At 40.3% G+C, this 142,979-nt stretch overlaps 9 protein-coding genes across 13 annotated transcripts; 6 read left to right on the top strand and 3 right to left on the bottom strand.

Annotated features, from left to right (window-relative positions):
* Positions 1 to 53,898: 53,898 nt before the first annotated feature.
* LOC306777417 (immunoglobulin kappa light chain-like) lies at positions 53,899 to 57,354 on the bottom strand. The gene is made up of 6 exons (XM_079268507.1): positions 57,293 to 57,354; positions 56,727 to 57,071; positions 56,311 to 56,643; positions 55,238 to 55,354; positions 54,965 to 55,020; positions 53,899 to 54,613 (listed from the first exon to the last, which is right to left on the bottom strand). Exons 1-6 carry the CDS (start codon positions 57,333 to 57,335, stop codon positions 54,491 to 54,493), a joined length of 1,017 nt encoding a protein of 338 aa, XP_079124633.1. The 5' UTR covers positions 57,336 to 57,354; the 3' UTR covers positions 53,899 to 54,490.
* Positions 57,355 to 61,359: 4,005 nt separating this feature from the next.
* On the top strand, positions 61,360 to 65,020 carry LOC306777909 (integrin alpha-6-like; the record flags this gene model as incomplete). The annotated part of the gene is made up of 11 exons (XM_079269215.1): positions 61,360 to 61,368; positions 62,720 to 62,803; positions 62,880 to 62,959; positions 63,039 to 63,113; positions 63,322 to 63,424; positions 63,537 to 63,713; positions 63,809 to 63,910; positions 64,023 to 64,133; positions 64,314 to 64,418; positions 64,559 to 64,684; positions 64,934 to 65,020. The coding sequence occupies 11 exons, from the start codon at positions 61,360 to 61,362 to the stop codon at positions 65,018 to 65,020; spliced, it is 1,059 nt and encodes a 352-aa protein (XP_079125341.1).
* Positions 65,021 to 67,406: 2,386 nt separating this feature from the next.
* gpc2 (glypican 2) lies at positions 67,407 to 79,632 on the bottom strand (the record flags this gene model as incomplete). The annotated part of the gene is made up of 11 exons (XM_079268370.1): positions 67,407 to 67,915; positions 68,052 to 68,224; positions 70,617 to 70,753; positions 71,540 to 71,686; positions 72,715 to 72,845; positions 73,530 to 73,695; positions 74,708 to 74,788; positions 74,905 to 75,080; positions 76,206 to 76,340; positions 77,559 to 77,717; positions 79,455 to 79,632. 11 exons carry the CDS (start codon positions 79,630 to 79,632, stop codon positions 67,638 to 67,640), a joined length of 1,761 nt encoding a protein of 586 aa, XP_079124496.1. The 3' UTR covers positions 67,407 to 67,637.
* A 2,030-nt stretch (positions 79,633 to 81,662) lies between these two features.
* On the top strand, positions 81,663 to 97,220 carry stag3 (STAG3 cohesin complex component; the record flags this gene model as incomplete). The annotated part of the gene is made up of 31 exons (XM_079269214.1): positions 81,663 to 81,688; positions 82,299 to 82,392; positions 82,669 to 82,881; positions 83,741 to 83,837; positions 84,139 to 84,215; positions 84,598 to 84,802; positions 85,654 to 85,805; positions 86,024 to 86,221; positions 86,468 to 86,566; positions 87,046 to 87,125; positions 87,750 to 87,854; positions 88,785 to 88,881; positions 89,275 to 89,377; positions 89,542 to 89,645; positions 90,086 to 90,178; positions 90,419 to 90,511; positions 90,687 to 90,887; positions 91,445 to 91,512; positions 91,603 to 91,690; positions 91,832 to 91,912; positions 92,366 to 92,458; positions 92,672 to 92,840; positions 93,795 to 93,928; positions 94,261 to 94,362; positions 94,917 to 95,050; positions 95,264 to 95,386; positions 95,616 to 95,794; positions 96,387 to 96,567; positions 96,694 to 96,795; positions 96,919 to 97,012; positions 97,170 to 97,220. 31 exons carry the CDS (start codon positions 81,663 to 81,665, stop codon positions 97,218 to 97,220), a joined length of 3,636 nt encoding a protein of 1,211 aa, XP_079125340.1.
* Positions 97,221 to 98,448: 1,228 nt separating this feature from the next.
* Positions 98,449 to 107,585, top strand: mcm7 (minichromosome maintenance complex component 7). The gene is made up of 15 exons (XM_079269153.1): positions 98,449 to 98,624; positions 100,647 to 100,726; positions 101,314 to 101,478; positions 101,658 to 101,782; positions 101,872 to 102,052; positions 102,138 to 102,275; positions 102,382 to 102,531; positions 102,688 to 102,802; positions 102,927 to 103,058; positions 103,271 to 103,354; positions 103,588 to 103,799; positions 103,888 to 104,153; positions 104,270 to 104,438; positions 105,560 to 105,669; positions 106,441 to 107,585. Exons 1-15 carry the CDS (start codon positions 98,594 to 98,596, stop codon positions 106,664 to 106,666), a joined length of 2,184 nt encoding a protein of 727 aa, XP_079125279.1. The 5' UTR covers positions 98,449 to 98,593; the 3' UTR covers positions 106,667 to 107,585.
* A 570-nt stretch (positions 107,586 to 108,155) lies between these two features.
* and4 (actinodin4) lies at positions 108,156 to 110,503 on the top strand. The gene is made up of 5 exons (XM_079269083.1): positions 108,156 to 108,170; positions 108,595 to 108,658; positions 108,749 to 108,793; positions 108,884 to 109,044; positions 109,496 to 110,503. The coding sequence occupies exons 2-5, from the start codon at positions 108,604 to 108,606 to the stop codon at positions 110,240 to 110,242; spliced, it is 1,008 nt and encodes a 335-aa protein (XP_079125209.1). The 5' UTR covers positions 108,156 to 108,170; positions 108,595 to 108,603; the 3' UTR covers positions 110,243 to 110,503.
* A 1,395-nt stretch (positions 110,504 to 111,898) lies between these two features.
* Positions 111,899 to 117,341, bottom strand: cops6 (COP9 signalosome subunit 6). Of its 2 annotated transcripts, none has more exons than XM_079268217.1 (10): positions 117,285 to 117,341; positions 115,271 to 115,392; positions 115,007 to 115,138; positions 114,229 to 114,317; positions 113,762 to 113,824; positions 113,619 to 113,666; positions 113,390 to 113,504; positions 112,835 to 112,927; positions 112,506 to 112,606; positions 111,899 to 112,324 (listed from the first exon to the last, which is right to left on the bottom strand). In XM_079268217.1, exons 1-10 carry the CDS (start codon positions 117,329 to 117,331, stop codon positions 112,184 to 112,186), a joined length of 951 nt encoding a protein of 316 aa, XP_079124343.1. In that variant the 5' UTR covers positions 117,332 to 117,341; the 3' UTR covers positions 111,899 to 112,183. The 2 variants fall into 2 exon arrangements, with proteins under 2 accessions (XP_079124343.1, XP_079124344.1); XM_079268218.1 differs by having other exon boundaries at positions 115,271 to 115,396; positions 117,191 to 117,327.
* A 1,128-nt stretch (positions 117,342 to 118,469) lies between these two features.
* Positions 118,470 to 126,651, top strand: aurkb (aurora kinase B). Of its 3 annotated transcripts, XM_079269357.1 has the most exons (10): positions 118,470 to 118,586; positions 118,730 to 118,805; positions 123,019 to 123,057; positions 123,249 to 123,330; positions 123,407 to 123,452; positions 124,083 to 124,271; positions 124,612 to 124,750; positions 124,989 to 125,137; positions 125,278 to 125,452; positions 126,162 to 126,651. In XM_079269357.1, the coding sequence occupies exons 1-10, from the start codon at positions 118,486 to 118,488 to the stop codon at positions 126,333 to 126,335; spliced, it is 1,170 nt and encodes a 389-aa protein (XP_079125483.1). In that variant the 5' UTR covers positions 118,470 to 118,485; the 3' UTR covers positions 126,336 to 126,651. The 3 variants fall into 3 exon arrangements, with proteins under 3 accessions (XP_079125483.1, XP_079125482.1, XP_079125484.1); XM_079269358.1 differs by lacking the exons at positions 118,470 to 118,586; positions 118,730 to 118,805 and adding an exon at positions 122,319 to 122,400 and having other exon boundaries at positions 126,162 to 126,645; XM_079269356.1 differs by lacking the exons at positions 123,019 to 123,057; positions 123,249 to 123,330; positions 123,407 to 123,452; ... (3 more) ...; positions 125,278 to 125,452; positions 126,162 to 126,651 and adding an exon at positions 119,226 to 121,444.
* A 1,342-nt stretch (positions 126,652 to 127,993) lies between these two features.
* Positions 127,994 to 139,580, top strand: bod1l1 (biorientation of chromosomes in cell division 1-like 1). Of its 2 annotated transcripts, none has more exons than XM_079269308.1 (28): positions 127,994 to 128,205; positions 128,929 to 129,053; positions 129,187 to 129,377; positions 129,469 to 129,945; positions 130,608 to 130,757; positions 130,906 to 131,066; positions 131,253 to 131,349; positions 131,524 to 131,650; positions 131,729 to 131,783; positions 131,891 to 133,673; positions 133,765 to 133,835; positions 134,057 to 134,192; positions 134,346 to 134,459; positions 134,543 to 134,586; positions 134,674 to 134,725; positions 134,813 to 134,871; positions 135,024 to 135,105; positions 135,309 to 135,367; positions 135,473 to 135,548; positions 135,698 to 135,732; positions 135,910 to 136,078; positions 136,598 to 136,647; positions 136,872 to 136,998; positions 137,346 to 137,398; positions 137,507 to 137,567; positions 137,775 to 137,901; positions 138,384 to 138,455; positions 138,805 to 139,580. In XM_079269308.1, exons 1-28 carry the CDS (start codon positions 128,089 to 128,091, stop codon positions 138,932 to 138,934), a joined length of 4,800 nt encoding a protein of 1,599 aa, XP_079125434.1. In that variant the 5' UTR covers positions 127,994 to 128,088; the 3' UTR covers positions 138,935 to 139,580. The 2 variants fall into 2 exon arrangements, with proteins under 2 accessions (XP_079125434.1, XP_079125433.1); XM_079269307.1 differs by having other exon boundaries at positions 137,507 to 137,573.
* Positions 139,581 to 142,979: the final 3,399 nt, after the last annotated feature.

Here is a 142,979-nt window from a genome sequence, read left to right as displayed (position 1 = left end):
GCAGATCGATATTAAACTAATTTAATGCATGGTTAAGTGCTAAAAGCAGGATACCTCCCACTTGCTCACATTGTATGATGCAAACAGCTTACTTTATTGTGCACACAGGATATTGTTTTCGCAACATGGATTTTCTCAAGAATGACTGGAAGATTTCTGACATAATCCTTTTTTATTAAAACTTTGATGAATGTTTCATGATGCAGTCAATATTCCAAGCCTCAACAGATATATTCATTCTTATTTCAACAAAGCAACATTAGTAAACACAAGTTAAGGCTGGAGCTCGCTACTCAGGCCACACAGACACCTCTGAACACACATCACATGTCTTTTGTACTCACATGGATTTTGAGGATAATATTTCTGTGTGTCTTTGAAGAAACATAATTCCAGCCTGAAATGTAAGTAAACAATGCACAACTACTGTCATGTAAAGATGAAAACATTCACGCACACTTTATCCATATCATACTTGTGAGCTTTCCAAAATATATCAAAGAGCTGAACTAGGGCTGGGCGATAAATCGATTTAATCGATTAATTCGAATGTGTGCTTTAAGGCGATGTGTTTTATTGAAAATCGAGAAAATCGCCCCCACCCCTTTTTCCCGTAGTAGAGTGCGCGCGCATTGTTTACAAACTAAAACAATGGCGGCCAGCAGCTTCACTGCTGCCGCCGCCACCTCACAAAAACAACCCAGCATTTTGGAGACATTCACCAACTGTACTCCGCATGAGAAGAAGAGTGCCCGGTGGAAAGCCATCACGGATGCAGTCGCGATGTATATCGCAAAAGATATGGTGCCCATATACACCGTGGAAAAGCCGGGGTTTATTCACCGTCTCAAAGCTTTGGACCCCAGGTACGTGCTACCAAGCCGTAAACATTTTTCTGACGTTGCCTTGCCTCGGCTGTACAATAGTACACGCCAAAGGATCTCTGCGGAGCTGGAGGGGATGTCATTCTACTCCGCAACAACTGACCTGTGGTCCAGCAGGTTGACCCAGACACCGATCCACTTGACTGGTGGAAGCGTCACCAACTTAACTTTCCAAGGCTAAGTACTTTAGCAAAGAAATACCTCTCTGTGCCAGCTACAAGTGCCCCCTCTGAGAGGCTTTTCAGTGTGTGGGGGGGGGGCATTGTTACATGCCACCGTGCATGCCTGAAGCCAGAGGTAGTAGACAGGCTTGTCTTCCTGGCAAAAAATATTTAGAAAAAACATGCACTACTGTTTAATACTGTTGGTTATGTTGTGAATGCACTTGATTTTGTTTACATGCACTTATTTACTGTGCAAAATATGTTATGTTGATGTTAGATCAGATGTTGCACTTTTGAAAATGTGAATGTTAAAGGGTCATATACATTTTATTTCATGCTGTGTTTGTATCAGTGTATTCAGTTAGAAAAGCTTACTGTAAAAAGTTACATTTGCACAGTTGTTTACAATGGAAGGCTACTATTTAATGCCATTTAATGTTATGTTTAATTTAATTTTATATTTAAATGATTCAGGCAAACAAAAGAGTGACCAAATACTTTTTGTATACTACAGGCACCTTTCTACAATGTTCAGGTTTTGTTTGCACTTTATTTTTATCAACCTACTTGGGAAAATCATCACAAAATAAAAGAAAAAATTGTTTTCAACAGCTTCTGTCATCTGCAAAAAATTTTGGGGGAAAAAAATCGATTTAAATCGTGAATCGGATTTTTTGTAAAAAAATCGGAGATTTTTTTTTTAGGCCATATCGCCCAGCCCTAAGCTGAACTGTCTTTTGTTTTTACAATCAGAGGATTTCACCCAAACAGAAATCAGTGCCGATCGTTGATTCTTTCGACTTGTTTTTCTCCGTCGTCTTCCTTTTCATTGTAGATAGATCCAGTGATGGAGTAGTTCAGTGCCTCTGTGTCACCGTCCTAAAAATAATAGTTTTAATCGTCAGATCTGTGACAACAAGACCAAGAGTAAATGGTATCAGAGAGGCTTCCTGTAAAGATAGATTCGATTTTTTATAAACAAGAATATCTGTTGATTCCAGTTATGTTCTCCGTCTTTGCAGTTTACTAAACTCACCTTCAGTTCCTTGAGAAAACAAGGATGGCAATCACAATCACACAGAGAGCCAACAGTGCCCCAAGGATGATGTTAACTGGATCCCAATCCTGAATTGTTCCTGAAAGTAATTAAAAAGTAATTTAACTCTTTACTCTTTGTTTCCATGAAGTCATCCATGACTTTTAGGTGACTCATTAGTAAATAGCTTAAATACTGCAGATTAGTATTTTTCAGTTTATCAAATTTGTAATTTATCATAACTCATAATAATCATTTTAATTCTTGAATTTCATGAAATAGTTGAGATGATGTCATATGAGTCAAGACCTTTATTGGTTTCCAAGTCTAAATGTTGGGCACCTTTCAGGTAAACGTGTGAAGGGAACAATAAGTTGTGAGATGATTCATGAATTTAAAGTTACAGTTTGCACCATTTTCCTCAAGAACAATGTGTAGACTGTTGAAAAAGAATCCCTTTAAGTCATCACTATGACCCACTAGGAGTGTGTGGTGGTGTCTCTGCAGAGACTCTGCCCTCTGCCTGGATTTCATCTTTGCTTCTTATCTTGCTGTATTTGCGGCGTTGTTGGGCGTCATTAAAGAGCCTTTGAGCCCCATGTCGGGGATTCATCTGTGTATCTGTGTTATCTGTGTGTCTGACTGAGAGCAGCAGTGAGTAACACACAGGGCCGACAGGATGAAGCGTCCACAAATACGGCAACGCAGCACCTCTGCAGGGTTGTGCGGAGCTGCGTTAAATCATTGTAGAACTTAGCGGTTTATATTATTTCTGACTAAAAGTTCTGCATAGTTGAGCGCGTGGCCTCTTTGAGTAACAGGTGTGTGCCGTCACATTAGCTAGCTGTGACGTTTTAATGACTAAACTGTTTTTTAAAAATATTTAAATACAATATATGAAAATACAATACTTATAGTTAAACTGTAAATACGTACTTGTCTCCACTTTGGTTCCTTCACCAAACAGGATCTCTCCACATGTGGCCACAGCACAGTAGTAAGTCCCAGCATCAGAGGAGTTCTGTATAGTTTTGGACAGACTGTAGACACAACTTCTTTCTTCTTGTTCATCACTGTGAGTGTAAATGATGCTTGGATGAGATTCTCCTGATCCGGATCTGAACCAGTACACACTGTGTTCACCTGGACACTGGACTCTGTTTTCTTTGTTCTTGGAGAGAAGTGAACACTGGAGAGTCACTGAGTCGCCCGGCTGGACCGACTCTGGACTTTGTTTCACGTAGAAAGATTTCTGCTGATTAAGATCTGCATGATTCAGGTACAAATGCATTAATAAGAATGAATAATTACAATTATTAAATGTGGAAAAAGAAAAATGTATTTTACCTTTCACAACCAAGAAGGTGCCATTAACAAAACTCTGTGAATATCTTGATCCATGGACACAGAAGTATGTCGCTTCGTCCTCTTTGCTGATATTTCTAATGGTTAGAAAATACTGAGCGTTCCGCTCTGTGAGTTCGAAACGTGGGTTGTTAAATTGCTCACTAAGTGTCACACTGACAGCAGTAACAGCAGCGACCTGTTGGACCATATATCCAAGAGGCTGCTTGTGCCAGTACAATGATGTGCTTTCCGATTCAGAAACTGGACACTGCAAAGTAACATTTCCACCAAGTTCAGTCAAAGTCAAAGAGAGCTGCTGAGGATCCTCTGCAGTTTGAATCGGATCTGAAGAAAAGAGACAGAATGTAACAAAGTTAAAGCGCAAGATAAGTAAACAGGTGAAGTATGAACCCTTCCAAAGATTAATACATGGTCGTCTCTTTCTCAAAGTAGTTAAGAGTTGCACTTACACACTGTACAAAGTAGAATCAAAGCAGCCAGTCCTCCGGTCATTGTGGTACAGCACTCGTGTCTTGCACTACTGATGTCGCACAGCCAAGTGGAAGATGTAGTCACAAGGTGATCAAGGTTAGATCACAAAGTAGAATGATTGGCTGAAACATAGAAAATGAACGTCCCCCTTCATTTTTTCAACCTTTGATCTATTTTCATTAGATAGGAAATCTAGAAAAAGTAATAAGATGTTTTAAGGACTAAACTATGTTTATGTTTTTTTATTATTATTTAAATACAATATATGAAAATAAAATACTTTTAGTACAACTGTAAATACATACTTGTCTCCACTTTGGTTCCTTCACCAAACAGGATCTCTCCACATGTGGCCACAGCACAGTAGTAAGTCCCAGCATCAGAGGAGTTCTGTATAGTTTTGGACAGACTGTAGACACAACTTCTTTCTTCTTGTTTATCACTGTGAGTGTAAATGATGCTTGGATGAGATTCTCCTGATCCGGATCTGAACCAGTGCACACTGTGTTCACCTGGACACTGGACTCTGTTTTCTTTGTTCTTGGAGAGAAGTGAACACTGGAGAGTCACTGAGTCGCCCGGCTGGACCGACTCTGTCTCCGGACTTTGTTTCACGTAGAAAGATTTCTGCTGATCACGATCTGCATGATTCAGGTAAACAGACATCAAAAGGAATTAATGATCTAAATAATTTATATCACATACAAATGTGGCACAAACACTGCAAGTAAAATATATTTTACCTTTAACAGCCAAGAAGATGCCTTGACCTAAACTGTGTAAATACGATGTTCCACTGACACAGAAGTATGTCGCTTCGTCCTCTTTGCTGATATTTCTGATGGTAAGTAAATACTGACTCTCCCTCTTTGTGATTTTAAAACGTGAGTTGTTAAATTGCGGATCAAGTTTTGGTGGATTGTAAACTCCTGTAGCAACCGTTTGGACCATACATCCAAGAGGCTGCTTGTACCAGTAAAAGAATGTCCTTTCCTTCTCATAAACTGAACACTTCAAGGTAACAGTTCCACCAGTGGCGGCTGGTCAATAGACGGCCATGGGGCATGGCCCCACCATGAGCCACACAAAAAACAAAACAAAAAAAAATTATAATTATCATAAATTATATAAATTGTCAATATTTGTGTTTTTGAACGATGGAATGTACCCAGTAATGTGTGTAAAGTATGATATCTGCGCAAAATATATGCCTTTCCTGCTCGTCCTCTCCCCCTGTGTGCGCTCTGCTCGTGCTCTCCTGTGTGCTCTCTTGATATATATACTAATGTAAGCACACGTCATTTTTTGTTTTAGAGGAAGAAATGATGATTGGATTTTCATGTAAAATACGAAGTTGATTTTTTGCGAACCCGCTGTGAGGTTATCTTTTAATTTCGTCAAAATCAATGAAAATTCAACACGTCACCAAAATCTGAAGGCTCTATTTACAATAATCATTCGGAGGGAAAAATGATTTGTCTTGTTGCTTCTCATTTCACAATCGAGTTGTCTTTGTATGCCACGCTAAGATTATGAAAGCTGAATTTACCTTAATTAAGCCCAAAGTGATTGATTTTTACACAAATTCTACGAATCGTATCAATTATCTACACTCGTATTTTTTAACCTTTAATTATCCAGGATAGTGCCATTGAGATTAAAAATCCCTTTTTCAAGAGAGTCTCGTATATGGGAAAGTTAACTAAAAGTTATTCTCTTGCTCCAGATATCTGGGTGCACTTCCCTTCTCTCACCAACGAGCCCTAAAGAAAAGCTGCTAACCCCAGACAAGTCAGATCAATCTGTGACCAACAGTCCATAACCTTAGTATCACCTTTCTGTCCAAACTCCTCCTGAAAGCAAAGCAGCTTTCAAAATATCAGTTGTCAAATTAGAATGGCCCGACTGGACCGACTCAGTCTCCGGACTTTGTTTCACGTAGATAGATCTCTGATAACCGTAAATTGACAAAACTCATGATAATTTACCCTTTTAATGAAATCCAGATGGATTTTTGTTTTACTTCATTGTTAGACCAACTACACTACACATTTCAGGTGAGGAATGCTCGTTTAAAGATAAACATACAAAACAACAAATCCGCAATAATAATGACGCTGAGGTTAAAAAATAAAGTACAAAATGCAACATCTTCTTAATGGACCATAAGTAAGATAAGCGTACTCTGCCTCAGGGAGCAAAGGACAAACAGCTTGATTTGATGTCTTTTACCTTTCCTGCATAAGTGATGCTCAACATGTATTCTGAGTTTCTATCTGCACCTTTAACGGGCTGATTACAGCCTGAACAATTCTGACTTTTCTGTAAGAGACTGGTTGTTACAAAGCTGTCTGACCTGACTAACACAAGACTACCAAACATCATGTAACTGATGTGTACAGGCAGCAAACCACAAAAGAAAACTAACTCTGGTCACAACAGTGTACCCAATTATTAGGAATTTATTGTTTAAAAACCTTTTGCTACATGGGCTCACTACATTTCTTTCTGTAAAGTCCAATTGTTTTTGGGTTAGTTTATCAATGTATGTTGAGTATTCATTCGAAAGTGACATGTCAGGACCATTTATTTGGCTTTCAGCACAATATCTCTATGAATTTGCGATTCTGCAGGACATGATTTCGGTCTGGTGCAGTGTTGGGCAGTGATTATGTTGTATGTGCATTTTTGTTCAAGAAAGTTTGCAAAATAATGTATGAGTAAACATCTAGTGGGGACAACCACTGTCTTTCCAGTCTCACAGCAAAGGCAATTTACGTTGAAAACAACAAGCAAAGCCACACGCAACAGCTACACTGACAGGCGAGCCGTTTCTGCCTTTGACCAGCCACTGAAGCTGCTTACTTAGAAGAGAACAGCCTACGAGTATCAACAGGATATGTAGTGAGGTTTGTGGTGCAAGAGGGGGAAACGCTACTCGAGGCATCAGAAAGCTCATTTTAGTTTAACCACTATAACTGATCGTTTACATTTTGCCCACAATTGGACTGCTGTACATTTGTTTTGTTCTTAATAAGGAGTATAGGTCCGCGACATGCACTGTGCATCACACTGCAAATGAGAGGAAAAGCGGTAATCTTTGAGTTTTCACTACACAGTGGTAATGTGTTAATACTGTTTCCATCTGCCCTGCTGGCACATCATGTACATCTGAGAACATGTTTACCAAAGACCAGTCACGTCTCATGACTTCTTTGAGCTGCATGTTTCACTCATGAGTCCGTCCGTCTGTCCGTCCGTCCGGCCGTCCGCCTGCTGCACTATGAAACTGTACTTTGTGTACTGCACTTTGTTAACGTCTTAACCCCCCTCACTAAGACTAAAATGGTGCGAATGAAAGGAAGTAAATGGGGTTTCAAATCACACCTCATTTCGGCAGCCAAACCACAACGATGCTCAACTTTCCACGCGTCATTTGTTTGTCAGTGGTGATCGTTAATGCCTGTCTTCACACACGCACACACACACACACAAGAAAGTGCAGGGCAGCATACAAATGTATTCTGGTATTTTTTTATTTCATTGTTTATTTAGCAGGTACAATGCACATTACAGGTTACGGAGATAAAAGATTATTTGTGGTGAATCAAAACCTTACACACTGAAAAGAAAACCGACACAATAAAGCACCAAAAATAGCCACCCGAAAGAACAACACTAAATTCCCACTTCCGTGCGCGCCATCAGCAATGCATGTAGGAACAAACACAAGACGGTGTGTACAGACTCCCCTGCCATTGTTTTCGATGAGTTTGAGATGTATTTGTACGGGATTGTGTTCAATTGTGAAGTATCCCTACTATTGTATCACCCCAGCAACACACGTGTGTCAGGTGACTCTGAAACTCTAAACTATACAACATGTGTCAACATAGAGGCTGGTGTAACAGCTCTGTCTGCTGAACTCTTCCTGCTGATGCGTTTCACTAAAGATGTCAGAAAGAGTGGGCGGGTCATTGCTGATCAAGTGGAGTATCTGAATTTGTCCTGGATTATTTGAAACGTCTCTTCTGTCTTCCGGTCTCCTTTATGACTATTTTGAATCCAATAGCTTTATGGATACCACAAACTTAAAGTGATTTTTGATTGATCTGATTCATTTTGAGAATTGATTAAATAAACAAACGTATTGATATAACGTGCGCGAATGAACAAAGAGTTTGTAAGTTGTATCTGCTGTTTGATGACTCGTGTGGTTTTTACCAACAGATGGCAGTGATGTGAAGATAATTTGTAGCACCAGCCGTTCCTGCAAAGTCTCAATCGACAAACACGAAATGTGAAAGACCACAAAAAACAGACAAGGGCTGGTTCAGGGTTTTAAATGTAAGTTAATGCAACCACTGAATTTGAGGTTGGGTTTTTATTTCTAGTTCAGCTGGATTTCACCCATTCATAGCTCCACAGTAACACTCAATAGATGTATCGCACGTGTTGAGTCTTAACTATATTCCTCTCAGAAACTGTGTACGTTAACGGTGAGCTGCACACACACCTAGAGAACGGGAGTAACTTGTATTTTGCCTGCTCTCATTACTTTGTAGGAAACTACTCCCATGCAGAAGGTTTGTGGTGTCATGGCTTTAATCAATGTGTGTGAGTAGAACAGGAGTACAAAACCATTTAAAGTTGAAATTAAATGAAAAACCCTTTTAGATCGCATCCCAGTTACATTGTGCACCAATTTAATGATATCTTTTTTTTTTTTAAATCACTATTTTTTTACCAATCTTTTCTTCCTGTAAAATAAAATGTGAAGTTTGCTTACGTATGTATGCTAGTACCAAACAATTCCAACCAATAATTTTACATCCATTCATCATTCAATCTGCACCGCTTAGCCACTGCATCTGTTTAGCGACGAGGGAAGTGTGTGTGTGTGTGTGTGTGTGTGTGTGTGTGTGTGTGTGTGTGTGTGTGTGTGTGTGTGTGTGTGTGTGTGTGTGTGTGTGTGTGTGTGTGTGTGTGTGTGTGTGTGTGTGTGTGTGTGTGTGTGTGTGTGTGTGTGTGTGTGTGTGTGTGTGTGTGTGTGTGGAGCCACAGTCCTCTGTAGCTCTGTGACGTGCTTCATTCTAAGCCCACCCACTTTTTAGTGGTCCAATCAAACGTGGAGGATTTGATTTAAATCCTCCTTGTAACTGTACACGGCTCAAATATTGCGTTTCACTGAGGAACATGTCACAGTAAAGAAGCTACAGACGCTCCAACTTCTGTTTCACTGGGACTTGTAACTTCCTAAATGTTGTCTTTGCTATTAACAATCTTGACCAGCACTGAAAACGTGTCATGATGTGGTACATCTGTGTTGCTGCCATCGCCACGACTTGTACATTTTGGAGGAGGTACACCTCAGCTACAGATTAGCTACAAAGCTATGCCATGTTTGAGTTAGGGACATTATACATCTTAACTTTCAGTAACTTACATGCTGTTATTGCCAAAAACAACAGTTTGGAACCCCATGAATTGTCTTAGGAATTGAGTTCATATTATTGTGCCGTTGGGGAAATTAAATGAAGCTTACATCTCGTCATGGTGTAAAAATTGTCTTTGCCTTTATTTTTTGTAACCCTAACCACAACATTCCCAAACATCAACAATGCGTTTTAGTTACTTAATCATACTGTCGTTGCCAAGCAAAGATATTGGTGAGATAAATAATTCCGTCCTGAGATTGTTGGTTTAGTGCTATGAACCAATGTATAGGTGGAAATCCTTACATTACATTGAACAATGGTAATGTGGAGCGTGGGAAATGAGTTCCCTTTGAGATCAAATTACATCAGGGTCATGAGAAATTTGCTTTTGTTGTTGTTGATTTTCTTCACAGCAGAAATGTACACAAAATATGTGTAACGTGAGATGGCCAACACATGAAACAACACTCGCAATACTTGTTGGAAAGTTTTGGTTGATATATTTCCACTGTGGTAGTACAGTGAAGAGCCAACATCACGAGAGGCCAATCAGATTGCTCTGACATTATTCCCTCCCACTTTATATGAATACATTAAGGTGAATCATCTTCGGATACAATCTAAATTAACTACAGTCCTTCATGTGAAAAGAAGAGAAAATGATGAACATATATTTAATACTGCTCGTGCTGAAAATGGGACGTAAGTATTCAAGTCACATTTACTCCAGATAAGTATTTTAAAATGACATTTTCATGCAATAATATAGAGGAGATAAATGAATGATCTCTGTTGTTAATTACTCTTTTTTTAATTTTATTTTCAGGATGCACTGGAGATCGGATCTTTGAGGCAAAGACTGTTGGTGTTGGACAAAATGTCACTCTAACATGTGCCCGCCAGCATTCTTGGACATCAACGTACTTATTTTGGATCAGGCTTGTTTCTGAAACCTTCCCTGAAATATTAGGAGGAACATTGGCCAATAATTACGACGTTGTTCAGGAGACTCGTCACATTACAGCAAAACAAGAACCTGGAAAGTTTGTCCTGCATATTAACAAAACACAGTTCAGCGATACTGCAGTCTACTACTGTATGAACGTGAGACACAGCAACTTGACATTTTCAAAAGGAATATTTCTGAGGATTAAAGGTAAAATCTTTCTTCTTCTTTCTTCTTCTTAAAAAAAAACAGCAACAGAAATGATTCATGTTGTACAACAGCAATGTTACGTATTTGAACGTTTTGTAACACTGCACATTCAGTTGGTTTGCTGGATTAATGTAGAAGTCACCAGACTTTTGTTCAAGAACAGATCATTGTAACCTAAGCAACCCGTCTATAATCGATTTACTTCACCGATGCGTGGGTCCAAGGACAGAGGACGGTGTATATTGTGGAGATTGTAAAGCCCTCTGAAATGTAATTCAATAATGTATCAGCATTGAATTAAGTATGACATGTTAACTATTGTTGTTTTGATTTCTCAGGACCAGAACCTGATATCACTGCCGTCACTCAAGACTCTCCATCTGATCCAGTCCGTCCAGGAGACTCGGTGACTCTGCAGTGTTCAGTCCTCTCAGCATCTGAGAAGAAAACGTGTCCAGGAGAACACACTGTGTACTGGTTTAAAGCCGGATCAGATGAATCTCGTCCCAGTGTCGTTTATGCACAAAGAAACAACAGTGCTGGATGTGAGAAGAGTCCTGAGGCTCACTCTCCACAGAAATGTGTCTACAGCTTCTCTAAGAACGTCAGCTCCTCCGATGCCGGGACGTATTACTGCGCTGTGGCCACATGTGGAGAGATATTATTTGGAAACGGAACCAAACTGGACATTGAAGGTAACGACGGAACATTTCAATACAAATCATGAATACAGATTCACTTTGAATCCATTTAGATCATGTTTCACAAAGCACTTGTACCACATGCATTATATCATATGGTCAATATGAACATTGGAGTTATGTATGTGATCATGTTATCTAAGAATCTAAAATGTTTATTACTCTTAATGTTAATTATACGTTGATTTCATGTTTCAGTTGACAGCACCTGTGATTCAAAGAACGACAACACAATTCTGTTTGTGGCGTGTTTTGCTCTGGCTATAAGTCTGATTGTTATAGCCGTCCTTGTTTATGCCGTCAGGAACAAATCCTGCGATTGTTGCAAAGGTAAGAGACGTTACTCGACCTAATAGTGTTTCCCCAAAAGCGTACATTTGATTTACATTTGTGCTGTGTGTGAGAACATACAGTATCATGCATCGTCTATAAAGTTTGTTTTCAATATTTATTTTTATGAAACAGCTGCTGCCACTCTGCAAACAAATGCTGCAACAGCCGGTAACAATCAGCAAAATCAGCAGGTAAGGTGTATAAAGATGTAGCTACTAAATAAAAGATACCTGCAATGGTTATGTATCTGTATGTGCACGTATTACAATCTGCTTTCTCATGTTACATTTTTTCACTCAGAGACATGAGGACTCTTTGGTTTATTGTACACCAAACTTTACCAGGAGGAAAGCTGGCAAAGCAGAGAGAAGGAATCAAAGAGAAGAGACGATCTACACAGATGTCAGGACTTTTGTGATGGATAAACGATCCAAAGTCTGAACATTTAACAGTAACGTTTTTGGTAATAGCATGTACGTGTAGCATTGTGCATTACATCCTTGTAATTTTGTCACATTTTTGTGCGTTTTATTATTAAATGTTTCTACTCAAATGATGCATCTACCCAAGTTTGCTTTTTGTATCTGTTAAGCATGATGGCACTGAAATATATATGATATATCATATTTATGTGCATGTGTTGTTTCCTTTCTTAGTAAACAAACTTATGACAAAAGATACCACAACTACAATGAAATTGAAATAAATATGAACACCTGTTTACTTCAAGTTCAACATGTGTACAGTGTGTTCATTTTGAAAATACTTTTATTTGTACTCACCGCAGGATGCATCTTAATGTACAAAGTCTGTCAACACATTATATTCAAATTTCAGAATTCCCAAACAAACAGGAGCAAAGACAAATATGTGCAATGTGAATGAATATGTATGAATGCTGTGCAACCTGTAAGTTCAGCTGACACCACTTTGAGGTTCATGGTAGTTCAATTTTCGGTTTTAGAGATTGATAATCACATGATGGAGAGTGACAGTGAGTTGCTTCCTGTCTCTGTATATGAACTGTTAGTTTCTGAGAGATGTTGGTGTTTATTTGCTTGGTATGTGAGTGTGTTAAAGTTAGCTGGAGGTAGAGAAAGTTTGTTTTAATCTTTATTCATTACCAGCCCCGACAGCGAAGCTCACACACACAAACACTCAACACTCCTGGCCCGATTCAGTGAAACTTCACTGTGACGTGTGAAGTTGAAATCAAAAATAAGGAAGCATTCTAAGATGGATGTTCAGGGTGATTTATTTAATCTATAAGTATTTATTTTCCACTTCGTGAAAGACGCTCCAACCAATGTGCAGATAAAAAAGAAAAATAAGAAAACTTGAGACCATCCTGCCACGAGGTCACAACAGCCGCAACTCCCAATTGGGCCAGGGGTTCAAAAAGGAAGGGCCAATGGCCCCTTTCCCGACTTCCTAACCACCTAATTCTCGCGGCCTTGCTCGAACCACACCCATCTCGAAACCCAACCTTCATTTTGAGCTCAACTCCAGATCTGCAAGTTTCGTGACTGCATCTTGCACGGGTCACGGTGACTAAAATTGCTTCTGTGGTGGTTCCTGATACAGTGGTAAAAGGATGTAACATATTTCAGCCGTTTCATCCCAAAAAATGACCTCTTAAATCTGAGGGGGACAGAAGTGGAAGCAGACTTGAAGAGAAAACTGACATACGGAGAAGCCTTTGGCGAAATTGACCCCAGTAAACTGAAAGGATCCTTTTTGTGCTATTTGTGATGAGTGAATATGTGGTTATTTCATATGAGGAGACAATATAAATATCTATCTTTATGTCAACAAAACAACAAAAGTAAACAAGGCCACAGACATGATGACCTTGATGTTGTACAACTACACTTTCTGTGGCTACCAATTCACAAAGCAGCTGAAAATCTGGTGCTCTCCCACAAAATCAGCATGCAACATTTTTTTTAGAAGACGTACGCATTCTGATACACAACTTCCTTCAATCACTATCGAATATCAGTTGAGAATAAAAAGTTCTGGACGAGCAGACCAATGCTGAAGCTCTCTGTGGAGACTTTGGGGCCTCTGCACGGGCCCCGCTCTTTCTATGGAGAAGGGTGTTGCTGGTTGTGGTAATCTGCTCTCACAACAGAGTACTCGCACTGTTGTGGCGACTCTCTCTTCTTCCTCGTCCCTCTTTTCACTTTCCGTTTGGAGAAATCCAGTGATGCATAGTTTATTCCCTTTGCTTCAGCATCCTGCAAGAAATATTTGTGTTAATGACGAATATTTCAGAGATTTGGGCTGCTCACCACAAAATCTAGAGTAAAGATAATTTTACAGCGACTTTACATTGATCTTAACATGCTTTTTTTATTACTCAGTCATCAGTACTATATTTAATCCTCTTGACTTTTACCTCATTCGTCATATAGTAACACATATTATGTTGTACGTAGCTACTCGACAGTAAATTTGATTTGTCTTGTATGTTATGAGTATAGTATTATGTGTGTTTTGTCCAGAGGATTAGTGGCAGTATATTTATCACACATCCACATCACTAGCCGGTGTAAATCAGACAGCACACTGCCACATATTTACCAGATGATTTGACTGATCCACAGTTGACCTGTCATGTCCAAGATGATGGGAAGCGCTCTCTGCTCCTGTTAATATAAAAACAAAGACTTCATAATGCGTGTGCACACATATCGATGTGAATTTTGTCATTATCTCTTTTGTGGACAAAGAAATCAAACAAAAGATGTGGATCATATTTTCAGTTTTGGCTTCACACTTCAACATATTTACTTCTGTAATAAGCCCAATGATAAGCACTGAAGAGCTCCACTAAGCTTTCTGCAGTCAGGGCGACGTGATTTATTCGAGGGACGGATGATAGTTTGTAATGACTGACTTCTGAAATTGGATGTCCAATATATCTCAGAGGGACAATGAAAATGACTCGCTGGTTTGAACAATCCTCATATTCTGTTGAATAGACACACAAATGGACAGTATGTTGACCTAAAGAAGACTTATTTGATGGATTGTCCATCATTCCATTATTTTTTAGAGATAGTATAAACTGAAACCCACATGTTCTGTTTGAACTGCAAAGCATTTTCCTTCATTCAGAGCTTTATGGTACAATCTCAAAAAGCTAACAGAAACTAAAGTAAAATACGGTGAACCTACCTTTGCAATTTTTGCAAACTTTCCTTTGATTTCTGAAGAAAACAAGGACGACTATCACAATCACACAGCAGGCCAACAGCACTCCAAGCACAAAGACAACTGGGTCCAGTCCTGATCCTGAATCTAAAAGAGAGTAAGCATGATGTAATTGTGGACTCTTGGGAGTAATCTTATGTTATTGGAAACACGGTGACATTTAGAAAACTATTAGCGGGCACAATTGATAAGCCTATGTTTCATAAAGCGTTACGTCAAAAATACTCTTTTATTTGAGCTGAAAGACGTCACAGAAAGTAATGAACACTGATTTATAAATGCAACTTGAAAAACTAAGGCTCATAGGTCCTCATAGGCTCATTAATTTATCATTTGTCTCTATGAAATAATTATTAAATTTAGTTGAAAACTAAGGGTTCAAATTTTGTATAAACTCGGAGTTATCCTCTTCAACTTAAAAATAAACTACCACGAATAATAATTTCATTGATTTTAAATATGATTTAAATAAAACTGTAAATACGTACTTGTCTCCACTTTGGTTCCTTCACCAAACAGGATCTCTCCACATGTGGCCACAGCACAGTAGTAAGTCCCAGCATCAGAGGAGTTCTGTATAGTTTTGGACAGACTGTAGACACAACTTCTTTCTTCTTGTTTATCACTGTGAGTGTAAATGATGCTTGGATGAGATTCTCCTGATCCGGATCTGAACCAGTACACACTGTGTTCACCTGGACACTGGACTCTGTTTTCTTTGTTCTTGGAGAGAAGTGAACACTGGAGAGTCACTGAGTCGCCCGGCTGGACCGACTCTGGACTTTGTTTCACGTAGAAAGATTTCTGATGATTAAGATCTGCATGATTCAGGTAGAAATGCATTAATAAGAATGAATAATTACAATTATTAAATGTGGAAAAAGAAAAATGTATTTTACCTTTCACAACCAAGAAGGTGCCATTAACAAAACTCTGTGAATATCTTGCTCCATGGACACAGAAGTATGTCGCTTCGTCCTCTTTGCTGATATTTCTAATGGTTAGAAAATGCTGAGCGTTCCGCTCTGTGAGTTCGAAACGTGGGTTGTTAAATTGCTCACTAAGTGTCACACTGCCAGCAGTAACGACAGCGACCTGTTGGACCATATATCCAAGAGGCTGCTTGTGCCAGTACAATGATGTGCTTTCCGATTCAGAAACTGGACACTGCAAAGTAACATTTCCACCAAGTTCAGTCAAAGTCAAAGAGAGCTGCTGAGGATCCTCTGCAGTTTGAATCGGATCTGAAGAAAAGAGACAGAATGTAACAAAGTTAAAGCGCAAGATAAGTAAACAGGTGAAGTATGAACCCTTCCAAAGATTAATACATGGTCGTCTCTTTCTCAAAGTAGTTAAGAGTTGCACTTACACACTGTACAAAGTAGAATCAAAGCAGCCAGTCCTCCGGTCATTGTGGTACAGCACTCGTGTCTTGCACTACTGATGTCGCACAGCCAAGTGGAAGATGTAGTCACAAGGTGATCAAGGTTTACAAAGTAGAATGATTGGCTGAAACATAGAAAATGAACGTCCCCCTTCATTTTTTCAACCTGTGATCTATTTTCATTCGATAGGAAATCTACATGTTCTGAGTATTTGTTGTACTTTCAAAGCAGTGCCTTTATTCAGACTGCATGACTAAATGTATTGTTTCTGTGATAACCATTTTTTATGTTTTGGCCTATTTAAGAGCAAGTACTGAAAGTCTTTCAACAACAGCAAAATCGGTCTTATTGGTCACGATGTGGAGAAATATTTCAGATTTTAATCGCATGCACATGCACACAGGTTTTTTGCAAGACAATTCCATAATGTCAAATTAACTTGGTGTGGCAGATGGTTTGTTACACAGAACAAAAAAAAGTAGTCAGCAGGTGATTGGATGAACCATCTGTGTATCACCGTCAGTCAGGAACAAACACCCTCTCCTTCGAGAAAAGTCTTCATCACTGTACTTTGTTCTTTCACTGAAGAAAAACGAATTACTTGAAGCCTGACCAGATGGATTCTTGCAAAAAAATCAATGGCTTCATGAACAATTCACACTGGAGCCATTCACTGACACACTGCTCGGCCTAACTGGCTGAAGTCCAGTTTTACAGTGATCCTGCTGGCCTCACGCACTTTTGTAACTGAACTAAGCCTCAATGAATTTTTGGATGTATTGTTGGCTAGCTTGTTGGCTAATGACATCCGACACGTAAATGAGACAGCATTTTCCTCTTTCAATGTAGGCTAGATGTTTTGCTTCCTGTGTTTGTGCTAAGCTAGGCTAAAGTCATCCTGGAGCTGGATTCCAATGTTTTGATAATTGTCTAAATTTGGACGTCCAATCAACACGAAGAGGTGAAAAGGAGGACTTTTGCAATAGCATTAGCATTAGCCTAGCCTGCAGGTTTTAATGACAGTTGTGGAGAAAGGTGAGACGAAATGTGGCCAAAGCCACAAAGAACATGTGACTGGTTAAAGTGGGAGAAAGAGGGCTCATGTGAATGTACAAGTTGTCATTATGATAAAGCATTGCAGTTTTGATCTAAATCTTGATGGTCTTGCAAGCACTCTGAAAGAATTTTGTTTGTTTATCATTTCCTCTTTTTTAACAATCGATACCGGTACTTTGATTTGTTTTAGCACAAAAAGCACGACTAAAACCAATAACATTAAGTACAGGCCCATTTAATTAATGATGTTACTAGTTACACTTGTGTGTTTCACAAGTCTGAATGTCTGCTTTGAAATGCACATGAAGACACAAAGTGAGAGGGATCAAATAGACTGTCAGTGTTTTTCACCAGTGAACTGCTGTGTAGCTGTCCACCACAACTTCCCTCAACTGTAGAGCAAAGTATGGCCAACAAAAACACACACTGAGCATTATATGTTGGAGACACAATTCATTTCCGTTTTAAAACATATACAACCCGTCAATCTGTCTGGTCTCACAGCACTTTGTAAATCCCTTCTGCATGTAGCGAGAGGAGCAAGCAATGCCACATGCAACAGCTACACTGACAGACTGAAGCTGTGGTGGGCCACTTTTGCACCCTTTGACCAACCTTCAAGGCTGTTTACTGTCAACAGACTATTCAACAGGATGTGCAGTGAGGGAAGAGCTACAATAAGCTTCAGCAGGCAAACGTATTGATTTATGTTTACTTGTTACTGTGTTCATTTAAAGTATAGATGCTGTCTATCCATGTTTTTAAGATGCAACCATACGACCATATGCATGTGCAGTCTCAAAATATCACAGCTACATATAATGTGTTTTGTTTTAATCTTGTTTTAATCTTTCACTCAGGTGGTGAATAAATTCACCACCTGAGTCTATCACTGCACCACAGACTTAAGCAAGGATGGCTCACCTGTTTGTAGATAATCAGGCAAACTTAACTTAATCAAGGTTCAAAATTCTGCAAAGACAAATAGACCAGAGTGGGTCCAGTGAAGGATTAGCAGCTCCCCCTCTGACAGCAACTACAAATGAACAGCACAACACTGCAGAGGAGTGTGATGAGAAATGGTCAGGACATAGCGTGACGGTGCGTTTGTCCGACCCTCCTGAACCCTGAACCTACTCCTGTAAGTTGATGTGATATCAATAACAATCATAAAAACAAGTGTGTTATTAAAAGGTAAAACATCGTTCAAGCAGAGCTTTCTGAGGCTAAAGCAGAGAAAGGTGGGTTTGTATTGACACATTAGTTTGAGGCCCGGCCACAGCAATGCTTAAGTTTCCATGCATCATTTGTTTGTCAGTGGTGACTGTGAATGTGTCTATTTCTGTCCGTTTGTGTGTGAAAGTACAAAGCGTGTTTTGGCTCGTTGTCAACAATACGTTGAACCTGATGAAGGCCACAAACCACAACGAGCTGGTCTAACAAGTGTGACGGAGGTTTCGGTCCTAAACTGTAGATAGATAGTTTGTCTTTCTAAATTCTTTCTCCGTACAACCTTCAAGTTGTCAGGAAACCTTAACGCTGATAATTATTTTAACGCTGGAGTTTGTGGTGTTGTACTGGGCTGCATTTCAATGTTAGTGTGAGGATGTCAACCACTGGAAATAAAGTGACCCAGGATAATCACCTTGTTATTGATTATATTGTTATATTTGTGGTTTTGTCCCAGGTTCACACTGGACAGATAAATACGGGTCAGAAACTTTAAATCTCCTCCAGGTGAATGTGATACTGTGAGAGTGGCGCTCTGCTGTGGCCTCTCACCAGCCCCCTGAAAAGAAGTGACGTGAGAATAGAGGATGGATGGTTTAACCGCCCTCCTCTGCACGCTGTGCTCTTCCTGCTGATATGACTGACAGGCAGGAGTGGGCGGGTCATCATTGATGATGTGGAGCATCTGAATTGGCTATTACGCATAACATTTAACATGTCTCTATCTCTGTGTGTCGTGATGGCAAATGGATGAATGCGTCTTTTCTGCACACAAATCAAACTGATCAATACATTCCTGATTAACTGAGTGCTGCAGACAATGTTGTAGAATTTTCTGTTTGGCCCAGAAACATAGACCTACATGTTTACAGATAAATGACATGTCATGCATTTATATTCAAAGGGACAGGCCAGTTTAAAAAAGTTCATTGTAAATCTAACGTTTGTATTCGCATGGAATTTGACTCCGGTTTCCACATTGCTCTCAACGTACATACATAGAACATACAAAAACAAGAAAAATATAAAAACAAGGACATTTAAGACAAAGTAGAATAGAGAAACTAAGCATAAACATTTACCATTTAACTACTATGTACAATATAAATATATATCCAAGAATATATATGAACATAAAGAAGAACAACAATGACAATGGATTTGGGATATTAGTGCAGATAATAGTGCAGTTTGTCTGATTAATTGTTCATAGAGTGACGGCCAGTGGAAAGAAGCTGTTCCTGTGTTGGTGGTTTTGGCGTACAGTGCTCTGTAGCGCCTACCAGAGGGGAGGAGTTGGAACAGTAACACAGAGGAGCCATTTACTGCAGAAAAGAGAGGACATGTGATATGCTGAATATGTGCACAAATACAAGCACTCAACTGTGTGAAGAAAACACAAACAAGGCTTAAATTGGCAGAGACGCTGGATTGTGAAGCATTTAGAGTTTGGCACTCTTCTTTAGACAGCATCCCGACAAACTGTTAGCATTTTGAATTGAATTGTTTTGCATGTTTTACACACTTGGAATCGAATCAAATCGAATCCTAAAGCTGGACATGTTAGAGCCATGAGTTAGCACAAAGCAACTGGATCTCAGTTTTGATGCATAAATGCTACAATCCTTAAATGTGTAAGCTAACACACAAACATAATGAGTGGCAGTAATTCAGTCTGGTTCTCTTTTGGAGATACATTCACATTGGACTTGTTTGCAATTTGTCATTTACTTCCATCAGTGGTTTTGGACAGAAATGTACAACTAAAATTCTGCACTGCAAACTGGAGCGTTTAAGTTTAAGAGACGTATACGAGTCAGTGAATCTCTAATGAAAGACGCTCTTGAGTTGCACTAAAGGAAACGTAGGATCCAGTGTTTTTGGAGCTTGACTCAAAGTATGAACAAAGAATCAGGATGTCTTTGCCTCTGCTGCTTCAATGTTGACCACTCTTTGTTCAGAATTGTATCCGTCTCTTGTAAGTTCTCCAATTTTGTTGGGAGTGTCGTTCCCCCTCTAATCTTGTTAATTTGCCATTCCAATGATCATAACCTTTTAACCAGATTGTTTTTGTATAACTGTGGTTCACATCAGTATTAAATCATGTCATATTTAGTCAGTGTCAGTTGTAGAAACCCACCATGGAAGAAAAGTGAGCTGTTGGTGTTGTTTCATTTGTTTAGGTTGGAGAATAATGACAGGCCAATCAGATTGCTCTGAAACTGTTCCCTCCCACTTGATATGATTACATTAAGACACATCGTCTTCTAATTTGATCTCATTTAACTGCAGTCTCAAGTGGACCAACAAGAAAATGATGATCGTATTTTATTTACTGCTGATTCTCAGAGTGGGGCGTAAGTACATGTAGCAATGTCAGATTTACTTGAGATGCATATTTATGTCATTGTCATGTTCTTACAGTAATTTAACAGAACATACCTGATTCTTTCTCTGTCAATAATCACTGAAGCATGTTTCTCTTCATATTTTCAGGATGCGCAGATGATCTGATCATTGAGACAAAGAGTGTTGGACAAGATGTGACTTTGAGTTGTGTTCGTAATACAGCTCTGGACATATCAACCTTGTTTTGGATCAGGCTTGTTTCTGGAAACGTACCTGAATTCTTTAAAGGAACACATAATTTTGATGATGTTGGGGTTAATACGACTCCTCGCATTACATTAAAACAAGGACCTGGAACATTTCTCCTGCATATTCATCGAGCACAGCTAAGCGATACTGGAGTTTACTACTGTTTAAGAGTGAACCAACTTGATGTGATACTTTTGAAAGGAACATTTCTGAGAATTGGAGGTAAACATTTATAAAAGCAGTTTACATAATTGAATTATCCTACATGTATGTATAAAGATAGTACATGTTTACATCATTTATAGGAAAGTGTGTGCCATTATATATAAAAACATTGTTTCAGTACTTCAATGCTCACTAAAGCATTATTATCATGTTTGTATTTCTCAGGACCAGAACCTGATATCACTGCCGTCATTCAAGAGCGAACATCTGATCCAGTCCGTCCAGGAGGCTCCGTGACTCTGCAGTGTTCAGTCCTCTCTGACTCTGAGGAGAAAACGTGTACGTGTCCAGAAGAACAGAGTGTGTTCTGGTTCAGAGCCGGATCAGATGAATCTTATCCGAGTGTCATTTATGCACATGGAACCAGTGATGGATGTGAGAAGAGTCCTGAGGCTCACTCTCCACAGAAATGTGTCTACAGCTTCTCTAAGAACGTCAGCTCCTCTGATGCCGGGACGTATTACTGCGCTGTGGCCACATGTGGAGAGATATTATTTGGAAACGGAACAGAACTGAAAATTGAAGGTAATTCACTTCTGTTAAACTTATTTTCCCCTTTTATTGCCACCTTACATGCTTTGAATGTTGGAAAATCATCTTTGTCCACACTGTTTGACAGAACCAGATACTGTATATTCTGTAATAGCTTGTTTTAACCCAATAGTGTGTTTTTATGGCTGCACCATTACATCAAATGGAGATATTCTTAATGTCTTGGGCATCATTTGAAACATGTTTCTCGCAATTCATCCTGTCATTTTTGGCATCTTCACATGTTAATGACTGGATGAAAGAAAATAAGGCTCTGTAGGTTTTAATAATATTTTGCTGTAGATCATAAGTTAATAATTACAACCCACTGGCAAGTCCGTGTGGTAAATTAGTTTATTATGGAAATTTCCACATTTAAGTGTTGATTCGTCTTGGTCAGAAGTCAAAGAATAATCCATACAGATTGATTGTAGGGAAATACTTGAAACAAGTTTAATCCTCTTTGGAGGAATTACATTTCCATTTAGTTTTACTAAAAGTCATTGTTTGTTTTCATGTTTCAGAAACCGGCTCGTGGTCCTTTGGTGACGGTATATTTCTGGTCCTGCTGTGTGCTGTCTTTACTATAAGCGTGAATGTTGCAGCCGTCCTCATTTACGCCACCAAGAAAAACAAGTGTGATTATTGCAATAATGAAGGTAATAAAAGTTACTTCTCTATCTCTCACACACATGCATATGTGTATTTATAGTTTATCATTCGTGTTGTAACAAAGTAGTGCATCCGTATCCATTTTTATCTCTTCGTATTCTTTTTGTTTATTTCATATTGTAGCTGCTGTTTCCCTGCTTGAAAATGTTGCAAAAAGGAATTTAAAGGTAAGATCAACTTATCCAAAAACACTGTTGGTATTTTATTGGTATTTGTCATCTTACATAATGTGCAATGTATTTCCTCAGAGGAATAAAGACACATGGATTTATTCTACTGTCGTCTTTACCGTGATGGAATCTGGCAGTGGTGGAACGAGGAACGCAAAAGCAGCAGAGAGAGAGAAGATCTATGCTGCTGTGAAGGCTTTTGGGTTGGATTAGCATGTTCAGTGGAATGTTTGAGATCAGTTGGGACCGTATGTGTGTGCTGATGTTATTCTTTTTCAAGTTAAAGACTGTTCTCTGTGGCTATTATGTAATATTTAGCATTTCATGTCTATCTGGATTAAATGTTTTGTTTTAGACCGTCCCACTGATACTTTACTGTCACACACACTTTGTCTTTGTCAAATGAGATACTTCTAGTCCTTTACTCTGTCGTCTTTACCGTGATAAAACATGAGCAGAGACTTTGTATCACAGAGAAAGATTTCTACTGATTACGATCTGTGTGATGCCGTTAAAAATAAATGAAAAGGAGTTATAATGTAAAAAATTTCCATGAAATAAAAACATGGCACAAACACTGAGTGTTCCCTTTTGTTGCTGTGAACCATGAGTTGTTAAATTGCTCACTTACTGTCATTCTCCCAAAAACTATTGCAACGACTGGTTGGACCATATATCCAAGATACTGCTTGTACCATACATTTTGAAGTTTGAATCCGATCTGAAGGAAAGAGATCGGTCTTATTGACTGTATTTTAAGGTCGCGATGTGCAGCAATATTTTGATTTAAATCACATGCACACAGGTGACACAATACACCTTCTCTGACAGTTTCTTCCGGTTTCCATGGTCCTTTACTGGTCAACAGCAAAATAAAGCCTTCAGTGCTGTTCTTTGTTCTTCTTACTCAGAATTAGAATCAGAATCAGCTTTATTGGCCATGTATGCGTACGCATATATGGAATTTGACTTCGGTTTTCACATTGCTCTCAACATACATACATAGAATATCCAAAAAAACAAGAAAAATATAGAAACAAGGACATTAAAGACAAAGTAAAACTAAACTTTAACATTTACCATTTAACTACTATGTACAATATAAATATATATCCGAGAATATATATGAACATAAAGAACAACAACAATGACAATGGATTTGGGATATTAGTGCAGATAATAGTGCAGTTTGTCTGATTAATTGTTCATAGAGTGACGGCCAGTGGAAAGAAGCTGTTCCTGTGTTGGTGGTTTTGGCGTACAGTGCTCTGTAGCGCCTACCAGAGGGGAGGAGTTGGAACAGTAACACAGAGGAGCCATTTACTGCAGAAAAGAGAGGACATGCTGAATATGTCCACAAATACAAGCACTCAACTGTGTGACGAAAACACAAACAAGGCTTAAATTGGCAGAGACGCTGGATTGTACAGTATTTAGAGTTTGGCACTCTTCTTTAGACAGCATCCCTACAAACTGTTAGCATTTTGAATTGAATTGTTTTGCATGTTTTACACACTTGGAATCTAATCAAATCAAATCCTAAAGCTGGACATGTTAGAGCCATGAGTTAGCCACAAAGCAACTGGATCTCAGTTTTGATGCATAAATGCTACAATCCTTAAATGTGTAAGCTAACACACAAACATAATGAGTGGCAGTAATTCAGTCTGGTTCTCTTTTGGAGATACATTCACATTGGACTTGTTTGCAATTTGTCATTTACTTCCATCAGTGGTTTTGGACAGAAATGTACAACTAAAATTCTGCACTGCAAACTGGAGCGTTTAAGTTTAAGAGACGTATACGAGTCAGTGAATCTCTAATGAAAGACGCTCTTGAGTTGCACTAAAGGAAACGTAGGATCCAGTGTTTTTGGAGCTTGACTCAAAGTATGAACAAAGAATCAGGATGTCTTTGCCTCTGCTGCTTCAATGTTGACCACTCTTTGTTCAGAATTGCATCCGTCTCTTGTAACTTCTCCAATTTTTTGGGAGTGTCGTTCCCCCTCTAGTCTTGTTAATTTGCCATTCCAATGATCATAACCTTACAAAGGCTTTATTGTTGCCTAACTTTAACTCCACCTTAATCATGAGAGGAGGAAATGGCTAAATTCATTCTGGACAGGGATAACATCTCACTCCATGAATCACAAAAGAATGCACCAGCAATCTAGTTTAGGGTTTCTGGAAACCAGGCTACATCCCTCATAAATATGGTAGTACAAGAGTGAATGCATTTTTTTTAACCAGATTGTTTTTGTATAACTGTGGTTCACATCAGTATTAAATCATGTCATATTTAGTCAGTGTCAGTTGTAGAAACCCACCATGAAACAAAAGTGAGCTGTTGGTGTTGTTTCATATGTTTAGGTTGGAAAATAATGACAGGCCAATCAGATTGCTCTGAAACTGTTCCCTCCCACTTGATATGATTACATTAAGACACATCATCTTCTAATTTGATCTCATTTAACTGCAGTCTCAAGTGGACCAACAAGAAAATGATGATCGTATTTTATTTACTGCTGATTCTCAGAGTGGGGCGTAAGTACATGTCGCAATGTCAGATTTACTTCAGATGTATATTTATATCATTATCATGTTCTTACAGTAATTTAACAGAACATACCTGATTCTTTCTCTGTCAATAATCACTGAACCATGTTTCTCTGTTTCTCTTCATATTTTCAGGATGCGCAGATGATCTGATCATTGAGACAAAGAGCGTTGGACAAGATGTGACTTTGACTTGTGTTCGTAATGATTCTCTGAAAAGATCAACCTTGTTGTGGATCAGGCTTGTTTCTGGAAACGTACCTGAATTCTTTAGAGGAACATTCACTTTTAATTATGTTGAGGATAATACGACTTCTCGCATTACAACAAAACAAGGACCTGGAACATTTCTCCTGCATATTCATCGAGCACAGCTAAGCGATACTGGAGTTTACTACTGTTTAAGAGTGAACCAACTTGATGTGATACTTTTGAAAGGAACATTTCTGAGAATTGGAGGTAAACATTTATGAAAGTAGTTTACATCATTTAATTATCCTACATGTGTGTAAAGATAGTACATGTTTCCATTATTAATAGGAAAGTGTGTGCCATTATATATAAAAACATGTTTTTCAGTACTTTAATGCTCACTAAAGCATTATTATCATGTTTGTATTTCTCAGGACCAGAACCTAATATCACTGCCGTCATTCAAGAGCGAACATCTGATCCAGTCCGTCCAGGAGGCTCCGTGACTCTGCAGTGTTCAGTCCTCTCTGACTCTGAGGAGAAAACGTGTCCAGAAGAACAGAGTGTGTTCTGGTTCAGAGCCGGATCAGATGAATCTTATCCGAGTGTCATTTATGCAAATGGAACCAGTGATGGATGTGAGAAGAGTCCTGAGGCTCACTCTCCACAGAAATGTGTCTACAGCTTCTCTAAGAACGTCAGCTCCTCTGATGCCGGGACGTATTACTGCGCTGTGGCCACGTGTGGAGAGATATTATTTGGAAGCGGAACAAAAGTGGAAATTGAAGGTAACGGCAGAACATTTCCATATAAATCAAGATTAATTTAGATCATGTATCACAAAGCAATTGTACCATATGCCTTATATCATCTTGTCAAAATAGTTGTTAACTTCAATTATTTGCTCATTTTCATATACTTTCAGCACTCAACTTGTGGGATTTGCAGAAGGCCAACACAGTTCTGATTCTGCTATTTGCAGCTCTGGCTATGAGTCTGATTGTTATTGCCTTCCTGATTTATACCATCAAGAGGAAAACGTGTGATCGTTGCAACGGTAATATAAGTTTCTAACAGTATCCTGCAAAAGCTAACTTTCCAGAATTAACACTGATTAACTGATATCTGTGTAAATTAACCTTCATCCTAAATCTCTGTTTTCATTTTATCACACAGCTCGGCAAACAAATGCTGCAACAGCCAGCGGTGACCACCAAGGTCAGCAGGTAAGGTTTATCAAGAAAAGATCACTATGGAAAAGTTATTGGCATTTTCTTTCCACTATATCAGTATATAGAAATTAAAATAATAAATTAAAATATGCTTTTTTCATATTTATTCAGAGAAATGAGAACATGTTGGTTTATTCTGCACCAACCTTCACCAAGAGGAAAACTGGCAGAGCCGAGAGAAAGAATGTAAAACCAGCAGAGGGAGAGACTGTCTACACTGGTGTCAGGACTTTAGTGAAAGATTAACAATCGACTGGATTTGCTCATTAAAGTTAGTTTAAACTGTTTAAAGCGAGTATAAACTGTTTAAAGCGAGTATAAACTGTTGTTAATATGCTGCTTCACATCTGATATCGGTTACGGTCTTTTACTTTGATAACCTTGAACAATGTTTAACGTTTCATTTTGACATGTTTTAATGGCTTTAGTTGATATTCTACAGCATCTCATATCTCTTAATTCTTGTTTAATTGTATGCATTGTTTGTTAAATCTTTGACAAAGTTAGTTCAAATATTTTACCATATTCTACTACCGACCTTAAAAGAGTCAGAGGGTTGAGGAAGGTTTCCATCGGTGTCTTTCGTCTGATGTGCAGTTTTAAGGCTGTGAACTTCTCCTACATGTATCAATGCTGAGATGTACCGTTTTCAGTCTGTTCAAACGTTTTCTCTTTTCTTTTATAATGGCATAATTTCATTGATAATGTTTCGTCATAATTTGTTTATTTTGCAAAGAACTTTAGTTCGTTGATCTTGTATAAGACGGGGAGATTGATTGATTGTCTTATTAAATGTTTGCAGCGCAGTAGAAACTAGTGCAATACTTTTACAGAAATAAACCAGGAGGCTCAAACAGCATAATCCTTTTTGATTGCTTCTTGTTTTTGCTCATGCTGATCTCCTCGTCTTAAAATCCATTGATTTTAACAATTTTCATTGTTTTGAAGATTTTTCCGAGCAATGTGCTCACATTTGCTCCTGGACAAACAAAATGTACAGACTACTTTGAAAATAGAATTTGCATGAATAAAATCCACAGGGTTCATCTAGTATAATGAAAAAAGGATTGCATACATTTTTCACAATTACCGCAAGTGAAAAGCAATGTGACATACAGTATGTCTTAACCCTAAATTAACTTGAGATCTAAATATTAAGTGTTTTAAATAATCAGGGCAAAATAAAAAAACAATTACATTCCACCCTATCAAGCCTCTCAACAAAACTGTACTGTGTGTCTAAATATATTTGCAAATAAAGACAGTAATTAAATAAGTAATGTGTTGATGTGATTCCTATAAAAATGATTTTAGTATTGAAGTTCAGATGGTATATCATAACCTTGAGGGTTGTTGTGAAAGAAGTTACATTGAGCTGTGTGGCGGGCCGTGTATTTTATACCTGAGCCTTCAGTGCTGTCCTACCACAGTTGAGCCATCTCCTAATAACCTCATTATGACGCCACAGCTACAGGTTAGAATTTGTTTCTAGGGTGTAAAAATACACGTAATCGTATTGAACTATTCGGTAGTTCACGGTTCGGTACGCATTACGAACCGAACAATACGGTTGAATATTGCATTTGGAAAATGCAGAAGCTTATATTGTGGGAAATATAATGTTCCCACCCGATGTAACAGGCAACGTGCTGTCTGACACGCCCACCACAGAAGAACAACATTGTACTCTGGTGAGGCACGTGTTCTGGGAGGCCCGCTATGCTAAACTAGCTTAGCAGGAAAACTAACAGCAGCACACACGCTACAAACTCCCCGCAGCCTTGAGGTAGATTTTCCCTACCAACTCAAATGTGGCTAAAGTAATCGCCACAGAATCCCCATTTCTCCAGACCATAATTCCTGCTTTGTAAAAGAAAACAAAAGCCCAAACCGAGAATCAAATGTCCGAACCCTAACCCCTACAGGTTATTTGTTTCATGTAGAGCTTAAGCGCAACACCTACAATTACATGAACTGCAGAGTGCAGATACATGAATACACGCATGACAGGATGCTTCGTCATCAACGGACAATACATATAGTCAAAATCAACTTCATTAACACAATGACAAGAACTAACTCACAAGAACCAGTCACATATATTTATATGACAACAAAGCATGACAAATCAATCCAGCAAAACTGCGGCGCTAAAAACGCATTCCGCCACACACTCAAGAGCACGAGCCATTCAAATATTATTCACATCAGAGGGAAGAATATTAACCATATCATAAAAACGACACGACAGACAAATAGACATAGTAACGCTACTACAGATGTAAAAAAACAAATTCAGTTCACTTACCAAAGCTGCTGTTCACTATTTAAAGACAAAGTCCATCCTCCTTTCTTTGCTAACAAAGAGTTTAATGACACAGTTGTACAGAACATCGTTTCAGTTCCAGCAAGGTCCTTCTCGATTGCCATGGACACCAGTGATGACAGTCGCGCCTCCCCAGTTGTATTTCTTGAATATGTTTTTTTGCGTTTGAGGGTTGAAAATGTCCGCTCATCAGAGGCAGTAGATATCGGGATTGTCACCGCCCAACATGTCACGCTAGCCCACTGACCAATCACGTACTTGTAGGCCAGCTAGAAGGATCTGACATGTCAAAGAATACGCCCAACATGTCAAACTAAAAATCTGATTGGTTGAAGACTATGACAATCAACAATATCGACCCCATTTACTTAAACTGCAAAAGGATTCACTTGTAATTCTGAAGGCCTCCGGGCAGCTTTTTTTGCCTAGAGACAGCATAGGGGCCAAATCTGATTGGATAAAAGCTCTGCTTAAAACAAGCTGTGCTGGACGTAGCGCAACTGAGGAAGGCAGTAGCTGTGCAATGAAATAATAAGCTAATAGGAAAAAATATTTAGAATACATGTTGTATATTTATGAAAAATAATTAAATTATAAAATAGCTGTAACTTTGTGATTCTGGCTGGGCCAGCAGAGAAGGCTTTGCTTGCCCTGACGGCGCACCACTGCGTTACACACACTGAAAACATACCTGTTGCTGCCACTAGATCCTCTCAGGATGCTGATTGGTCCGAACCAGAATGGTTTGGACACCAACGCATAAATTGAAGCCTGACAAGGTGGATTCTTGAAAAAATCAGTTGCTTAATGAGCAGTTTTTACACACTGGAGACATTTACTGACCAACAACTGCTCGGCCCAACGACTGAAGTCCAGTTTTACAGTGATCCTGCTGGCCTCACGCACTTTCGTCAATGAACTAATCCTATATGATTTTTTGGATGTATTGTTGGCTAGCTTGTTTGCTAATGACATCCGACATGTAAATGAGACAGTATTTTCCTCTTTCAGTATAGGCTAGCTGTTTTGCTTCCTGTGATTGTGCTAAGCTAGGCTAAACTCATCCTGGAGCTGGATTCCAATGTTTTGATAATTGTCTACTAAGCCACAGGGTTGACCGTGGCTAAGTGGAGAGCAGGGCCGTCCTTCAATCAGAGGATCTGGCTCCACTAGCCACATGTCAATGTGTCCTTGAGCAAGACGCTTAACCCCAAATTGCTCCCGTAGCTGTGCCTGCAGTGTATGGATAGATACTGAATTGTAAGTCACTTTGGATAAAAAGCTTCTGCTAAATGACTGTAATGTTGTGTAATGTCTAAATTTGGACGTCCAATCAACACTAAGAAGTGAATGGGAGGACTTTTGCAATAGCATTAGCATTAGCATAGCCTGCAGGTTTTAATGGCAGTTGTGGGGAAAGGTGAGACGAAATGTGGCCAAAGCCACAAAGAACATGTGACTGGTTAAAGTGGGAGAAAGAGGGCTCATGTGAATGTACAATTTGTCATTATGATAAAGCATTGCAGTTGTATCAACTCATAATGGACAATGGATTTATTAGAATTTTCATTTCATTACCTTGTTTACTTAAATAGTTTTGTTTGTTTATCATTTCCTCTTTTTTAATAATAGTTTGATTTGTTTCTGCACAAAAAGCACTAAAACCAATAACATGAAGTACAAGCCCATTTAATTAATGTTACTAGTTACACTTGTGTGTTTCACAAGTCTGAATGTCTGCTTTGAAATGCACATGAAGACACAAAGTGAGAGGGATCAAATAGACTGTCAGTGTTTTTCACCAGTGAACTGCTGTGTAGCTGTCCACCACAACTTCCCTCAACTGTAGAGCAAAGTATGGCCAACAAAAACACACACTGAGCATTATATGTTGGAGACACAATTCATTTCCGTTTTAAAACATATACAACCCGTCAATCTGTCTGGTCTCACAGCACTTTGTAAATCCCTTCTGCATGTAGCGAGAGGAGCAAGCAATGCCACATGCAACAGCTACACTGACAGACTGAAGCTGTGGTGGGCCACTTTTGCACCCTTTGACCAACCTTCAAGGCTGTTTACTGTCAACAGACTATTCAACAGGATGTGCAGTGAGGGAAGAGCTACAATAAGCTTCAGCAGGCAAACGTATTGATTTATGTTTACTTGTTACTGTGTTCATTTAAAGTATAGATGCTGTCTATCCATGTTTTTAAGATGCAACCATACGACCATATGCATGTGCAGTCTTAAAATATCACAGATGCATATTTGCGTGTTTTGTTTTTTAATCTGCAGATTTATTCACCACCCGAGTCTATCACTGCACCACAGACTTAAGCAAGGCTGGCTCACCTGTTTGATAATCAGAGAAACTTAACTTAAGATCAAGGTTAAAAATTCTGCATAGACAAATAGAGAGTGGCGCTCTGCTGCGGCCTCTCACCAGCCCCCTGAAAAGAAGTGACGTGAGAATAGAGGATGGATGGTTTAACCGCCCTCCTCTGCACGCTGTGCTCTTCCTGCTGATATGACTGACAGGCAGGAGTGGGCGGGTCATCATTGATGATGTGGAGCATCTGAATTGGCTATTACACATAACATTTAACATGTCTCTATCTCTGTGTGTCGTGATGGCAAATGGATGAATGCTTCTTTTCTGCACACAAATCAAACTGATCAATACATTCCTGATTAACTGAGTGCTGCAGACAATGTTGTAGAATTTTCTGTTTGGCCCAGAAACATAGACCTACATGTTTACAGATAAATGACATGTCATGCATTTATATTCAAAGGGACAGGCCAGTTTAAAAAGGTTCATTGTAAATCTACCGTTTGTTGAAACACTTGACTTTCACGAAAAGATGACGGTGATGTAAATGGAGAGCAAATGGCACATGTTATCAAATCCAGTCAGAATTAGAATCAGAATCAGCTTTATTGGCCATGTATGCCAATAAAGCCAGGACAACAAAGTAGAACAGATAACTAAGCTTTAACATTTAACCACTATGTACAATATAAATATAAATATATATCCAAGAATATATATGAACATAAAGAAGAACAACAATGACAATGGATTTGGGATATTAGTGCAGATAATAGTGCAGTTTGTCTGATTAATTGTTCATAGAGTGACGGCCAGTGGAAAGAAGCTGTTCCTGTGTTGGTGGTTTTGGCGTACAGTGCTCTGTAGCGCCTACCAGAGGGGAGGAGTTGGAACAGTAACACAGAGGAGCCATTTACTGCAGAAAAGAGAGGATATGCTGAATATGTGCACAAATACAAGCACTCAACTGTGTGAAGATTGCACAATGGACATGTTAGAGCCATGAGTTAGAACTGGATCTCAGTTTTGATGCATAAATGCTACAATCCTTGAATGTGTGAGCTGACACACAAACATAATGAGTGTCAGTAATTCAGTCTGGTTTGTTTGCAATTTGTCATTTACATCCATCAGCGCTGTTGGTGTTGTTTCATATGTTTAGGTTGTAGAATAATGACAGGCCAATCAGATTGCTCTGAAACTGTTCCCTCCCACTTGATATGATTACATTAAGACACATCGTCTTCTAATTTGATCTCATTTAACTGCAGTCTCAAGTGGACCAACAAGAAAATGATGATCATATTTTATTTACTGCTGATTCTCAGAGTGGGGCGTAAGTACATGTAGCAATGTCAGATTTACTTCAGATGCATATTTATGTCATTGTCATGTTCTTACAGTAATTTAGCAGAACATACCTGATTCTTTCTCTGTCAATAATCACTGAACCATGTTTCTCTGTTTCTCTTCATATTTTCAGGATGCACAGATGATCTGATCATTGAGACAAAGAGTGTTGGACAAGATGTGACTTTGACTTGTGTTCGCAATACAGCTCTGGACGTATCAAGATTGTTTTGGATCAGGCTTGTTTCTGGAAACATACCTGAATTCTTTAAAGGAACACATAATTTTGATGATGTTGTGGTTAATACGACTCCTCGCATTACATTAAAACAAGGACCTGGAACGTTTCTCCTGCATATTCATCGAGCACAGCTAAGCGATACTGGAGTTTACTACTGTTTAAGAGTGAACCAACTTGATGTGATACTTTTGAAAGGAACATTTCTGAGAATTGGAGGTAAACATTTATAAAAGCAGTTTACATAATTGAATTATCCTACATGTATGTATAAAGATAGTACATGTTTACATCATTTATAGGAAAGTGTGTGCCATTATATATAAAAACATTGTTTCAGTACTTCAATGCTCACTAAAGCATTATTATCATGTTTGTATTTCTCAGGACCAGAACCTGATATCACTGCCGTCATTCAAGAGCGAACATCTGATCCAGTCCGTCCAGGAGGCTCCGTGACTCTGCAGTGTTCAGTCCTCTCTGACTCTGAGGAGAAAATGTGTCCAGAAGAACAGAGTGTGTTCTGGTTTAGAGCCGGATCAGATGAATCTTATCCGAGTGTCATTTATGCACATGGAACCAGTGATGGATGTGAGAAGAGTCCTGAGGCTCACTCTCCACAGAAATGTGTCTACAGCTTCTCTAAGAACGTCAGCTCCTCTGATGCCGGGACGTATTACTGCGCTGTGGCCACATGTGGAGAGATATTATTTGGAAGCGGAACAGAACTGGAAATTGAAGGTAATTCACTTCTGTTAAACTTGTTTTCCCCTTTTATTGCCACCTTACATGCTTTGAATGTTGGAAAATCATCTTTGTCCACACTGTTTGACAGAACCATATACTGTATATTCTGTAATAGCTTGTTTTAACCCAATAGTGTGTTTTTATGGCTGCACCATTACATCAAATGGAGATATTCTTAATGTCTTGGGCATCATTTGAAACATGTTTCTCGCAATTCATCCTGTCATTTTTGGCATCTTCACATGTTAATGACTGGATGAAAGAAAATAAGGCTCTGTAGGTTTTAATAATATTTTGCTGTAGATCATAACTTAATAATTACAACCCACTGGCAAGTCTGTGTGGTAAATTAGTTTATGATGGAAATTTCCACATTTAAGTGTTGATTCGTCTTTGTCAGAAGTCAAAGAATAATCCATACAGATTGATTGTAGGGAAATACTTGAAACAAGTTTAATCCTCTTTGGAGGAATTACATTTCCATTTAGTTTTACTAAAAGTCATTGTTTGTTTTCATGTTTCAGAAACCGGCTCGTGGTCCTTTGGTGACGGTATATTTCTGGTCCTGCTGTGTGCTGTCTTTACTATAAGTGTGAATGTTGCAGCCGTCCTCATTTACGCCACCAAGAAAAACAAGTGTGATTATTGCAATAATGAAGGTAATAAAAGTTACTTCTCTATCTCTCACACACATGCATATGTGTATTTATAGTTTATCATTTGTGTTGTAACAAAGTCGTGCATCCGTATCCATTTTTATCTCTTTATATTATTTTTGTTTATTTCATATTGTAGCTGCTGTTTCCCTGCTTGAAAATGTTGCAAAAAGGAATTTAAAGGTAAGATCAACTTATCCAAAAACACTGTTGGTATTTTATTGGTATTTGTCATCTTACATAATGTGCAATGTATTTCCTCAGAGGAATGAAGACACATGGATTTATTCTACTGTCGTCTTTACCGTGATGGAATCAGGCAGTGGTGGAACGAGGAACGCAAAAGCAGCAGAGAGAGAGAAGATCTATGCTGCTGTGAAGGCTTTTGGGTTGGATTAGCATGTTCAGTGGAATGTTTGAGATCAGTTGGGACCGTATGTGTGTGCTGATGTTATTCTTTTTCAAGTTAAAGACTGTTCTCTTTGGCTATTATGTAATATTTAGCATTTCATGTCTATCTGGATTAAATGTTTTGTTTTAGACCGTCCCACTGATACTTTACTGTCACACACACTTTGTCTTTGTCAAATGAGATACTTCTAGTCCTTTACTCTGTCGTCTTTACCGTGATAAAACATGAGCAGAGACTTTGTATCACAGAGAAAGATTTCTACTGATTACGATCTGTGTGATGCCGTTAAAAATAAATGAAAAGGAGTTATAATGTAAAAAATTTCCATGAAATAAAAACATGGCACAAACACTGAGTGTTCCCTTTTGTTGCTGTGAACCATGAGTTGTTAAATTGCTCACTTACTGTCATTCTCCCAAAAACTATTGCAACGACTGGTTGGACCATATATCCAAGATACTGCTTGTACCATACATTTTGAAGTTTGAATCCGATCTGAAGGAAAGAGATCGGTCTTATTGACTGTATTTTAAGGTCGCGATGTGCAGCAATATTTTGATTTAAATCACATGCACACAGGTGACACAATACACCTTCTCTGACAGTTTCTTCCGGTTTCCATGGTCCTTTACTGGTCAACAGCAAAATAAAGCCTTCAGTGCTGTTCTTTGTTCTTCTTACTCAGAATTAGAATCTGAATCAGCTTTATTGGCCATGTGCGTACGCATATATGGAATTTGACTTCGGTTTTCACATTGCTCTCAACATACATACATAGAATATCCAAAAAAACAAGAAAAATATAGAAACAAGGACATTAAAGACAAAGTAAAACTAAACTTTAACATTTACCATTTAACTACTATGTACAATATAAATATATATCCGAGAATATATATGAACATAAAGAACAACAACAATGACAATGGATTTGGGATATTAGTGCAGATAATAGTGCAGTTTGTCTGATTAATTGTTCATAGAGTGACGGCCAGTGGAAAGAAGCTGTTCCTGTGTTGGTGGTTTTGGCGTACAGTGCTCTGTAGCGCCTACCAGAGGGGAGGATTTGGAACAGTAACACAGAGGAGCCATTTACTGCAGAAAAGAGAGGACATGCTGAATATGTCCACAAATACAAGCACTCAACTGTGTGACGAAAACACAAACAAGGCTTAAATTGGCAGAGACGCTGGATTGTACAGTATTTAGAGTTTGGCACTCTTCTTTAGACAGCATCCCTACAAACTGTTAGCATTTTGAATTGAATTGTTTTGCATGTTTTACACACTTGGAATCTAATCAAATCAAATCCTAAAGCTGGACATGTTAGAGCCATGAGTTAGCCACAAAGCAACTGGATCTCAGTTTTGATGCATAAATGCTACAATCCTTAAATGTGTAAGCTAACACACAAACATAATGAGTGGCAGTAATTCAGTCTGGTTCTCTTTTGGAGATACATTCACATTGGACTTGTTTGCAATTTGTCATTTACTTCCATCAGTGGGTTTGGAGAGAAATGTACAACTAAAATTCTGCACTGCAAACTGGAGCGTTTAAGTTTAAGAGACGTATACGAGTCAGTGAATCTCTAATGAAAGACGCTCTTGAGTTGCACTAAAGGAAACGTAGGATCCAGTGTTTTTGGAGCTTGACTCAAAGTATGAACAAAGAATCAGGATGTCTTTGCCTCTGCTGCTTCAATGTTGACCACTCTTTGTTCAGAATTGCATCCGTCTCTTGTAACTTCTCCAATTTTTTGGGAGTGTCGTTCCCCCTCTAGTCTTGTTAATTTGCCATTCCAATGATCATAACCTTACAAAGGCTTTATTGTTGCCTAACTTTAACTCCACCTTAATCATGAGAGGAGGAAATGGCTAAATTCATTCTGGACAGGGATAACATCTCACTCCATGAATCACAAAAGAATGCACCAGCAATCTAGTTTAGGGTTTCTGGAAACCAGGCTACATCCCTCATAAATATGGTAGTACAAGAGTGAATGCATTTTTTTTAACCAGATTGTTTTTGTATAACTGTGGTTCACATCAGTATTAAATCATGTCATATTTAGTCAGTGTCAGTTGTAGAAACCCACCATGAAACAAAAGTGAGCTGTTGGTGTTGTTTCATATGTTTAGGTTGGAAAATAATGACAGGCCAATCAGATTGCTCTGAAACTGTTCCCTCCCACTTGATATGATTACATTAAGACACATCGTCTTCTAATTTGATCTCATTTAACTGCAGTCTCAAGTGGACCAACAAGAAAATGATGATCGTATTTTATTTACTGCTGATTCTCAGAGTGGGGCGTAAGTACATGTCGCAATGTCAGATTTACTTCAGATGTATATTTATATCATTATCATGTTCTTACAGTAATTTAACAGAACATACCTGATTCTTTCTCTGTCAATAATCACTGAACCATGTTTCTCTGTTTCTCTTCATATTTTCAGGATGCGCAGATGATCTGATCATTGAGACAAAGAGCGTTGGACAAGATGTGACTTTGACTTGTGTTCGTAATGATTCTCTGAAAAGATCAACCTTGTTGTGGATCAGGCTTGTTTCTGGAAACGTACCTGAATTCTTTAGAGGAACATTCACTTTTAATTATGTTGGGGATAATACGACTTCTCGCATTACAACAAAACAAGGACCTGGAACATTTCTCCTGCATATTCATCGAGCACAGCTAAGCGATACTGGAGTTTACTACTGTTTAAGAGTGAACCAACTTGATGTGATACTTTTGAAAGGAACATTTCTGAGAATTGGAGGTAAACATTTATGAAAGTAGTTTACATCATTTAATTATCCTACATGTGTGTAACGATAGTACATGTTTCCATTATTAATAGGAAAGTGTGTGCCATTATATATAAAAACATGTTTTTCAGTACTTTAATGCTCACTAAAGCATTATTATCATGTTTGTATTTCTCAGGACCAGAACCTAATATCACTGCCGTCATTCAAGAGCGAACATCTGATCCAGTCCGTCCAGGAGGCTCCGTGACTCTGCAGTGTTCAGTCCTCTCTGACTCTGAGGAGAAAACGTGTCCAGAAGAACAGAGTGTGTTCTGGTTCAGAGCCGGATCAGATGAATCTTATCCGAGTGTCATTTATGCAAATGGAACCAGTGATGGATGTGAGAAGAGTCCTGAGGCTCACTCTCCACAGAAATGTGTCTACAGCTTCTCTAAGAACGTCAGCTCCTCTGATGCCGGGACGTATTACTGCGCTGTGGCCACGTGTGGAGAGATATTATTTGGAAGCGGAACAAAAGTGGAAATTGAAGGTAACGGCAGAACATTTCCATATAAATCAAGATTAATTTAGATCATGTATCACAAAGCAATTGTACCATATGCCTTATATCATCTTGTCAAAATAGTTGTTAACTTCAATTATTTGCTCATTTTCATATACTTTCAGCACTCAACTTGTGGGATTTGCAGAAGGCCAACACAGTTCTGATTCTGCTATTTGCAGCTCTGGCTATGAGTCTGATTGTTATTGCCTTCCTGATTTATACCATCAAGAGGAAAACGTGTGATCGTTGCAACGGTAATATAAGTTTCTAACAGTATCCTGCAAAAGCTAACTTTCCAGAATTAACACTGATTAACTGATATCTGTGTAAATTAACCTTCATCCTAAATCTCTGTTTTCATTTTATCACACAGCTCGGCAAACAAATGCTGCAACAGCCAGCGGTGACCACCAAGGTCAGCAGGTAAGGTTTATCAAGAAAAGATCACTATGGAAAAGTTATTGGCATTTTCTTTCCACTATATCAGTATATAGAAATTAAAATAATAAATTAAAATATGCTTTTTTCATATTTATTCAGAGAAATGAGAACATGTTGGTTTATTCTGCACCAACCTTCACCAAGAGGAAAACTGGCAGAGCCGAGAGAAAGAATGTAAAACCAGCAGAGGGAGAGACTGTCTACACTGGTGTCAGGACTTTAGTGAAAGATTAACAATCGACTGGATTTGCTCATTAAAGTTAGTTTAAACTGTTTAAAGCGAGTATAAACTGTTTAAAGCGAGTATAAACTGTTGTTAATATGCTGCTTCACATCTGATATCGGTTACGGTCTTTTACTTTGATAACCTTGAACAATGTTTAACGTTTCATTTTGACATGTTTTAATGGCTTTAGTTGATATTCTACAGCATCTCATATCTCTTAATTCTTGTTTAATTGTATGCATTGTTTGTTAAATCTTTGACAAAGTTAGTTCAAATATTTTACCATATTCTACTACCGACCTTAAAAGAGTCAGAGGGTTGAGGAAGTTTTCCATCGGTGTCTTTCGTCTGATGTGCAGTTTTAAGGCTGTGAACCGTTTTCAGTCTGTTCAAAAGTTTTCTCTTTTCTTTTATAATGGCATAATTTCATTGATAATGTTTCGTCATAATTTGTTTATTTTGCAAAGAACTTTAGTGAGTTGATCTTGTATGAGACGGGGAGATTGATTGATTGTCTTATTAAATGTTTGCAGCGCAGTAGAAACGAGTACAATACTTTTACAGAAATAAACCAGGAGGCTCAAACAGCATAATCCTTTTTGATTGCTTCTTGTTTTTGCTCATGCTGATCTCCTCGTCTTAAAATCCATTGATTTTAACAATTTTCATTGTTTTGAAGATTTTTCCGAGCAATGTGCTCACATTTGCTCCTGCACAAACAAAATGTACAGACGACTTTGAAAATAGAATTTGCATGAATAAAATCCACAGGGTTCATCTAGTATAATGAAAAAAGGATTGCATACATTTTTCACAATTACCGCAAGTGAAAAGCAATGTGACATACAGTATGTCTTAACCCCAAATTAACTTGAGATCTAAATATTAAGTGTTTTAAATAATCAGGGCAAAATAAAAAACAATTACATTCCACCCTATCAAGCCTCTCAACAAAACTGTACTGTGTGTCTAAATATATTTGCTAATAAAGACAGTAATTAAATAAGTAATGTGTTGATGTGATTCCTATAAAAATGATTTTAGTATTGAAGTTCAGATGGTATATCATAACCTTGAGGGTTGTTGTGAAAAAGTTACATTGAGCTGTGTGGCGGGCCGTGTATTTTATACCTGAGCCTTCAGTGCTGTCCTACCACAGTTGAGCCATCTCCTAATAACCTCATTATGACGCCACAGCTACAGGTTAGAATTTGTTTCTAGGGTGTAGAAATACACGTAATCGTATTGAACTATTCGGTAGTTCACGGTTCGGTACGCATTACGAACCGAACAATACGGTTGAATATTGCATTTGGAAAATGCAGAAGCTTATATTGTGGGAAATATAATGTTCCCACCCGATGTAACAGGCAACGTGCTGTCTGACACGCCCACCACAGAAGAACAACATTGTACTCGGGTGAGGCACGCGTGTTCTGGGAGGCCCGCTATGCTAAACTAGCTTAGCAGGAAAACTAACAGCAGCACACACGCTACAAACTCCCCGCAGCGTTTAGGTAGCTGTTCCCTACCGACTCAAATGTGGCTAAAGTAATCGCCGCAGAATCCCCATTTCTCCAGACCATAATTCCTGCTTTGTAAAAGAAAACAAAAGCCCAAACCGAGAATCAAATGTCCGAACCCTAACCCCTACAGGTTATTTGTTTCATGTAGAGCTTAAGCGCAACACCTACAATTACACTAACTGCAGAGTGCAGACACATGAATACACGCATGACAGGATGCTTCGTCATTAACGGACAATACATATAGTCAACTTCATTAACACAATGACAAGAACTAACTCACAAGAACCAGTCACATATATTTATATGACAACAAAGCATGACAAATCAATCCAGCAAAACTGCGGCGCTAAAACGCATTCCGCCACACACTCAAGAGCACGAGCCATTCAAATATTATTCACATCAGAGGGAAGAATATTAACCATATCATAAAAACGACACGACAGACAAATTAACATAGTAACGCTACTACAGATGTAAAAAAACAAATTCAGTTCACTTACCAAAGCTGCTGTTCACTATTTAAAGACAAAGTCCGTCCTCCTTTCTTTGCTAACAAAGAGTTTAATGACACAGTTGTACAGAACATCGTTTCAGTTCCAGCAAGAGGTCCTTCTCGATTGCCATGGACACCAGTGATGACAGTCGAGCCTCCCCAGTTGTATTTCTTGAATATGTTTTTTTGCGTTTGAGGGTTGAAAATGTCCGCTCATCAGAGGCAGTGGATATCGGGATTGTCACCGCCCAACATGTCACGCTAGCCCACTGACCAATCACGTACTTGTAGGCCAGCTAGAAGGATCTGACATGTCAAAGAATACGCCCAACATGTCAAACTAAAAATCTGATTGGTTGAAGACTATGACAATCAACAATATCGACCCCATTTACTTAAACTGCAAAAGGATTCACTTGTAATTCTGAAGGCCTCCGGGCAGCTTTTTTTGCCTAGAGACAGCATAGGGGCCAAATCTGATTGGATAAAAGCTCTCCTTAAAACAAGCTCTGCTGGACGTAGCGCAACTGAGGAAGGCAGTAGCTGTGCAATGAGATAATAAGCTAATGGGAAAAAATATTTAGAATACATGTTGTATATTTATGAAAAATAATTAAATTATAAAATAGCTGTAACTTTGTGATTCTGGCTGGGCCAGCAGAGAAGGCTTTGCTTGCCCTGACGGCCCACCACTGCGTTACACACACTGAAAACATACCTGTTGCTGCCACTAGATCCTCTCAGGATGCTGATTGGTCCGAACCAGAATGGTTTGGACACCAACGCATAAATTGAAGCCTGACAAGGTGGATTCTTGAAAAAATCAGTTGCTTAATGAGCAGTTTTTACACACTGGAGACATTTACTGACCAACAACTGCTCGGCCCAACGACTGAAGTCCAGTTTTACAGTGATCCTGCTGGCCTCACGCACTTTCGTAAATAAACTAATCCTATATGATTTTTTGGATGTATTGTTGGCTAGCTTGTTTGCTAATGACATCCGACATGTAAATGAGACAGTATTTTCCTCTTTCAGTATAGGCTAGCTGTTTTGCTTCCTGTGTTTGTGCTAAGCTAGGCTAAACTCATCCTGGAGCTGGATTCCAATGTTTTGATAATTGTCTACTAAGCCACAGGGTTGACCGTGGCTAAGTGGAGAGCAGGGCCGTCCTTCAATCAGAGGATCTGGCTCCACTAGCCACATGTCAATGTGTCCTTGAGCAAGACGCTTAACCCCAAATTGCTCCCGTAGCTGTGCCTGCAGTGTATGGATAGATACTGAATTGTAAGTCACTTTGGATAAAAAGCTTCTGCTAAATGACTGTAATGTTGTGTAATGTCTAAATTTGGACGTCCAATCAACACTAAGAAGTGAAAGGGAGGACTTTTGCAATAGCATTAGCATTTGCATAGCCTGCAGGTTTTAATGGCAGTTGTGGGGAAAGGTGAGACGAAATGTGGCCAAAGCCACAAAGAACATGTGACTGGTTAAAGTGGGAGAAAGAGGGCTCATGTGAATGTACAATTTGTCATTATGATAAAGCATTGCAGTTGTATCAACTCATAATGGACAATGGATTTATTAGAATTTTCATTTCACTACCTTGTTTACTTAAATAGTTTTGTTTGTTTATCATTTCCTCTTTTTTAATAATAGTTTGATTTGTTTCTGCACAAAAAGCACTAAAACCAATAACATGAAGTACAAGCCCATTTAATTAATGTTACTAGTTACACTTGTGTGTTTCACAAGTCTGAATGTCTGCTTTGAAATGCACATGAAGACACAAAGTGAGAGGGATCAAATAGACTGTCAGTGTTTTTCACCAGTGAACTGCTGTGTAGCTGTCCACCACAACTTCCCTCAACTGTAGAGCAAAGTATGGCCAACAAAAACACACACTGAGCATTATATGTTGGAGACACAATTCATTTCCGTTTTAAAACATATACAACCCGTCAATCTGTCTGGTCTCACAGCACTTTGTAAATCCCTTCTGCATGTAGCGAGAGGAGCAAGCAATGCCACATGCAACAGCTACACTGACAGACTGAAGCTGTGGTGGGCCACTTTTGCACCCTTTGACCAACCTTCAAGGCTGTTTACTGTCAACAGACTATTCAACAGGATGTCCAGTGAGGGAAGAGCTACAATAAGCTTCAGCAGGCAAACGTATTGATTTATGTTTACTTGTTACTGTGTTCATTTAAAGTATAGATACTGTCTATTCATGTTTTTAAGATGCAACCATACGACCATATGCATGTGCAGTCTTAAAATATCACAGATGCATATTTGCGTGTTTTGTTTTTTAATCTGCAGATTTATTCACCACCCGAGTCTATCACTGCACCACAGACTTAAGCAAGGCTGGCTCACCTGTTTGATAATCAGAGAAACTTAACTTAAGATCAAGGTTAAAAATTCTGCATAGACAAATAGAGAGTGGCGCTCTGCTGCGGCCTCTCACCAGCCCCCTGAAAAGAAGTGACGTGAGAATAGAGGATGGATGGTTTAACTGCCCTCCTCTGCACGCTGTGCTCTTCCTGCTGATATGACTGACAGGCAGGAGTGGGCGGGTCATCATTGATGATGTGGAGCATCTGAATTGGCTAGCGTGCATAACATTTAACATGTCTCTATCTCTGTGTGTCGTGATGGCAAATGGATGAATGCTTCTTTTCTGCACACAAATCAAACTGATCAATACATTCCTGATTAACTGAGTGCTGCAGACAATGTTGTAGAATTTTCTGTTTGGCCCAGAAACATAGACCTACATGTTTACAGATAAATGACATGTCATGCATTTATATTCAAAGGGGCAGGCCAGTTTAAAAAAGTTCATTGTAAATCTACCGTTTGTTGAAACACTTGACTTTCACGAAAAGATGACGGTGATGTAAATGGAGAGCAAATGGCACATGTTATCAAATCCAGTCAGAATTAGAATCAGAATCAGCTTTATTGGCCATGTATGCCAATAAAGCCAGGACAAAAAAGTAGAACAGATAACTAAGCTTTAACATTTAACCACTATGTACAATACAAATATAAATATATATCCAAGAATATATATGAACATACAGAAGAACAACAATGACAATGGATTTGGGATATTAGTGCAGATATTAGTGCAGTTTGTCTGATTAATTGTTCATAGAGTGACGGCCAGTGGAAAGAAGCTGTTCCTGTGTTGGTGGTTTTGGCGTACAGTGCTCTGTAGCGCCTACCAGAGGGGAGGAGTTGGAACAGTAACACAGAGGAGCCATTTACTGCAGAAAAGAGAGGATATGCTGAATATGTGCACAAATACAAGCACTCAACTGTGTGAAGATTACACAATGGACATGTTAGAGCCATGAGTTAGAACTGGATCTCAGTTTTGATGCATAAATGCTACAATCCTTGAATGTGTAAGCTGACACACAAACATAATGAGTGTCAGTAATTCAGTCTGGTTTGTTTGCAATTTGTCATTTACATCCATCAGCGCTGTTGGTGTTGTTTCATATGTTTAGGTTGGAAAATAATGACAGGCCAATCAGATTGCTCTGAAACTGTTCCCTCCCACTTGATATGATTACATTAAGACACATCGTCTTCTAATTTGATCTAATTTAACTGCAGTCTCAAGTGGACCAACAAGAAAATGATGATCGTATTTTATTTACTGCTGATTCTCAGAGTGGGGCGTAAGTACATGTAGCAATGTCAGATTTACTTCAGATGCATATTTATGTCATTGTCATGTTCTTACAGTAATTTAACAGAACATACCTGATTCTTTCTCTGTCAATAATCACTGAACCATGTTTCTGTTTCTCTTCATATTTTCAGGATGCGCAGATGATCTGATCATTGAGACAAAGAGTGTTGGACAAGATGTGACTTTGACTTGTGTTCGTAATACAGCTCTGGACATATCAACCTTGTTTTGGATCAGGCTTGTTTCTGGAAACGTACCTGAATTCTTTAAAGGAACACATAATTTTGATGATGTTGGGGTTAATACGACTCCTCGCATTACATTAAAACAAGGACCTGGAACATTTCTCCTGCATATTCATCGAGCACAGCTAAGCGACACTGGAGTTTACTACTGTTTAAGAGTGAACCAACTTGATGTGATACTTTTGAAAGGAACATTTCTGAGAATTGGAGGTAAACATTTATAAAAGCAGTTTACATAATTGAATTATCCTACATGTATGTATAAAGATAGTACATGTTTCCATTATTAATAGGAAAGTGTGTGCCATTATATATAAAAACATTGTTTCAGTACTTCAATGCTCACTAAAGCATTATTATCATGTTTGTATTTCTCAGGACCAGAACCTGATATCACTGCCGTCATTCAAGAGCGAACATCTGATCCAGTCCGTCCAGGAGGCTCCGTGACTCTGCAGTGTTCAGTCCTCTCTGACTCTGAGGAGAAAACGTGTACGTGTCCAGAAGAACAGAGTGTGTTCTGGTTCAGAGCCGGATCAGATGAATCTTATCCGAGTGTCATTTATGCACATGGAACCAGTGATGGATGTGAGAAGAGTCCTGAGGCTCACTCTCCACAGAAATGTGTCTACAGCTTCTCTAAGAACGTCAGCTCCTCTGATGCCGGGACGTATTACTGCGCTGTGGCCACATGTGGAGAGATATTATTTGGAAACGGAACAAAACTGGACATTGAAGGTAACGGCAGAACATTTCCATATAAATCAAGATTAATTTAGATCATGTATCACAAAGCAATTGTACCATATGCCTCATATCATCTTGTCAAAATAGTTGTTAACTTCAATTATTTGCTCATTTTCATATACTTTCAGCACTCAACATGTGGGATTTGCAGAAGACCAACACAGTTCTGATTCTGCTATTTGCAGCTCTGGCTATGAGTCTGATTGTTATTGCCTTCCTGATTTATACCATCAAGAGGAAAACGTGTGATTGTTGCAACGGTAATATAAGTTTCTAACAGTATCTTGCCAGAGCTAACTTTCCAGAATTAACACTGATTAACTGATATCTGTGTAAATGAACCTACAGGGTCTTTCATCCTAAATCTCTGTTTTTATTTTATCACACAGCTCGGCAAACAAATGCTGCAACAGCCAGCGGTGACCACCAAGGTCAGCAGGTAAGGTTTATAAAGAAAAGATCACTATGGAAAAGTTATTGGCTTTTTTTTTCCACATATATAGAAATTAAAATATGCTTTTTTCATATTTATTCAGAGAAATGAGGACATGTTGGTTTATTCTGCACCAACCTTCACCAAGAGGAAAACTGGCAGAGCCGAGAGAAAGAATGTAAAACCAGCAGAGGGAGAGACCGTCTACACTGGTGTCAGGACTTTAGTGAAAGATTAACAATCTACTGGATTTGCTCATTAAAGCTAGTATAAGCTGTTTAAAGCTAGTATAAACTGTTTAAAGCTAGTATAAACTGTTTAAAGCGAGTATAAACTGTTTAAAGCTAGTATAAACAGTTTAAAGCTAGTATAAGCTGTTTAAAGCGAGTATAAACTGTTTAAAGCTAGTATAAACTGTTTAAAGCGAGTATAAACTGTTTAAAGCTTGTGTAAACTGTTTAAAGCTAGTATAAGCTGTTTAAAGCTAGTATAAGCTGTTTAAAGCGAGTATAAACAGTTTAAAGCGAGTATAAACTGTTTAAAGCTCGTGTAAACAGTTTAAAGCTAGTATAAGCTGTTTAAAGCTAGTATAAGCTGTTTAAAGCGAGTATAAACAGTTTAAAGCGAGTATAAACAGTTTAAAGCGAGTGTAAACTGTTTAAAGCTTGTGTAAACAGTTTAAAGCGAGTATAAACTGTTTAAAGCTAGTATAAACTGTTTAAAGCTTGTGTAAACAGTTTAAAGCGAGTATAAACTGTTTAAAGCTAGTATAAACTGTTGTTAATCTGCTGCTTCACATCTGATATCGGTTACAGTCTCTTACTTTGATAACCTTGAAAAATGTTTTACGTTTCATTTTGACATGTTTTAATGGCTTTAGTTGATATTCTAGTGTCATGAAAATCTTTTTTAAATGATTAAATATATTTTTCATAATTCCCGCAAGTGAAAAGCAATGTGGCATACAGTATGTCTTAACCCTAAATTAACTTGAGATCTAAATATTAAAACTGTTATAATCAGGGCAAAAGAAAAACAATTACATTCCACCCTATCAAGCCTCTCAACAAAACTGTACTGTGTGTATAAATCTATTTGCAAATAAAGACAGTCATTGAATAAGTAGTGTGTTGATGTGATTCCTAGTATTGAAGGTCAGGTGGTATATCACAACCTTGAGGGTTGCTGTGAAAAAGTAACATTGAGCTATAGTATATATGTTAGATATTTAATGGTGGTTAAAGTTGGCTTCGTGGCATAAGTGTAGTTTGTGAGATGTGTTCGTGCTCATTTGGTTTGTGTGTGATTGTCCCAGCTAGAGATAGATGGAGGCCAACAGATGGATCATTGGTAAGACAAGAACGCCCAGTAGCCACAGCCTTTTCGAGAACAACACTGACAGGAGCTCCTGACTTTTTTTTTTGCACAGTAACTATATTGTCCTGCATGGGTCAGTCAGTCACTCACGTTTTGTCAACTTTTTAAATGTGTCTCCCGTTAATTCTGACTTTGATGAAACAAGTGGGGCAAACTAAGCAAACTTATTGCTTAACATGAGTAATTTTTACCAGAAACGAAACGTATCCAAGCGACTATCGATGCAACCGTCAGAGCGAGTGACGTAGTTAAATGGGTCAAACTAAATAAGACTTTCAACCCTGAGACCGGTGTTCCTTTTGTGCATCGTTGAGTCATTCTGAAGTTACGTTCTTGATGTTTCTCCTAAAAAGAATCAGCTACAATCAGTTTCTACTGGAGCAAATGTGACAATAAACCTGGACATGAGAACACAGATTGAGAAGGCATTATCAAATTAGACCCTAATAAAAATATGTTTTATTCAAATAGCAATTTATATGTCAAATGCCTATTTCAGCTACAATACTGGTCCTTACTGAAATATCTCAACAAATGTTGATTGAAATGAAAGCTTGTAGAGACAGTCAAGGTTTCCAGAAGATGTGTCCTAATCGATTTTTCGATCCCCCAACTTCTAATTGAACGCCACTAGCAGGTTGACATTTCTGGTATTGTGTGACATATCTACTGGCTGGATTGCAGTGAATTTTGGTACAAACTAATTCATGAAAGAAACGCCCTGTGGCCCAGCTGTTAAGATGCCGAACATGAACTGTGATGTCCCCAGTGCATGTGCATGAACTGCTGTGTGTCTGTCCCCCACAGCTTCCTACAAAATCATGTTGACAGTATGAACAAATGTTGGAGGACAACCACTCAAATTAATAAAAGCCTCCATCTGTCTGGTCTCACAGCACCTTGTAGAGGCCTTCTTAATGTCTTGTGAGAGGAATTACAAGCAAAACCACATGCAGCAGCTCCACTGACAGACACAGGCTGCGGTGGGCTGATTCTCCACCCGTTGGCCAACCCTCATAGCCGTTTACTCAGAACAGACCCGACTATGGGCTTCAACAGGATGTGCAGTGAGGGTAAAGTTGAAGGGGGAAATGACTGATTTACGTTAAATGATTTCTTAATGTGCTCAGTCAAAGTACAAATAATGTCCATATGTTTTTAAAGATTCACTTTAGTCCATTTTTTAAATTTTATTTAACGTAAATATATCGATTCATTTATCATTAATGTGGAAAGGCCTGCAGTCCATCACTGTGCCAAGTGATGCACGTTGGAAGATATTTCAGCGAGGCTGTAAAAGCTTTTTGTTGATCATCTGGCAAATGTAAGTTCAGCTCTTGACAGACAGAGGATGACCAGTGAATGTATAGCACCTCCCACCTCAGAAAAGTGTGAGAAAAAAGTTCATGACATAGCATGACTTTACCCATAACCCACTCCTGTTGTTATATCATTTCAAATCATAAAAATAATATTCACCACTTGCCTTTTTAAAACCAGCGGTGCAAGCCCAGCTTCCTGAGGCTATAACGGAGAAAGAGGAAGTTAAAAAAAAGCCCCTTTGTATTGACACCATGGTTTTAAGCCACAAGTTTCCATGCATCATTTGTTTGTCAGTGATGACGGTGAATGTGTGTCTATTTGCGTCTGTCTGTCTGTCCGCTGCAAGCTGTGCTGTGAACACAAAGGACAAGCAGATGGCACTAAACAGGACTTAAAGTACATGAAAGTCTTCACTGCATGGCTTCTGTTTTGAGTTGTTACATTTTACACTCTTTTTCTTTACAGACATTTGCCTGCTTCCACCCTTCAGTATATTTAACTGTGTATTATGTGTGCAGGGGCTGAACACACAGCATTGTGTCAGGGAATAACTGAATTATCTGTATCATGATTTTTTATTTGTCCAGTAACACTTGTATAAAGAACAACTTAGCTTGGTTTCACTTATACCTACGACGTGTTTTGGCTTGTGGTCGACAATATGTTGATCCGGATGAAGGCCACAAACCGCAATGCAGCGGTCTGACAAATGTCACTGCAGTTTTTCCGTTGTCTTTTCTATTTCAGTCTCTACACTTTGTGAGTTAAATCAAGGTTTGCTCAAAACCCCCACTCTGTTTTGGTCATTCTTTTGAGACCAGAGTTTGTGGCGCTGTACTGGATTATGTTGTCAGGTGTTCGTGACACTGTTATTCTGAGGGTGTCCACTTGTGGTTTTCCCTCTGGTTTACATGGATTGTCTTCAGATCAAACAATCAGTTGAATCAAAAACTATACATTTCCTAAAGGTGAATGACTTTCTGTGACGGTGCGCTGCTCCTTGCCCTTCACCTCCTGGCTACATTACGAGGCATACATGCCTATTTTTCTAAAGAAGAAATATATATTTTATCAATCAGTGTTATATTGTTTTCCAAGTTGCATGCTTTGTTCACAGTCAGATATAATATAACAGCTGCATTAAAGCTGTAAAACTGTGTCGGCCTACTTTTTCCCACTGATCAATAGGGGAATCATAAAAGAATCTGACTAACAAGCAGAATCGATAATGTGATTGTTATCAATAGAATCTTATCAACTCCCAACCCCAGTCCTTATTGATGATGTGGAACATCTGGACTGGTTGGCTTCTATTATATTCACCATGAGATGGCTCCTCTGTCTTTCTGTATTACTCTAAGAAATACCTGGATACATTTTTAAACGGACTCCAATCGAACAAATCAGTTGAATCCCTATTTAAATTGAGCTGTGATCAATATTATATATCAACAAAGGATCTCATGCATATGTAAGAGAGGCCAACACCTGACCCATCAGCTCTATTGACGGTTTCAGCAGCTTTCCACTCATTGTTTGGATTTTACGGTTATGGTTCACTCTCACTGCTCTAATCACAGTTTTCTGCCAATGCAGCATATTTTTAGCTTGAGGTGAAAATCTCAAATCACTTTTCGAAATTGATTATGATCATTTCATCTTGTTCGGTTGAAGATAGTCACTGACTATGTACGTAGTTTGTTCACATTTCACTTGCAAGGTTGTAAAATTTAAACTTAAATTTAAACTTAAATTAAATTTTTCTATAATACTGAGCAGTCCATAAACTGAATGTTTTGATCAAATACAATCAAATAACAACCCTTCAGTGTTAGAGCCTTGAATTAGCGTTCCTAAAGCATTGAACAGGCAATACAATGTTTAAATCCAAGGAAGTAGTGTGCCTTGATGAAATGTTAATCCTTCATTTCTAAATATTTTATGACTACAATCACTTCCTAACCTAAACCAAGTAGTTTTAGTTCCATAATCATAATCACATCTTAACCATCCTGTCAAAGTAAATTATTAAAAAAGATGTCACATAGTTCCCATTCAGATCAAATCATCTGTTGTGTTTACTTTCAGCTTCAGTCATAGAAACCCACCATGAAACAAAACTGTGCTGTTGGTGTTGTTTCATGTGTTTGGGTTGGAAAGATGGGTGATTTTATTTCCTCTGTGGTGTTAAACGCCAACATAACGAGAGACCAATCAGATTGCTCTGAAACAGTTACCTCCCACTTGATATGATTACATTGAGGTGAATCACGTCTTAATGCAGTCTAAATTACAGCAGTCTCAAGTGGACTATCAAGGAAATGATGATCGTGTTTTTTTTCATGCTGATGCTCAGAGTGGGGCGTAAGTACATGTAGCAATGTCAAATCTACTCCAGACATATTTTAAAGTATCGTCGTGTTCTTATAGTGATTTTAAAAAGATGCATGCATGATTCTTTCTGTGTTGTTAATGTAAAATAATCTCTTTTCAGAATGCACAGATGAGATCAATGAGATGAGGACTGTTGGTGTTGGACGTGATGTGAAGCTGAATTGTGCCCGTGAGTCTTCGGGAAGCTTGTTTTGGATCAGGGTTGTTTCTGGGAACTTTCCTCAATTCTTAGGAAAAACATTTGGCTTTGAGAGTGATCCTCACATTACAGCTACAGAAGAGCATAGAACATTTGTTCTGCATATTAAAAAAGCAAGGACCAGTGATACTGCAGTTTACTACTGTATGCAAACATCCAAAAAGAACTTAACATTTTTGAAAGCAACAGACCTGAGAGTTGAAGGTAAATACAACCTTAATTTAATGGCAGATTTGTTAAAAAAAAAAATTGTCTTTAGTTTTAAAATGAATTAAGTTCTTGACTTATTTCAATCCCCAGGACCAGAACCTGATATCACTGCAGTCCCTCCATCTGATCCAGTCCGTCCAGGAGACTCAGTGATTCAGGAGAAGTGTTCGGTCCTCTCTGACTCTGAGATCAAAACATGTCAGGGAGAACACAGTGTGTGCTGTGTTAGCGCTGGATCACATCAATATCATCCAGGTTTTGATTTTAATCAAGGAAACAGTGTTGAAGAACATGAAAAGAGCCCAGAGGGAGTCTCAACAAAGAAATTGATCTACAGCTTCTTTATGAACGTCACCTCCTCTGATGCTGGATCGTACTACTGTGCTGTGGCCACATGTGAGGAGGGGTTTTCTGGAAATAGATCGAAACTTGACGCTGAAGGTAACCACATAAAATGCATGAGGAAATGAACATATTTGTGTGTTTCATCATAAATGACACTTTATCTGCTCCTTTTCATATTGTATCAGGAGACACGAGGAATTCGCAGGAGGACACAATTCTCTTTCTGCTATGTGCTGCTTTGGCTGCAAGTCTGATTGTTATTGCCATTCTTATTTATTCAATCAAGAAACTCAAGAAACAATCTTGTGGTGTTTGTAAAGGTATAAGCAAAGTCAGTTGTACATCTAGCTATCAAACCGTATTTGGCAAAACTGGATTCCCATTAATGCTGGTATTTTTATTTCATATTACAGCCGCTGTTGTCTTGAAAACAAATGTTGAGACGGCCAGTGGTCATCAGCAGAGTCAGCAGGTAAAAAATTAAAAGATGAAGCTGTGAAGATGTCGGCATGTACCTTTCCCTAATTGTATTGATGTTGTCATCTCATAACATTTCTCCATATATTTTTTCAGACAGATGAGGATTTATTGGTTTATTCTTCACCAACCTTCTCCGGTAGGAAAGCTAGAACAGGAGGGTCAAAGAATTCAAAAACAGTGGAAGAAGAGAGTATCTACACTGATGTCAGGTTGCAGGGGTTGGATTAACAGTCCGAACACTGGATTGTATGTCTGCACCCTGTGGGGAGGTCATTTCACCTCTTAAATTGTGAAAGAATTATTTATTTTGGGTGACTTAAAGAAGCATGTATTGTATTTAATTTGATATTATGTGTCTGTTTTGTAAAAATAGTATAACAGCTAAGCTTTGGGCAATATACATGTGCTCTAATCTATAAGTGTTTGTTTCATTGTGAGTTGTTAAAGTTGTAAACTCTGAGAAAATGTTTCTATCTGTCCCTTTGTATATCATGTACTTTTAAATCTATTCATTTATCCCCCACGTCTACAGCACATAGCCTACTTTCTGTGCGACGCTAGATGTAAATATTAAACTAACAGTAACTAGTGGTTGTGTTGATATGCTGCTTCCTAGCAAACTGACAGTGAAATTAACGCTTTGACATTTAACCTTTAATGCAGTATTTTTCCGTGTGACTCACTGGTTGAATGTCTTAAAAAAATGAGAACAACATGGTAGAAACAGCTGTTAAAAGAAATAACCCAGTAGACCTCAAATAACAATATTTGACTTTTTATTGAAAATTACTTTTATAATTTTTTACTAATTCTAGTCGTACTAATGAAACATGCTGAACTATTAACACATACAATCCAGATTCATGGGCATACTGCACATTTTAAAGAAATCCCCCTCTGGGTATGACTAATAGATTTAATAGAAGTGAAACTGAAGTAACTGGCCTGCGAGTTAAGATGGCGATTTTTTTTCTTTTGGCATTCTTAATTCATTTTAACATGGATATTGCCACCACAGTTTTAGTTTATACCCAGGGACTGGTCATGATGTGACTTACAAATACTCAAAACAACAAAAATCTGAAGTGCTAGATTTCCATAGTGAGGAGACGGGAGAGAGGGGTCGGTTGGGACCCTTTTGTATCGACCCAAAATAACCTTCCGTTACACGGTAATGAAGATGATTTGATCCCTGAAACGATATGTATAAGTGTCTACTAACAATTTAGCAGGTTTCTTAGAGCCCAACCCAAACGTGAAAGGCATCATTTTGTGAAATGAACAAGGAGTGCATTTCCCCCAAATCCTGTGTGGGTCGTTTTAGGACACCTTGTTGTGGGCTAAAAAAAATGTTTTTTTAAAATGCAGTCTAAATTTAAACACCTTATAATAACAATGTCACTTGCTCATACATTTCTTTCTGAAAAGGAAACATTTGTAAAATGATTCTATTTTCATAAATGTCTTAGATATAGTAGGAACTATAAAGAACACTGTCCCAACCGGCCCAGGGAGAGCCGACACACTTTGGACTACTGTGCTAGATACCGACAAACAACAATATGTTCGTGGCGTAACGAGAATGAGTATGGTGGAAGAAAAATACCATAGAGCCAAAAATGTACTTATACACTGTATATTTCAAAACTGTGAAAACAATGTGAGGAATAGTCAGAAGAAAATAAATTGTCTCCAGGGAGGTTCTGCTGATGGATACTATACTACACTTTGTGCTTTAGAGTTCTCTATTCACCAAAATTTAACTCATTGTGTTCTCAACACGCCTTTGTTGGATGTGATCTATTGACCCTAATCCATAGCGACATGTCTCCCATTTCCACTTCATGGACATAGCATCCACCAACTTCTACTTTCTGATACTTTTCTACAGTAAGAGCGGTGCCATCCAGCCAACAGTCTTTGATTCAAGACTCTCATCAAATATGTATGTGTCAAAAGCTTTTTGCGGTATAGCAACTTTAAACCACACATAGTGTCAAACTGAAACACAAATGTATTTGTACAGCAGGTGCTTTTATCAAACAAAATAAATTATGAGTGCCAAAAATGTCTAATATCACAATGTAAAGAACATTTGGATTTTCTCGTGTTTTTTCACATTCTTTTTTCATTCAAATTTTGAGTAATCACACAAATAATACGAAAGCAAAATTATATTATGAATAATGATAAATACATATTCTTGGTTCAACCAGGCAAAATCACAAAACATAAATGCCGTCTCTATTCTAAGATGATCTCATTCCCGGGTTTTAGGACTCCTTCCTGCAGCATTCTATGAAGATGTTCATTCTTCTTGGTGACTTCACTTCACTCAGGGTCTCTTGTGCCAGAGTACAGACACTCCTGTGGTAACTCCCTGTTGTTCTTCCATCTTCTAGCACCTCTTGAGGGGAAATCCAGCGCTACATAGTTCACTGCTGCTTCACCATCCTGCAGATGATAATTATGATTGTTAGATGTTTGAGCTGTAAGACCAGAATCAATTTATACTGGATTTAATATTAAACATTAAAAGATCGCTGATTTATATATTTACCAAATTATTGAAAACAATGTTTTAAAGCAGTTAGTGTCGTGTTTCGGTGTAAAAATAACAAGCTGACAAGCACCAGCATATTACACATTTTACACCCGTGCAAGCTCAGAGGTCAATTGAACTTTGAAGAAAGTTTTTGACGTGTTCTGTGTGTTTTTATCCTGTAAATCAGCATTCCAGTGCAGAATAACATGTGATTCAGTAGGTGTTTATTAATCAAATTATATTTGAATGATATTTACTACATTGCTTGGTTGATCCTCAGCTGATCTGTCATGTTGAGCATGATTGGAAGCTTCTCCTGTTAATGAAAGCAAGACATTAAAAACAACAAAGTTATTTTTGTCATTTGACTTTAATGTCTTTAATCTCAGGACTACCAACTAACTGATGACATGAGATTGTGGTTACATTGCAAAACCATTGAAATTACTGGAGAAACTGGTTGAAGAAATATCAGTGCTGGCACCTAAATTAGATAATGTATCAAATAATCCACACACGAACGATGAACCTACCTTTGCAATGTTTACAAACTGGCTTTTGATTTCTGGAGATAATTAGAGCTGCAATCACAATTACACAGCAGCCCAGCAGCGTCCCAACCACAATGAGGAGTGTGTCCACTTCTGGTCCTGGAAGGAGGAAAGAAATCCCAACGAGACAATTAAAAAAACGCAAAAATAATAACTAAAATGTTAATACTTTAACACCGTTATCAATTGATAACAGTTGTCTTCAGCTACATTACTGACTGTGAACTCCGAAGGTAGTTTCATACAGATAGCGCTCATCAATTGTACCTAATTTGTCTTTTAGGTATAGGCTCTTGTTTGCCTTACCAGACATTTTTGTCTACAACAGGAAAAACGAAAAGCAAAACCAAGTCATTGTTCCACAGCACCAGGAACCTTTTGTCCAATTGATAAATGCTACTTTTCGCCTTTGTTGCTCATGTGGTAAGTACAGCCTTACAAAGTTGCTAGCACGGACGCAGTCTTGTTTAGTTCCTGTTTTTGTCTGGCTTGACCTTCACAGAGTTCAGGATTTAAGACTAAACTAACACAATTAACCAATCAATTTAAGAAAATTAATTAAAAAATACAAAACATAAATAAATCAACTTAATCAATAATCTCACAGGAACACTGTTATGTCTCTCTTCACCCACACGGCCATTGTAATTTCAGCCAGAAAGAAAAACCTACAGAGTGGGTGGATACAACAAAAGCTATATTTGGACTGCTTAACTTTGTCATAAACATACAGGAAAAAATAAATGTACCCATTTTAAGCATTAAAAGCAGTGGGCCGCTGTAAAGTGCTACAGCGGGAGCTACTCAAAGTTCAGTGTCTCGCTCAAGCACACTCATATGCGGACAACAGGAGCCAGGGATAGATACGCCAACATTGTGGTTAAAGGACAACTGTTCAGTATTTCACAAGAAAGAAAGGCAAAGTCTTAAAAGCAAGTATAACTTTAAGGAGCAAAATAATGTTTTTGTGTCTCTTATCAGCACTGTACTTAGATTGCAACAGCATAATAATCAGTATTGATGCATTTTAATTTAAATAAGACTTTAAAACGTACTTGTCTCCACTTTGGTTCCTTCACCAAACAGGATCTCTCCACATGTGGCCACAGCACAGTAGTAAGTCCCAGCATCAGAGGAGTTCTGTATAGTTTTGGACAGACTGTAGACACAACTTCTTTCTTCTTGTTTATCACTGTGAGTGTAAATGATGCGAGGAGATTCTCCTGATCCGGATCTGAACCAGTACACACTGTGTTCACCTGGACACTGGACTCTGTTTTCTTTGTTCATGGAGAGAAGTGAACACTGGAGAGTCACTGAGTCGCCCGGCCGGACCGACTCAGTCTCCGGACTTTGCTTCACGTAGATAGATCTCTGATTTTTAAAGTCTGTGTGATTCACAAAAAGGCAGTTAACATGTGGATTGTTTGACAAAGCAGCAAGAAAAAACACTGAAATGAACATACTTTACCATTCACAGCCAGAAGTCTTCCATTTCCGATTGTCATTGTGTATGCCGATCCTGCTTGACAGAAGTATGTTGCTTCATCTTCTTTGCTTACATTTCTGATGTCAAGAACATACTGAGCGTTCACTTTTGTGGCTGAGAATCTTGAATTGTCAAATTGTTCTTGAAGTGTTATTTTGCTATAAGTTCCTGCTGCAACAGTTTGGACCATATAGCCAAACTTCAGCTTATACCAGAAAAACAACCTGACTTCCTTGTCAAGGAATGTACATGACAGAGTAAAATTATCACCAAGTTCAAGCACAGTCCAAGAGACCTGGAGAGGAACATCTGCAGTTTGAACCAAGGCTGAAAAAAAAGGACAAAACAGTTACAAAAACAGAGGACAGAATAGGGAACTATGAACAGAAGACAATGAAGTACAAATAGTACCTACTATACAATACAATTGCATACACAAAAATAAAATACATCAAGACAAAAATACCCAATGTTTGTGTTGTATTTTTACATAAAACAAACTGTATTTTAGAAGTCATTTTAAAATAGAAAAGTAAAGTTACACTCACACAATGTACTGAGAAGAATCAAAGCAGCCAGTCTTCTGATCATGGTGATAGAGAGCCCTTCTCCTACACAACTGATGCCGTCTCACAATGGAAGATTTAGTCACAAGGTGATCAAGGTTAACAAAGTGGAAATCCTACTGATTGGCTGAAACATAGAAAATGCACTTCCTGTTCAATTTTGCTAGCCCCTGGCCCATTTTCAGTGAATGTAAGGCACACTATTCTATTCTATTTCCTTCATTATGTATGATACAATCATACATAAATACAGATACAACTATTTAAAACTGTTTTCTAATTTTTTCTGTTTTGTGATGCTATAACTACACATGGATGACTTCATTACGATTTAGACAGAACTCAACTTGACCAAGAACAGAACTGAGATATAAATTGGGCAAAAGCCAAATATCCTGGAGTTGTAGACACCAGAGACGACTGCTTGTATTAATCTTGTATTATTAATGCATAACAATCATTACGAATCCTACAAAGTCATAGAGTAGTATCAAAGCAAAGGGAAAACTGTAAAAATTAAAGACAGGATATTGATAGTAGTACTCATAATAATTTAATTTGAGTATTATATAAAAAAATAAGTCGACACATTCTTCAGATGTTGAGGTTTTCTGGGTCAGTCTGATTGGCTTGTAGAATTCAAGGGGAAAAGCACAAAGCCGCCTGGAAGAAATGTGTGTTTAAAATAGCTGAATTCAAAATTCAGAGCATTTCTATTGTTTCTCAACGGCCCTCAACATGGCGACGGATGAGCCAGCGGCTCACAGCTAACGGTGCTAACGGTGCTAACGGTGCTGCGCCTCCATGATGACACTGTCGATGGGGAACGCTCTGCCCATCCACAGAAATGCTCTGAACCTTTAGCTGCTGCAGTGGACTCTTTTACATCAGGACAATGCAGGGTTGCTGAAAGCTAGTGGTGGAAAGCAATTACATTCACTTAAGTAGTATACTTAAGTACGGCTGTGACGGTTGGGCAGGTGGCACCTTGCATGGTAGCCTCTGCGATCACTGTATGAATGGGTGTGAATGAGTGAATGACATGGCTTTGAGTGGTGCTATACAAGTACAAGTCCATTTACCATCCATTTCCCAAGTATAATTTTGAGATACTTAATGTCATGTTACTTTATAGCTCTACATTTATCTGATGGCTGCCGTTACTTACTTTCCAGATTAAGATTTTACAAACATTTGATCACGTAATACATTATATTGCAGTAATATAAATTAAATTACAAGCCAAAGTAAGTAAAATAAGTTAAATCCAGCTTGATTAGCAACAACCTAAAAGTACTATTTCCAACTTAATGTAACCTGAAGGTTGCAGTGACAAGAACATGATACCTCACTGGCTTCCTGCCCACAAACAATAATGCAATGCACATCCAGCAGAAAACCAACAGAAAACAGAATACAAGACACTGTTTTGGTGGGCAAGTGCTTTTTACCCATCATCATCAGAGTAGCCTAAGAGAGCCTATCTTTAACACAGCCTGTTATTTGGTTCTTTATCATCGTGTAAGCCATGATCTTGATGTGAGTTTGGTTAAATGTGTTAATCTTATAAAATAGTTGCTAAAATCACTACTACTGTGGGGGATATGTCACAGATACTCTTCCTGTATTAATATTTAAGTTGAGTACAACTCAAACATTGCATCACATGTAGTCTAAATACAATTGTATGCCTGTAGGATTTAATCACATTTCCCCAGAGGACATTATATAATGTTAGAATCATGTTTGTGTTGAGGCTTCTGAATGAGAGAGCAGGCAATGAACACAGAGACTTGTGATAACAGTTTCTCCTCACACCTAAATGCACATCAGGTAGCCATCTTTGTGCTTTGATGATAAAGGTTTGCTGTATATGTGTCCGTTGGTGGGCTTTACCACTTCAGAGCAGATACTGTATGTCATCTTCTCATCTCAGGAACTAAGAGGCATGCGAGACTCTGTCTACATGTTACAGAAATAGAGCTGAAGTAACCTACTTAAATCTGTCTTTCTTCTAAATATACAAATACCACAGATTTTTACCAGATTTCACACCGATTTTTTTTTCATAAAAGAGATTAGTGGTTTACAATCGTAGCATTCGGTTACTGCAGAGAGCTTAAATATCGAGATGGGAACAAAAAGAGCATTTGAAATAGTTTCTGAAATGGTGTGTCATGTGTAGCTTCTCAAAAATAGTTAGTTTTATTCAACACTGGTCTTTTACCTTGTTTATTTCAAAGCACTGCGGTGGTCCTATTTGCATGTCAATGTCTGTGAAACAAGCAAAGCCACACACAGCGGCTGAACTGTAGGCTGTGGCTGGCCATTGCTCTGCTTTGACAGACCGCAAAGCAAGTTTACTCAGAATGTACTTGAGCATCAACAGGATATGTATCTAGGGTACAAGAAGCCTCCGTGGGATAAATATAGCAAAAACCGTTAACGTGATAGTTTTGGATTCTGCTGTCCTGGATGTGCACTCGTTTAGTCAAATCAATGTCTAGAGAGTAGCCACTCAACCGCATGCAACCAGAATTGTTTTTAAATAGTAGATTGTATTTTTTTTACAACCATAGTTGGTATTAAAAAATAAATTAAAAATGGGAAAAATGTCCTGAATTTGAGGTTAAATTAAGACTACATCCACACTAATACGTTTTTGTTTTGAAACGGGTTTTGCTTAAAATTACACAATCTCCGTCCACACTGGCGTTTCAGCATCGTTTTCCGTCCACACTAGCATGCCTGAAGATGACTATCACATATTATTAACATTATAGTACTCTTTAATAATAAAAGGTTGTCCTTGATACTTAAGATCTTCCTCTATAGTCTTCCTCTTTATACTCACAGTTTTTCATGTTATTACTGCAAGTTCAACACTAGTAATACTTGCTTTAGTACTACTGTTTTATTTGGTGAGATTAAAATACAACCTGCAAAAACAGTAAGGCTAGCAGGTGGCATTTTTACAGACAAAAAGCGGAGGGTTGAGTAAAGATCAACCTACGGGTCAAAGGAAAAGGCTTCTGAGCAGCAGCTGCCACAAAGATGTAGGTGGGACCAGCGACTGAGCAGCACTCCTCTTCTCAACAACTTAAGAAGAAGAAAACCACATCCCCCAACTACTGCAGTGGAAACACTCTGTGGTATCACTGCCTTGGTATGTGTCTGTGCCTGTGTTTGTCCGTTCCTGCAAGCTGCTATTGTCAAAAAGTTTAAAAGTGTTGGCCTCTGCTCTGAAACTAAAACGAAAAGCTTGACAAGAAACAGAATAGACCCTGTAGATTCACACCTAATTTTGACCACACAACCGCACTGCTGCTGAATTTTCCATGTGTCATAGTTTGTTTGTCACTATGTGGGTGAAAGCATCAACCAAAGAATCTCATATAAATTGCTGCATTATTTTATAGACAGTAAACACCGGGTATGAGTTTCTGTTATATCGTTGTGTCCATTCTTTCTTTTAAACATCCATCACAGAGAGACAGGAAGTCGAACAGAGAATGGATGTGATGCATCAGAAAGTATGAGCCAAACTCACACCAGCAATGTCTTCATTCATTTGCGTCATGAATTTTAGCCCACTGATTCCCCTGAACTTGTTTCTTTCCAAACTAAACACATTTATCATTTAGTTTCATTATAAATGCCATGTGTTGTGTTGGCTGCTGTTTTAGTGAGGTGAACCTACAGTAATTATTGTTGTTTGAAGTACCAAAACTACTTCAACAACAGCTGCTAAGTATTACAAATGCGACTACAACATAATAAATACATTTTAATAATGATGATTGATGTAATTGGCAGCAATCAGATCTGAAGGCCTGACAAATTGGAACCCTTATCATCTGTTAACAAATACTCTGGTGCCACCTGGTGAAACAATACACAAAATGTGTGCGTGTGTGTGTGTGTGTGTGTGTGTGTGTGTGTGTGTGTGTGTGTGTACACAATTTATGAGGACGAGGAGCTAAGTCAGTCAATCAAAAATTGGTTGATTGACTGACTTGTTTTCATGTTGTGTGGGATGTTTGTGACTGATGACAAAGGTATGTAGGATATATTGCATTTTGTTAAGACAGTTGCTTCATTCACATATTTGGATACGTATGGATACGGTTTTTTTTATGCAGAAATTAATGGCTGTTCAAGAGCTGATTCACTATAATCATTTTTCGATCAGGCCTGACAAATTGGACTGCCTTATCTTCTATTAACAAATACTCTGGTGCCACCTGGTCAAACAATACACCTTTAATTCCCTGTAGGCCTACTGAAATGTAGGCTGTACTGCTTTTCTGTAAAAACTCACATTTAATATGTGAAATTGTACATTTTTACTGTAACCTTCATGTTTTCAATCAGGGTGTCTCAGGGTGCCCCCTTGTGCCAGTGCCCCTCGTGGCCCTCTTAGGAGAGCCCTGCTTTTAACTAAACCTAACCCCTAACCCCTAACCCTACCCCTAACCCCCTAACCCTAACCCTAACCCCAACCCCAACCCCAACCCCAACCCCACCCCTACCCCTAACCCTAACCCTAGCCCTAACCCCAACCCTAACCCTAGCCCTAACCCTAACCCCAACCCTACCCCTACCCCTAACCCTAACCCTAACCCGTCAATGGTTGAACTGATTAGAGAAAGTAGGAGGAACTTTCACAAACATATTACATTAACCTCAACATTACAAAACTACAGTGTTATTGCTGCATTCAGGAAAAATAAGAATTTACAGGATCTCCTGGTAAAAGCGAAGATTAAACCCCTCTCGGATCCTAAATCCAGAGTACAGGGCCAGTATTTTAAACACCAAAACTGGTTCACTAATCGGTACACAAAAGAGGTCTTTCAGACAATGACCCGGGGCAGTCTGAAGTCAAAAAATTGTATATATCTCATTTCTTGTAAAAAGTGTGGTTTACAGTATGTGGGTGAAACAGGCAACACCATATCTATTCGTTTCATGCAACACAAACACAATATACTGAAGAGGAAAAATATGGAGACACCTTTGGTGAAACACTTTTTATTACATGAATGGAAATCTGTTTTAACGACTGTCATTGAGTGTAACCCCAGGTGGAACATCGCCCAGAGGAAAAGGGCTGAAAGGATCTGGATTGCCAGACTGGATACAAATAAATAGGATAAAAATAGGAATTGCATGTTGAATTTGTATGATTTATTCATTCCGTTTTGACTGTGCTGGCGGGCCATGAATAATGCATTTTAAGACAGAAGGCGCGGGCCGTATAAAATCTGACCTCGGGCCGTGATTGGCCCGCGGGCCGGACTTTGGACATGCCTGGTTTAAAGTAATCAAATAAAGTATAAAGGAGAAGAATACTCTTTATTCCAACAAAGACAAATGTTCTTGTTTTCTGCATGCATTTGTTCAAAGGAAACACAAGTGAGTTGTACAGCCAATGACAAAGGAACACTAATCGACTGTGAACTGGGAAACCCGCTCCAAAGAGACGCAGAAGTGAGTAGAACTGCTCAGTATCCTCCTTGAGTGGACATTTGCATGTACTGTATCACGGTAACCCTGTTCCTTTCAGGTTACCTTCTATGTCCTACTTGCAACGTCCGGCATCTCACTGAGTACAAAAGACGTCAACGTCACACTGGAACTTGAAACGTAAGTAGGTTAATCAGTTATTGATCAGGGGGCTTTAGATGACTATGAATCAACATGTTGTGTTATTCCTGTGATCCAGGGCGAGTATGCAGACTATACAACCAGTTGAGGCATTAGCCAAAGTGGTTTTTGAGCTGGAGCTCCAAGTATACGGGTAGGTACTAGATTGATGCTTTGATGTTTTTTATTAGTTGTCATTCAAATATAAATGACCCAGAGATTTTGTATTTATGCTATTTGTACGTGGAGAATGCCATTTTTTATTAAAGAGCATTTCACAATAAATTCAGACTTGAAAAGTAATTAAAATGCTTTGAATAATCCAAGAATAATAACATAATGACATTTTTTTTGTTTGACAGACTAGCCAGGCCCTCTCAAGTGTCACTTGGTGAAAGTTTGAGGGGTGAGAGCGCCATAACATCGGTGGATGAAATTGGAACTCCAGTTCAATATGAATTCAGGGTGAGCCACCATTTTTTGCTTACTGACTTTAAAATGCATTTAGTTGCTTTTTGTCCACATACTGCACAAACTTGTCAAAGGAAACTGTTCTAATATCTTAGTTGTCTACCAGATAACAAATTTGGGCAGACCACTGAAATCTTTTGCCAATGCATCACTAAACATCCACTGGCCAAAGGAGAACTCTGCAGGAAAATGGCTTCTGTACTTGACTCAGATCAGCAGTAAAGGTGTACAGTCTGTCCCCTGCTCACCTGTGGATGAGGTGAATCCACTTCAACATGTAAAGGTAATGAACACCTCCACCTTTTTCTGTTTGACTGTTCAAAAGAATACACGCAACATCTGTAATAATAAACACTTAACCAGATGTTTGTTATCAAGGGTTGGCATGACTCCTCAAGGAAAAGACGTGAAGCTGAACATGAAGCGCTCTCTACTGATGGATTCCCATTTCTTCCCAAAAGAAGGAAATACAAAACTTTGGTAAGAAATCATTATTATCATAAGTGTTATTGAAGAAAGAATAGGCTGTAGGAAACATTAGTTTTTTTCCATTGTCCCATGTTAGCCTCAGACGTGTTGTCCTCCCTTTCAGTCCTGCTCAGATGGACTGAAGTGTGTGCAGATACGTTGCCCTCTGCTGGGTTTGGACAGTGCTGCAGTGATGGTTCTGCATTCCCGCCTCTGGAACACCACTTTCACAGAGGTAAAAATGCCTTCCTCTCATGTCTGAAATGCATCATCTCTGACATATAACAGTGATGACAATGCCTCAGTTTTGTTGCTTTAAGACCTTGTTTCCAAGAATTATTCAAACTGACTTTGTGGCTCTTTATTGCCAGCCTGTCCAACAACATTAATTGTTCATTGTGCCTCTCCCACACAGGATTACAGCTCTTTGAACTACCTGGACATTGTTGTGGATGCTAATCTCAGTTTGACAAACTCTCCAGAGAATATTGGACTTAAACCGGAGAAGCTTGGGACAAAGGTAACCAAAAGTGTTTTAAATAGTTTGGTGTTGTTGGAGGAAATCGCTGCCATTTGGGCTTAAATGTTTAAATTCCCAGCATACGTATGCAGTAACTACCATCACAAACGGATGAAACACTAAAATGTATATATCCTCAGATAAAACTGACAGTGTTCCTCGAGAGAAAAGTTGAATATTTCACCAAAGTGGCCTGGTGGATAATCTTCCTGACTGTGATTGCATTGCTCCTGCTTTTGGCAGTTCTTGGCTTCTTGTTGTGGAAGGTAAGAAATATAAAATGTATCTATAATATAGTTTTTGTTTTTTGAGAACTATGGTAAACTATCTGTGGAAAATGAATTGCTAAAATAACACTGAATGTAATAAAGGTTGTTGTCTTTTCAAATTACCTGATTGTTTTATTAAGATTTTCTGATTTCTTAACGATTTAGTCTGCAAGCACAATATCACAAGGCATTGACTAAAAACAGTGACTGTTGTGTTGACCATCTTGTATTTCCTGTCCTTGTCAGCGTGGATGCATCAACTGCCTCGCTCAGAACAAGAAGCACTCACACGATGGAGATCCGAACAAAGAGACCGCTCACCTCAAAGGCTGAAAGGAAAACACAGGAGCCTCAACGGTATGAGACACATGCCATGAACACAAGCTGTTAACAGTTTGATTAATGCTCAAATACTATTTACTGCTGGTGCAGAATTACATGATTTGTTTGGACATCTTTGACGCAGAACCTTTTGTTCAAATAAAATAACACTAAAACACCAATATACTTTTCTTGAGTTATTTTTTTAATGAAGCAAAAAATATCACTCGTTTGATACCAAAAAACTGTTACAACATGAAAAAGGTTGTGCTGTACTTTCACCATAAAGGACTGTGCGAGTTGTGGGGATGGATGAGAGGTTGTGCTGAAGAACAATTTACCAATTTACCTGAAATTCAATGGAAGCATTGGCAGCTAATCTGACTGCCGTCAAAAGCACATATGATTACAATACTGTTGCTTTTGAAATACTGTGTTTTCACTTGTAATTGTGCAACATAATACTGTTTGTGGTGAAGTCTTGTATAAGGTCCCTACTTACATTGAACTTTAACTGAAAAACTCAATTAGATTTGTAGTGATTGAAAGTAGAAAGCAAATGTGTTTCCACAAAATTCAAGAATGAAACTCTTCTCTTGCTTTTTTTTGTACAGGTGCAATAGCCCGTTTGACTAGAAGTGTGCTTATGTTACAACCAAGTGAATTTCGCAATTCGACAGAAAAGTGTCCTTTTCGCAGCATCTATACATTATTTTTATGTTCTCCATCCACATCTCTGCTGTCTTTTTTTGAGATCCTATCAATTTACTTTTACCATCTTTAACTTAAATACACCTACTTACTTTCTTGGAGCTGGAGCTAGCAGCTGGTTAGCTTAGCTTAGCTTAAAAACTGTAAAAAGGGGGAGACGGCTTGTTTCGCTCGGTTTAAAGGTAACCAAGCGCCTCTAAAGTTTAGGAATTAACACTTATCTGGTTTAATTTGAGCAAAATATTATTTACAAAAAAGTAAATTGTCCATTTTACATAGCAGTAACTAAGACCAGTAACTTCCTGGAGTATCGGCTGGCTACTTGGCAACTTCTCTCAGCCAAGAAATAGTCCCATAACCCTTTTTACACTTTTATTTTAAAGATTATACAAACGTGACACAAAGTGTTCATTTGTGATCTTGGTGCTGGTAAGCAAAAAGAAAGAAACAGGCTAGCTGTTTCCCCGTTTCCAGTCTTTATGCTAAGCTAACCGTTTGCTGGCTACAGCTTTACTTTAGACATGAATGGCAAATAAGCACATTTCCCAAAATGATAGAACGAATTATTTTAGTTCACTCTCCTCCTCTCAGTCTACGGATGACCACTCATCACAAGTTTTGTTTTTTCCTTCTTGAATATTTTTTGCTTTTTATCTTCATTGAAACACATCCAGTATGAAAATTAAGAGCCATCGTCTCTCAGTTCTTGACAAAATTTGTCTTTCGTCAACATTCAATCTAATTTTGATTCATGAGCTCTCTCACTGTTTTCTTCATCTTTTGTTGCTTTTAGGAAAATAAGTAGAAAAGCCCCGAACTAAAAAACATCCCAACATCTTCTCAACATGACATCAGAACCTTGAAACCAAAACATACAACAAACAATTTAAAACCATCATACAAACACACATTCACACAGACTGCTCTAACTATCTCTGGTTAAGACTGAAAACACAAGTCTTTTGCCCCAATATTGTCCGATAATTAAGAGTTTTGTTGTGATTGGTTCAATAACAATATTTTTAAATGATTGGTTTCCAAAAAGTATGAATAAACACAACTTGATGTTTCCTTTTTTTAACCAGAGAAAGTTAAAGACAAATAGTTATTTTAAAACATATAATAACTGAACCCTTGCCTTAAAAATAAGAACAATTAAGTATTTTACAAATAAATAAAAAACAATCAATATATTACATTAATTAACCCCTTGTCTACACAAGTAACAGCAATGTAGGTACATTCAAAAAAGCCCCTTGTTTGGTTTCAAGAATCACACTAATTACGTTTTTTAATCTCCAAGCAAAAATACGAAGGTTTAATTAAGCGAGTAAATTAAATCTGATCACTTCCACAAGATGAAAAATGAAACTCCGCCCGACTGAAATCAAGATCAGTTTAATTAATTAACTTAATTTCACGAGACTGGCAGCAAACAAACTCACTCGGATCAACTCAGCTGCTCACTGAAACTAAACGGTTATTATCTGGCACGAATAACCGCCACCTCACAGAGCACCAAACCAAAGACCATGAGCTTCATCAGCCAAACATCCTGCCAATTCATTTGCTGTTCTACTTTTTGTTTCTCCTTCACCCCCCGCCAAAGACGATGCCCCAGCACTGTACACCATTCAGCATCAAGACTCCAATATGTCAAACAAATGGCACTGAAAAAATGGCGGTATCAAGTATTATTGTAGCCTGGTAATACCTCTTTTGTGGCTTGGGCAGGAGGAAAAATATTCACGTTATAGCCTTTTTATTTTGTGCTGTAAACTGATTTTTAATTATTGCTAATTTGGCCTGGTTTTGTCTTTTGTCTGCTGGTGTAACCAAATGGAATGACTTTTTATTTCTCTTCATAGTGCGCTTGAGACTCAGAAAACCTCATCCACCTCCAGGCTGTAATAACCAGCTATCTCCACATGGGGGCAACAGTGACTATGAAAGGCAATGACAACAAAGGAAACAGGGAGAAAGAGAGCTGGCTGGTTGCAGATCTGTCCCGGCCGTGACCGTTGTTTCTGGTCCACTTGGACCCGTTTCTTTCTCGGACTCGAGGCGGCTTTGCAGGGTCGGAAGCGGGGTTGCGAGGGGGTTTGCTGTTGGGCGGGGAATAAGGCCCATAACCGGGCCAATCATCATTGTACCTTTCACCCTGATCTCCACCTCCTGAGCCACTGCCCTCCTCACCTGGAACAAGAAAAAAAGAGAATTATGACTGATGCGTTGAACGGAAATAAAACATTTCATAAAAATAGAGTGAATAACTCATTTAAATGCTAAATGTAATACTCCTCTTGGGATCTACAAAAGTGTATATACTGACTGTCCATGAAGTCCATGTCCTGTCCACTCTGAGCGTGTCTCAGTTTGTTGGTCACCACCCTCAGCTCCATGATCAGCTGTCTGGTCCTCACATCCGGCCTGGAAATGTCGACATCTACCTCGGGGTTGTTGATCTGGCTGACCAGCCCGTCGCCCATAACATCCGGGAGGTACCTGTACACACAGAGGCATTCATGTACAAAAACATCATGGATGCAAGCATAGATCTTTTCAAATCAGTGCTAGGCAACTTCCCACAGTGTGGCTTCTAACAGCAGCAGGGAGGTTTAACTCAAACAAAATGTATGAGCATCAACATTGTGTAGTTTTACAATCATTTGCTATATTCACCAGCAACTCTGTCTCTCTTTTAAGTAGGGTCATTTTTCCATTAACTTCTATACAATATGACTTATTTTTGCAACCAGAGGAGTCGCCCCTTGCTGACTGTTAGAAAGAATGCAAGTGTAAGGCACTTGTGCATTGGCTGCATAGGTTGTTGTCGCAGTAGGGCCCATACTTTCTTGTAATACCACTTCTTCCTCGAGAGGCGATAGCGCGTCACTTTAGTGGCAACTCTGCCCTCAGTCCAGAGAACAAAGAAGTAGAGTTGCAACGTCTTGTTTTTAAAAATGTGCATAAAACGAGATTGGAAGCATTTCTATTGCGTCTCAACATGGCGACGCCTGATCCGGCGGCTCATAGCTAATGGTGTTAGCTATTAGCAGTACAAACTACCTGGTTCTACAGCATGTCAAAATCATCCATGACAGCCTGGACTCTCACCAGTTTTCATTCAAAGCCAACAGATCACAGAGGATGCCGTCTCCCCTCAGCACTCGCACATCTTGAAAATAACAACACCTACATCAGAATGTTGTTTGATTTCAGCTCAGCCTTCAACACAAGCTCCCCCTTCAAACTGATCACTCTGTCTAATGGTTATTAGACACACAAACCGACCCCAGGCAGTCCAGACATGCAACCACACCTCCTCCACTATGGTGTTGAACACCGGAGCCCCCCAGGGCTGTGTGCTCAGCCCCCTCCTGTTCACGGCTGCTACCCCAAACGTGAAGAGAACTCTGTTGTGAAGTTTGCAGATGACACTACCTTCATCGGCCAGATTACATTCAACGATCAGACTTCATACCAAGAGGAAATAAACAACCTTGCAGAGAGGTGATCAGAGAACAACTTACTGCTCAACGTCAGTAAAACCAAGGAGCTGATTGTTAATTTTAGAAAGGGTAAAGACACACACTATTCTACTATTCTACATCAATAGAGCTGAGGTGTAACAAGTTACCAGTTTTAACTTTCTGGGAATCGGAATCACAAACAACCTGATATGGTCATCGCACATCTCCAAACTAATGAAGAAAGCTCATAAACGGCTGTATTTCTTAAGGAAACGTCAGGCAAAATTCCTGTGCATGGTTCTTAACTTTTACAGAGGAGCAGTGGAAAGCATCCTGACTGCAAACATTACTAACTGGCATGGGGCGTGCACAATTAAACCGCCCAGAACTTCATTGGTAGCCTGCGAAAAGCTCGAAGTATTTTAAAAGATAAAACTCGCCACAGCCTGTTCACCCTGCTGCCATCTGGCAATAGATACAGAAGTATCAACCGCCGTATCACCAGACTTCAGAGCAGCTTTTTCTTCTGGCTGTGAGACTCCTAAAACTCATCCTCCACATATAATAACATTTCATTTTAATGAGCATTTTTTTGTTTTGTTTGTTTTTCTTATGTAGCAAAATGGGACAACAAACTGCATTTCGATGTGCAACCCTATTGTACAATGACAATAAATGAACCTTGTAGACTTGTGACCTGTGGGGGAACCAGAGGGTGGATGCTACGCATCCGTGACAACGCAGTCGGTCTGGGCGGCATTATCAGCTTTGACCGCTGTATGAAAACAGTGCAAAGCAGCGGCTGTGAGTTAGCCACTAAACGTTTGTTTTTTAATTAGAAACACTGTGGCCCAGAAATTGTAATATATCTATTATATACTAATATATCTACATTTTTACTATATCAACAGAACAGGCACCATACAACTACATATTGGAATGCCCCAAATACATTTACCAATGTTATATCATAAAAACAACTGCTAATAATGAATTAATAAGACACTTCATTAATTCAACTATCCCACTTTAGCATTGAATAATTGCAATGTGCATGACATGTATCATTTTGGCCAAGATAAGTACAGTAGTCCAACACTATATACCAACACATATTATAGGATGCAGTCACACTTTGTGATTAAAGCTGCTAAGGTGGGTTCACTTTTACATAAAACTGCTGCATAATGCAGCTGAAACATCATAGACAAAAAAAATGTCTCTATATCAGTCCAGATATATGGTGTTGGGCTTTCTCTTGTGTGCATAAAAGAAGGCAGACCCACGCAGAGAGCATATGGGTGACTGGTAGTGGCAAAACTAAATAAACTCAGTTCCATCTGTTCCATCCTTCCACCTCTGCACCGTCACTCAGTTGCCCTCCACCTCTACCCAACACCACCATCCCCTCTGATCCCTCTCACCTCCCCCGGGTCTGCCCGTTCCAGCAGCGGTCCTCATTAGTGACGTCGGAGGCCATCTTCTCATCGTTGCAGATGGTGTGTGGGAGGGACACCCAGAAGCCTCGCATGGGCCGCAGTCGCTCCTTTAGCTCGGTAACCTGCGCGGAGGCGGAAAGAAATCGGTTATGACTCAGACCTGCTTTTAAAGTATCCTTGTTTGGTATGGCTGGCTGGAGGAAGCATATTGAAGCTTCAGCGCTGACGTTGGCCACGGTCAAAAACTGACATGACCCTTCTTCTGGGTCAGTTCTTAAACCACGTGTCTTTTATGTACAGGTAAAAATAAAAATAGATATGAATGCCTACCATCCACCTTCTCCCTCCTCTGCTCTTGGTGTCAATTCATTTATTTTCTTGGTCTTCTATCTTTCAATACCACTCTGTGGTCACAGGAGTCCTGTCTGGGTTCTGACTGCTGCACTTTGTATTATTAGTTTCCTGTCCAAGCCTAGACTTATTACTGTTGCTCATCCTCTATTTGCTTTTTGTATAGAGATGTCTATGTCTGAATCCTGACTCATGCACAGTGCAAACATTTGACATTCTTTATTGGTTTCAAAATATATACATCAAAATCACACTCAACCCAAGAATAAAAACAACATTTTTGAGTACTCAAAGCTTAACATCAGTTGTTTTCATACAAACAATGGGGCAAATTGTGTGTAATGTAGAAAGAGTTGCTCCAAGAGATGAACCCTTTACTACAGCTTTATGGAGAGTTTTACCATATTCCAGCTCATCGTTTTGTTTTTTCTATTTCCCAACTTAAATGTTTTGGTTCACTCGCACAACTCTTGTATTTAACTTCTTGAACAATTCCAAAATATGAATGGATGTGTAGCTACGTCACCCCGTTTACACAGGCTATGTTTCTTCTTTACCAGTCGGTCCAGGTTGGTGCCTGCAGCAGTGGTGGGTTTCTCCTCTGGGCTGTAGGTGCGGAAAGGCCTCCTGTTGCCCCCTGACTCTTTGGGTGAACGTTTGGACCGTCCTGGTGCTGGCCTGGGGCTTCCACAACCCTGGAACACCTGAGGTAAACAACAACAAAGCCAAACTAGTGTAAATAGCTGTGCAACGATAGTTTCTATAATTTCAATATACCATAACTTTCATGACCGCTTTTCCACTACTATGTGATACTTGCAGGACATGTCCACCCCTGAATATTCTTGCACAGATATTCTTTCATCTCCAGGACACAGTTTGTGATAAAATGTTGAACTTAACTTCATTATTACACTCACTGTACTTTAAACTTCCAATTCATTCCCCGACCCCCTTTCTTTCTTCATTTCCTGTCATGGCTTTACAGTCAAAATCTCTAAGAAAGTTAAAAACAGAATACATATTACCATTTCTCTTAATGGCCTTTAGCAACACCCCAATAACGGGTCTTCAAAGAAGTCGCTCTTTTTGTGGGTGAAAGCATTTTAAGTGTGCTCTCTCTTGACACCACCAAACAGCAAAAACAGCCCAAAAATGCAATGTTCTGGGCTGTTTTTAACTGACCTGAATGTTAGTGCTGGCAAATCCTAACCGTGCAAAAAAAAGCAGCTTCTAAGTATGCACAAGTGTTGTACCTGAACTGGAAACTTGCAATATAACATTGTGCTCCATAACCTCCACAATCACACAGTTAGTGAAAGGCAGCAAACACACAAAGCTGAGCTGAAAAGGAAAGAGCTCCCTGTTCCTTAAAGGGCTGCCACCACATACCAGGAGCTTTCCTGTTTCTAACGAGATGTGGGTGTCTAGCTGCTGGGGCGTCTGCCATGTTTTAATCATACTGTGAGGCTGTCATGCTCTCTGTGTATAATTCTTGTCATTTTCTTGCTTTGCATGCTGTCTCATTACGATTATAATTAAACAACAATCAGGATTATAGTTTTGACTTGTAAGAGGATTTTTTTAAAGACGGTAGATGATCTTTGTACACTCACAAAAGGTACAATAAGTCCTAAAAGAATAGCTAGTCTGCAAAATCCTATGGAAAAAAATAAAGATGCATCAATGTCCATTTTATTTCCCCAGCATCTGATTGTGCCATCTTCCTTGCCTTAGTGGAGATGCTGACGCTGTTTTCCTGCATGTGCATGATGGCCTCTGACACTTTCACAGAGATGGAGTCGGCTGCAAGCTCCATGTTGAACGGCCCCTCCAACTTCTCTGAAACCTGGTACAGAGCATCTGAAACAGGACAGAGGGAAATACAGAAGGGTGATAACGTTTGCGATGACTACACTCTTCCAAGTTCTCATTGTCTGGTGGTGCATGCAGAGAAAGAACTGTTGGTGACAATGGTTTCCTGTGACTGGAATCTCTCACTGGCTAAGCAGCTAAAAAGATTTGATTGACATCTGTGTATGAGCTTACAGAACTGGAAGATTAGAAAGCAAGCGAACATCACATGAAGAAAAGACATGAGGGTAAAATGGGTTTGGATGTAGTACACATGGATTGAGCGATGAAAGGTAAGAGGAAGCACTGCACATGAAAAGGAAAAAAAAGAAGGAACATATGGGTTTGATGAAAGGGGAAAGGAAACATAGGAAGACAGATCAATTGTGAAGGAGCAGAGAAGCATGAATGATTAATGAAGGAGGAATTATTTAGGGGGAAAAGGAAGTGAAAGGAAAATGAGGGCAATACAATTACTGTACTTTTAGGTATGCTCAATTTAATAATGATAATATTCAAAAAGGCTGTTGAATGTCATTTGGACCATGAGATTTTTTTCTTAGGATCTATAAACCAAAGGCGTCTTTGGCTCTTTGTAATACGAGTGTGTCAATGTGTCGTGCACCTGACCCTAAACCCACTTAACCAACAACAGCATACTTGGACGTATGGTTCACCTATACTCTCACCCACCAATGAAATTGTTCCATTCTGTGTCCAGGTCGCCCTGATTGGCTAAGCAGCCTTTCATCACGTTAAGGCACAGGGAGTGGCAGGGCCGCAGGGAGGGCATGCCACGACACAGTGGGCAGTACCACTGACGCATCAGGCCACGCACACACTCTGAATCTGCAGTCAACTGAAACACAAAGCAGTGGGTCGAAGAGGTAGGTCAAGAAGAATAGCACTATTAAAGGGTTCGTCATACTCAGAGCATTCATATTTCAGCAAACAACTATAGTTGCAAATGCAATGTAAAGATATAGACCATTTCACAGTTGAACACATAAACATCCCAAATGATTTCCTGTTGCACTGTATGTGAATGACATGAACTTGCAGGAAGTAAACATGGACCCAAGCTGTTGCAGAGCAATGCAATTCCGTTGAAATGGTCTACAGTGGAGTAATGGCGTCCTGAGAAGAGAATGAAGTCGCTCTCCCTCTGTGTGTGTGTGTGTGTTTTAAGCTTCTCTGCTTTATTTACGTAGCCGGGGCAGATGCACGTGTCTGGAGGCAATCCCTCTGCTCTGAATATCATATTGAGAACCTGTAACTTTAAACGACTACAGTGTTGTAGTGCTCTGACCTTTTAAAGCGCGAAAAACAAGCACTTTCTTAGTTTATTAAACCGATCCTGTGATTGGTTGATACTAATAGGGACAAGACTGAAAGATGTAGAGCTAAAATGATTTGTTGATTTATTAATAAACAAAATATTTATCAACAACCATTTTGAAAATCAAACAATACATATTTTTTAACCAAAAATGCCAAATATTTCATGACTCCAACTTCTCAAATGTGAGGATTTGATGCTTTTCTTTGTCATATATGATAGTTGGATTGTTGGTCAGATACAACAAGCAGTCTGAACATATCACCGTGGGCATTTTTTTTTTAAATGTACAGTCTTCTATTAACCACCTTTATAACTTTTACCCAATAAGGTGAATCTACAGTCTTTTATGTTGCATGATTGTGAAGCTCACTCCAACTTTGTTTTGAGTTGTGACATAGAAATAATGATACATATCATTATAAAGGCCCTCACCTTTAGATTTAGGCTATAAAGCATTCTATTCTATACATTCAAATCTTGCCGATGCAGTTTTAAAAGAGGAATAGACAACAGTTAAGGGACAACTCACCTTTGTTGCTTTGTTAACAATATCCCGACCAGTAGCCAAGCCCTGAGATAGAGCTCTGGCTGCAATGAAAGCCCTCGACACCTGAATTTAAACGGGAAGAGAGCACAACAATGTTAGTCAATTGATCATAATCAATCATAACTGTAAATGATGTTGCATCAAAGGCATCTTAGCGTCTTTCATCACAAGACACATACTTGTACACGCAGTCTGCGGGGCACTTCCCCAAAGGGCTGCAGTTGTTCGGCGTGTTTGCTGACACACTCCAGGTAGTCCTCACTAAACTGATACTGGGGGTTAACCAGGGAGAAGACTCGCTCCACCAATCTGGACCAGAAGTCTGAGAGAACCTCTGACAGACTGACACTGCCCCCTGTGGACACAAGAGCAACTGTCAGCATACAGTATCTGTAATCTGTCAAAAACGGTGTTCCTGTTGGGATTTATGAAAGAAAGAGAGCATGGTACTAGAACCATATCCTTATACAGCGTGCTCCTATGATGCTCATTGGTCCATGTTACTAATATTATTATGTTAAAGGTAGTTCACCCCAAGTGCCATATGTCACCTGATGCTCGTAAACCCAGCAAACACTGTGAGTTAGTCCCTAGTACTTCAGCATGCAGCGCCTCCTGCTTGACCGCTGTTCATACATATTTAAATGAGTATTGTTGGAGGGAGCCTGAGATCCCAATTAATCAATTGGTACACAGGATACTGTAATCAAATGGTCTATTAAACACAACCGTAGCACAATATGTTATGTTCACTATTCTTTTCACGTCTTCCTTTAAATCCATGTCAGTCTCTTTGTGCATTAATCAATTGGCAGACAGATTATGAGAATGCAACTCTCCAATCTGTAGTCTACAATACAGCCTCAAATTAGCCATACATGTTGTTTGGCAGACAAAGACAGGTTCACTAAGCAGCAACAGCCTGCAATGCCAAAATAGAGCGATCCGGAACAGAAATAGAAACAGTCATCCGTGGGATTCCAATTCTCTGCATTTTAATTCTCCTCAAAAGACAATACTGCCTCTTTTCTGCTGCCCAGAGCGGCTGTGGATTTACTACAACAGGGATGTGGACTGATAAGACGACACTAGACTCCCACTGCAACAAGAATCATCGCAGCTCCTTTACCATACTTACCAACTTTAACCAGACCAACCAAACATCGTGTTCTTAAACACGCATGTGCAATGATTCATTCCTCGTGGAGGTGATGGAGGCCCATATTGTCGCCTGAAATTTGGTTGTTGCCAAATCAGATGCTGATCTTTTGGCGAACAAAATCGTCCAGTAATTTAGGTTTAGATTACTTTTTTGAAAGTTGAGAGTAAAGATGGACAGGAAACATGGGATGAGAGAAGAAAGGGGGCATGCAAATAAGGTAATCAGGTGTCAGTAAGGTACTGGTAGCGCTTTACAAGGACCATTAGACTATCTGAATACATAACATTAAAGTGGGATGAATGAAGTGATGAAACTAACCAGAATAATATCTGCGCAGCTCGACAAACAGCTCCTGGAAGACGTGTGCATTCTGGGTGAAGAGACGGCCGTAGGTCTTGGTAAACATCTGGTTCATAGACTTCTCTGACAAGTCTATAAGCTCTCTGAAGAACTCTGCAGACACACAGACAGGAAATGCAGAGATTAGATATGAATTTGTCACCCATTTTATTCTCTTGTAGTATCTTAGATAGGTTTCTGTACGTAGGCGCTCAGACACCCCCTCCGCTCCAACATTAACAGCTCATAGGGACAGTTACATCAGAACCTGCATGCTGGTAAATCAGTGTAACAACGTGGACTCTATTTAGGAATCATATGCAGCCTCCCACTCCTTCAGGATCTTTAAATGATTCATCATGCACATTATGTAAAAGGTGAGGAGGGGGGGGGGGGGGGGGGAAGGTGATAGCAGTCCACACCAGCTGGGAGGAGAAAGTGTTAATTCAGCTCTCTGCTATTGATGCTGCAAATCTGCAGCCATACATACAGAATTTGAGACAACGTGGGCTGAATTCTCTGGAATGCAGTCACTGAAGCTGTCTGGGTAAGTTTCCCCACAGTGACCATTTGTTGAAAGGGACATTCCACCGATTTTATACATGAAGTTCAGTTTACTGGCCGTGGTAAGTCCGTGATTGTAAAATGTCGTGTGTCCCTCAAAGGTCTGACAAAATCACTCTGAGGATGTCATAGTGATGCCATTAGGTCACCTCAGCTATGCTTGGTGACTGCAGGTTTATAGCATAAAGTCTGAGTTGCAAACTGGAGGTGTGCAGTTTTAAAAAGAGTTACATTTGTGACGCTATCGAGTTGTTTCATGGCAAAAGGAACTCCAGTGTTTCTGGAGTTTAACCAAAACTAGGGACTAAATGTCAGGATATCTCGACCTCTGCGGCCACAATTGTGACCATTATTTCTATTATCTGTCTCTTGTGAGTCCCCCAATTTTATGAAGGTGCAATACAAAACTTGTTGGAGTACTTCTTGAAATTCAGCCGTTTTTGTGGGTTGATTAAACATAAATAAGAAGCATGTTAGGATCTCTGCAATATGCATGCATTGCAGTGTTTTTAGCTTCCAAAGTCAATTTTGAGACTCAGATATCCCACCATCTGAGAGGAACTGTGCAGTCGGAGATCATAAATACGTTTTTAAACAGCTGTCACTCATCGCCACGAACTCGGTAGATAAGGAGGGTGAGACAAGGAGAGGCCGTGTCCCTTTTTTCCCCCCTTTAAATGGACCCATTGTGGCTTCAAGAAGAAGGATTTTTTTTTCAATCAATTTCAACCCATTAAACATAATCATAATAATGCACCCGTCTCTCACCATCAAACCTGCGGTGTCTCTGCGTGAAGGTAGTCAAAAGGAACTGGCTGTTCTCCTCGACGGCTTTGAGGAAGTCTCTCTCGCTCTGGAGGGCCAGCGTCTCCTCCATCTGACTGGAGCAGCAGGTGTAGTCCTGAGGACAGAGCCGCAGGTGCTCACCTGGAGGACAAAGTCAAACCAGGCCAGAGGAGAAAGAGGATAGGATCGATCATGCGGGTTTTAGTAACTTCTTTGGAGAAATCATTATTTTGGTTTCATCATAACATCATGTATAATTCTGTTTTTGTGGCTAAAAGGTGCTATACAGTTGTTATTAATACCTAAACCAAAACCAAGGCTTGTTCTCAATAACATCAGTAGGTCTTTTATCAGGTAAAAGCAGATGTTTTTAGTGAGAAAGTCCATTACTCCACTTATCAGTCTGTTCAGTTACTGTGGGGAAATCTTATCAAAGATAAGGGTGTGATAGGAAATTGTAATTTCCCGACATGAATTATTCAACTTCAATCTGTCTTTCTTTGTCAGCTCAGGTTGGGTCTTTGATATGTCAGAGGTAATGATATGCAAACGACAACCAGGGGAGGAAGAAAAAACACGGCACTGTGAATGGGGAAAAGGTTTGAATTCTTTGTTTCTATGATTTTACTTCGAGCATGAATATTGCTGCTGTTAATACAGTCGAAACTCTCCCAACTCCACCCTCGCTGATGTTCCCCTCTGCCTCTTTTGTTCTCTCTGTGTCTCACTATTAGCCCTCTCTCATCCCTCTATTTCCATTTCTAAACTGCCTCTCTTCATCCTTCACTCTCCCGGCCATCTGCTCCCCTGGCCCACGGGACAGTGAGCCAAGACTCAGGCAGTGATAGCCCAACGCACACACACACGCACACACACACGCACACACACACGATCAATCAATCAATATTGCAGTTGTCTCAGTGACTCACACACAGAGCTAAATTGCCACAAAATAAATCCTCACACTTGAGATCTGCAATTTCACAAACATAAATTTCACTCCTAAATTGTGGGTAACACACTTACACACAGTTATTCTCTTGCTGATTTAAATGCAAAGCTGAACCTCCAAGAAGTACACTCTTCAGACACTCAAGTGCTCCAACATTTGCTCCCAGACTTGGTCAGACATCCACATTTAAACAAATGTCCACCTACTGACCCCTCTCCCCTTCTCTCTCTTCTCTCACACCAAAACTTCAAATTATCCAAAATCCAACAGTTTGTAATCCATGTGATGTTTTCATTAAACAGATAAGATTATCAACAGTGAACAGAGCCTATGGGTATATGCGGGGATTTAACAGTGGGCCAGTAGGCAAAGACTAATTAGGGGCGAGGTTCTTTGTTGCTCCGGTGTTGGCAATTTGCTCATCCCCTTAATCATCCTATTTAAACTGCACAGAGGGGAGGAGGGGGCGGGTGTAATTTGTTTTAAACCACCCTGTATAATTTCTCTTGAGGAAAACTCAACATGATATTCCTGCATTGTGTCTCTGGTGGATATTAGTGAGTTTTGTGCTATCTTGTACTTTTAGGTATGACTTTTCTATCGTCACTTGTAGTGTGTTTGTCATGTAAAGGTGTTTATAACAGGCGATTATGTTGCCATAATAAATAATGTGTGGTGGTAAGCAGCGAGTTTATAGTGACCTTAATGTGCATAATGGTATGTTATTACTGTTGAGACAAACTAGAGCATGCTGACCCACATACATTTCTGCTGAGACATCTATCTTAAATTATAGTATAAACTTGAATTGGGCACATGCTTCCTACCAGATGAAGATGGGACTCTTCTACGTGAGTCCCCCAAAAAATGTCTTAGTTGTGTTATTAATTTATATCCACCCGGAGGCTATATTTGCAGCGTCTTACCGGAGATTTGAGTCAGCGGAGCGGTGCCAGTGCTGTACCCCTTCTCTGCGTACACCTGCCGGGTGTCGGCGCAGCTCCTCCCCGCAGCAGCCACGGGGCTCCGGGTCCCCGACAGTGCACAGACCGCACAGAGCAGCACCAGCAGCGGGTACCTGCAGAAAGATAGCCGGGTAGCCATCCTCACCTCGGGACTCAGAGAAAAAGCCGGAGAGAGGGCGGGTTTATATAAAACCAGAAGGGTGCGTGCAGCTCCTTTATCAATTAATGAATGGCCGGTTTAGATGCACCCAAAAGTAAAAAATAATATCCCTCGTTTAAAAGACTCATAGTTTTCCCCAATAAGTGAACAGATAAATCCGAGCTGGTTTTTATATCACAAATATGTATCCATCCATCGTGTCCAGTTAATGTGTCCTTCCTGGGAGATCCGCTGTTGTGCGTAAATGTAATATGAATGTGAGTGGGGCACTCCCGTCCCTCAGCATCGTCCAACACACTGAGTCAAGCTCACAGGAGTTGGCAGCATACTACCGGAAACGTGACTGTTTTCAAAATAAAAGCAAAGGCAAGGTTTTTGTGTGTGTAAAATAGACATAACAAAAACCAATGTAAAAACAGAGTAAAATAAAATGGCAGCCATACATTTGGTTAAATTGAATGAAAATGAAATATACAAGATAATAAACATTGTTATGCTCTAACGAGCAGCCCAAAACTACAGCGTTTAAAGCCTCTTGGAATGTTTTATTTATTGTTAATTTCATTATATTTGTATATTGGATGATTAAACCATGAAAAGATATTGCAACAAATTTGATCAGGTGTGATACAGGGAGTTGGACATGGGCCTAAAGGGTGAGCTGTTTTTCAAGGGCCCAAAAATTGCAGCACCAGTTATGTTGGATAACCTGTGTTGACCTATTCCCAATAATTGCAAGCATATATGTTTTGCTTTGCTTATTGCCTCAGTGGGACGTCTTACGTCACAAGTGCCCTAAAACATTTAAACCTTTTTTCATTTACGTTTCAGAAGATGTGTCACTTTTTAAATGTCTCTCACATGAAACAGGTACTTTTGTAATTACAAGCTGACAGACTAATTGGAGTAATATAATTAGAATGTTGGCTGTTTAAATGGCTGCATTTAAACGTGTTCTGCTACAAACCGACTTGGACACTGATGCTGTTTACTGTCACTGTTGAGCACAATATACAGTCGAAGCACTTTTTCCAGGCCAAATATGATCCTACAAAAAACACGGCGAAGCAAGTCCAATAGGTATTTTATTTTTAAGGTTTCGATCAGAAGTTGTGTGTTTCACCTCAGCTAGTTTGACCATAACCCCTCAAACCCAGAACAATGGGCCGTGCTGAGGAGCACCAACATGGGAGAGTTGGGTGAGGAGCCTGCGGTTGCATGGCGAGCAGCTGAGCCAACCACCTCAGGGTTCTAAATACTGGCCAGACAGACAGATTGAACATAGATACAATACCATATGACAGTAAATGTAGAAACGTATAGAAAACATACCAATAAAGAGGGTAAAGAAAGTTACCTGCACATATTTAACAAGTATTTATACCCTTATATTCAGCAATAGTTAAATTTGTAATTTTAATAAATTGTATTGTTTAACATACACTGTCGGTTTAATGGACGTGTTTTATTTCCTCTGTTTCTTCTGTCTAGTGAAACAGAACTACTTGTTGTGTGAATGACCAATGATCATCACGTGACCTTCTCGAAGGACCAATCATCGTCTGATCTGAGAAGGTTCTGGCCAATGGGCATCGAGTATCATATTGCGTTCGTTTGCGCGCCCTTGAATCTCATCAGGCCGTGAAGACGGAGGAATAAATTACGATAAGCTTCTTAAGAAAGGGACAAAGTGATCGGTTATTATATTATCAGGTAGTAAAAGTATGTAAATGCTTTGCTAGTGATGATTATCGGGTAATTTTCGCTGGAGTAGATAGCTGGCTACTATTTTAAGTCCGTTAAAGGACATTTGAAACATTGTAAAGGAGGCTGCGTTACCAAGTAACGTTAGCTAGCTAACGTTAGCTAATGCTAGGAGTTTATCTCAAGGGCTAAATTATGTATTGTGGCTAATTGTGTCTCCTCTCCCACATAGTAGCGTCCTAGCAAAGACCAGCTAACCTGCAGACCAAAACCACCTTCATAATCCGTGTCCTCTTTCAGTGAAAATGGCAAGTGGAGACCTTTCGGACAGGTAAGGTTAGCCTAGCATTTGTTGTTACTTGTGCAGGTACATTTGTTTTGGCTAAGGTAAACATAACTCTTAAGACTTGTCACAAAGTATAACTTGTTGTTGAACATATTGTATTATGGAGAATTTATCAGGAACACATGTTCAGCTAATTTAAGCTGCATGTAAATAAACCGAGCTCAAACGAGGAATAAAGAGCTGTCAAAGATAACACAATGTTCCATTTCTCAAACTCAAACAGTATATATCCACATATCTCAGTCCTGATTTAAAGGCATGTGTGCATCTGTAGCAGCTATAACTAGCTGGTAAAGTGTGCTGAAACAGCATCCAATATACAGTCAAAACGGTGTAAAAAAAGATAGTTGAAGAGATGATGACAAATAGAATAAACACAATATTGATAATAGTTTGAGGGACATTGAGAGCTTCTACCTAACTGACCTGACTGTTGGCCACAACAACAGAATGTTACAATAACTTGAGGGGTACAAATTATCAACGTTTGTATCATGATATCTGTCTGGCTCTGTAGTCTTGTTAGCTTGACCAAAACATATTTGTTAATGCTGAGATTTGTATTGATTCATTATTTTTTTTACTTGTCTGTTAGTGTTGAGGAGTTTGACTTCTCAGATTCTGGCAGTGACTATGCGGCCACGCTGAAAGTCTCAAAGCGGAGAAAACAGGCAGTAACTGGACCTCAGGTAAATTATCTTATTCTCTCTCAAGATGGTTCACTCATTCAGATATTTTTCATTGTGATTATTCACAATGGAGTATAGTTCAGTGTGGAATCCAGTAGCATCGTCGTTCATCTCTTAGTTCATATAAAAGATTAAAAAAGCTTCATCAGAGTCATATTAACTGCAACACTGTGGAAAGCCTCCACCGTATCTTGCCATGGCTACCACTAATTCAGTTGACAACATCAATTCCCTTTCTCCACTGCTGAGCTGCCCTCCCATCTCTTTCATCTCAAGCCACCCAAGAGATCTAGGCATAAAGCTGCATTGAGGGTGTCCAGCCCCAGTAGCAGCCCCATCCCCACTTCTCCAGACCCCTCCCAGCAGTCCTCTCAGAGGACATCCTGGCACGCCTCTCCTAGACCTGTGACAAGAGTGAACGAGGACAGCCGGGGCATCAGTGCAGAGAATATCTATGATGCTGTCTGCTCTGGAAAGAGTGCCATGGTGGTGAGCAAACCGTTAGCTGAAGAGCAAAGGGGGAAGGGGATGTAGAGATAAACACATGAAGGGAGGGAGGTGCTGAAGGAGGAATGTGTAATGAGAAGAGAAACAAGGCTCTATGAGCAACAATGAGAGAGATTATCCTCTGCTGGCTCAGTCAGTGGCTGACTGATTTGACTCGACAGAATCGGCTTTGATACGCGAAGAGGAAGAAGTGTTTTCACTGGGTTGTGTAGTCAATGATTGACAGCATGTGGCCATACAAACCTTTGTGGTGCTGTGCCCAGTCTCTTCTGGTTAAAGACTCCAAAAAATGCATCACATAACAATAGAAAGACCAAAAAAAAGTCTGGTGAGCAGTAATAAAAAAAGTCTGCCACTACAGTGAAGAGCAGCAGCACAATGCAAATGGTGATTCTGGGTAAAGGCTCACTTTCATATACAGCACATTCAGCAAAACTGCAGTTGACTAATCTTTAATCTGTTCCGCAAATGTTTCTCAGTTCTAGTGCTCTGCTATATTTTGCTGTGTTCTTAATGTACGCTACACTATCACACAACAGATGTTTTAAAGTAGTGTCCATTTATGTTCAATAGTGCCATGATTGCCAGAAAGGATTATGCAAAGTAGATGGTGAATAATACTGGACTTTAAAATGAGCATAAAATAGAAGTGTGTGAGATCATTGGGGCATACAGACCCACATATGTTACTGAGAGAAACCTAAAAGGCCAATCGTAGGAGGAAAGGTGAAAGCTGAAATCCATAATGTTATTTTAATGACATGTATAGTTATTATATTCATTCACCCTTTGATCTGAGCCCAGCATTCTCATTGGCTGCTATCTCCCTGTCAATCTGAAGACGGTGGTGGACGAGTGGCTGGACAGCTACAAGCAAAGCCGAGAGGCGGGGCTGCTGGTGCTCATCAACTTCATTGTTCAGTCCTGTGGATGCAAAGGTCAGAGGTCAAGAGGGAGCCCAAGAGATAGGGGGAGGGAGTCAAAGTTCAAAAGATTATCCTTCCAATTTCAGCTCAGGCGATGATCAGCAGTCAACTATTGATCTCCCAGTATGGTAACGATGCAACGTGTAGGAGTTGTGTTAATCCTCTGTCTATTGACATCACAGTATATCAATATTTTGTGAGCGAAAAAGAAACAGAAATCATGATGCCATTTCATTTTTGGGTCAAATACAAGAAGCAGATTTTATGTATTATCACACTTACTTATGTTCAGGTGTTAAATTATTTTGTCCAGGTGTGGTTAGCAGAGAGATGTTGGACAGCATGCAGAATGCTGAGATCATCTACACACTAACCACAGAGTTCAATGAGGTGAGACATAGTTTAGATTTGTTTAAATATATCCTAAAAATAAATATGGTTCTTAAAGATGATGGGTACATATTTGCATGTTTGAATCTTGTTCGTAGTCTTTGTCATCCCTTCTTACTTCTAATAATCCTTCTTGAATATGCTGAGAAAGTCAAACAACATATCCTCTGAGATTATAATCTGAAGGATGGAGTACAGCGTGATGGAACAGACTAATCAGAATCGATGCTGATAAATGGACATATTAATGAGTTAATCACTTTGGTTTGCCACTGATGTAATTGTCATTAGAACAGCAACCACTTCTGCATCAAAGAACTATACAAAGCACACAGTGTGTGATGTCGTTCCTCCGTTTCTTTTGTTTCTTTATGTCTTCCAGGATTCAGTGAACTACCCTCTGTGCACTCCAGGCCCCCAGCTGAAGCATTTCAAAGCCGGCCTGTGCGAGTTTTTTCGGGTTCTGGTGAGATCGTGTCGGAATAGCCTCATTTATGATGAGTACCTCTTCCCCTCCCTGCTGGCTATGCTCACCGGCCTCTCTGACTCCCAGGTCAGAGCCTTCCGACACACCAGCACCCTGATTGGTAAGCACGTCGGCACAATACTGGTGCATGAAATGCTCGAAAAATATGCACACACACTCTGACTTCACAGGGGAGTTTTGATTATGGATTAGAGGCTACACTTGTTGTTCGTTGGTAAGCATCTCAGTATGCTAGTAATTTAAGTCACTTGCTTCAGTTTTTGAGGCTTAGAAACTTGTGTTTCTCCAGCTTCTCTGGGTGCCAGAAATAACTGCTGCATTCAGCTGACATCTGTTTTAGTTGCTGGAGAAGTTCTTTGTTTTTCAGAAAGTATTCCTTCTTTGTGGCTGGCTTTTATTGTTCCTCATTGTTTTCTTTTGTACCCACAAAATAGGATTTAACAGCTTAACCATTATGTGGTTAGGTTGGTAAGTAATGTACGTTATTACCAAGGATTTACTTTTTATACTGGAGGTAATTAAAAGGGACAAGTCTTTCGATGTTATTAATCTTACGATTGGACCCATGCAGTTGTGTAGATGTTGACTGTGACTGCACCTGATGTGCCTCTCCATTAAAATTGTAAAATCTGATTAAAAGATGAATAACCCCGACACTGAAGCGACTGTCTATACCGGTTCGGTCTTGTCTGCGAATTTCAAAGTATCAAGGATCAAAGGAGATGCCAAACTGTCTGCAGCATTGTCTGTGGAGTTCACTGCTTTCCTGTGATATGTGCGAATATTCCTGATATGTTTCCATCAATACTAATGCATATGATCTTTATTTTTAACCTTGCCTTTCCGTGCGTAAATAAAGGTTTCCATTACGCCTGTGAGACACAGCTCAGGCCGTGCGTAGTCCTGTCGTTTCCGTCTAGCCGTGCTAACCTGGATGCTTTTCTCTGTTAGCCATGAAGTTGATGACTGTGCTGGTGGAAGTAGCGGTGATAGTGTCTGTTCAGCTGCAGACCACCCAGCGGCAATACGACTTGGAGAACGGCAGGGGGGCGCATGACAGAGCCCCTGGCCGACTGGAGGAGCTGGAGGCCACCGTCAGCGAGGTGACGCATACACAAAGACTGGCATGAGTGCAGACACATGGCCACTTTCACATACTAAACAGGCAGGTCGGGACATTAAAGCAGTCCGTCCATCCATGAGTAATTTCACTTTTTTAATGTAATCAGAACAGTGGAATCTGTGTTTGCTTTTAACACGGTCTCAGTCAAGTGTACCGATGTTTTCTTACACTCCTTGTTTTATATGTGTGTGTTTTTAGATGCAGGAGAACAGAGAGGAGCTGTCCTCCATGATGAACAGCACGTTCCGCGGTGTGTTTGTGCACCGTTACCGTGACCTGTTGCCTGAGATCCGGGCTACGTGTATTGAGGAGTTGGGCATGTGGCTGAAAACGGACCCTGAAGCCTTCCTGAATGATGGATGTCTTAAATACCTGGGGTGGACCCTGCATGACAAGGTAAACACACACATACAGCACTAGATCTGCATTTCCCCAATGCATTTCACCTCTGTCACAGAGCATCTGTCTGTCTGCAGCCCTCCGCAGGCCAGCAGTGGAGATAGAAATGTCTGCACACAGACACAGGAAAGACCACATACACACACTTGCAAAAAGAGAAATTATTCACTAGGAACAGGCTGATTCAGTCTGTATGTAGGTTATAGGATGTGTGGTACTGTACTCTCTTCTTCTTTCCGTCAGCAAAGTCCAGTGCGTCTGCGGTGTGTGCGTGCCCTGCAGGGTCTGTACCAGGAGAAGGAATTCATTGGCCGCCTGGAGCTTTTCACCAGCAGATTTAAAGTGAGGCTTCCCTCTGGATTGGCAACCTCATTTAATGCCTCTTTTCTCCTCCTGTCTGTCTTTTTGTCTGTCTGCACAGAATCTCTGTTTAATCTATTGTTTCAGCCTATTGTGTTGTTTCTTTTTTGTAGCCTGCCTATGTCTCACTTCACAGTATTTTGTGGCCCCTCCCCTTATTTCTTTGCCTTTCAAATCTTTCTTTTTTCACCATTCCTGTTTGTTGTGATGGTCTCATCCTTTGTCTGGGCGTGTGTCTGGAGCGTTAATTGCTGCCAATTACTAATGGTTCATAAGTTTTTCTCAAACACATTACAAAAAACCAAAGCCACATGTGCTGAGGCATGGCTTAGCGCCTAATCAGTGTGGGTGCATGCATATCTGTGGGTTTGGGTGCATTTGTGAGTCATTTTTATGCATTGAAGTCTGCTGGCAGGATTTTCCATAATTTGTTTGCCACTGCATAACTGTGTGTGTTTTAGGAGAGGATGCTCACCATGGTGCTGGACAAGGACTCAGAGGTGGCAGTGGAAGTGGTCAATCTGTTGCTGCTGCTCCAACAGTGAGGGCTTTTTTTTTTGTCTCTGTTGGCTTCTCTGAGCCGCTATCTACAACATACAGTCTAGGAATTTCATTTTAGTGGATCAAAACCCAATTATAGCAAATTTGAAATGCATTTTCTCTGTTTTGCATTGATTGTTTTGAGCTTTATTTACATAAAGGTTCTACTGAAATGCAGTTAAAAGCATTAGTGACAATCAAAAATCTAATTGTGTCTGAAATGTGAAAATAACTTAATACTACAAATATATTCTGGTTGTCCTCGAATCCAGTTTCTCAACAATAGAAGTGTAAAGATGGCTCATAACTGTTATAACACTCTTTGCTGATGAATCAGTGTGGTTGGCCGATATCTCGCACCACTGCTGACTTGTAAATTTGATGTTTTTAGGATTAGTTAACAAAATTGATGAAAATGTGGTCATGAAATTTAAAAAAAATCCAACTGATGTCTATCAAAGCTCTGTTTGATTATATGAAGAAAAAACATATTTCAAAATTATACACAAGGCTGCAAGAATAGTTCAGTCAATTAAATAAAATGTTTTTTCTCTTGTGGCGTTAATGTTGCTAACTTGATGGTCTGTATCTGGCTTTGTGTGTTCTGCTGTGTTCTGCTGTGCAGGACAGAAGAAGGTCTCCGGGAGGAGGAGTGCGGTCACATCTATCCTCTGGTTTACGCTTCCAACAGAGCGCTGGCTTCTGTAGCTGGCGTCTTCCTCTTCAACAAGTACATCTTCATCCCTCCTTTCTGCACGTTGTCCGACTAAGCTTTTGTTCAGACCGCCAGCTCAAATCCAGTTTTGGCGCATCCAGATTTATTTTGAAAGTCTGGCCAGCAAAAAGCACAAAAACACAAAAAATTTGATTTTTGTAAATCGGATCCAAACCACATTTGTGGATGAACCTCCATTTTTCAAATTTGCCTGGATTCTGAACGTAGCCTAAATGTTGTAGTCGTGTCATTAAGCTGCACCCCCATACCTGTGGATCATTCCATATTCAACAAATATGTTTACATTTCTCTTTGATTTCCTTATCAAAGACATTCCACCAAAAACAAAACATCAAAACCTTTTTTCATGAATTTTAGTCGCACTAAAGCTTGGATGAAATCCTATTTTTGTTTAAGCATGCAGCGTAGATCACACAAATACTTTCCTGTATAATGGAGCATGTTATTGCTGCACTAATGGGACTTCAGACTTCAATCCGTGAGCTAATTTTCCATCTTGGTTAAAGGCAGAATGAGTAGGATTATTCTGTTAACCCTGGCTTCCTGGCTCAACGACACTAGCCAGCGAGTTTAGCGATTTCCAGTCTAGCTAGCTAATGGGCGTAGCATTTTGTTTTCCCAGACAGGATAATTTAGTGGAGCTTCCTAAGCTTCTGAATCGGATGACAACAATTACAGTGTCACCCGGGGTATAAGGGAGTCCCAGGGGAGGAGAGGCAGAGGAGTGACAGCTGGAGGCACAGCGAGGGGCGGAGAAACATCCCAAACACAGCAGAATAAACACAGGCAGAGGGTCTCTAGTGGGCCAGAAGGGATTTTTCAAAGGAATTATTTTTGTATCAGAATAAACATTGTTTTTTAGGAAAATCCTACTCATTGTGCCTTTAATGTAATTTTTTGATGTTTGTTATGTCTGTATCTTAGGCTGAAAGCTGTGCTTGCCAGTGACACCCAGGAAAGTGATAAAAGTGAAAATGCAGCCTTATTTCGAATCCTCATCTCCTTCGCCATCCAGAGTGAGGTAGTGTCTCCTTCAGTCCCCGCCTCCGCACTATTCCAATCATTGACATTATGTTTTCACGAATGAAGGTAGACTAACCACAACACAGTGTTTATTGTTCAAATCATGTTTTATTTTACCCACAACGCTTAGCAGGACATGTTATTCTTACAACACAAACAATAACACTATATTACGCCCAAAGGGCCAATTTTCTCTAGTAGCGGAGTCTCACAGCACATCTTAAGTTATATATACTGGAACCCTCTGAACGACGGAGAACATGATTTAGATCGTATTAAACTGCAAACCATCCCTTGTGTCATGGCTAAAATAAATGATGGCCACTGCAGTTCAGAAACGCGCTGTCAAGCGAATTTAAAGCGATTAATTAACCGTCAATTCTCTTGACAGTTCCATGAGCACGGGGCTTACCTGGTGGATAGTCTGTGGGGTGTGGCAGGATCTGAGCTGAGAGACTGGGAGACTATGACGACATTGCTGCTACATGAGGCTGGTGAGGAACAAGATACGACTTACATCTTAGCTGCATCAGTGCATTGAGCTCCGCTTAATACCAATACACCGAAATAATTTATGCAAGTCATGTTGTCCCCGCATCGCGTCGTCTCAACCATCACCCACTCAGTTCTGCAGCTGTCTGTGCGTCTGTGTTGTCAGGTCTGATGTATGAGGAGGAGGGGACTCTCGTAGAGCTGATGATGTGTGCCATCAGACAGGCAGTGGAGGCAACCCCACCTGTCGGGAGGACTCGGGGCAAGAAGGTGGTGGCACACACACAAATGCACAATCTTTTTTTGTAGTTTATGGAGCAGTGGAGCTCGGGGGCGAGAGAGATGTCAGTCTTTGATTTTACTTCAAATGTACCCATCATACAAAAAGTCATAGTTTTAAAACTACAAGATGCAACTTTGTGACATTAAACTGGAATAAATTAGATATTCCACTGAATCATGTGTACAAATGTTTGCCTCTGTTCCTTCTCCCTCGTTTTTGGTCAACTCAGTTTCAGGTTTCATCCTTTTCAACATAGACAGTTTATCACAATGAGTGCAGGGCCATGAGCCTGCCCACTTTGTTTATAAGACTCAAAGTTTCATATTTTACATTCACAAACATTGGGAAATGTTCACAATGCTTTTTGTCTTCACACGGTTGAACTGCTGCCCGGTTCTGTTCACTGAACGTGTGCATGTGGGATCAGCTCGTGGGCATGAAGGATAAGAAGCTCCAGGAACAAGACAGGAGACGTATCACCACACACTTCATCCCTTTACTTCCACAGCTGCTGGCCAAGGTACACAACAAGGTTCACTGAACATACTTAATATGACATTTTATTATATTATATTGTACACAGAGGATTTCATTTAATAAGTGTTGGCGAAGCATTGCCACCGTACTTACTTTAATTATATGTATATACTGCTGCCTCATATTATATTTAGAGTGAAGGCTAAATTACTATGCCAAGTGTACTTATTATTTATTTCCGTTTCATGGTTTTTAATGCTGAGCCCGTGTTGTTCCCCCTCAGTACTCAGCCGATGCAGGGAAGGTGAGCCTCCTTCTCAAAGCTCCCCTTTACTTTTCTCTGGAGATGTACAGCAGCACTCCGCGGCTGGGGAAGGTAGGAGGGGAGGACAATCAATTACCTTTAAAAGATTGTTATAATCTCTTTAGGAAATTATCTCTTTAGGAAATTACATCGTGTTCCTTCGTAATCATTTCCTCTCTCCCATACTTTCCTTCTACTTAACTTGTTCTCCCTCGATCTGTCCCCCATCACACTCCCCTCTCCTCAGCATCTGGACCTGCTGCTGTCTCAGGTTTGTGGTATTATAGAGAAGCACACAGATGTCACCGTGCTGGAGGCTTGTGCCAAACTGGTCACCACCCTTTGCGCCGACTGCTACACCTTCTCCTCCCGCACAAACCTGGCATTCAGCCAGCTGATGGACGGCCTGACGGAGTGCCTCAACGCCGACTTAAGTGACCTGGTGCAGGTGGGGGAGCGTGTCAGTGGAGCTTGAACACAGTCAAATGTTGCTCGTAATAAAAAAGCATGCTCGTACTATTTTGTCCACCCTGTTTATATCAGTGAGGGTTATAACGGAGACACCTCTCTGTATAATGCAACACAGGTCAACGTGCACCACAAACTGCAGCCTCCATAATTATAATTACGTTTATTCAAAGCCATGAATAGAAGTCCTTCATGTATCTTCATTACATTAACAACAATTTCTCATTCTGGGATGATGTTCAGTTAATATAGTATGTTGTATTTAAGTTGTCCATAATCTCATCAGTTAAACGTTGTAGTACATGAATACATGCATATCAACTGTTTATAACTAAACTATGAAAACACACGATTGTGTACCAGAACAGCGAAATATGGCACAAAAAACAAAACTGACAGGTGTGATAAATGTGAGCACGTCTTTCTAATTAATTTGTGTTTTTTAGTCTGAATGTCAATTTTGTAGGGAAAGAAAAAAACGTATCGGTGAGCATCTGTTCCCTCTAGAGAGTGTCTGTGTGTGTTTTGTGTACTTAGGGTACTGCAGATGAAGATCATGTCTACAGTGCAGCCACTGCTTTGAAAAGGATTGCAGCCCTGAGCAGGTAAGTGTGTTCATATGGTACGTGTGGTGGTGGTGACTATTTGTGACACAGAAGTGTGCGTCTGTGTTGTTGCTCGTGTTTGTTGTCCAGTGCCAAAGACCCGACAAGCTGGAAGCTGTTCGACTCCTGTCTGGAGCTGCTGAAGAGCAGGATGGAGTCCAGAGAGTTTGACAACGAGGTCTGTGAGGTCACACATTTCAATATTTCAGGGGGCGTCTTGTGTTGTGATAATAAAGGCCATAGTGGAAAATGTTTTTTTGCCTTTTGCGCCTCGATCGCTGCAGATACTGGTTCTCATTTTCCTTTTGTGTAATTTCAGCTGATGGTGTCGGCTCTGAAATGTGCTGCCTTTTACCTGATGTGGGCTAAAGTGAATGCAGTTAACTCCACTCCAGCTGAGGTGATCATCTGACTGATTATATAACACTGCATTCATCCATCTTACGATGCTTAGTAATAGTTTGCCCTTGACTCAGTCTTTCACTCACCATGTTTGCTCCTGGAAGTGCCAGCCTACGTGATCACAGCCAACCCACGGAGGCCATGTTGGTGGCCTTCCTGTGTATTTGTGGAGCTCTTCTCGTCTGTGTTCAACAGTTCACCAGCTGCGCAGACGACAGGCAATTAATACAACAATCTGTTAGTGCGCATCCAAGCCCGGAGTGACTCTCTGACCTTTATTTGTCACAAGTTCACACTTTTTGTAGAGTTTATCTCAGCTGATCTTCATTCTCTTGAGCGCATTTTCACTTTTGCTTCAGTTTCTCTCACTCATTGATTCACATTGAGCACGTCATCAATTATAACGCATTCTGCCTACCTCTTACCTGTGTCCCTTCACCACCTGCTCCAGGGGGAAGTGAAGCACCTGAAGAAGGAGATGCGTTCGTTCTGCAAACTTTGTGAAACGTGTCTGTCTCTGAGCCAAACTGAGATCAGAGATCAGGTAAGTCATGTGTGAAGTAACAGTCATTTTGAACTCTTAAGACTGTATGTGAGAGGCTTATTATAAGTTAAAACGTTATTTTTATGTCTTTGCGTCAGAGACAGGCCCAATGTTTTTGGCTTGCTCCTCTTTTGCCCATTGACACAGAATGACTTCTCAGAACTGTTGGCAAGCTGAGCTGAACTGATAAAGCTTGTTTCCTTACATCCTCAGGCATTTGAGCTGTTGTGTGACTTGCTGCTCTTGTACAGTACGAGTGCAGCCCGCTTTGAACCCGACCTCCAAACGCTGGTCCACCTGCCGTCTGATTCCCTGCGCTCTGAGATGGCGTCGTTTCTCCTGGACTACGTCTTCTCAGACACTGAAGATGCTGAGCTCGATGGTATTTTTGTCCACTTCAGAGGAAAACATTGAAGATTTACATTAACAGATAAATGTTACTGGTTACCTTGCAATTTCAGTTTTGACACAATATAACAACTGTAATACGAGTCATTATTAGGCATTAAACTAAACCGCATCATATTAGAATTGAAAGCTCCACCTTGAACAGACGTTAAGTGAGTGCATTTTGCTGACAATGCTTCTTTTATTCTACGATTGCAGAAAACATTTGAATGCAGGACTTTTACTGTAAGGTATTAATAGTTTTCCCTTCATCTTTTCCACTGCCAGTGTTCTAGGTTTGTATCAAGTCTTACACGAAATAAATAGTCTTGCTCACGAGGGCAAAGCATACCAAAGTCGGGGCTTACTTATGAGTCTGCAGAGCCCCGAAGCCCCGCCCCTGCTGCTGAACAGAGCACTGTTGGCTAGTTTATTCAAACTTTATTAATATTGAAGTCTTCGCGAGTCTAAATTGTGCCAAATTCGACACGGCACTCCCCGGAGATACACCCGCCAAGTGTGAAGGACAACAGATGACCGGTTGTCGAGATATGCGAAAGACATCCGCGCACAGACAGAGATTCTTGCTTTATCGTTGGAGGATTAAATGATGTCGTGATGACATGTGGAGGCATGCAATCGCAATGTGATAATTCTAGTTGAACGACTGAATGTTCCGAAAATGACTTTGATTTCCTCGTGGGTGTGTAGTGTTTTGCAAACACACACACACACACTGCCAAAGTTCTCCCAGAGGTCTTTCTCTTTATTTAATGCACCACAAGCCAAATACCAGTCTTTCATCGCGCGCTCTGGTTTGCTTGTGTCTTATCAAGACTTCAAGGTTTTCTCCTTCTGCCTCTCCCGTCTACATCTTTCAAGTTAATAACCGGTTTGTTACTGTTACTCATGCTCTCCCTTCCCTTTCCTCTGGCTTTTTTTTCTCTAGTTGAGGATGAGGAGGCGCTGAAGATAACTCTTCTCCAGAGGAAGCGCAACCAGCTGGCCGGCTACTGTAAACTGGTCATCTACGGGGTGCTGGACCTCACCGCGGCCACCAACGTCTTCAAGCACTACAACAAGGTGGTCCATTTGATTAACCTTGCATATTATATATGTGACTGTTGGTTGAACATGTAAGCACAATGTCTTGATAGTTAAATTGGTGAGTTTAGAAATTGTGGAATTAAAAGTGAATCAATTGGATTAGGAATGCAGGAAAGGAGTTAATAAAACATTAATAATGGAGATGATGTGTAAGAAAGTGGAGGATGGTGAGAAGATCTCAGCGAGGTGCTGAGAATGAGTCAGAGCGGTTAAGAGAAGCACAGATGACGAGAATGCAGTGGATTATTCCTACCTTTTTAGACAATGCTGTTAATTAAACAGACTAACGATGAGTACTTTCTCTCCAGTTCTTCAAAGACTTTGGCGACATCATTAAAGAGACTATGAGCAAGAGCAAGGTCATCAATCCCGTACAGAGCGCCAAGACTGTCTGTCTGAGTCTGCAGCAGGTGTGCACCAACAAGCAGCCTTTAAGTATTCATGAGAATGAATATCATGCAGTGTGAACTTTTAATGAATGCATGAAATACGTCGTAGTTTAAAAATGGACAGTAATCACATCTTTTGATCGTAAAATATTTGATGTTAGTGGTGTTTTTAATTTGTTTTCATAATTGTATCTGCTTCAATTATTGTGGATTGTTCCATACATACATAATGAGGCAATTGTATTGCTTTATTTCTACATGCTGAAAAGGTTTATTTTGTGAGGCACATTTGCATCTTCAAATTGTGGATTTACTATCTATTTCCGATATGACTAACATTTGGGTTATGCCTAACAGATGGCCAATCACAGAAACTTCTATAAAACATATAAATATTTTTCATTTTTAAGTTTCATGTGGTAAACTTCTCTTCACCAAGCAAATTAAAAACAGCGACTGAACTGCTTAGAAGTCTTTTTTTAACGAGTGATCAAGTGGAACGGTTCGTCCACATCTGTTTGTATGGTATGCCTTTTGCGTAACGTCTATTTAAAGTCATGTTTGTGTATCGCTAGCTGTTCTCAGAGATGCTTACGGAGGACCACAGCAGGCAGGATCTCGGTGAGATCAAAGACTTGGCCAAGAGGCTTGCCATGAGCTTTGGCATCGATCTCAATCGTGCCCGCAAACCACTGGTGGCCCTCCACACGTAAGTAACTCGCGTGTCCCTGCCAAACACATGCGGACCTGTCGGGTCTTTGCATTTGACATATTTACTTTCTTACAGCCATGAGGGCGGTTTTGCCAGAAATATTTTTCCTCTTCCATGATTCATTTTTTGATGAATCGTCACACTTGTAGGGTGTTTTTCACACTGTAGCTGTTCATTCTGAGCTCTTTAGTCTGTTGTGTCTGCTCTTAGGGAAGGTGTACGTTTTGCATTTCGGGACCCACCAGAGGGAGAAGAGCAGCAATCCAATGTGGCCTTCTTGGAGATCCTCAGCGAGTTCAGTTTCAAGCTGCTGCGACAGGACCGCAGTGTGTTGTAAGAACCTACCTCAACTCATCCTTACAAACATGTTTGGTCAAATATGATACGAGTACTAACTTATAAATATAAGCATTATATGCCATAACAAAATCAGAGTCATATCAAACAGTGGCCCTTTTACTTGAACCCAGTGCTTGTTTTTTACATTTGACAGCTAAACATTAACAAAGGTTTCTCTGTCTTTGTCCTCATCTCTCTGCCTCTCTATCTCATCCCCTCTCAGGGCAGCGTTTCTGAAGTCGGAGTGTCCCGGTGCTGCCCTCTCCTGGCCGTCAGTCAGACTGTATCAGCGGTCCTTGGATGGCCGATCCTCTGCTAAAGCCAGACAACGGGAGGAGAGAAGTGATGCCGTCTCCTCTCACGATACCCCTGTAGCTAAACGCAAGAGGATAACTCCTCAGGGTGAGACGGACACACATGTTACACACAGACACAACAAACTGTGTATGGATTCACAGCTCTTCATGTTAACTGTAATAACTGTAAAAGGTGATTTACCTTCAACAGTTGTTGGAGTTCAAAGTAATTTGGTGAAAGGAAGGTTTCTCTGACCCTCAATGGCAACTCAACTAGAGCTGCAGCTCATGACAATTTTGAGAAATAAGTTGATTATTACTTTTATATATTGACACACAGCTGACTGCATCGCCGCCATGGCTCTGCAGTCAGAGAGTTATTTTGTGCCATTTTTTTGGGCCATCTACCTCACGCAAAACAAAATTAACTTGAAGCCTAAATATATGCTTCAGCCATGAGACAGAGCTGAGACGCACTCATGCACTGAGTGTATCTGTTGTGTGAGTGAAAAGGAGAGGTTTTATGTAATTTTGTAAAATCATTCAGTTTTCTTTTGGTTGATCATCTCATTTGCTCTTTCGGAAATGAGTGCTATTTTTGTGAATCCATATTCACCTTCTCTGTTGTAAAACACTTAAATTTAACGGTCAGGTAATGAATAACCTCTGGTTGACTATTCTGACTCCTCTGGGTTCAGTGGCCAGCACAGTCCGAGGATCCTGGTTGGACAGCATAAGTATCCACAGCAGCCTTCCCACTCCAGCACTCACCTCCACTGTACAGAGACATCCAGCCAAGCAGCTGGCCGCCAGCGCCACAGTGTCTGATATCGGCAGCGGCTTAACCGATCCGGAGTCTGAGGATGAGTTCGCCTTAGGGTAAGTTTTATCTGTCTGACAGGATAATGAACGGATAGAAAAACAAAGCAAATCCTCATTCCCGCAACAAATATTGGTGTTTTACACGTCTAGTATGGCTAGAATGTAATTGCTGCTGTTCACCAGGTCCAATATGAGAAAAGTGAAGCCCGTCAGACGAGCCCAGCTCTCCTCCAGCCAGACCGGCCCCCCTTTGGATCAGCAGGACCTGAACTCCCCCCTCACCTTGTAAGACTGCATTTTAAAGGAGAACACAAACTGTTACACTGCAGAATTGTTTTAATATTTGTCTTAATTTTGTGATTCATCAGGTAAGAATAATTACATGAGAATAAACTGGTTTCTCTCCAGACTATCTCTGATTGAGGACGACAGTGCAGAAGAAGAAGAGCCTGAGATTGAGGATTACGAGAGTGACTCTGACCGTGAATCCGCATATACACTGGTAAAAAAAAAAAATCTTTACAACAAATTACACATGTAAGTTGGGACATTGCCTCCAGTAGTACATGAATTCAGTTTTGAATGGGTTTTCTTTGCTTGACTGAAGATTATCTTCCTGGTAAGCTCAAACCTTTTCCTCCCTTGTTTTTGCTCTGCAGCCTTCCACGCGACACACGTCCACCAGCATCCTTGATGAGCTCTTTGACTGAGGGCACAGAGGCCTGGACCGCCCGGGGAACCACAGTTCTTTTTCATTAATGCATCTCTTCAACACCAGTGTGTTCAGTGGTTTCAGTACATTTGAGTGTACTAAGTGTTCAGGCCATCTGTTCTTTTTCATGACCCCTTATGGATTTCCCTTATCTAATTCAGTCTTCATTTTGTTGGAGGAAAAGAGAAAGACGTAATTGATTGAGGTTTGGGGACAAAAGTTGTTGCCATTCACTTTTACGAATGTTTATGTTTTGAACGAAAGAAATGTTGTGCTGAAGTTCAGTTAGATCCCTGAAGGCTGGCAGCCAGCTGAAAGCCTCCCCTCCTGTTTCCCACGTTTTGAAGTTTGTGTCATATCTGTTTCTGTTGTTGACGGCATCTTTTTTGTGTGACCCAATTTAATGTTACTTAAAATATGGTTCATTCAGCAAAATAAGACTGAAAGTCTCTTTAATAGGATCACAAGGAAAAAGTGTTTACAAGTGGGCAAAACGATATGCCCGGGGTTTGTAAATGCGAAGGAAAAAAAGTAAATACATAATAAAACAAAACACTTGAAGATAACTAATGATATTAAAAGCAATACACTCATTCACAATCTATTACTCACATTCATTCATTCACTGTAGAGAAACAATTGTGTTCAGTTTACAGAAATTAAACTGATCTAAGATAATTTTAAGATTGATATGTGCTTGTTTTTCTTTTTTCTGTTGGAATTTATTAACCCAGATGGGTTAAAATTTAATTTATTGTCATTGTGCAAAACAAGGATGAGCAATGAAATGCAGTTTGTGTTCCCATCTTGCTAGATAAGAAACACAAAAAGCAAAGTGATATATGTGGAGAATGAGTTTAGGGTCTTTGACCATTATGTCTACTAGTATGAAAACACATTTTCAAGTGTCACAATAAGGAGCATATTAATGTGTCTAAACTAAAAAAATAAAGATTTATTTTAGCGATGCCTTAGTATTAATATATATACTGCATCTTATCTTTGAGTCTACAGTGTTTGGGTTCACTCTGGGGTCACTGTTGTATGAAATCCAATCATCGCCTTTCGCGCCAAACCTGACGAACGGGGCGGAAGTTTGTTGAGTCACGTGACACACAATCGCCCGCAACTTTCGCGCCACCACTAGAGCCCGCCCCTCGCTGTGGAAAGAAGCGATACGATTGGACGCTGCAGACGTCAGACTCGCGCCACTTCTTGAGGGAAGAACAGCGAGCTGCTCGTGAATGAACAACTGGTCCTCCGGTCACAGTGAATCGTTTAAATCGTGAATTTAAACTGAATTTTGGGTCCGTTGAAGGCTTTTTTTTAGCTTTCTAGTGGTCAAGTTATCTCACCTGAGGGTCTGCAGCCATGGCTCGTAAGGATTATGCGGCAGAGAAAGGTAATAATGGGTTAACCTAACTTTACACATAACGGCATGGCAGCAACAGGCTGGCCTAAATTACTGCATTTTAACTTAAGTGCGTTCTCTAACATGCTTTATGGAAACACGTTACTGATTTATATCACGTGGTATAGTGGGTATAAAGTCAGCTCATCTAAACAACCGTAATTCTCTGCAGTGACGTTACAAAGTAGTCTGAACTCATTTACGTTTATTTAGACTCACAGCCTGTAAGTTATGCATGTTAGTGTGCATGTATCGTTCAATGGGTGACTGATCGATGTAGCACTAACCTTTCTGAACGTTTACTAACTTGTTGGTAACGTTAACTAGTTATACGTTAACTAGTTATACGTTCTCTGTGAGCTTGTGTAACTATAACGTTACGTAGTGACCCGGATGGAGACGTTTAAACAAAGGAGCAGGCGCGCGACCATGCAAGCACATGTTCGACAATAACTTAAACAGAGTTAAGTTAATGAAGGCCGGTGGAATTAGTTAGGAACACAATTTTTTTTATTTTAGACAGTTGACATCACATGCTCTTTTTTTTGTTCTTCATTGTGCAAACTTTACAATTTCAGATAAACAAACAACTTCACAATAACGACAAAGCAATTGGAGAATAGTCGTAATGTTGATCATCGACATTGGCGTTTTAAAAGTAACTAGATTACGATTAGTTAGACCGGTATGATGGGTAAACCGTGGACTAACGATCGTTGTTCTTCTGTAAACCAGGATTGTCTTCCACTAACGTCGCATATAGCCTCCACAACCAACGGCACATTAGCATGCTAGCCAATGAGCTAGCTCTCTTTAACGGTCTGTCAGTAACACAAGTTAACGTGCAGTTTAGATGAAATGCTAGCTGGTAAGCCGGCCGCTGTGCCTCGCTTAAGAGCACTTCGAAAGGCTGGTTCGTGTGGGTATTGGCTATTGGACTACATACCTTATGTCGATGTTACACACACACAAACAGACAGTTTCGTTTTAACGCTCACAATAACTTATCTGCGTCCCGACATCTAGCGTTAACGTTAATAATTAAAACTCTTAAAAGCAACGGAAATGGCGGTTCATATTTGAAACTCGTTCCAAATGCCCGTTGGAAATTTGTCGATGTAATATTGTATTTAGATTAATGTTTTAGCCTTAAACTTAAAACCCGAAACTTAACAATGAATATGTCATGACAATGGCTATTTAAGGGAGCGGTCCATGCATGTTCAACACAACTCCGGCTAACGTTGGAAGATGGCTGGCAATGGTTTGAAAACAACAGCCGGGACTATTTGGAAGAGCGGATGTGGTGGTGGGGGGGGGGGGGTCGCGGAGGGATACTCGAGTGACGAGGCACAAAAGCCATGTGCTGCTTTGTTTACAATAACATCCTCGAAACACAGAAATATTAAACCGGAGATACAGATTTTCTGCCACAGCGTCAAAGTAAGTGGAGTATTTTATCCGTCGAGCGGCGGATAGTTTCGTTTCTTGTTACGGGGAATTAAATAGTGTTAGTAGTTGTGGCTCTTTCGAGAAGTGAGGGGATATTTTCTCAAAGAAAAAAAAATGGACACTGAACTGAGAGCGTCTGTTGTATTTACATTCTTACCCTCGGATATCAGCTGCATAACATCAGTTATTTAACTCTATAAAACTATGCTAGTCGGTTCTCTCCGGTGGAATTTGATTGACGTAGTCTGCCGGTGGCAGTGTGAGCTCTACTGTTGGCAGTAGTGACTCATCGAGATTACAGGATGCCATGTTACTCAACAAAGGGGGTCGTCGCAGGACAACAAACTAGCTCCCAGTTTCTAGGCCCATTGGTGGTGGTGTTGTTGTTAATCCGTCTTTTAAACCCAGAAAGCATCTTCAATGTCTAAACAACCCAAAAGATAACAGCACGCTATTGTTTATTCTTGTGAATATACAGCGAACACCACCTAGTGTCTGCTGGATGTGGCCTGCCCATTTCTGCTGTGGAATAATGCTGAAGGTGTTGTTTTTATTTTGCAGACAAATGCAAAAGGTTCCTGCAAGAGTTTTACTCAGAGGATGACAATGGGAAGAAGGTTTTCAAATATGGAGCTCAGCTTGTAAGTATAGTAAACGGTGGATGTGTAGCTTTTAAAGGGGGCTGCTGTGGCCTTAAATAGCAATGTACTTGACTGAAGGATGATGTTGACATTATCGCACTAACCTGAGTGTATTTGGTGAAGTTAGTGATGAGTGATTTATCAGACTGGTCAATTAGAAATGGATCAACCAGTTATCCTTTTGTCCTCCTTTTTATAATAATTTCAGCCACTCTTTGTCCTCTTGAACAGTCATCTCAGAACCAAGTGGTTCCATACATGTTTTTAGAATAATTTATTTTTAGCTGAAGAAGCTACCTTAAGACGACCAGGGTCACCATGTCCCCAGCTCAACAAAGGTCTGACCGGGGACCTTTTTGTTGCACTTCACTCAATTGTGTCTAGTCATCTTTTCAATATAGCTATTTAATAAAGGCACAACGTGCATTAAAATAATATGAAGATCAACAACTTGAATATTGCTGATTCACACAACTGGTTATATGCCTTTCAGATTAGTTAAATCTAGCATCTACTAAGCAATATAGTTCGGACATGGTCGTGTAATCAAGTGGCTCGCCTTCTTACGAAGTATTCTGTGCGTACAGGTGTCGCTGGCCCACAGAGAGCAGGTGCCCATCTTTGTGGAACTGGACGACGTGGCCGAGGAAGACCCAGAGCTGGTTGAGAGCGTCTGTGAGAATGCAAAGCGCTACACCGGCCTGTTCGCTGACGCCATCCACGAGCTGCTGCCAGAGTACAAAGAAAGAGATGTACGTGTGCTTAAATAAAGTCAAAGCCTTTTTATTCAACCAGCTGTCGTAAATGGGACAGCACAACAAGGAAGTCTCAGTATCTGACAATCTTTTCAGCTGTTTTTGAATGGTTCATAGCACCAATGTCTTCGTGAAATACCTACTTATTAAAACATAAATGCTTATGTTGTGTCTAGATTGTGGCCAAGGATTCTTTGGATGTGTACATTGAGCACCGGCTGATGATGGAACAAAGGGGTCGAGACCCAGCAGACACCCGGGACACTCGTAACCAGTACCCACCTGAACTCATGAGGAGATTGTAAGTTGAGTTCGGGGTTGGATTTCTATCAACATATTTTAATTATTAAAGCAGTACGTGTGCTTATTGTACTTTACTTTCTTCCACAGTGAGCTGTACTTTAAACCTCCCACCACTGCTAAACCCAAAGTGGTGCGAGACGTACGAGCGGACAGCATCGGGAATCTGGTGAATGTTCGCGGCATAGTGACCCGCGCCACCGAGGTCAAGCCCATGATGGCCGTCGCTACGTACACGTGTGACCAGTGTGGTGCTGAGACCTATCAACCAGTAAGATGGGGTTGAGTTCTGTGATCTTTATATTTAAGACGATACATTTATCAGATGTCCCTCACTCAGTATTTTTGTGCTTCAGATCCAGTCTCCCACCTTCATGCCCCTCGTCATGTGTCCCAGCCAAGAGTGTGTCACCAACAAATCTGGAGGTCGGCTCTACCTGCAGACCAGAGGCTCCAAATTTGTCAAGTTCCAGGAGCTGCGTATCCAGGAGCATGTAAGTAGCTTTATACAATACAATGCTCACTGTTGCCATGAATTGTATTTTTGGTTTGGGGTTTCAGGAAGTTTCAATTCTCTCATGAGTTATTTCTGTCCAACAGAGTGACCAGGTGCCCGTTGGAAATATTCCACGGAGCATGTCGATTTATGCCCGTGGAGAAAACACGCGTCTGGCCCAGCCAGGAGACCACGTGGCCATCACCGGGGTCTTCCTCCCTCTTCTACGCACAGGCTTCAAACAGGCCACTCAGGTGTGTATGTGGCTTCAAACTTATATTCGGGATTTGTCTGTTTTTACCCCATTTCACGTTCAAGCCTCTCTGACGGATTTCTAATCTGTGGCAAGAGCTGTTTTAAAGTGTTTGTATGCAAGCATCTAAAGTTAATCCTGATTTTGGTCATTTCAGGGTCTTCTGTCAGAAACTTACCTGGAGGCTCATAACATCACACTCGTGAACAAGTCGGATGATGATGAGCTTGGCAATGACGATCTGACCGACGAGGAGCTGCGTGGCATTACAGGTTGGCGCTTGTGCGTTAGATAGCTGGACTTCAATAAAATCACTGCTGTAACCGGTATGAAGGCCAAAACCGGATGATGCTGATCATTTTCTCCCTCTGAAGTGGTTGTATTTTTCTGTTGCAGAGGAAGGATTTTATGAGAAGCTAGCTGGCTCAATAGCACCAGAGATCTATGGACATGAAGATGTAAAGAAGGCTCTGCTCCTGCTGCTGGTTGGAGGGGTGCAACAGGCACCTAAAGGCATGAAAATCAGAGGTGAGCACTGACTCGGGCACCTTTTTAACATCTTATTAAACAGGCCAACCACAAAGATAAATATAAATTGTCCCAGTTGCAAATCATAACTCATCGATACAAAACGAGGTAATTTGTTCCGATCACTGAGCTACGTGTACTGTTTTCTCAAAAACAAAGCGTTTGCCATTTCATGTAATTTTGCACGAACCGCAACACTCTTCTCCCTCAAGGTACCATAAACGTCTGCCTGATGGGAGACCCAGGAGTCGCCAAGTCCCAGCTGCTGTCCTACATTGACCGCCTGGCTCCTCGAAGTGAGTACAGTCCTGTCTGGAGTAAATGTCCTGTATCTGGTTAATATTTTATCCAGTAAGGCATTGTCTTTCCATGAAGGCTTAGATGGTAAAATATTAACTTTTTATGTGATTTTTCTGACTGGAGAAGAGTAACGGCTGTTTTCTTTATGCCAGGTTTTGAACACTTTAGTTTTGCCTACATTCTAGGGTTTTAATCATTTAATTTTCCTCCTCCTCCCTCTGGTCTTCAGGCCAGTACACAACAGGCCGCGGCTCTTCTGGTGTCGGTCTGACTGCAGCGGTGATGCGTGACCCCGTCACTGGAGAAATGACTCTGGAAGGCGGAGCCTTGGTGCTCGCTGACCAGGGCGTCTGTTGCATTGATGAGTTTGACAAGATGGCCGACGCCGACCGCACAGCCATCCACGAGGTGATGGAACAGCAGACCATCTCCATCGCTAAGGTAAAGACAACGGCACCGGTGGATTCTTTTGGAGAAACATTAATATCGAACGTCACATCTCAAACTAATATTTTTCTCTCTTTTCCAGGCGGGCATCATGACCTCCCTCAATGCCCGTTGCTCTATTCTAGCAGCAGCCAACCCCGCCTATGGCCGCTACAATCCCCGGAAGAGCATCGAGCAGAACATTCAGCTGCCGGCTGCTTTGCTCTCCCGCTTCGACCTGCTTTGGCTGATCCAGGACAAGCCGGACGCCGACGCTGACCTGCGTCTAGCGCAGCACATCACCTACGTCCACCAGCACCTCCGCCAGCCCCCCACCCACTTCACCCCCATCGACATGAAGCTGATGAGGTGACGATGATCCGCATTATATTTCAAAGTGTTTAAGCCTCGCTCTGCGATTTCTTTTAGCAGAATGTCAGAACTACCAACTAAGTGCAATTTTTGTGAAATGTAAATCCCTTCAGACGTTACATCGCTGTGTGTCAGAAGCGGCAGCCTGTGGTGCCCGAGTCGCTGGCTGATTACATCACTGCTGCTTACGTAGAGATGAGGAAAGAGGCCCGAGTCAGCAAAGACACCACCTTCACCTCTGCACGTACCCTCCTGTCCATCCTCCGTCTGTCCACTGCCCTGGTGAGAAATACACCGTAGTGCACCGTGGGTGCACGGGAACTTTAATAACTTAAACTGCAGGAGATGTATGATTTGTCATACAAATAAAATGTTGTCGACATTGTTAATGGAGTAATATAAAGCGTGATCATCATACTTGCTTGTCTTGATTAAGAGTCCATTGTGCGATAAAGTGCTTACAGTGCAGGTAGTGACGATAACCTGGCCTACTGTAGTGTGAGCACTTCTTTCCCACGCTGGACAAAAGATCTCCCGCCTACAGTCATCATACATGTACACGTTTATTGTATTTGCTGTTTACATTCCTTATGATACAAATTTTAGAAAAGCACTACAGGAATGTACTGCTGTTTTTTGTTTTGTTTGTCATGTGTTACAAATAGGCTACGACTGGGTTTTGTTTTGCATCTCTGTGTTGCATAATGGCAAATTATCCTGTTTTGTTCTTGGATTTCTGAAAAGGCATCTATAGAAATGTGTTTCCTAAATTGAGTGTTTTTGTGATCTGGTGTCGGCCTCTGGCTGTCAAAAGTGCTGTTTGTGCAGGTAGCAGTCATCCGCCTACTGCAAAACCAGCACTTCAGGCAGACGGGTTGGCAATGTGCTGCACACAGACGTCCACAAGAGGGCAAACTGCAACTGAGCGGTAGCGCTGAAGAGAATCGAGAATGTATTTATTTGCATCTCTGCGTTTGTTCAGATGTTGCATCTGGATAACCGTGCGAGTGAGCCGAGGTCTGTCTGATCCTGACCAGCTTTGCAGGGTGGGCAGTCAGCCTGTGTGCGTTAAGAGCAGCTGTGCAAACCCATGCAAAACTGACCATGGCCAGAACTGTCATCACTATGAAGATCGAGTTTTTTGCGGTTCATTTTAAGCATTTTGTTTGGTTTTTAATTTCAACCTGTAGAGAGACTAGCTGGTGTTGAGAGGCGGAGACTTGGGCAATTGCCGGCCATCCCAGAGGGCATTGCACTTGTCTCGGTCTGACAGTGCCGGCACAGCGCAGCCTTCGTAATCCGACAGATCTGCCGTCGAACTAAATTTCTACGATGATACACGTTTTCTTGATCTCATTTCCGTCTCAATCACAATTCCCATTTGTTTTGTTGGCTCTCTGCAGGCTCGCCTTCGCCTGATGGAGTCTGTGGAGAAGGAAGACATCAACGAGGCAATGAGACTGATGGAGATGTCAAAGGACTCGCTACAAGCCGACAAGTCCGGCGCCACAAGGTTAGTGTTAACACTGTCTGAAGGCTCTTGTTCGTTTAGCTCCGTGTAACATGAGGGACCGGACGTCGTCCAGCCCAGAATGTCCTTTATGGGTTCCTTATGTGCCCGTAACAGTCTCTGCATATCCTGGAGGAAGCTGTAAAACGTCTGTTTTTATGGCGCTCTCTTCACACAGGAGCCAGTTCTGTGAGGGAGGCGTCAAGACCAGTGACGTCGTTGCACGCCTTACCATATACTCTTCTCTTTTTACAACAATAATAATAATACATTTTATTTATATAGCGCTTTTCATGACACTCAAAGACACTTTACATTAAAATCATCATATATAAAAACAATACACTAAAAACAAAGTACACAATAATAGGGAGAACAGCCATGTTTCTTTTTAAAAGGTCATCGGTTTGACAAATAAGTACTTTTAGCATCTGAAGAAAATGAAATAATGCGTATTTGTTTTTACGCTGAAAGAAGATTTATATTGCGCTGATGTTGAGAATGAAGCTGGAGGCGAGCAGATTTCCTGATTTCAGTAAGCTAACTGTTCACAGATCAAAATCGCCTCCCAACCACTTAAAACCAACGAATTCATATTTGTTTTGTGTAATCCGAACAAAAAAACAAAGCCTCAAAATGACAACTTGTGGTTATGTGCCAGACAGAAATACATGAGTGACACTTTGTAAAATACAATGATAGATGCCAAACTATTCAAACTCGACAGCAAAAGGCAAACCGGTCTCTCAAATCGTCTCAATTCATTCCGCACAGGGCTCAGCGTCCGGCCGACGTCATCTTCTCTCTGGTGCGTGAGCTCTCCACGGAGGGCGTGGCCGGCCGCGGCGGAGCCGGCGGAGTGGTTCGCATGGTTGAAGCGGAACAGCGTTGCGTCACTCGTGGCTTCACCCCCGCCCAGTTCCAGGAAGCGTTGGAGGAGTACGAGGAGCTGAACGTATGGCAGGTCAACCAGGCCCGCAGCCGCATCACCTTTGTCTGAGGAAACCTGCAACGTGCACGCTGTGTTTCAGTCACCTGAGGGGGAAACGCGTTATTGTAGGCGTTCTGCAGACTTGACTTGGGGCGTTGCATTTTGCAACACAAGTCGAGCAGAACCTTGACGTTTTTTAAGCTCGACTATTGTGCAAGAATCCCTGCTGTTAAACATCCATAGCTTTTTATGTTAAGATTCCTGTTCACCAGTAAATCTTTTGTAAATATGTATGTCAGAATTTGAAATGGTGTAATATCTGTAATTTAGTACTTAAAGCTTCTAAGTTCTTTGACAAAGAGCAATTCTGTACATTTTACACTGTGATGCAAGATAAAAGGTTGAGCATTGTTATAATAAATTGATGGTTCAATAGTTTGCGGTCATGTGGTTCATGTGGACCCCGGTGTGCACATTAAATGAAGGAAGTTGCAGCCAGCCCCGATTAACTACTGCCATCCTGACATAATGCTCGTAAAACGTGCTGAAACTAACCGTTGTCATTGTTTTGTCTATAAACGTGTGAAATGTCCAAGTTCCTAAAAGCCCAAGGCCATGTCTTCAAACATTAATAGTTGTAGTTTAGAGCTGTGCTAACTATGCAAACTTATCTATTCATTTGGAGATTACATTTCCCCAATTAATCATTTAGGTTAAAAACTGTTAGAAATTAGTTTCTAAAAATACTTTAAGTACACAAGATTTTGGCTTCAAATATCTAGTTTTGTCAGTTGGTCTAAAACCCAAAGACGTTCAGTTTATTGTCACATAAGACAAAGAAAAGCTTGATCTGAACTAAGAGGCTGGAATCAGGTACTGCCTAAAAATGACAAATCCATGACGGTCATCCACTGTACCATCAACTGGTGTGTGTGTGTGTGTGAATAAATAATGTGTGTATATATGTATATGTGACCTGAATTAAGTTAATGCATATAAGGCTTCAGCGTCAGCCTAATTCCGAGTGCTTCAAAAACGATCGTGAACATGTAAAGACAAAACGAGCCTCTTTGTTGCTCAGTGAGTTGATAACCAGCAGTCAGTCACAGAACTGTTAAAAGAAAGCAGGTGTTCTCTGGGTCAAAATAACAGCCTTCTGGTGCCGACAGCGATTTACAAATCTCTAACAACTCATAAATGTACATGTAAGGCAGCGCAGACCGTCGTGTATGATTTTTACTGTCTTTTTGGCTGAGTTATTGTGTTAGTAGGCAGCATTTTCCCCCACAGTTGCAGTTGTCCCAGCAGGTGATGCTTTCCTTCCAGACTTAATGGGGAGTTTCCATTTGAAGTCTGTTTTTTATGGCTTTGCGGCTAAAAGTGCAGCTTTTTTTTCCTTTCTTAATTGGCGCCAAAGGCCACATATTAAAGAAAGAGGTGGAGACAGGATTCTGGTGTCAACATTGGTGCAGAACGATTGGACAGGGGATAATGTTTCGGGGGGTCGGACACAGAAATCTGTATTTAACCCACTCTGCTCCGTTAGTGCAGTGAAGACCGATTCCTGAGACGGGTGAGTCAACTATTGCAGGATGCTAATTTCTAGCTTCTGAAAGTGCTGACTAATTTAACTAAAAACTGCGTTTAATTGAGCTAAATGGTGTAACTTCTCCTGTAGCTGCTTTGTTTTATACTTCCTACTGATCAATATGTATAGTTCGTCTTGTAATACTGTGAAACATTAGTGAATAACTTTTTCCTATATATTATACGTTCAAATTCCAGGGGAAAGGCCTGCACTTTTAAATGAACTGAAATAGGTCAAGAAGTTGCATACCATTTAAAATGTGTCTTTGTGAGTAGAGGTGTTTATATATTGTGGAATTTGTTTTTGAAGGATTATAATCAATATTTCTTATGTAATCGAATAGCAATGGTTTTGTTGGAACTGTACTATTTCCCCGTAAATGGAAATCTATTATTGCCATGAAACACAGGAGTTCGCCATGATTTCGTCATTATGGTTGTTTGGGGCACTCTGCTGTCTGATGGCGCTCTCGGGTAAGTTCTGATTCTTTATTGTACAACTATCAAAAATCAGTCAGAAGCAAGATGATCAACGTCCATCTCGTGCTTTGTCTCCTCCTCCAGGCCTGCTGGAGGCCAAATCTTTTTCAAACACCATCAAGCAGGAAGGTAGGTGCAGAGCCGAAATGAATCGGAACACATTTAAATAACCGTTGAGAAGTTCTCTATCGGACTGAGCTTCATCTCCTCTGTTAACAGAGATGGTACCCGTCAGTGTTGTTGGTATTGACTCGGAAAAAGCAAACGGCTTTCTGAGTCACTCCAGATCGAAGCGTAACGCGGACCCCAGGTGGTACAGAGGAAACCCAGACTTCCAGGCTTACTACCGCTACTACAGCAGCATCGGACACACTGAGGGGGTACGTACATTGGGTACTTTGTGTACACGTTCTTATCCTGGGAGACTCCGGTGAGAATGAAATGTCTCTGGGAGTATGAACATAAGCAGAATCTAAAACAGAATCCACACTGTGTTCATCGAGTGATTCAGGACAGTCGATATCTACACACAGACTGATGTTTCCCCCTTCATTAGACAGTGAACAGTGGAGAGTTTACAGGAAATGAGGGGAGAGAGTGGGGGCATGAAACGTTGCTGGATTCAAACCAGGGACGTTCACATTACATCAGCATCATCTGGATAATTTAACCCTAAACCCCTACACTGTCCGAACCTCATTTTGCAGTGCAGACCCTACTTTTCCTGAATACTAGTTGTCAGTCCAAATTCATAAATGAAAATAATGTAATATATGCATTGATTTATCCCTATTAAAGTCCTTAAGATTTTCTTTTTCCCCTTCCTCTCAGCTCTATGAGATTGACAAGTTGCGGATGCTCTACCAGCAGATGAGGTACCTGGAGCACACCTACGGCCCCGACGCTTCCTATTTCCAGAACAAGCTGGGAATGCCGACCATGTGTGACCCAGCCACAGACAAGAAGTGTAAAATCTTTCCTCTAGCTCCAATGAAAGGGGGCCCAAAGCCCACAGAGCCCCCAGCAACCCCTCCTCCTGCGCCAGTCATTTCCCAGGCTGATGTTCTCTACCTGTGCAACAGGAAAGACCCCCTCTGTAAGCCCCACATCGTCTACCTGCCTACCGGCGCCGTGCCTGTGCTCTGCGACCCCCGCCACCACCCCCACTGCACCCCCCAGAAAGCTCAAGCTCCAGTCATGGTGCCCCAACCTCCTCCACCAAAGAAGTCCGCTCCAATCAAGAAGTCTCTCCCGGCGCCCATCCGCCCCTTCAAGGGCATGGAGTACGACTGTGACCCTTACTGGGACCCTGATTGCCTGGTTGAACACCCACCCAGGCCCATGAAGGGGAAGATCATGGTCCCCCCGCCGCCACCACCACCTGTGGAGGAGGAAACGATCGAGGAGCCAGTGGCGGTGCCAGCTCCCCTTACTCCCATCAAGAAGAAAGGCCTCTACCCTTACTACTACCCCATGCCCTACAACCCCATGGATGATCTGTACGACCCATCCCGCTTCCAATACCCACAGCCCTCTGCTGCTGCAGATGAGCCTGCAGAGTCAGGCCACAGTCAGTAAGACATCCAGCAAGTGGAGGAGGAAAAGGGTTTAAGACTTTAATTAAAAACATCAAGGTTGAACATTTTCATAGTTTGAGGGATTTTAACATCTGCAAATGTACTACAACTTGTACTGAAGCTTTGAAAAGTTGCATATTTTAAGACTTGATGTGTTTACCATCATCACTGTCAGAAAGTCAATTTAAAAAAACTGTTTTCAGTCAACACAAGTAATGCAAATTATTTTTGATTAATGAGATAATAAAGTTTTTCATCAGTGATTGAGTAGTATTTTGTTTGTGCATACTTTTTTTAGAAGGTGCAGGAAGACAGAAAGGAAAGAACATGTTTGCTCCACCTCGAGCCACATGGCAGGTAGAAGCAGACTAGTAAAGTAAAAGTGCCAACTTGCATGCTGGGGGTCTTTGTCTGGTTCCGCTGTACATTTAATACCCATTAAAATGCTGACTCCTGTTAGACCCCCGACTTTGGAGCTGTAACTCTCCCTGCCCCCCTTTTCCTGTTGAGTATGCTCGTCTGTTCAAACCTCCAAAGGCAATCGAACAGCGGGAACACGACTTCAAAAGACGAGCTAACTGCAAACACTCCTGACAATAAAGCTGCAGCTGCACAGAGCTGACTGACATAGAATCATTTCAGAGTGTTGTGTACAGTTACTATAATGTCTACTACAATCCTTCAAGCTTAAAAAGAAGCAGTCCCATTAAAACAATCAGCTGATCCCTTATTACATAGATACATGAACAGTAAAATAAACTGGGTAATAGTATAATCACACAGTGGATTAATTTCTGTGCATAACCAAGAAAGAGTTGAGCGACTTTTGTAATCAAGTGCTTTTTGATACACTTCCTCTCAGTCCTCAGCCTCCAGCTGATTCCCTGTTCATTGAACAGGATTTTAAATTTGTTGAACTGGTTCATACTGTTGCAGGTCTTGGTGATGGTGCCTAAGTAGGCCATGAGGCCCACATCGTCACATTGCTGCAGGAGAAAAGAAAGCACTCGTTAGGGAATACAACACAGGGTGAGACTGCTAAAACTAACTGATCAGCAGGTCTAATTGCCATTACAGTGAAAAAGTGAGAACAGTTACAGTAGTCAATGCAATACAGAAGAGCTAAAGTCATGTATAAGCAGCTCTCGTTCAGCAGTTGAACACACTTTTTAAAGAATCTGGCGGTACATGGAAACAGAAAAAACAAGTTATGGCTCAATGTATGAAAACATCAAGAGCAGTCAATGCTGTCAAGTCCGTATCAAGCAGCGGCTTGTAATTATGGAGTTGAGTTCGAGGGGCCTCTCTTATTAGTACACAAGTGTGGAAACAGCTGTTTGCCAGACTTATTACAGCCTCATTTAAAATACCCATCGTCCTCTCACCTGATTCCACGTCTTTCACGTACTTCAGAATAATCTTCACCCGGCTGTGGAGCATCTTTGTTGCACTGTGCTTTTTTTATGACATTTTTACATCCTATCCTGTGACTTCTTTTTGCATTTTGATGCATACTATACATCAAAATGTATTCTTTAAGGGCACAAATTGAATTTTCTATCAAATGAATGGCAAACTACACCACGACATACTTTATATTCCAATTTTATAATTCTTTTATGACACTGTACAATCTTAGAAAGAAGAGGCGTCAAAGTCCAATGAAAAAAATCAGCAGATCATTTATTACATACGACATAAAACAAACGGGGTAAAATATTATAATGATGTATTGGAGATTAGTTTCTGTGCGTAGCCAAGAAAAAGTTCAGCGATTTTGTATATATCTCTTTTAGATTTGTATCATTAAGTGCTTTTCGATACACTTGTGGTTGAGAATAGTAAACTTGTTTGAAAAGTTACTGCAGAATTTGTTTTAGCAAACCAAAAATACAAACATATCCAAAAAGAAACTGCAGTGCTCGTTTGTCTCTCTGCCAGCTCAAAAGAAGAGTCCTCTCATCCTTCGGCCGATTCCCTGTCTGTCGTACAGGACGTTGAACTTGTTGATGAACTGGTTCATGCTGTTGCAGGTCTTGGTGATGGTGCCCAAGTACGCCATGAGGCCCACGTCGTTACATTGCTGCAGGGGAGAAGAAAGACAGCCTTAGAGAAAATGCTAGGACGCCTGCTAATAAGTTTGTTTTAGCCTTTTCTCTTGATATGTTGATGAGAATGCCGACCTTATCCTTTGATATTTGGATGAAAACATGCATTGGGGTGTAAAAACCTTTTGTGCGTTAAGGTACAGAAAGCTTGCTTACGTCATAGAAGTCAGTTTTGAATTTTATGGTACTGAGGACCGGCAATCTGTGGCACAGGGCGTTGGCTTCTCGAAGGATCTCGTGGTTAAATGGCACCTCTCCTGCGGGACAGAAAAAAACAAGTAAAAGCAGAGTTTATTAAACAGTGAGGTAAGACGACGCTGTCAAGACAGGGGTTTGTAATTATGGAGGGGTGCTCAAGGGGCCTCCTTTAATCGTGTAAAAGTGAGGAAAGGAAACATCTCATCGAAGAACAGCTGTTTTCCTGACTTATTTTTCACATATTCTGCTCTCAAAGCCTCAATTAAAAGACCCAGTCGTCCTCTCACCTGATTCCACGGCTTTGACGTACTCTAGAATGATCCTCACCCGGCTGTGGAGCATCTTTATCGCACTGTGCTGGGCTATGAGGTGTTCGGCAACTAACAGAGAAGACAAAGAAGAAGTGAAGTGAAGAGTTAAGACATATTCAGACAGAATACATGTTGTCTGACTGTGTCTTATAGTTAGTTTGCACCTTAACCATCTTCTTTCAGAATAAATAAAGGACATTTTGTCTAGATTATGTGAGAAAGCACATCTTGAAAAACAACATCTGTCTTTTTAATCGATAGTTTTGAACAGTCTCTTCATATTCTGTTCACAAATATAATAGTCATAACATTGCTGCTGAAATTGAAGTAATCCCAACTGTAAAACACTCCACTTTAAGATAGTCCTAGCTGTAATAGCCATTTCATTTGGATTCATCATAATCTGAGATAAGAGCTGAGAGAACACATTTTATGAGTTAAATAAACAATGTTTATAAAATCAACCGTAAAAACAAAACATTAGTGCAAATGATTTATAGCTGATGTGACTCACAGAACATTAACTCTTACCTGTTGAGTTTTCTCCTGTGCCAGTGGCCGTCATCCGAGCTACGTGGTCAACACCGATTCTCTCCGCTTCTTCTGTGGCCAGAGTGTACGTCAGCTCAGCAAACAACATGGTGGCCTAGGAAAAACCCCAAAACACGTTCAAAATAAAACATCGACAATTCTTCATGGGAATCTGTCTCACTGCTGCAGGAAAGGATTTGTAAATGATGACATGAAATGTAAAGATTACCTCGCCATTGATGATGTCAATCACAGATTCATAAACACTAACGGGAAGCTGAAGGAAAAAAAGACACGTGAGTCAAAGCAGCCGTGTCTAAATACACAAGTGTGGCGTTTTCTCACTTTTGAAGTGAAAATGCAAGAACTCACATCTGTGTGCTTGGTCAATGGATTGAGCTTGAGGAAGAGAGGACTCTCAATAATTTCACACACCTGACGGAGAAGAAGGAAAGTAAGTAGGAAACAACTATCAGGCTTTAAGATGATTTTACTTTTAATAACAACAACAACTAAGTCAAAACCACCTGCTTGTTAAATAATCATGGCATTACATGTTGCGTTTGTAACTTGACATTGTGTAAACACGTCTGTATTGGTTTAACATGAATCAATAACACACAATGTCAGAATCTCTTCAACATCTATGTTTGATATTTGCTTTCAAAGAAAAACTTGTAGCTCGGGTATCTGACCAATCGAGGTGAATGCAGGACAACCTTGATGTAAACTAGCGGTGTGCGGTTGCCACTGACTCGGTGAGTGCGGATCTGTGAGAAGGTAAAGATGTTGGTTGATTCAGATTTACTGTACGTATTGCGCCTTGAACTTGTGCCTACCTGTTTGTGAATGTGGATGTCTGATGCGTCAGGGGGGCCGCCTGTGGTGTACCAGCCCAGGAACTCCATCTCTTTAAAGACCTGTTTAACTGAGAGGCAAAAGGGAATATTAAGGAAAAAACTACAGCAAGCACTTTGCTTTGAGTATTAACCACCGTTATCAATAACTGACGTTATCAATAACTGAATCTCATGTTTCCTCTGTGATGCAATCTGTCACTGAACTTGTCAAAGGAGAAACAAAACATGTAACGTTATGCATTAAGGAATGGCTGCACTGCGTTTCATAAAGGAGTCATAAAAGGAGAAACCTATTAGGCAAGGCAAGTTTATTTGTACAGCACATTTCAACAAGGTAATTCAAAGTGCTTCACATAAAACCATTAAAAGCATCAAAACATAAGGCAAAAGAAAAGGAGATTTAAAAACATTCAGAACAAGACTGAAATCTTCTGTAGGAGTTTGTAGGAGTCGTCCGTGGAGAAGGGAGGCATCTTGCTGCTAGTTAGCTTTAGCTTAGCTGCTAGTTAGCATTAGCTAACAATCCAAATAGCTCGACGACTTTCTGGATTTGTCTTCACTCAAACGTTGAAGAGTGATATATGTGATATATCTGGCAAGATATATGTGATATATCTGGCAAATTGAAGCAAGAAAATGCAAACAGAGGCAAGCAGAGGCAAGCAGCAAAGCGACTGCACTCTCTCATCAAGGTCAAGGATCTGAGATAGATAGAATAGAGCTGTATTCTTGCCCGTAACAAATGCAAACCACTTACATTGTTCCTCCTTGGTGTAGTAGTACTCTTTGTCAATATGCACTCGTTCATCTACGGTCTGAGACAGCAACTCAAAGGAGTTCATCACCTCGATGTTTCTTCCCTCCTGCTTCCCGATCAGGGCGCCAATCACTGAGCAGGAGACAAAGAAACACAATAATATGTGATAACCTGTTTCATTACACTCAGTTACAGAACAACTGAACATTGCACCAACTGTACATTACATCACTGCTTACGTGCCATTTTTTCCTCAATACGTACCCTGCATCGGTCGTCCCTCTTGTGAGCGGATGCGTATCCAGTGGTCGGATATGTTGAGGATAACCAGAGGGTGTAAGGCCACAGAAACACTTCCGGTGACCCCTGCAGCCATAACACTGGGGCTGGCTACAGTCACACAGAGACACAAAATAGACGGGCTTCAACACTACAGCAACTATTGAGTTATTGATGGAACAAAACAAGGAATTTGAGGACGTCAACCTGGATCCTGGAGACTTAAAAAGTACATTTTACACTATCCTGACAGGATATAGAAGATTGATGAGTTAAGTAGGAAACAATCAATTCATCATTATTTATCAATAATAAATATAACTAAAATAAATGAAGATAATTGTTGCAAAACTTCCCAATATGACAAGTAGGGATTCAGTGATGTGTGTTTGAAGACAATCAAATATAATGATAATGGAGCAAGACCATTGAACCAGAAGCCAATACTAGCTTATTACTGATTCGTCTTAATGGAAATTATTTTAAAAGGGTTTATGTTGTGCAACAAAATGAAATACAAATATTTACATTTTGGAAAAACATTAAAGAAACAGACACTTTTAGTATTATAAAAGTCAAACGGTAAATACTATAATATGATATTTTCATGACATACTATACTCTGACTTATAAATGTAATTTTCTGTGAAATATTTTATGACATAAAATACAAGCCTATTTTGACTCCCCATGTTGCCAGATATGAAACAAATTGGCACAAAAACGCAGTGTCTTGCAGCCATGGCAACCAGCAAAACGACCTGGATCAACTGAGACACCGTTGGATTCTACCCGAGCTATAAAGCCTCAGCATCTTCCTAAAAACCTACTTGACCAGAGACGTGGTAAAACGTAAATATTAGAGATGCATGTAAAAGATGGAGGCAGCTTAGAGCCCAGAAGGATTTTAAGACGTATTGTTGGCTAAGGTTACGGAACCGTAAGTAATTTATCACGACTACTAAAGGGATACTTTGACGATTTACAACCAACTCTGTGTCAACACAGCGTGGGCAGATGTGTTGTATATTGTTTCTTTAACTGCCTTTAATGCGTGTCAATGGCAACAATGTGCTGGCAGAGGGGACCAGTGCCCCGCGAGGGATCAAACCATCAACCTTTCGCTTAGTAGACAACTGCTCAACCTCGTGAGGTATAATAGTTGTGCTTAATATTTTTTGGTACACAATATGACACTATCTTGGCCATCCCTCATATCACACCTTGTACATAAGTTTCTGACTAGCTTTTAACACACCGTTTCATTTAATTCAATAAGTTAATGAGTGAGAGTAGGGTAGGCAACAGTAGAGGTTGAGGAAGATAAGGAAGACTAGGGACGGAGATGAAGATGGAAATCAATGCCTTATCTGAGTCATGTCTCTATTGTTAGTTATATTATTGCATGTCTCTTTAATTTAGTATAAACATCCATTTTTATCGTTTATGTATTTTCACAATTTGCTCATACTGTTCCATTTTGATCTGTGGATGTAAATGAAAGTGATTCTTTCATAGAAATTGAAAGGAGCATTGACACAACAATATACCGTATGTACACACTTCTTTGGCTTAATGAATCTTAATATGTGAAAATACAATTGTTGAACGAAAGAGATCACATGGCCAGCTGACGTCCAAGACCAGCCCTGATTCAAGATCGGATTGTTGTCAAAACGAATCAATGTTTTCCTTAAACCTGCCTGAGCGGACAGACTTAAGTCACGATTATTGATGCCAACACCAGTAGGAAAGCAATAATATACGTATAAAGATACCGACTCAAAAATCCAAAGTGATGAATTTGTTGACAGCTTTATAAGCAGAGCCGTGCACGTTACATGAACCCGCTAGTCAGCAAGCTCGCTACCTCGTCACCTTTACCACCACTGATGTATTACTCACACCCATCCATGACACACATGTACGACACATGCGACAGTCTGCATACAGGTTCGTGTTAATATCAGGCAGAAATTGTGAGATAAGTGAGAAATACTAGCCTGCCCCATCCACTTCCATTCCTCCACCATTGCTGGTCGCCATCTTGTCCGATAACCGCGCAGGCGCAGTGAACTGTTCGCCTAATGAACGTTAGGTGGCAATATAGCTTCATCTGTGTTTTTTTTTTAAACCGCAAACAGCCGCTAGGTCCGACAGTCTGCGAGTTGGGCTGAAGGAACGTCATTTTGAGGAAGGACATCATCAGTGTGCGACGAGACCAGAGAAAGAAAGTTTGTTGGAAAAGTGGTGGAGTACGAGAAGAGAACAGAATTGTGTGGTTGAACAACAACTGTACCGTGAATGCAGATATCATGGGTGATAGTTTAGATGGTGAGAATGATAATATGCCATGGCAAGAAGCTAACAGAAAGAGGAGAAAGGGGAGCGGCAGTCCAGGCCGCTCCGGAAGTGATTTTGGCGAGGAGAGTGAAAAAGTGAAGGCTACTAGATCAAGTGTGGGGAAGGAGGATGACACAACTGAATGGAAAGTTGTGATTGCGTTTAAGAATGAAGGGGTCCATTATATCACCCGTTAAAACTGACAAAGGCAATAGAGAAGGAAATAGGAAAGATTAAGTTTGCCAAGTTTTTAAGCAACAGGCGTCTTTTGATCTTTGCTACAGATCAAAGGCAACGAGAGAAGATCCTCGGAGCTGAAACTTTGAATGGAGAAAGGATCAGCTGTCATATTCCTGGGAGCGTTTCAAAGCTGAGAGGTGTTATACAGGATGTGCCATTGTCAGTGTCCATAGATGAGATAATTAAGGAAGTGAAAGGAGGAAAGGTAGTGAAAGCTCCCAGACTGCAAATAAATCGAAATGGAATGAAAACTGATAGCCTATCAGTGCTGCTGGAGTTTGAAAATATCTTGTCTAAGAATAGGATATATGAGCTATGATGTAAAATAGTTTATTCCAGCTCCTTTAAGATGCTTCAAGTGTCAAAGAATGGGACATACCGCAGGGCAATGTAAGGAGAAGCAGAGCTGTGCAAAGGTTACCCTGAAACTGCACACTCCGGTACAGTAGATGGCGGTATGCACCTATACAAGTTGGTTGCGACCCGCCAATCAAATTTAAAGAAGAAGAAGGTCCGACAGTAGGCAGCGGTTTCCGGGGGGACTGCCGATGAAGGCGCAACCCGTGTGCGTCCAGATATCGGTCCGTGTCCATGGTTAAAATAGTTTTGTTTACAAAATGGATGAATTTAAAGCCTGTAACCTGGACTACTTTCCTGAAAACATTTTAATTGACGTGTTGTCGTATTTGAGCGTACGAGAGCTCGTTAGAGCCGGAAGGTAAGGGGGAATTTAACTTAACCAACAGTATTTTACCAGTTATTCGTTTTGTGAAATAATACCCAGTGCCTGTTTTGTCTTTCTTTTTCCGTGACTCACGTCACATGAGGAAGTTATTTGTTGTGTTTTGCGGTGTCATTTAGAGTGTGTAAGAGATGGAACCGGCTCGTCAAAGACCAAAGGCTGTGGAGGTTTGTCGATCTAACTGCATGGAAAGGGGTAAGAATGTTACTGGCGATTTAGCGTCACTCTTTTTCTTTTAACGTATCGTTCCATACAGTCTAGTGTTTATTTTATTTGGGGAACATAGCCACCTCATGTAATCCGCTACAACACATGCAATTTCAGAAAAATGTCAATCATATGTTGCCTGCCATTAACACTTGAACCAATAGCAATGACTTAATTTGCATCATAATGCCAGTAATTCCTTTTCAGTGTTTTTAATGCATTATGTGAAGCACTTAAATAGCCTTTGGGTAGGGAATGTGCTCCACAAATACACCTGTCTTGCCATTATGAAGTAAATGCTAATACATGTGGGTTCTGTATGTCTGTACAATTATTGACAGAAACTGTCTCTCTTTGGCCTCCCATTCCCCACCCTCAACACATGCGTGACTGTCCATTGTTTGTTAGGTGACATCCCGCATACTTTGGCTCCTGCTGCGTCATTACCTGGGTTGTGGACTAAGGTGCCTATGGTTGCGTGGTTTGCTGCTTTCTGCCAGAGGGGGCACCTTTCTTTCTGAGTCTTGGCTCAGATCTCTGTCCACAAAGTGCCCTCGCCTGAGTAAGCTCTATCTTCTGCACGCAGACCTGCGAAGCCTTCACAGTTGCCAGCTCCTACCTACGTCTTTGCAGGTGCTTGAGCTGCGTGGCTGTGAGCTGGCCCGTGAATTTTTCAACCAGACTTCCCCTTCACCTGACCCTTCCCAAGAAAGAGCAGAAGCCACATCCAGTGTTGGTGCTCAACAGCAAGGAAGGCATCGGAAAGGGAAAGGGCATGGCTCTCCATCAGGGATTGGTATAGAGAGGTTAGTCCTTAACAATGTGCCCTCTTTCACGGACCAGCATCTGAAGAGTCTGACATCATGGGAGAGGCTCAGCCGATTGGAGCTGCGTGACACCTTCCGTGTGACTGCCAACGGGATCAGGAAATGTGCTGCCAAGGACGGCGTCTATGGGGTGGAAGGCCTTTCCAGGCTCAAGTTTCTGGAAATAGGCATCACTGGGCGGCAAGGTTACCAGTTACAGATGGCCTCCCTCGGGCTGGGTGCAGGATGGCTCGGACTGGAGGAACTGAGTCTGGGGGGCAAAGAGGTGGGCCCAGGCTTGCTCTGTGCCAGCCGCTTGAAGAACCTGAAGTGTCTGTGCCTGTGGGCCTGCACGCTCAGCGAGATGCAGATAGTGCGGAGCTGCAGGTTGCTCCGCGGACTCAGCCGGCTGGAGTTTTTGGACGTGGCCTTCCAGCCTAAGCAGAGTCCACCAGTCGTGGAGGGTGAGGGTGGTGGAAGTGGAGAAGAGCAGGACAATGAGGAAGCTGCAGGTGTAGATAACAGCAATGATGAAAACAACACAGTAGACTTGAACGATCCCATTCCAAGTTTGCGTCGCTCACTGGCTGACCTGCTGCCATCCTGCACACTAGTTTTCACCAACTGCTCTGTTCAGATCAATGCAGACTGAATGAGGTCTCTACTACTGGCCAATAAAGATACAATTCCCTTTTACTCAGCCATATGTCATTTTATTTCGTGGTATGGAGAAAATTAATGACTATGCAAGTTAACTATGCCCAGCCCAAGATATCACAAAATCATTGGAGCCAGCTCCGGATGTGAATCAGATATTCAGACCTTCAAAAAATCACATGAACTGTATAATGCTGGAGAAATCAGAGTAAACTCTAATGAATTTCTTTCTCTAAATATTCTTTAATCTGCCAACCTCAACAGCCAGAGCAGGAAAATCAGTTTTAAACTGTGCTCTTCAAGATGTTTGGCTTTTAAACAATCAAAATGTTACATATGATTCAGGGCCATACTTTTTAAACATGCATATATTTCCTTAATTTGGCTTTTGACAGGATATTTTCAAACCATATACTGTCAAACTTGAATAAAAGCTGACTTTTAATGGTAGATTACTGGTAATACATTTTTACTCTTTATGGATGAAATAACCAGGCAGGATGTATATTGGCTATTTTAGCAAATAAAAAATTCCATAACACCAAATTAAGCTTCTTCATCACATTGAGGATGAATCATCTTGCTACAAAGCAATCTTGGTCTTGGATCTGCAACATTTCCTCAGAGATACTTGTTAAAGTTAGAGCGACCACGTTACAAACGGTTTGGAAAAATCTCTGAAGTCAGTCTCTCTTCCAAATTTGTTGCTCATACGCAAACAAAAACAGACAAGTTTTTAACATACTGACTCAGTCACTATGAAAATACACAAAATATGAAGCTGTCATAGCTAGACTGTAAAGCCACAAGCAGGTGTTGGTTCCAAAGGCAGAGAACTGAAGCATGCTGCTGGCAATGATCCACCTGTTTCCTGTTCCTTCACTCCTTTTCAGCTATGTATACATTCAGAATATGTATGTATGTATGTGTATATATGTCACACGCAGGTGTTTTACTTTGGTGTGACAGAAAAACAGCACAACATATTGAAATTATTATTCTGTCTTTTCTTTCATTGTAGTTGTAAATGTATGTTTATTGTATTAATTACATGGAGTATCTGTGTCATTGATGTGAATTGTGTTTCAGCAAAACAACCATTATAATTTGAACCTTCTTAAAAATTATGAATGAAAATGAGTTTTAAATAAACCTATTTTTAACAAATGCATCTTGAAGTATAATTTGTCTTCTTTGTTTTTATTGTATCAGTCAATTGCATCATTCTACACAAAACTAGACCCACTTCTCATGAAATTCACGGATTAATCAACAAGCCTGTAGATATCAACTTAACTCATGAAATACAAAATAACTGCTGCTACTGAATGAGGAAATATGTTTAACAATGTTAAGCTTATTTTTGTTTATCTTGTCCATACTTCCACAAAAAGATGTAGTCAGCGCTAAAACTATTCGTTAATTTATGAAATAGTTGATAGGCAGACAATTTGGATAGTGAATTAATCGGGTCAGCCATTGCGCCATACATTGTTTGTTCCAGCTTCTGTAAGGTGTGTTTTCTGCTTTTCTTCACCTCTTTATTCTATATCATTGTAAATATATCTTTGGATTTTGGACTGTTTATTGGACAAAACAAACAATTTGATGATGTCACCTTGACCTCTGAGAAATTATTTAAGAGTGATATTTCATAAAGATCATGACTGCTCTACATGTTGTCACGAATTTTAACATCACCTTTTTTTAAGAAACTGCACAGCAACCAGAGCTCATAATCGGGCGAGACTGGTCTGGCTCTAAGGCTTTTAAGATAGTTGATGGAATCAGATACATAAACATATTTTCCATTTGTAAATGGCGATATGGTTAAGTTGTCCAGGCTGATAAAGAAAGCAAAGGCAAGATGACAGTAGCCATGACTGAGGAAGTGTAGGAAATGAGGGCGGGACTACGTCTGACTAAAGGGGTGTAAACCAATCACAGCGTTCTCTTTCAACAACTCTGGCCAATGGGAGCCTTTTGTTTGACGGAACACCCACCAATCAGGTTTAAGAAGGTTAGCTTTTTGAAAACGTTGGCGGACGAGGAAGTTCAAAATAGTAACACTGGGCTTTTTCTACTCAAACGGTGTACGACAATTCTTCTCTACAATGCGGGTAACGGTTTTTTTTTTAAATGTTTGCTAGAGATATAACACTGAGCAACAGATTAAGTTAACGGACGATTCGTATAACCGCAAATGATGTTGCTTAAATAGAACACAGATTTGAGCTAACTAAACGAGCTAGTGTTAGGTTTGTTATCTTTCTAAACAAACCTACCTAGCATGATGCCACGTTAAATTAACTGTATATAACGTACGTAGAAACACATTATAGTCAGTCTTTGGAAGCTTTAACGTTAAGTTACTTTTGTGGTATTGTTGTGGATGGTGAACGATGCTTACTATTTTGTCCAAGGTGGGCAAAATATCAGGGGAAAAATGAGTGACACCACAAAGAAACTCAAAATGGCTTCTCTTGTAAACACCAGGCTGTTATTCTAAGCAACTAATTACATACACATTGAGGTGAAAGTCACAAGGAAACCAGTTGAGCCTTAACACCACTGACTCAAAAAACTAAACTTCTGCCCCTTGTGGAGTCTTTTCAGGATTAATTCTGCTTGTTAAAAAAAAAAATACTCTAAGCTAAAAATAAGTCTGATCTTCAAGAAAAGATACAAAAGCTAAAATGTATTGTAAGTTAATGTTAATTGTATGTTTTTCTTTACAGAATAAGGAAAATATTGAGCCCAGGGGTTTCCAGCGACCGGTAAGATGTAATAATTGTAAAAAGATGTGGATTTGCCAGCTGTGTTAAAGCAACATTTGATTACCAGCAATTGTTCTACCACTGACAAATTAGAATGCCAGCAATAGTGACAATCAAACTAAATTGGTCACTATTGTTAGCTGATTAAAATAAATTATGCATTTCTAAATCTGTTTGCTTCTGAATCCCAGTTGGCAACCCCAAGCATGGTGGCAGGCCCACAGCGTGTTCAGGTGAACCCACGGATGGAGATGGACAAAAATGCCGTCACAGGTAATATTACACTCCTCGCATACAGTCAGTCAGACGCCTCAAGAAATGTGCCTGTTTTCAGTGTTATCATTTTCAGGGCCTGGGAGGGAGTGTGTTCGCTCATCCTCCAGTGCAGCCGTGAAGTAAGTATATTCCCTCTTATTCTCCTAGAGCTGTGTATTGAGTGCCAGTTCTGTTTTTTGTTATGCTTCCATACAGGGATCACCGAATATCATTTTACTACATTTAAAGCTTCTATTGGTAATCGAATGCAGCGTCAAATGTCTGTCTTCATATTTAATGATGTCTTAAAAAGGGGAAATAGATTTAGATATTGCGGTTATATAAATGTAATTCATGGAGCTACTAGGCCGCTGGTTAACATGTGAATATTTTGTCAGATAATCACATGTTGTGAATTTTGGATCTATATATTTTTTTTAATCTATTTTGACTTATGGACTTAAAATTGCTCTGGAGTTATTTAAAATATATGGGAAAAGGAGTTTAAAACAATCCTACGCAGCCACCACTGGAATCTGTAAAGTATGCTGTTATTAGTTTAGCCTAATCTGTATCTGGAACTGTGCAAAAATACTGTGTTTAGACACCATTATTAGACATGGGGAAAAAAGTTTTGCAGCATTCAAATGTTGATTTTAGAATTTGAGTGTCAATGTTACGAAGTGTCAAAGCGTCGAACAGTTTGGTGCAGCTTTACTTTCATACATTTAAATGATTAACATGAGAATATCGATCTTTGTACTCATCAGGAAATTCTCCATCGATGACTTTGACATCGGTCGGCCACTAGGGAAGGGCAAATTTGGGAATGTCTACCTTGCTAGGGTGAAGGAGCTGCAGGCCATTGTGGCACTGAAGGTGGTGTTCAAGTCTCAGATGGAGAAGGAGGGCGTAGAGCACCAACTCAGGAGGGAGATTGAGATTCAGGCACATCTCAAGTGAGTATCCTGAAAACATTTTCAGATTTTTAACATTATATAGACCTTCCTCAAACTAACCGTGGAGTAAGGAGTACATAATAGGCTTTGATTCTGTGCAAATGTCCCAGAGTACAACTTGTCAGTGTGTTTTTGTTTTAGGTTATTTGCCAACATCTACTAACCGGAACATTTATCGTCTTTCAAGAATTATTTGTAGGTTAGATGTACCGGTAGTTTGAGCTGCATGAAAACAGTAGTACATTTCCCCACAGGCTAACTAGGTGCTGCAGTTTCCACAAACATTCTCTGCATTTTTGTATTCAGTTTAAGAACATGCTGACTTTAAATTTCTCCTCAGACACCCCAACATTCTGCGCTTCTACCATTATTTCCATGACCGAAAGAGGGTCTACTTGGTGCTTGAGTACGCCCCACGTGGTGAATTGTACAAGGAGCTGCAGAGATGTGGCAGATTCGATGACCAGCGTACTGCGACAGTAAGACCTGCTTTCAAAAGATACCTTTTTTATTTGTGCCATTATTGTTTTAGTAAGTTAACCTAGTTTGTTGGTTATAATGGGAATCAGCAATTCCTCAGCAGCAGTTGACAGCTGGAATTGATTATATCTCTCTCTCGCTCGCTCGCTCCACACACAATGTTTTAATTATATTGAACACTTTGTAAGATGTAAAGTCTTGTTGTGATCCAATGACTACATTTCTTTGTATTTCCAGTACATGGAGGAGATATCTGATGCACTGATGTATTGCCATGAGAAGAAAGTGATTCATCGGGACATCAAGCCAGAGAATCTGCTTCTCGGCTATCGTGGAGAGCTGAAAATTGCAGATTTTGGTTGGTCCGTCCATGCACCATCTCTAAGGTCAAGAACTGAAGTGACATTAAGGCTCTATAATGTCAACGCACCAATGTGTTCTGGCTGAAGCCGCTGTATCATGTCATGAATATACTTGTTCCTGCCTCACTGCTTGCCGTGCTCATCTTTGTTCTAAACCCATCCAGACGTCGTACAATGTGCGGGACGCTGGACTATCTCCCTCCAGAGATGATTGAGGGCCACACCCACAGTGAGAAGGTGGACCTGTGGTGCATCGGGGTCCTCTGCTACGAGTGCTTGGTCGGCAACCCACCTTTTGAAACTGCCAGCCATACAGAAACATACAAGAAAATTACGAAGGTTAGTGTTGGACGTGTAATGCCTCATTTCCACTCAATTGTTCGGCTAAAACCTTGGCTGAGTGAATAAAGAAAGTTGTGGGCATTATTGATGGGAGCTTGGCTTTTTAATAAGTGGCATGTTTGTGCAGGAAGTCCTTAATTGTGCAAATACCTTTTCTCTCTGACTAGTCTGTGGTCTGCAGTGTTTTAACTCCACCTTCCAGTATCCGGTACTGGAGTTACTGGTACTAGAGTATTGCCGTGCAGTGGAAATACAATCTACCCAATTGGACAAATGTCATTAAGTTATGTTAGCTTTTCCAAAAGAGAATTTTGGGGACACATCTGTCAGATTGTCTGAATGCACAGATGTTGTTGTAGCAATGCCATCATAATGTTAGTGAAGGCCAAAACTACAAAAATAACACCCAGGTTGCGACAAACGTTTCAATATGTGAATAGCACAGCAGACCGTGTGCTGATTGTTATGTACCAGACAGGCAATAACTGTTTAAAAAAATACCACGATCAATGAGTCAATCCAGAGGATTAAAACGTTTTAAGATAACTTTACGGTTGTGTATCCCTAATGAGTAGAAGCACAACCACATTGTGCCTTAAATCTCATATTTTTCTGAAAGTCTTGAATCTGAATTGTCATAGTTTCTCCTGCACCAGTCATTGTTCACATTTCATTAATTAATTACCGTATATCTAACTGCTTGCAGGTGGATTTGAAGTTCTCTAAAAACATCTCAGATGGTGCACGGGACTTGATCGCCAAGCTGCTACGCTACAGCCCCATTGCTCGTCTCGCACTACAGGGTGTCATTGATCACCCATGGGTGCGCACCAACTCCCGCCGAGTCCTACCGCCCATCTGCCCCGCCAAGAAATCCTGAGCTCCTGCCTGCGTACCTCCCACTGAGCGGCGTTTTATCTGTCCTTCACGAGAGACTCTGGGTCAGCATGTTTGGGTTTCACTGCCATGGTCATAAATACGTGCCCACTTTTTTTTATATATTGTACAGTGTGATGTCATTATCTGCTGGTATGTTAATGAGAGGTGTTCACTGTTTTTATTGCCATTTGTTCTCTGACACTTTTTGAAATGGACCATATACTGTCAAACTTAAATAAAAGCTTACTTTTAATCTTACTATATTTTGTGATATAGTACACTTTTACTCTTTATGGGTGAAATAACCAGGCAGGATGGCTATTTTAGCAAATAAAAAATTCCATAACACCAAATTAAGCTTCTTCATCACATTGAGGGGTACCTCCCACTGAGGGGTGTTTTATCTGTCTTTCACGAGAGACTGGGCCAGCATGTTTCGGTTTCACTGCCATTATTTTATATATTTTCCCTTAAGCGATACTTGAAATTTCTAGTAAATATAAAATCATTTGTGGACATTTTATGAATTATTGTGTAAAGGTTGTGGCCACCTTGCAAACCCCAACAGTACATTATAATATAAGATTAGGACACTCCTGCAATAACTGGAAAGTTATGAAATGCAGTCAATTACAGTCTAAGTAGGAGGCCAGTACGAGACACTGCCTAGTGTGGATATGGCATCTAGCTGATATAAATCTAGCTAAAACTACTGCAGTATCATACAAGTCTGCGCTGCAATAAGCCCTGCCCTTTATAAAATCTAAATTTAGTTATTAAAACGTATGAAGAGTCGCTGATTCAAAACATATTGGAGGCATAGTTTGTAATATACTGTATTTACGCCGATGAAACAAGATTTTTGAATGTTCTTAAACCTATCTTGCGGTAAATGACACAAAAGGTAGCGTGGCCTATCGGTCTAAAAGGCGCTGTATTAAGGCTCCAGTCTCCTCTGAGGCGTGGGTTCAAATCCCACCTCTGCCACCACTTTTACTCTCTCCTTTGTCAAATATCGGCCGTTTCGTTCCCATTGAAGGAGTGTTGTCGATGCATTTCTGACCAGGTTACGCGTTATGCGAACAAAAAGCACACATGACATACAGTAGCTGAGAGCATACGATTGTAACTGAGTATAAATACCCTAATAGCGGTATAATGTATGGTTGTGTCAATGAAGTGTGGATATTTCTTGCGGTGTTCAAGCAGCTAGAGTTCGCCAAATATAACGTTAACCGAAGCACTACTATGTTGAATCAACGGTCAACTGATAAAGTGGCAGCTAACGTTAATTTGTATTCCTGTGTAGCTATCGTTCCTAGTTGTAGCTTTAACTAACCGAAATAATTCCTTTGGCTTTCAACGTCTTCACTTTATAATTGTTTGGGCCGGTTATTTGTACAAAAATATATTTTTTTCTTGCATTCGTCATATTTCTATGACAGCGTAAACTGTACAACGCTATAACTAATATCGTGCCCAGCACATATCCTAACCGTACATAAACGGTTGTTAAGCAGCTGTATAATATAGTGTTTCTAAACTTTTATTTTGGTAGCTAAAGCCCTCGCGTTCAAAGAGCTTCCGGTTTAGTGTAACCGTTTGTTTTCTCTTCCGGGTCAAACTTGCTTCGAACTTCCCAAAACCACAACAGAAGCCCGGTGCGTTGAAGTCGGATATTACCCAATGTGTTGTCAGTATTGATATATTTTAAATTAACCGAGTCCAAGCTAAACCCTCAGCTACATTCAGACATGGCTGGTTTACCACCCGGAGACCCTCAGCTCGTCTCAATGATCGTCAATCATTTAAAAACACAGGGTCTCTTCGACCAGTTCAGGAGGGACTGCCTTGCAGACGTTGACACAAAGGTAACGATTGAAAACGGTTATAACGTTTCATCTTTGAGTACTAACTGTCGTCCGGGATACATTCTCTGAGATTCAGCATTATCTTTTGAGCCAGCCAATGATTTTCATTAATTTATGACTTTGTAAGATGTTAATACATCATATTTAACAGTTAATCACTTTTAGGGACCTTTGTGTGGGGTTTGGCATGACAGAGTTATTGGTTTGGGACAGGATAATAATTGCAAAGTCAAAAAATGTCTTTCTTTCACTTTTTTATTAAAACACAACTTGTAGGAAACTGGGCCTGTACTGTACTGTACTTAATAGCATTACATGTTATTACACCACATAAGGAAATATGCATGCTTTATAAGGACGATGCATGAACAAATTCCTTTAGTTTGATAAAAGGTCATTCACAAAGAGCATTAATCCTACATAGTGATGCAGGATTACTGGATTTCTGTTGTTGAGGAGTTTATGTCAGACTGATCTAATTTTGACACGAACAAAAGGCAAAGGATTGAAAAGGACAATCTGAGTTTGGTTGCTTTTTGTATTTAAAAGTTTGTAATTTGACAGCTGACTCAGGTTTGCTGTTATAACAAAACAGATGCTAAACTAACTACTTTCATCCAACAATCAAATTAACTTACTTAAACCAGTAACTACTTTAGAAGATGAGTTTATACTGACGTTATATTTAATAATTCTTCTTTTGTTTTGTTCTTTTTCTTGCAGCCAGCTTACTTGAACCTGAAACAAAGAGTGGACAACTTTGTCTCTAATCACCTCTCTAACCACACATGGAGCCCTCATCTGAACAAGAACCAGCTGAGAAACAACATCAGGCAACTCGTGCTGCAGTAAGTGAGAATGGAGCAATATCTCCTTTCCACCTTTTATACTTTTTCAAGAATAGCTGCTTTTTTGTTGTGATGTTTTAGAAGTCATTTTACGTAGAAGGAACCCAAAGTTAAATCAGACTGTTCCTCTTAGATCTGGGATGCTGGAGCAGGGAGTGGACAGGATCGTGGCCCAAGTGGTGGATCCCAAAATCAACCATCTCTTCAGGCCGCAGGTGGAGAGGGTAGTCCGTGAATTTCTGTCACCTGGCAGCTGCTCTGAGGAGCCACCGCCGCCACTGCCTTCAACGGAGACCAAACCAGACGTCAGCATTCCTGAGCAAGGTGCAACGCTTTTGATCCCTTCATCAGCCATGACAAACAGAATGATGAGTGTCTGGCTTAAGCTTACCTTGTTCACATTATGTTTTCACAGCCTCGTCGTCTGCTCCAGCTACCACGTCTGCCAGCAACGCCATGTCCATCCTGGACACCATAACCTCTCTCAACCAGGAGGCCAGCGTCAGGGCCAGCTCAGATAAAGGACGTAGGGGTCAAGATGAGCCCATGCAGCTGGTGGAGGACGGCGAGCAGGACATGAGTGTCGATGAGGAAGGAGACGGCCACCATGATGGGAGGACACTCGAAGAGGCAGAGGAGCTGGCAGCAGAGGTCCAGGCGTTAGAAGTGAAGACAGAGGACGTTCAGGAACACATGGATCTGGGAAAAGAGGGATTAATGGAGGAGGTGAAGATGGAAGAAGATGAGTCAGGAGCTCAGGAACAGACAGAGGAGGAGAGAGACAGAGCTGCCAGCAAAACCACAGGAAAACCCACAGAAGAGAAGAATGATGACGATCTGCTGAAATCTACGAGTCAGGCCAAGCAGAAAGCCAGAGACAGGATAAAGGAAGGTGAGCTGTTGTACCCTCACCCTCTATGTGCTTTAAGAATATTCTTAATAAAACTACACATGATGACACGGTAGACATGGATATAAAGATAACGCAGAAATGATTCCTACAGAAAACTAATAGTTGAATTTGCTGCGTCTCTTTATGTCTTTGTAAATTTAATATCTTTTGGGTCTTTCATCAATTGTTGGAGAGTTTGAAGCAATTTTAAAGACGTCATCTTGGGAAATGATTTTTAGGATATTCAGATTTGTTAGAGAAACAATTCAACGATTACATTTTAAAAATAACTGACAGATGAATTGATAATGAAAACATTTTACAGAACTAAAAATGATTGATGCCATTGATTCTGAACTCATCCAGGTAGTTTCTTTATATGCCGCAATCATCGGTAATCCTCACGATACATAATCTACTGCACTTGAGTAACATTACAATAGATGATATTGCAATATGATATTTATTCATATACTTATTTGATCCACTGTTTTTGATCTTTTCCTGAATAATAATAATCTGGGTTATTGCAACAAACACAGAATACATGTTCAAGACATACGAATATACAAAAACCACAATGCTCACTTTGATATGTTAGCGTTTTTTTCCCGATGGCGTGAAAAAAAGATTTAAAAAGCTGATGTGTCTTTCCTCTGCAGAATACTTTTTGGAGGACTCTGACCTGGACGGCCTGAGTGACATCACAGTGAGCTCTGTCCACACTAGCGACCTGTCGTCGTTCGAGGAGCAAAGTGAAGATGACGAGCTGCAGTCGGATTCCTCTGAAGAGGGGGAACTTCAATCAGATGGTCTCAACTTTTTATTCCTGACTGAGACTAATTTACTGTCCCATTAAATGTGAAATACGGTCTCTATCTATTACCACAGGTAATTACATTTTCAACTCTGCTCCGTTGGATTATAACATTTTCCTGTGTGTGTGTTTTTTTCCACCAGATCCAGACGAGGGAGAAGACAAGAAACAAGCCAGTGGAGACGCAGAAGAAGAAGAGCGTAAACCTCGCCGCAAGGCTTACGTCCATAAGCCCTTCCTCTACTCACGCTACTATAGCGACTCGGATGATGAAATCACTGTGGAAGAACGTCGGAGAAGTGCGGTGAGTTGTTGTAATGTTAACATTAAAGGTACAGCGCTAGCAGAGCTTTAATTCTATTTATAGATACAAATCAAAGGCTTTACTTGGCAAATGAGTTGATCACAGAAAAACACAGCGTTTTAAGGTCCTTTTTTAAATTACGGGCTTTGGTCATTGCTGTCTCGGTCCACAACTGTGGTGTCATAGGCGAAGGACAAAGAGGAAAGGCTTCTCAAGAGACAGCAGAACAGAGAGCGAATGGAAGAGAAGCGTAAACTGAAAGCAGCGCAGGCTGAAGAACAAGGTATGTGCTGTGTGTCGTGTGTGAGCTGCCTGCTGTCAACTGCTTTCATAGTTGTGGGCTTCGGGGTTTCTTGTCACCCACTGTTTTCTTGTCTCTTCCATTTCGGGTGGGGACAAAATAGCCTCGTTTACTCTTAACTGTCACGTCATTTACCCGGTTCTGTTTCCTACACAGATCAGAAAAAACAAAAGGGCGAAGACTCTGCCGGGCTGGACGGCCCCCGAGCCAAAGAGGCTCGCAAAGAAAGAAAAGTTCTGGAGAAAAAAATGGCTCTCAATAGGAAGAGGAAGTTAGACTCAAGGTAGGTAATCAACGGCTGCCATGCTGCTGCTTAACAAAATAACCAAATATAAATATATTCATCAATTTCACCCTTCAGGAAAGAAGATGTTTCAAGCGGAAAGAGAGGAGATACAGAAGGATCCAAGAAAGCGGTACGTGAAAGCCGTTATGAATGAAAACGATTTCATAGGTAACAGGTTTGTCCTTCGATTGGTGAGTTGTAAACAAGCATTTTTGTGTTTTGTCGTTTAATAATTAGGAAGTGAAATATACAGCCTCAAAGCCCCCACAACCGAAATTGATAAGAAATCTGTCCGAATCTGCATCGTCTGATGAAAGGCACAGGAGGATGAGCGGCAGCGTCTCAGAAGACTCCAGTGAAACCAAAAAGCTGTCTGACAAAAGCCGCACACACTCGTTCATCCTGGAGTTGGAGCAGGGTTCCCAAGAGGCTCTCAAGCAGCGCTCAGTTGGGAAATTTGATAGGTTGTCGCGCAAAGAACTTCACTTTAAAGAACGCAAAGAGAAAGAACGTAGCTTGTCAGATGAACGCGGCAAACTCAAACAAAAGCAGGAGAAGAAATCCGAACATCAGGCAGATGAATCTCAGCAGAAGGAAGGCGCTGCTGTTAAAGTGACCTCTGAAGAGAAGGGTGAGAAGAAACTTAAGATTAAAAGTGAGAAGAAAATGGCTGCAACCGCAAGAGAAGGAAAGTCGTCTTTATCAGAAGGTGTGGCAGACGAGGGTCCTAAAGATGCTTCTGTCAAGAAGTCAAAAGCTCCATCTGTGGAGACTGTCAAAGCAGAGAAGGACAAAAATAGGGAAAAGGAGAAAGATAAGAGCAAAGAAAAGGAAAAGGCCAAAGGAGAGAGAACTTTAGCGAAAAGTGATTACAAGCAGCTGCTCCGTCTTGATTCTGCCTGCTCTTCTGAGGATCGGTCTGACATGGAGCCCGGGTCCGACAGCAGCAAGAAGAAAGATAAACACTCCAAGGAAGTCCTGAAAAGGTCAAAGAGCCACACCGAGGACAGGCCAGGAGACAAACCCAAATCTAAAACCGATAATAAAGACAGCGAGAAGGAAAAGACTAAAGCAGATCAAGACAGTCAGAAATCAAACAAGTCCACCTCTGAAACGGACAAAGACCCAAAAAGGGCCAAGCCAACAGATAAAGGAAGAATCGTGGACAAATCTAAATCCAAATCCAAAGAGGAAACAAAGACTCAATTGTTATCGAAGACAGATAATAAAGTTCAGAGTTCAGAAGTCAAAAGCACAGGAGGTGCACCCATCAGCAAACCTGAGACGACAAAGGACAAGAAAAAAGAGGGAAATGCAAAAGAACAGCGGAAAGTCCCAGAGGAACCTCTCCATGAGAAATCAGAAACTAAGAGTGGAAAGAAAAAAACGGAGAAGAAGGATAAAGTCCCAGAGAAGAAAGATGATGGCCAAGAAGAGAAGAAAACACCCCGAGAAGACAAACTGGAAAAGTCAGATAAATCTTCAAAGCACTCTCTTCTCCGGGACACGAGCACAGACTCCGATCCCGTCACCACCACGGTCACCACCTCGTTCTCGGACGATACGTGCGACGCACTCAGCGACATCACCCCTGAGCCGCCGGAAGGCGAAACAGAGTCGCAGCTGAGCGAAATGCCGGCTGTGCCGGCCGAGGCCGACGCTCTGCTGGCTCTCATGGACGTTTGTACCTCAGCAGAGGCGAGACTTCCACCCGAGAGCAGTCGGGAGGATGCGATGCCCGAGATGACTCTGCAGGATGTTGATATGAAGATGAAAGAGGCAGCTCTGACTCTGCTCTCCATGGATCCTGACAGTACAGTGTCCGCCGCCTTAATATGCCACGACACCAGGGAAGACAAGGAGGTGAATCCGACCGCCCCACAACCGATGGAAACCCCTGCAGCTGAACCAGAAGAGCCTCCTATGGATGTGCAAACAGCTGCTGAAGCTGAGTTTACAGCCTCTGAGCCGTCACCAGTTGCACCTCAGCAAACTGTCGATGAAAAGCCAAACGCTGCAGGTAAATACAAAACAGTGACGGTAAAATATGTGTTGTCCGTTACCTGAACATGTCAGAATGTTTCCCTAAATACAATGCATCTCCCTCACAGATGTGTCTGAAGATTCAGAGAAAGAAATGGACGTGGCAACGGCTGACATGTCTGAGTCTCTTGCTCCACAGGTAAATAAAATGTCACATTCATTAGATGTTACGGATGAAGACATCCTTCCTTTGGCTTTTATTTAGCCTTTTTGGACTATTTCACAAGTCCCTGTGAGCTTCTTTTGAATCGCAAATATATAATTCCATATATATATATATATATATATAATTCTTTGAAAAGTAGCATTTTCTAAAGTGTTATTGTGCTGTGGAAAAACGTTCTTCCGTCTTCTACATAGGAGGAGGATGACACCGCCTCAAATGACCGTCGGGCTCTTTTAAATGAGGAAGAAGCCAAATGTGCAGAAATTGCTCCTGAAACGCAGCCAGATGGAAACATGGAACCACCAGCAGCAGCAGCAGCTGGTAAAGAAGGTAACATTTAATTTTCTCCTCTTTAAGTGTTTTGAACGACACAATTATAATTTCTTGTCATTTCCAAAGTGAAGTTTGTGGTTTGATGAAAGACATTTTTACTGACCAGGCGTCGTCTGTGCATCAACCTTTTTACTTTCTATAACATTGCAGCTGCTGCTGCTGTCGTGTCTGAAGCAGAAGAGGTCAGAGGAGCCACTGATGAGAGCACAGCTGCTGTTGCTCCTGAAACCACTGAACAAGGCTCAGACATTACCACTAAACAAGGTGAGTGCTTGAAAACATTATTTTTGAAAAGAATAATATGAATATCCTTTGACTGTTAACTGAGCATCCCGTCGCTTCTTTAGAGCAAACTGAGCCAGATGTTACAGAAACAAAGACCAGCCCAAAGGTGAAGAACCATTCATGATTTACAAATTCAAATTTTTTATATTTTCATGCCATACTAAACTTTAAAGCCATCTCTCTTTATAAATAGGTAGAGGAGGTGGTAGCTGAGGACAACCAGGCCAATATGGACGTAGATGATAGTAAGTCTGTTTATCTAACTTAGATTAAAACCTTCTTAATACTGTAAGTGCATATTGTTTAACCCTACTTCCTCTTCTCACCACCAGGTGAAGCTGAGACAGTGGAGGAAGAAAATGTTGCACCGGAGAAGAGTGATCCACAGACTGTGAGTGTTCAACCTTAGTCATGCTCACGTACAGGTGGTTCACATCTAAACAAAGTGTAGCAATGGCGCTCTGATCTATATCTGCTGTCTGCCCACTGTATCTGTATTATGTTCTTTTTATTTAATCTATGTATCTTGTCATTTATGCTCAGATGGAACACAATGTCCCACTGAAGACTGAGGAGATCAGAGACAGTGGATCTGAGAGTCCGTCCAAACTGGTCAAACAAATCAGTGAGTTGTGACTTTTTATGATATCCACCTGCTGCCGACATCGGCGTAAAATTGAGATGTTTACGGTTTAAAAAAAGTAACGCTGTCCTCTCAAGAAGCTGAAACTGGGACTGAATATTTTCCATGTTATGTTCTATCGTATTCCTCCACTGTAGACGTCTTGCAGTTGATTTCAGTCGTTGATATTTGTTTGTGTTGCTCAGGTGATGTCTCCAGTGCAGACAGCCAGGAAGATGGGAAGGGATCAGACCTCTCTGAAAAGGTGACGCCAAACAGTCTGTTTGAAATTCAGCTCTTACATATTTGATGGTTCCAGATGTTGAGACAGTACCCTACCCTCTGTGCTGACACGTTTTGTGTGATGTAGGAAGAGAAGACGGAGGGACGAGGAAGACGTAGACGAAAGTTGTCCACTCAGAACGTTGCAGCAGTGAAAGAATCTGGTGAGATGAACTGGATTTGTCAAAGTTTATGAAAGTTTTTTAATCTAGTTAGTAAAGAACATATTCACCATTTGTGGATGAAATAATTATTTATAAATTTGTTATTTTTATTTCATGGAATAATGTTTGATGTTTCTGTAACTGATCAGGTGATGAAAAGGAAAGTAAAGATCAACCATCTGAGGTAAATGCAGCCTTTTACATCAAACGATCCTGTAATTGTAACATTTCTGCTGTGTTTTGTTGTTTGGGGTTTTGAAACCTCATGAAATACATAAATGAGAATTCCTGCAGAAATCGTTTGTTTGCATGTTTTTATTTGACATCTATTGATTTGCTTTTGGACTTTTCGCACCTTCAGGAAACGGATCAGGAGAAGTTTGTGGAGGTCAGAACTCCACGCAGGGGTCGATCATCCAAAACCACAGAGGAGGCCGAGGAGGGCCGACCTGAAGAGCCGGAGGAATCGGAGGAAACTTCAAGCTGCTCGGGAAGACATTCAGAAGCTGCTGCCAAAGAGGCCACCGCTGGTAAAATGATCCATTGTTTAAGTCTGAAAAAAGTTTTACCATTTGGTATATATATATATATATATATATATATATATATTTTAGGGATTGATGAATATTTAGTGTTTTATTATTCAGGAATTTTTAAGTTTACTTTTTATCCCAGTTCAGATCCATAAAATGGAGTTGGGAATGTTTAGAACAGAAATGGTTCGAGGAACACTGAAATGTTTAATACTACACTTCCTTTTACCAAATATTTTACTGATCAGGATTTGCTGGTTTTCTCTTTCGGATGGCCGACGATGATGAAAAAGAATTGTTCCCTGCTCTTAATTTAGCTCTGATGATTATTATGAAGTTATTTCTCTGAGAATGTTGATGCAAAAATGTTATTATAACAAAGTCTATAAAGAATTTAGTTTGAAGAATTGTACTTTATAATGAACAACTTTTCCTTTTCTGAGCTAATAAGTGCTGCAGAGTAAAATAATTTAAATCTTGACTCTTTTGTTGTTGTTCTTTTTTTTTCAACCTCAGATAATCAGAAGGATGAGGATACAGACAAGGAGAGCACCGAAAGAGAGGAGGTATGTTAAGAAACGTCCAACATGATACAAGATACTTCACTTCACCATGTTCATAACCACAAGGACAGTCCATATTTCTGTACGTGTGACATTGTGAGTTCGCTGTTGAACAACAGTCACCACACATGATGACTGAATTCTGTCTGCAGACACAATGAATCGTGTTTTGTAGAGGACATCGAGTGCATTCCACTGTATCTCGTGTTTTTGTTTCCCATCGGTAGAGAACTGAGGAGGAAAGTGGACCGAAGAAAATTGCACGGCGAGGAAGTCAAGTCAGTCTGCCGTCTCCTGTTCCAGAAGACACTGAAGCTGCAGGAGGCTCCGACTCTAAAGAGACCGCTGACACACGTAGGTCTCTTTTTAATTCCTTCTTGTTTTGGGTTTCCTAAATGGTTTCAAGAACTGTGCACACTATCAATGGTGAATAACATTAGGAAGAGGTGTGGCTACATGTCTGCCAGGGCATGCATTACAAACTCACAGACTAAGTGAGCCAAACCTCAACAGCTCATTGGTGCATTTCACAACATGATGTGTGAAACAGGTTTTATTTTGGTGTCATCACTGTTAACAGATTGTAAATTAGTATGAATGAGTAATTTGGCAATGAGAGTTGACCCGAGGGAAGGCTGGTGGTTTGGCTAGTCGGTCGTATGTCAATTTAAAAAATCTATTTGATGATATTTCTATTCCAGGGAAACCAGCGATGAAGAGGAAGAGATCAGAGGAAATGGAGGAATCTGTGGAGGTGAGATCATCGTGGATTAAAACATCCTGGTCTGCAATTCCACCATTTTAAATTTGTTTTAATTTCTCTCAATATGTGTCGATTGAAATATAAAATATAATTCCACAGGCTGAAGAGGAGGTAAAGCAGGACGACAGTCAACAGGAACAAAGTGTGGAGGAACCTGACAGTGGTGGTGAGAAAGCACACACGCATACGGTGATATGTTAGTGAAAGATAAAACAGTTTCTCACATAGCACATAGGAGTCACTACAGTTTGGTAAATTGTTATTGAAATACTTTTCCTTACATCAAAGACTTGTAAAGCTCCAGTGAAGTGTCTTAGGGTGACATATCGATGATGATGTCTGCAACCTTTTATCATCTTGCCCACAGACAAAAAGGCAGAAGAAAGCGAGCAGAATGATGAGGAGGACGATGACGATGGTGAGAAAGAGGAGGAAGAAAAAGGAACCGCAACCAGAGCGACCACACGGGCAGCATCTCGCCTGGAGGCTGAAAGGTAATTCAACCTCACGGACAGAAATGAACCAGAACAACAACAATGATACTAATATGTGCCGGTGGACATGTCACCACTCAAATATCAAGACTGCGTATTATTACGGACCCATAATTCAAACTTTACTGGAACTCCATTATTTGGTCAAAAACAAAGTTAAAGCGAGTATTTAAAATGTAATCAGACCAATTCATTCTTAATAAATGAGGTTGATGACAAAAACACCAGAATACCTGCAGATAAAATCAGACACCAATTCATATTTGATGTCGTGTCACAGTTTTATACACAGTCACAGTTCTCTGTCATCCTCTGAAGTGATGAATGAGGCTGTTTGTTTTAGCGCTGAATGTTTGATGTTTGCACTCTGAAGCACCCAGCAGGCATCATCGCTGTCACATCCTATTAAATTAAAGCGGGGGGGGGGGGGGGTTTAGCACCACAGCAACTGTTGTTCCACATTTGTTTTTACTGCTCCTCAGAAACAAGCCAAGTAAACCATCCACCCGGGCAAGTCGACAGAACGGTAAAGAGGAGGCCGCAGCTGGCACACGGTGAGTTCGTCTCATTGAGGTTCAGCAGAACGAACAAGCTTAAAGGAGAATCCGACCAGAACTGGCCGCTGGGTCGCCGCTCTGTGAAAGACGACATTTTACCAAAAGCTTTTATATTTTGTTTCTTAACTTGATCGGTGTCTTTTAAGAAGTTGTCACATGCCCACTTTTTTTCTATTTAAGGGGAATGTGGACACACCAAGTTCACTTGCATGGTGTAAAGCAGTCCTTGTTATTGCAACACTTTCCAGGAGTTACTCTTGAATTAACAAAGACGTGGTTTTACGGCACCTAAATATGACACTTAAGTCAGACGAGCTGACACTTGTTCCTTGTTTCCCTCCCGCAGCGGGACGAGGGGCCAGGCTGCAGCAGCGGCGGCGAAGGGGGGCCGTAAACGGGAGGCCAGCCCCCCTGCGGTGCGAACACGGGGTGGACAGAAATCAGAGGAGCCCCCTTCCAAGAGAGCCAAACGCTAAAACATCAGACAGCGGCGGACCGATTCGCCGCAGCAGCGTTTTCTCTGCCTACCGTATTCAAGTCAGTTTTGTTGTCGGGGGTGAAAGAGCCTCTACAGTCAGTTAGCACGTAAAGCTGTTTCTGCTTCATTTACTGTATATATTGAAACGCTCTGGATAGTATTAGGTTCTCTCTCTCTGATGGTTGAGCGTAAACCTGAGGATCTGTGTAGGAATCCTTCTACTGCACTACGCCCATATGGTTTGGATCAGGCTTCATCATTCCTCCGCTTATTCAGTAATGCCCAGTGAACCATCGTATTTCGGCCCAATCAAAGGCCCAACGTGCAGCCGAGTCGCGCTTTAAAATAAAGAGGGTGAATTCAAATTAGAGGCCAGAGTTTGTCTCCGTTCCAAATCCAAACACTTGTATCTAGAAATCACTGTGAAACATCTTAGCGGTCATCGTGAATTTTATTTTTCAGTATTCATTCTGTGAATGAAAGGAGTTTTCCTCCCACTTTTTTAAGTTTGTTTTTATACTTAATATCCCAAAAAAAAATTTAAAAAGTTTTCTTCTTTTTTTAAAATAGCAGCAGTTTAGGTCACAGACAGGAAAAACAAAGTTTTTCTATAAACTGTATTTTCTTCATAAGATATTTGTAACAACACGCACTGCAGACAAAGAGCTGTTTCTAAATGGAGGTGATCGAGTGCTTTGTATTTTCGAGTTAAATGTTTATCAATACAATTGTGTTAGATCGTCTACCTGTCAATGTAAAGACACGTTTTTCATAAATGCAGAAATACTGAATATTGCTTCCTTTTTTTCATCGTTTCAAGCAACTTCAGGTTCTTACTTGTGGTCAGTTATGAATTTTTGTTTGAAGTGAAATAATGGGAGACCAATTTTCTGTCATTTGCTTCTAAAGTGACATCTCACGGTTTCATTTTTAGACTGGTGGTAAATCCATGGACCTAAACAGAAAACTTCAGATGATGCATAGCAGTTCAAAACTGTGTTGCTTATGTTTTTACAAAACTCCAAAAATCTGAAATATTTGTTGATAAGATAAAATAGTGCACAGGGTAGAATATCCAGATTTGTATGAATTCACCCGTATTATGTCTTGAACGTTATCTCCTCAGTGTTTCCTAAATGGATGTGCTGTCTGTGAATGTGTAAATAGCCAAAGACATTAACCAATTGCCTCCGAGCGGAGGAGAGGAGAGGACATTCCTGCTTGCTAATGGGGGATAAAACTGACAAACTCAGAATGAAATATTCCACCATCATTAACACGTTAGGAGGCTTTAATCGCTGCACCTGAACTTACGGGATCCAAAAAGCTCTGCGAGGGCTTACGGAGAGAGAGAGCTCTCTGGGTGAGGTTGTCGGACCATTCCTGTGGCTGGCTGAATTTGATTCCTTAAAGGTGTACCTCTCCCAGGTATTTCCTGGAGCCTTAAAATATCACCTCATTTAAAAGGTTTGGATCAGCTTTCATTTAGCCACCGGGTCTGGCAGACAAACAGCGCTCCTTTCACTCACTTTACACTTCATTTTATTATACGTCGTTTGCATTGTAGTCCGAAATGATTTTTTTGGGATTTGCCCAACCGGGTTGTGCTGCTGAGGATCAGCAGTTTGAGGCACATGAGAGTGATTTATAGGCAGCGTGTTTTATGTACGAGATGGAGAAAAGCTTTCAGCTCAGCGGGGACCTCCTCGCACAGCAGGAATTTAGAAAGGTAGAGAAAGCAGCAACACAAGCGAATAATCTAAATGTATCTAATTAACTGCTGCTGCGAAAATACGGACACATTTACTGACCTGCTTTTAGGTGCTTTGACTCTATTGTACCTGAAAGTATTTTGACACATAATGTAGGAAAAGTAGTGCCGGCTCTCAACCAAGTCAAACTCTTACTTGTTTTTCAACGTGGTCTTCATCAGGATGCTGTCTGAAGTGGTTTTTAGTTTAGTCCATCGGTCAGTTATATTACTGACAGATCAACTGTACAGAAATATTACCATCATGTTTTTACAAGTAAAATATTTACTTAAAGTGGATAAAGAAAATCAACAGGAGAAATAAAAATCAACATAAATAAATAAAATGTTGATCGTCATTAGTAGATATACAGAAAATGTATCGTTGTTTTAAGAATTATTTCTTTTAGTTATTTTTAGGCAGACATGCCAAATTATTTCTGTTTCTAGTTGCTTCTGAATTTTCTCTTTGAATTTTTCCCTTTTTTGCATTTCATAGACACATTAGGAAATTGATAGAACACTCAACAGATTCATTGATAATGACAATAATTGTTTGTTGCAGTTCTACATATTACAACCAACTTTTCACAACATTCTTGAGCAAGTACAATATTATGTCAATCCATCGACGAGTAAGAAGGCAGAATTACGTCATTGTCCATAAACATGAAGAGAATACTCTCTGAAAAATAAGAACTTAAAAAAGGGTTGAAAGACTTTAGCATTTGTATTGGTAAGTAGAGCTTCAACCTTTTTACTCGCCGACTAATGATGAAACATTGTATTTGGCAATATTGTATTTTGTCCCATAGAGGGTATATTGTATTTACTATATGATCTATAAGTCACGTGACTTATCAACAGACTGGTGAACTCAACACCACTGTGTAGAAATATGTAATGTATAGATGCATGTAGAAGTCCTGCATTCACATCTTTACTGTCGTAAAAGTACACACGTATTAGTATCAGAATACATAAGTAGCAATGTAAAATGATAATGCAGAGTGGTGTGTATTATATTACTGGATTATAACTGCGGTTGTACACAGTACCTCAGAGTTACAGTACAGTTTGGGGCTCTTCATAATGGGTGTAACAGGCCATGTGGATTCTGGCAGGGCACACTGCACCGGCCTCACTGCAGCATCTACATGTGAAGGAGACGAAAAACTGTGATACAAGACACCAACAACATAAGCCACCTCAAACCTCCTCACATCTCCCCACTCTCTGCCGGTGGGTCGCGGTGCAGTTCATCCAGCGGAGAGCTGTGGAGAGATGGCGGTTTCACACAGCTGTCAAAGGGAATCGAGGTAACTGCAGAGGGGATCCTCGCCGGCTGCAGGGATCAGGATCAGGGGGCTCACTCACTGCTGCCTCTCTGCACTGGGAGTGGTCTTTCCTCGACTGGGGATTTGGCCAGCACTGCACATAATGCTCCCCCATTCAGCCACTCCTCTCTCAAGACATAAAAGTTAACAGGTGTTTAACGTCAGAAGTGTTTCGTACGAGAGTCGTACAAATAGCCAGCGACAGGCAGCAGGGAGGGGTGATGGCTGAGAGGGTTTTGAAATAGTTCTGCAGTCGAGTTGAGATTTGGAGTGACTGATGACATCTGAGGCTGCAACAAACACACGCAAGAGTGCAGGATTGCCTCTGAAATACACGTTTACTTACCAACATTCTGCGGTCAAACGAATAGTTGCAGTGCGACACTATTGTGTGAAGTCAAACAAGCATCAAATGTTTGGTCTTATGCAATATAGAATTAAAAGAAGAATCTACTTCACCTTGATTATTGGCTTTATGATGCAAAGTACATTCTGCTTTCTGCTGCAATGTTTGAAATGTCAGCCAATGTCTATTTACTTTTTTTAAATGACAAGAACAAACTGCTGGTGGTAGTTTAGTCGTTTGCTCCGAAAGAAATGTAACACAAAAAAGAAAACGATTACAAAGTTGTCTGTGTTCTCTTCTAGACATATGATACATTTTCAAACTGCACTATTTACTTCTGTTTGAGTCACGTGATTAAAAACTACGGTGCCCAGCTGTTTCAGGACATCTTTTAAATGGAACTTTATATTTGTAAATAGTTTTTTAAAGATTTATGTTTTCAACAGTGTAAAGATCAAGAATAAAAACAAACATTTTCCTTTCAGACATGAGTTGTATAATCGATTAGTCAACACGCAAAGCGAACCATCAACAATTTTGATAATCGATGAATCGCTTCGTTTAATCGAGGGTTTTCTGCTTTTGTCCGTTTATCATCAAAATGTATCTT

Source organism: Melanostigma gelatinosum (assembly GCF_949748355.1).
Source record: "Melanostigma gelatinosum genome assembly, chromosome: 5".
NCBI classification, from domain to species: domain Eukaryota; kingdom Metazoa; phylum Chordata; class Actinopteri; order Perciformes; family Zoarcidae; genus Melanostigma; species Melanostigma gelatinosum.
The sequence above is the reverse complement of the archived record's forward strand: the minus strand, read 5'-3'. Positions and strand labels throughout refer to the sequence as shown.

Excerpts from the sequence above, each read along its gene's own strand:
- LOC306777417 (XM_079268507.1), bottom strand. The coding sequence starts at position 57,335 with ATGATCAGAAGACTGGCTGCTTTGATTCTTCTCAGTACATTGT. Across the intron at positions 56,644-56,726 it reads AAGACTTCTGGCTGTGAATG|ACTTTAAAAATCAGAGATCT; the intron begins GTAAAGTATGTT and ends TGAATCACACAG. Across the intron at positions 54,614-54,964 it reads CTGAGGATCAACCAAGCAAT|GATGGTGAAGCAGCAGTGAA; the intron begins GTAGTAAATATC and ends TATCATCTGCAG.
- mcm7 (XM_079269153.1), top strand. The coding sequence starts at position 98,594 with ATGGCTCGTAAGGATTATGCGGCAGAGAAAG. Across the intron at positions 101,783-101,871 it reads CCTGAACTCATGAGGAGATT|TGAGCTGTACTTTAAACCTC; the intron begins GTAAGTTGAGTT and ends TTTCTTCCACAG. Across the intron at positions 104,154-104,269 it reads ATCGACATGAAGCTGATGAG|ACGTTACATCGCTGTGTGTC; the intron begins GTGACGATGATC and ends AAATCCCTTCAG.
- and4 (XM_079269083.1), top strand. The coding sequence starts at position 108,604 with ATGATTTCGTCATTATGGTTGTTTGGGGCACTCTGCTGTCTGATGGCG. Across the intron at positions 108,659-108,748 it reads CTGTCTGATGGCGCTCTCGG|GCCTGCTGGAGGCCAAATCT; the intron begins GTAAGTTCTGAT and ends CTCCTCCTCCAG. Across the intron at positions 109,045-109,495 it reads GCATCGGACACACTGAGGGG|CTCTATGAGATTGACAAGTT; the intron begins GTACGTACATTG and ends CCTTCCTCTCAG.
- cops6 (XM_079268217.1), bottom strand. The coding sequence starts at position 117,331 with ATGGCGACCAGCAATGGTGGAGGAATGGAAGTGGATGGGGCAGGCTA. Across the intron at positions 115,393-117,284 it reads GAAGTGGATGGGGCAGGCTA|CCCCAGTGTTATGGCTGCAG; the intron begins GTATTTCTCACT and ends GACTGTAGCCAG. Across the intron at positions 112,607-112,834 it reads CGTCAAAGCCGTGGAATCAG|GAGAGGTGCCATTTAACCAC; the intron begins GTGAGAGGACGA and ends TCTGTCCCGCAG.
- aurkb (XM_079269356.1), top strand. The coding sequence starts at position 118,486 with ATGGATGAATTTAAAGCCTGTAACCTGGACTACTTTCCTGAAAACATT. Across the intron at positions 118,587-118,729 it reads GAGCTCGTTAGAGCCGGAAG|AGTGTGTAAGAGATGGAACC; the intron begins GTAAGGGGGAAT and ends GGTGTCATTTAG. Across the intron at positions 118,806-119,225 it reads ATCTAACTGCATGGAAAGGG|GTGACATCCCGCATACTTTG; the intron begins GTAAGAATGTTA and ends ATTGTTTGTTAG.
- bod1l1 (XM_079269307.1), top strand. The coding sequence starts at position 128,089 with ATGGCTGGTTTACCACCCGGAGACCCTCAGCTCGTCTCAATGATCGTC. Across the intron at positions 129,946-130,607 it reads CAGAGACAGGATAAAGGAAG|AATACTTTTTGGAGGACTCT; the intron begins GTGAGCTGTTGT and ends TTTCCTCTGCAG. Across the intron at positions 135,106-135,308 it reads CAAACTGGTCAAACAAATCA|GTGATGTCTCCAGTGCAGAC; the intron begins GTGAGTTGTGAC and ends TGTGTTGCTCAG.